Here is a 144,179-nt window from a genome sequence, read left to right as displayed (position 1 = left end):
CACTGAATGTCATGCGCCATCTCTAATGTCTTGCTCTGATAGCAACACATCCAGACACAGTTATCGATAGCTAACATAAACACTGGATGTATAAACCAGAGGGGTGCACCACATAGGCCAGTGGACAGTGTTTGACAGCTTGCGTGAGCCCAAGTAGCTTACTTTAAAGCGACATCGTGAGCTCCTGTCAAAATCTAGCAGTGGACCTAACTACACACAAGCAAAAGGCTATGAAACAACATCAACAGTAGGCTAGCCTAGCCTATATGTTACACAATATCCTTGCTAATGCCCTAACTGACATTTATTTGAAATGTTATCAGCAAAGTTGTAAGGTGAAAACTTTATTTCACGGTGTGTTAAACAACATAATGGCATAATATTAATCTTTCATGTGCATGAGGCCCATATAGCATCACAATGAATATGAAGATCATGTTAAAAGTTAGCTGGCAAAAACATAAATATGTAGGTTACATACCTGATGTCACTGAGCTGTCAAAGAGGCTACGAAACCATCTCCGTACGTTATCGCTAATTAAACTCAGCTGACTGGTGTTAGCGCATAGCCATAGTTGCTGTTAAAATGGCTGGCTAGCGCTGGGAATCTAAACACTTCAACACCGACATATAGCCTAACATGTTCAAAACTATTGCGTGTTATGGATTAACACATGACATTTCTTGAAGTATTTGGGAACACACTGAATTAACTGCTAGTCCCTGTTCCCTGTTAGATTAGCTTGCAAATGCCGTTGTCCATGACCTGGCAGTTTTATGGCAAGCGGTTTTAACATACCTTATGGCAAAACGCCTACACTGGGTAAACTTGAAAGCACAGCTTACCATTGTGTGTGCATGCATGGCAAGCTGTTTTAACATTTAAATGTATTATTCGTAGGAGCAATGAGATATTGATAGTAAATTGAATATAACAGTTCAATTTCATGTTCAAATTTGTCTTATCAATAAAAAAAAGCAATTCATGCTTTAGACCATTTTAATTTAAAACATTTTAATAACAAAGTACCGGTTCAGGCACCGTTTCGGCACCGCCACCGTTTTAAAAGTATCGATTTAGCACCGGTATCGGATAAAACCCAAACGATACCCAACCCTACTATGAAGTGTGTGACAATCATAGTTACCGCTACCGAAAGATTTTCATTCACTGGCCATTTGTCTGCCGCCATCCTATTTGATAGTTCAAGCTTCCTCAAATTTTCCAAATCATTCCCCAAGGAGTTAGTAAAAAAACTGCCCTTTTACGTGTATGTGTCACTTAATATTGTAGCGTTTCACCAAGAGCCACTGAGTTTCATGAACTGGTTTATTGTCACAAAGCACACAATGCAGCATGTAACACACAGCGGGCCGTGTCAGGCCCAGAACCGAAAGAGAGAGAACTTTCCCGAACAGTAGCCTATATATTTCCCGGGGGTCCCGCCCCCCTCTCACCAGGCTGCCAACCATGAGCGTGCCCGGGGTTATGCATAGCGCGGACACTCCCTGATTGACAGCCGGTCGCTACAATATTAATTTCTATACAAACCACGGTGGACACGCAAGCACTCTTTCCATGGTATACCCCCCCCCCCCATACACACAGAATATTTACCTTTTTATTGAATAGCCTACTTTTAATTTACTCTTTAAAGTTGAGCTGGCTCTTGAACACAATAATTTTAGTTACTTATAATTTCTTTTATGAGTAGGCCTACATGACAATAAACAGCTTGTTCTTCCCTGAAACCCAGACACGTCTGAACAGGCTTTATAGGTTTGCTTATCTGGCTTAGGCCAGGAAAACCGAGGAAATGCAACACACTCCCACTTATATCCGAATGCATACCAGGTGAGTGAAAACAATTCCCAAATTCTGCACCAGCGCACCCCAGAGCTAACGCCCCCACGTTACAATGATCAAGTCCAAGATAATGGATACATACATCCATCGTATCAGTTGGGCAATATCAAATCTCAATCTTCCTGTAAAGCCAATGAACTGCAATCCCACTACATTCATATGTATTACTGTATTACTGTATATTTGTTACATCATACCCCAGTGCATTTAGCAAAAAGTGTATGACCTCTGCTCACATAACAACAAAAAAACATGTTGCTTGTTTTTTTAAAATTATTATTACATTGTGTGATCAATATGCCAGAATAAATGCACAGGGGTGCAAATAGCATACACTGATATTTGTACCAGACGGGGTACTAATAGGACACATTGCTGTGTGCACCGGGGTACGAATAGAATTCACTTCTTATTGCACCAGGGTATGAATAGCATACACTGCTAATTGTACCAGGGGTGCAAATAGCCTTACCCAATAAAATAACATTAAGTAGGTTAACCATAGGTTAATAATGCATGAAAAAAATGGTGTTTTGAATGTAAGTGCTAACATTATGGGATTCCATTCCCCAGATTTCTCTCATAGCCTAGCCATAGAAAGAAAGAGCCATAAAAATGAACAAAATCTCCGTGGACCGACCTTAGTGTGCTTTTTTTTTTTTAAACTCATCTTTTTTCATCAGACTCTGCCCCGCCTATTTGTCAACCCAGGAGCCGCTACTGCTTATGAGTATAAATGGAATACATCACAACAATGCAAACAATGACCCATGACTTAATGTTAGGCCCACATTATAGTACATTACATTTATGAAGTATGTATATATACACATGTATATATTTAATATCTATATTATGTTAACAGATGTACCCCCCCCCCATGTCCCATCCATACCTGGGTACAGTCATGATCCGGGCTTAGGTGGTCCGACCCCTGGTCGACGTCCTCGGCCTCTAGCAGGACACGGGTGCTGTGCAGCAGGTGTCCCAGTCGCGCCTTTACAGCCTGCCTCACCTCCTCGTACTCGCCCCCACCCTCGCCCATCTCCTCCTCCTCCCAGACGATCTGCCGCTCCAGGAGTTCCAGGCAACGCCTCAGAGCGCAGCGGTGGTGCCACACCCTCTCAACCGTGGTCAGCACGTCAGGGGAGGAGATCGCTGCCACGGACACCAGGTGCGGCCCACCCTCCGAGGTTTTATTCTCAGGGAAGGTCTCTCGCTCCTTCTGGGGAGATGGGTGGGGTTGAGGAGAGGAGAAGAAAGGGAAGAAGGGGGGTGAAGGGTAGTGGTGGTGGTGGTGGTGGTGGTGGTGGTGGCATGACAAAGCGCACAGGCGGGTCGATTTAATTTCGTTAACACAAGGGGGAAAAAAGAAAAAAAGCTTGAGGTGATGTACGATACAATAAAAGCGTTTCAGTTTAATTCGATTTCAAGACGGAGAAGCCACTCAGCCTAGATTTAGGGTCAAGAGAGGTGAAGGAGGAATGGACAGAGGATACTAGGGGTATAGCAAGTAATTTTTGTTGGCAAAAATAAAACGTGTCTAGACTCTAGACGTACAATAATGAGGTTACTCTGAATTAAAAGAAAAAACAGTTAAAAGAAATGTGTTTCTGACATTCATATGCTATGCATTTTGATTCGTTTTTTTTTCTGGTAAGGTATGTTGAATCCCATTTATAAAATTGTACAGGATTGTAGAGTTGTCTTCGGTTGCATTAGTGTCTGTATCTTTTGCCGAACACTAAAAAGTAGATCCACACCCCTTTTCCCTGTAAGATGAGCATGTTAGGAGATTAATCAGCAGTCTCACTAAAAGCAGTGGGTCAAATCTCATTTAGGCTGCACGCCAGAATAGGTAACCATCAATCCATAGCCTACACCTTACTGAAACACCCGATGATGGTGCATTAAGAAATCGTTAAAAGACAGAGTATAGATCTACTAATCTATTGGGCAGTGGATGCCATGAGTGAGCAAAACAGCTCTCCTGAAACAGAAAGCTGCGGAAAAGGCTGGATTATGGTGTGCCAATTAATTTCCTACAGACTAGGCTATTGCACCACTACAGCTGGCATTTCTTGCATCCACTTCAGCATCCCAGTCAACCCGACTGACTGCACTGCGTCTACAATATCGAGTCTTGAAAATGACTGATAGATTAAAAGCGACTGACAAATGTTTCGCAAAATGACTTAGTCAATCATTATCTACAATTTGTTTTTAGTAGCCTATAGTAAAAAAAAAAGACTGACGCTTGATGACTAGCCATCTGTGCCGAGGAAATTGTTACTGAAATGTCTAGGCTACTCTGTATTTGCATTGTATTCATTGAAATAATAGCCTATAACGCTACCCTCGCCAAAAGCCTTCACTCTCTGTCATTGAATTGATAATGAATTCTTGCAGGCCGTGTGTCAGTTAAAGTAGCATTTTAGGCGACATATAACGGTGCGCGCGTTTAGATTCACATTTACTTGACTGAGAAGATAGTATAGTAGCCTAGTTAGCATACTCACATACAGCTCCAAAAGTCGACTGCAATCCTCCTTTATCAAGCGGGCCAGATCCACAGCTTTCCTCGTCGCTGGACTCCCCTGGCCGGTCGGTTGTGGGTCCTCTTGCCCCTCCATGGCAGCGGCACCAACACAGGAATGCTACCGAGGCTGTAGTTTTTTCCGATCACCGACACAACACGACACGACTCGGTTAATTGATAACAAGGTGCCGTTTTCTTGATGTCGTTTTTTAACCTATTTCTTTCGACAACATTCTAAAATTGCTTAAGTTGAATCACACGCTACGGCTTTAGCGGTCACTAGCCTAAAGGGATTTGTTTTGTAGAGTAGGTATCCTAAACAGGCAGGCAGACCACGGGAGAGCGGACAAGCAAGCTGACAAGCTGCATGGGACATGTACGGGGCGTTTCTAGGGGCGGGACAGTTTGTAGGCTATCTCACGTCAGCATGATAGGCACCAACACACGGGCACTGCCGGCGCACACTCATACTCAGGCACACGCACTCACACACACGCACTGTTTTTCTGGGCTAAATAAATACCTCAGCATTTGTTGTCTACAAAAATTATATTTTTGTCTGCCAGTCTGTCTATTAGTTATAGCATAATGCTCAGTAGGCTATGTACCTTGTGTGTTGTATTGTGAGTTAGTGTGAGCAAAGTCTCTGAGTCATTCTCACAGAGTTGCTAATTGATTGGTCCAGTCAGGCCCACCTTATATTTGTTTTCTAATTTGTTCGCCAAGTGTAAGCAGAAGCTGTGAAGACTGCACTGGCAGGGCAGACAAGAGTGGCCTTGAGGGAGGCAGAGCAAAAATCGGAAACGATCCAGACACAGGGGTGCCCTGCGTCTGCGTAACTGTCAACTTGCTCACACAGTCACATCTCTGTCATAACCTGCCAGGACTCACTGACTTTTATTGGTCCGTCAAGCAAGCGATGAATTCATGTCTCAAGAAGGAGTGACTATCCCCACACACCTGCAAACTACTGTGCAGAGAAGGGAATAGATCTCCAACAAACGTCCGGTTCATAGGCCTATTATAGCCTACTGGAATTGTTGTATGCAGGGCCGGAGTGGGGGCACTTTTTTCAGCCCGGGAGTTTCAGGCCCAAGACCGGCCCACGTTTTCCATAGTGGTGGAAATTGGATAAATGAAGCAACATTTCAGCTCTTACTATCCTGTAGTTTTTATTACTACCATGGTTCAACAAATGTGTAAAGGTTATATTAATTCACTTAACTGAGAAGTTAACAAAAAATATTCCACTATTCCACAAGTTAACAAAAACAGAAAGAAAGACAGAAAGAAAGAAAGCCTTTGAAATGTAGCCTATCCCACGCTTCCACAAAGAGGCATATTGAACTAATGTTTAGGCTACATGTTTTTTGCATGGGTAGCTATATTGTTGTTTGGTGATTTAGCCTACTCCTTTACTACACCCTCTTCTAAGCAAACAAGGCATATAGGTTCATCATGTAGCATACATATTTTGCTCTTTCTTACATTAAATAACTTTAATTTATCCTCTACTTGTCCCTGTAGTTATGGCCTCCTCATCACTAATTTCGGGCTCATCTTTTTCAGTGGTCGACTGGTTGATCTGCTGCTCAGAGGCTACAATTTTTACCGCATAGGCCTACACAGATCAAACTTCAGTTTTGTTATTAATATTTGCATACTGCAAAATCTATGAATCGGATACAAAAGGCTAATATTTTAGGAAATTTAATATGTTGCTTGCAAATAGCTTGACAACGTTACAAACGTCCAATATTAACCCAATAACTGCTAATAATCATTGCCTATAGGTTATCTCTCTTTACCAGTTGCCTGTCTGTAGGCCTAATCTAGAAGCTTGGCACATTTAGCAGCATCTACCTGGCCGTTTCAGTGCCTCCTGGCCTCTTTCTACCATCCATCCTTCCTTCCTGACGCTTATGGCTACTGTGGCCCGGCTATCCGTATCTAAGAAAACTTTTTTGGAAAAGACGGGCTATGGACCCAACCAACTCTTTTTGGGAGGGGAGAACTCCCTCACACGGTAGGCTACAACCCATGCAGAGGCAACGGTGCCATGCACAGAATGCGGAACGTGTAGCCTACTTTAAGAGAAGTTAGACTAACGTGACAAATGTCAATATTTTTTTCCTCGACCGGCCCAAAAGTGAAGCGGCCCACCGGGAATTCTCCCGATTACCCACCCCGGGCCTGGTTGTATGCTTATTATTCATTTTATTTGTTAGGGACTTTGTAGCCTACACTTTTCACATAAATGTTGTCAAATGATGTATTGTACCAGAGTTAGCCTTAGGCTACATCTGCAGTCCTATTACATAGGCTACACGAGACAACATTCAACAAACAACATAGATCGAAGCCTACAGCAATATAATGCACATGGTGACACATACACACACACACACACACACACTTGGTCAGCACCATGTTGAAAGACAAGAAAATCAAATAAGTAAGAAAAGCAGAATGTTTAGCTTATGAGTGTTGCAGTGTTGAGTGTTTTTTAAGGTTTTAATTCAAATGTAAAGCTACTGATAGAACCACAGCTCTTTATATTGTCTGGATGGCATTCCATTGTGTGATGGCTTTAACTGAACATGCTGACTGCAAAGGATATAACGAAAGGGAACAGTAGGCTACAGTTGTGTATGGAATATTCTAGTGGATCTTACACAGCTAACAGAGCAGTAACAGACAAAATTGTGTAAACAGGTGGAAGCCGAGCATGTAGAATTTTGTAGCCTAGCCTATATTGATTTGAAAAAAAGAACAACCCATATGCCTAAAGTTTTCAAAGTTTAGACAATTAGATTTCTCCAGAATCTCACTGTGATGATGCATTCATGGCTAGAGTCCGTTATTACAGAGAGATTCTATAAATTGAATGGTTGTTTTGTTTGCCTACCCGCATGCAATAGGAGATGTGGGTATAAATCAAAGCATTGGCAGCTTTTATTTTATTTGACAATTTTATTCAGACAATTTTATTTGTTTTTTTATTTGAGAAGAAAGGGGGAAGGGGGTAAGCCCAAAGTCTCGTATAATACAACTTGGCAAGGCTTTGAATCAGATATAGCCATGATTAAGGGACAAGCTTTTTTTATGCCAACCTTTCGTCTTTTCTTCAATGTAGCCTATTTTTGGCAAAGAGATCCATGCATACGCAGGAAAGGAGGCATATAAGGTCACCGAGGTCCGGACCTCTGTCATTTTTTAAGAGCTAAAATTATTTCATTTTTCGTTTATTATACAGGAAATGATTAAAAGAAACATTAAGTTACAGTTTAAACAGGCCTGACTCAGTATAAAAACTGGTTTCCAGCAGGTTCCTGTTCTGCAGAAACATAGAACATAGGACACAGTTACGGCATATGAAGACAGAAACACATGTACAGGACATTAGCATGGGCTAGACCAGGGTTTCCCAAACTTTTTTTCTGGGGACCCACTTTTTAAAAATGGCCGACTATCGCGACCCAACTTGTGACTGTGGTAGTTAACAAACTAGATCCTAATAGAAAGCTGTTAGCTTTGCTAAGCTATATAAGGTATAAGCTAGGGGTATTACACAACATAAATTGTCACTAGGTTATGCTGGCGACCCAAATAAAATCTCCTACGACCCACCTGTGGGTCGCGACCCAGTCTTTGGGAACCAATGGGCTAGACAGATACAGACATCTAAAAACAACAATACAGACAGCAAGACTTGGACAATACAGAACAATCAATGAGTGCAAGTGTAACTGTTGAGAAGGAACAGTATGCCTTTTTGAAATAGGATGGATGGTAGTGTTCTGATGAGATGGGAAATGTCATTCACAACCACACAACCACACACTGAATTACAAACACACAAAAAAGGAACAAAGTAGGAAATTAACACAATTTGACAAGCGTGACTTATTTTTGTGGAAAAAATGTGCTGGACTGGGCGGCAGTCATATTTTGTTCCGCTCTGCGGTACATCTAGTTTCCTTAGTGGTAAGGGACTCAAGATTAACACAATTGCATGTAAGTAAGTTTCAGAAACAGAAAAGAAAAGATATGATCTAATCTTGTTATACACATAACGTTTCTGATTCAGCTTTTTTGTTAGCACACTTAGAAATGTGTTGAAGTGACGTTACTCAACATTGCTTAGAGCACCTTTAACTTTAATCTTAAGACACATGTCTGCATAATGCCTCACACTCATACGTCGCATACACACATCATGTCACTTACAACCTGAAGCAACTTAATGTAACTTAAAGGAACACGCCACCCAATGTCAGTAGTAATATATGTTCTTACCTTAACTTTCACGAGTTGAGTCATACCTCTCCCGTGTCGGTACGTGCACTCCAACGCTCTGGTGCGCGGCTGGACTGTGTTAGCATGTTGCTATGCTAGCGGGCTTTGACGGTAACTAAGCGTAGAAGTAATCAGAAACATCCACGTTTTCCCGACTTAAATATAGTTGCACTAGTAGTTGATAGAAATGCTACGGCCACGCAACATGAAACGTGGCGATTTTCCAAGCGAATAAACCGGAGAACTACAATGTGTGGCACAATAGCACTTGGGAGTACTTCGACCTAGCGTAGTAGTATTGTTAACACCTAATTGTAGATCCTATCCACCACAGAGTTTAGAATCCATGCTGGATCGACCCTCAGCCTCTCCCTCCCCTCTGAGCGAGAGAGAGGCACACACACTAGAGATGCGCTGATGGGCTATTATTTCAACCATAACTGCATAGCTAAACTTATCATCCATCAGCACCAAAGTTTTTTGACCAATTTTCAAAACTGCACCCGCCCACCATCCGCTGGTTGTTTTAATGTAGGCTATATGGGTGATGCAGCGCTGCTGACGTGAGGCTAGAAAGCCCTTGCCTGTTCTAGAAAGACTGATCTAATGCAGCAAATATATTAAAAGGCTAAAGTCGTACATTGGCATGTACATTAGGGTGCATCAAATTTGAATGGGAAATTTTAATTTCAAAATATCAATTTGGCTGGCATTGCATTTTGTTCCAATTAACATTAATTAATATAAAAATGACTTTTGCACAGTTTTGAGTAATTCCATTGAGATTTAGGGGTGCCACCTAACACATGAACTTTGGTGAAATTTCGAAAAATTTGCAATTTTTAGTCTAATTGCCAAAAGTTGACCTGGAAATGTTGAGTACAGTGAACTTTTATACAGTAACATGTTCTATAGGGTTATCAAAGTAAAAGTTGTTTGTTTGCCCTTTGGGTAACTTGGGCATTTCTCAGAATTCAACTTTCAAGATTCTCCATTCACTGTCCTATAGACAAAATGAATGGAGGTCAATGGGACATGTTCACGTGGCCTTACCCTAAATTCTGTGCAGCAGTGATGGATGTCGGACACACATATAAAATTTAATTGACTTTATTGTTAAACACAAAGGGCGATACTGACAAACTTAAAAGAACAAACTTTCTCTAGTGGCTAACTCACTGACTAACAGGGCCTAATGGTAAGAGCTGACATTAACTAAACTCCGAATTTAACTGCTCAGTCTGTGCCAGAGTCTCTGCTCCACTGAGCAACATCACCAGGGAGAAAGAGAGAGGGAATGGAACCTGAACTCTGAACCTAGCCAGTGTGTCTCCCCCCAGATATGTCTCCCTCACCCGCCACCCAAGAGTAACCGTCCTATTCAGGGATTAGCTTGGGTTTGCAGCGGCAAAGGTTTGGTTGCGGTCATGTTCAACTCACATACACACACACACACACACGCACACATACACACACACACACACAAAGACACAGACACACACACACACACACACACACACACACACACACACACACACACACACACACATACAGACACAGACACAGACAGACACACACACAGAGAGAGACATACACACAAAGACACAGACACACAAACACACACATACAGACACAGACAGACACACAGAGAGAGAGAGACATACAGTACACACAAAGACACAGACACACACACACACATACACACACACACACAAAGACACAGACACACAAACAGACACATACAGACACAGACAGACACAGAGAGAGAGAGAGACATACAGTACACACAAAGACACAGACACACACACAAACACACAAACACACAAACACAAAGACACACACACACACACACACACAAAGACACAGACACACACACACACACATACAGACACAGACAGACACACACACAGAGAGAGACATACACACAAAGACACAGACACACACACACACAAAGACACACACACACACACACACACACACACAGACACACACAAAGACACAGACACACAAACACACACATACAGACACAGACAGACACACACAGAGAGAGAGACATACAGTACACACAAAGACACAGACACACACACACACACACACAAAGACACAGACACACAAACAGACACAGACAGACACAGAGAGAGAGAGAGACATACAGTACACACAAAGACACAGACACACACACAAACACACACACACACAAACACACACACAAAGACACACATACACACACACACACAAAGACACACACACACACACACACACAAAGACACAGACACACACACACACACACATACAGACACAGACAGACACACACACAGAGAGAGACATACACACAAAGTCACAGACACACACACACACACACACACACAGACACACACACACACAAAGACACACACACACACACACACACACACACAGACATACACACACACACACACACACACACAGAAACACACACACACACAGACACACAAACACAAACACACACACACAAACACACACACACACACACATGTTCTCCACAGCCAAAGAGATAAAAAGAGAGAGAGAGAGAATAAGGGATACAAAGGAGAGAAGAAAGACACCCAGAGAAAGCGGATGAAAAAAGGAGAGACAGGGCCAGATGTATGTTTTTGTGCCCACGTCAGGCATATTTCATTCGCAAAGTGCACATAAAACCATGGCGAGGTATGTACAAACAGGCGGCACTGAGTAAAAAGCGTAGACTGCCTGTCGTGGGAGCTGCAAATGGCTATTTGTGCTTTTCCGTGTCATGCATATGCATTCATAGGAGGGTCAGGGGTAAGTGGGAGTATCGCGCAAACACAGGAGACGACAAGTGCTAATAGCATTGATTAGGTATTCCGCCATATGTATGAAAACAGCGCATGTCTGTTTTGCGGTGAAAAACTTGCGCCTGTTAAAAGCAGGTGTAATCAAAATCGCGGTTGAATGCGTCAATTAGAGAAACTTTTAGAGACAGCTGAATAAGTATTCAGAGCATCAGTTTTTCATTGTGCAATAAATAGTTTAAGTATTTTTAAGTAGATTAGTAGAACTACTAGGCCTACTCTGTATGTCGCTGGTTAACTACAATTGGTTAACTATTCAACTGCGCTTGTGGTTCAGCTGTGGGCACGCAATTAGCTTTGCAGAGGGGGCGGGGAAACAACTACAGATATGATAGTAATATGTAATAACACATCCAACACAGATCAAGATCACCTCAAACAGAAAGATCACCTCAGTTTTCTTGAGCTGTAGTATTGTTTACCTCAGATCTCCATAGCGACCATTGAGCACTGTTAACCACTTTATCCAACAAAAACAGATGTGCGGTGGCACCCCTAAATCATAATGTAATGGAAAAATATTTTGCATGTGTTGTTTCTACATATATTGGAACACTTTTAGCACCCAGCAATATCAAAATTCAAGAATTGTGTTTTTTGATGCACCCTAATGTACATGTTGTAGCCTATCCCCAGAATATCAGCAGCAAACTCAGTCTCTGTCTCGCAAAACAGTCTCCAAATAAAACGCACATCGGCCTGTTGCCTATTCTGCCAGCTTGTGACAATATATCGTCCAAAATGCTTGATTGCATTGCATTCTCCACATTTTTAGCTAAATTTTCATGTACCACATCAGCATTTTTGTTCAGTGAATCTTTTGTAAATTGCTTTACAATTATCGTCGGGCCTATAGGCCTATTGCCTGCTTGCCTCAGCTTCGGTCACGTCCTTTTACAATTTTATCATTGTAATAAAAAACGCAATTTGGCACATAATTTCAACATGCTCCTGGCCTACTAATTAATGCCTATTGTACTTTATTTTTTGCAAAAAGAAAGAAATCCTTGATAAAATAACAAGTCATTCACATTATAGGCTACTTTACACACTGTTATGTCAGGGTGACTGACAAGCCTGTTCTGAAGACTCCCATTCATTTTGACTGCACAAGCGCGTCTTTTTCAGACAGACAGCATTTTATAGCAGGCCATCGGACAAATATGACGCCTCGATATTAAAGAAACTTTGACTCCATTCATTCTGAAAGTCCACCGCACAACGTGCATGTTCACATTTTTAGTAACAACCGCCAAACTTGCTTGCTTGCCTTACACATCTAAGTTTTCCAACTATTTTTCGTACCTTCTTTTTCCGCTGGATGTTATTGAGTTTGTAGAAGTTTTAGCTCTTACGTTCTGAACATCTCGCACTGCCATCGCCCGATGTCATTTCTGAGTCATATCACTCTCTGTCTTTCTTTTAAATGCCTATTCCCTGAATGGTAGGCTACAATTATGTGTTTTATATATAGGCTAATATCGAAACAAAATAACCCAGGCAGTCTCATCTAGGATATAACACAGGTTGAAAGGTTGAAGTCAACGTCAAGTTGGTTCTATTTAGGGAGGTGAATGTGTGTAAACATCTGTAGATGACTCAGAAATGACATCGGAAGACAAGGAGTGAATAGTGGCAAGAGGCAAGCCGAAGGCTGCTGACAAGGGCCCGACGCTATTGTAAAGCAATTTACAAAAGATTCACTGAACAAAAATGCTGATGTGGTACATGAAAATTTAGCTAAAAATGTGGAGAATGCAATGCAATCAAGCATTTTGGACGATATATTGTCACAAGCTGGCAGAATAGGCAACAGGCCGATGTGCGTTTTATTTGGAGACTGTTTTGCGAGACAGAGACTGAGTTTGCTGCTGATATTCTGGGGATAGGCTACAACATAGCCAATGTACGACTTTAGCCTTTTAATATATTTGCTGCATTAGATCAGTCTTTCTAGAACAGGCAAGGGCTTTCTAGCCTCACGTCAGCAGCGCTGCATCACCCATAGCCTACATTAAAACAACCAGCGGATGGTGGGCGGGTGCAGTTTTGAAAATTGGTCAAAAAACTTTGGTGCTGATGGATGATAAGTTTAGCTATGCAGTTATGGTTGAAATAATAGCCCATCAGCGCATCTCTAGTGTGTGTGCCTCTCTCTCGCTCAGAGGGGAGGGAGAGGCTGAGGGTCGATCCAGCATGGATTCTAAACTCTGTGGTGGATAGGATCTACAATTAGGTGTTAACAATACTACTACGCTAGGTCGAAGTACTCCCAAGTGCTATTGCGCCACACATTGTAGTTCTCCGGTTTATTCGCTTGGAAAATCGCCACGTTTCATGTTGCGTGGCCGTAGCATTTCTATCAACTACTAGTGCAACTGTATTTAAGTCGGGAAAACGTGGATGTTTTTGATTACTTCTACGCTTAGTTACCGTCAAAGCCTGCTAGCATAGCAACATGCTAACACAGTCCAGCCGCGCACCAGAGCGTTTGAGTGCACGTACCGACACGGGAGAGGTATGACTCAACTCGTGAAAGTTAAGGTAAGAACATATATTACTACTGACATTGGGTGGCGTGTTCCTTTAAAGAAACTTACATCATATTAAAATTCACTACAAATTAAAAAAGAAAAGAAATTAGCATGTGTATGAATCATTTTGGGCTTAACCATATGTATTTTATTTTGTGATGTCTGTGCATACGCTGTCTGTTGTGGAGTGTTATGTGTGGGCGGGTAGGTGTGTGTGTGTGTGTTTGTGTGTGTGTGGATGGGACTAAACACACACTCGACAAGAGATGTTCTGTTTCACAGGTCCAGAGAAGGAGGGCTGGGTGTCCATCACATAGAGTGGGTGTATGTTGCCGCCAGAATAAGCAACCTGTTAAGGATGCTAAATAATGATGACGCAGCCGTGTGTGAGCTTGTGTGAGGATGCCAGCTTCCTCGGGTTCAGAAGAAAACCCAATGGAAAATTGGACACCAACACACCAGGCTTCGGTGCGGCTCGGACTGGCTGGACCTGAATGACCTCTGCAACCGCGCAAATATCCAACTGCGCTGGAGGAACACAGGACAGTCAGTGGAAGTCAACAAGAACATTATCATAGATCCAACCATCACGGCAGAGGCAACCATCACAACTGGTGACAACATTCAACTCCTTGACACGCGAAACACCAGAAGGACAATAATCAATCACTTCCATTCACGCATGATTCAGCACTAGACAGGCCTACGCCTACAAGGACAACTGGCCTGCCTGCCCTGTGCCGACCATAACGTATCGCAGTTCTGAAAAACACAGCCCTACAAGATGACCTCCACAGATTTACAATTAAAGCTCGTCTTCAGGTACTAACAAAGCCTACATGGTTTCCATCCGCACATGAGCCGTTTTGTCTGCAACATCATAGCCGGCAAAGGGAGACTTTCGCGCACATCCTTAATGGCGGCGCAGCCTACAAAGGACTGTACATCGTATCGTTGCGCTGTTGTGTGTGTGTGTGTGTGTGTGTGCATGTATTGTATCATGATTTTGACATCATTTCCTTTTTTGTTCAATACTTTTCATTGTTGTTCCATGTGTTCCACTGCCCCTTGACCGTTATAAGAATTGATATTCATGAATAAAGTTATGTTTTTTATTTACCTTTCTTACTCCTGAGACATAACTTGAGAAGAAATGAGATTGCTAAACGTCTTAAAAAGTATTCAAAATGTTTTTAAGATAACCCTGCACCTGTCTTAAAAATGGAATATTGAAAAGTTAAGCCTCTAAAGTCATTAATGTAAACATATTTTAAGTTAGACAGCCAGTCTTCCATATGCAAACTTTCAATAGATAAGCTATTGCAGACGTTCCTCAGCTGACCCCCCTTCCAAACACAGTACAAAGATAGGCTCATGGCTGGCAAACCAGACAACAAGAACAAATTGAAACTCAAATCAAACGCAGGAAATGGGGCTGGATCGGCCACACCTTATGAAAACCATCCTCCAACACGACCAGACACAAACCACAAAGGAAAAGAAAACCAGGAAGACCAAGAAACAGCTGGAAAAGGTCTGTCGAGGCAGAACTCAAGAAAGTAACAACATCTTGGAAGGAAGCAGAGAAGATCGCCCAACACCGAACCAGCAGGAGGAAGTTCATGAATGACCTATGCTCCCTAAAGAGCAAAAGGGTTTAAGTCAAGTAAGTCAAGTAAGTCCATGTATAAGCCGCAGTTAATAGTTGGGTAATTACTGTAAAAAAGCAATGGATGAAATACAGGTTGTTCACAAGTCTCGAAGCTCGAGTCCGAGTCAAGTCTTTTGAGGTCGCAAGTCAAGTCTGAAGTCACTGTTTGTGCGACTAGGCCTCCTTACACCAAACAACTTTAAGAAGATTAGGAAAAGATTCTTGAAACATTGGAGTCTTTTCAGTAAAGCTTGAATGGGGGGCATTAGTTAAAAGACTACAATCTTTCAAGAATCTTTCCCAAATCTTGTCAAAGTTGTTTGGTGTAAGGTGGCCATTAAGTGCGACTCAAGTCCGAGTCTCAGACTTGAGTCCCCATTTCTGCAACACACTATTGGCGATGCGATCACCCATTGATTCAGTGGAGATACTCTGACCAGACAACTGTTTCTATTATGACGTATCAAAATCACACTGACAAATAGCAAGGGGCCAATTAGAGCAATTAGATAGGGCCCCATCGTTCCACTTGCTGTGTCACCTGCCAAGTCACCTGCCATAAATCGCCGTTGCGTCGCCGGCCAGGTGTATTTTATGATGTCTCATGCTGAATACAAGCAAATTTGTTCTATAAACAAGCAAATTTGGCTGCCATGTGAGAGCAAATTTGTCTTGATAAGACTCCTTAAAATAAGTCTTCTCAATTGAGTCAAAATTATCTTTCGAGAGAGCGCTAGATAAGTCTCTTACTATCTCACTATCAAGTTAAGATTATCTAAAATAATGTCTTGTTTTCACTTAACTATAATTATAAAAACATACAAATTTGAGTACAAAATATTTTTTATTAAAACCAATGTTGAGCCAATATAAGCTACACATAAACACTTATGAACAGTACAGCAGTAGTGTCCCACTCGGAGTGCTTGCCTGCATGAACATTACACACATTGGGGCAATCATCTAAAAAAACAGATCAAATACTTTTTTGATACAAAAGTCTGCTTTGAAGGAATCTTCATCACTACCCTCTGAAGGAACGTGAAGGAATACTTCATGGCTTGTGGATATTCAAGCTTAACAGTTCCTACACACAGTTGTGTGCGTTGCAGTGCTGGAGACGCATCCCATTCACTTTACATGGGCTCACGTCATCCGTTGCCGAACTGAATTGTGGGTCCGTTGCGTTGCGTTTCTCCCGTCGCTCGCGTTGAGAAGTTCAGCTGTTGTTGCACCGACAGACGGCACCGGCCAATCAAGCCAATCAATGGAGCCTATCAGTAGGCCAAGTTGCATCCCCTTCATGGCTGCAGTCCCACCATGGGCCTTGAAAAGCAGGAAAAATAGTGTAAATGTTTGGGTCAAGAAGTACATGCTTTGCAAAGCTACTTAAGTCTCAGTCATCATAAACCTTGACATATTTTCAGGCTAATAAACAAGTCGTCATGGGCTTTGTGTTGTGAGTGCAATGTTGGGGAGGTTACTGCAAGGGTGAACATCTTCAGTGTCTTCTCAGATCTGGGTAAGTACATGTTGCACTGCCCCCCCCCCCCCCCCCCCCCCCCCATCACTATTCTACCCCTCCCTCCTCCCATCACCACTATCGTCCTCGTCCTCCCCATCACTACTTTTCTGCCCCTCACTCTTCCCTGCATCATCACTGTTTTGCTGCCACAGGACTTTATCAACACCCATGAGTATATCTAATCCAATCTCTGTGTAAAAGGTTGTGTGTGTGTGTGTGTACGCAAGTGTATATGGGCTGTTATGCATGAAAGAAAAAGATCTTACTTCACATCCTGATGTCTGATGGCTCTTCGGATAGGTAGTGTGGCAGACCCAGCAGAGCAGCAGTCATTAGGCTTGGGTATCGAATATCGAGTATTGGTTGGAACCGGGACTATCTTTGCGATTTTCCCGGAATCGTTCAAAAGTTTACATTTCGATTCCTAGTTTCGATTCCCAGTCCGCCGACAGGAAGAAGAAACGGCTGAACACCAACGAAGAAGCGCATAGTTAATAGAATTAAAATTCATGGAGAAGGTCAGACTATTTCATTCAGAAAGCAGGGTTCCCGTGGATCCTTAAAAAGTCTTAAATACAACTGAATTTTCTAAAGAGGTATTAAATGTGCGTATGGGACCGCCAGCGAGTGCAAGAGAGCGAGTGATGTCTCCATCCAGTTTTGTGTATTTAAAACGCAATTGTATAAGTGATAGGCTATTAGGCTACGGGAGGAAGTGTAGTGGTTGTAGAGGATGTTTTTCACGGGTTTGGTTAAAGGTGTGAAAACGGTAATAATACAGTAGGCCTATGTACAAAATAATATGCCTGGCGTTTTCGTGGTGTAGCTGAGGCCTGAGATAGACAGGTAGCCTACGTGGAATGAGGGAGCCTATGGTAGAATGAGCGGGAGAAAGAGTTGGTAAGCCAGTTAGCGATAGGTTGGCCATATGTTTGAATTTAGGCCGGACATATGGATTTTAAAAGCCCTGTCCGGCGTCCGGCGCAGCCTCAAGCCGGACGTTTATTTGTTCTCCTTTTTGGAGTTGCGCTTGGCATCTAAAGTCTTTGCTCGGACGCAGCATCGTTTCACAAACTATGGACGCGAAGACTGCTGGTGAAATTATGTGCAGTGCTTCGCAATCAGGAGGAAATACTGTATACCGGTATGTTAAGTTGATCTGTTTCCATTTTTCCAGCGTGTGTTGCTGGCCTAGCCTAGGGAAGAAAATATCTGTCTAAGTTATAATAGCCTACCTGTAATATCTGCCAGCAGCTTGCTTGCCAGCGTTTCCCAGTAGGCTAGGCCTACTTCGCAAAAGTTGTGAAATATAATCGCATATGTTTTGAATGTCGGCGACTGCTACATAAAAAAAAAAATATGTGCGTTCATAATACGTGCGTGCTTGAGATGAAACCAGCCGTTTTCAGCAGGATCATGCGAAGGACCTGTCTCTTAATGAATTTAAAACAAGTCAATGGTTTTACAATGTTTCAGTCAAGCTTTGGTTGGTTTAGATCAGTGGCGTAACTATAGTAGGTGCAGCAAGTGCAGTCGCACCAGTGCCCGTGACCTCACGGGGCCCGTCGCTACCCCCGCAATGCAATTGCTGGAAAATTCTATACAGGTCCTTTCTGACTACCGGCGTGTCTTTGACCAGGCCAAGGCTACAGCGCAGACGCTCGCAAATAAATGGGGGGTTCAGAGTACATTTGAAAATGTTAAGCACGGAGAGTGAAGCGTCACTTTGACGAACTATCGGAAGATGAGCGCTTAACCGATGCAGAGAGATACTTCAAAGTGCAGGTATTTAATGCAACTCTGGACATCACAATCAGTCAGCTCTCCCAAAGATTTGCAAGTATGCAGGAAACTTGTCATGTGTTTGAGTCTTTACGTCCTATGATCCTTCAACTCGCAGGTGATGAACTGCTTGAAAAGGCAAGACGTTTGTCAGACCATTATAGCAGGGACATTGCACAGACATTCCCAACACAACTCCTCTCATTCAGGTCTTGCTTTGAAGCAGAGATTTCACAGAAGTCATCTATTTTTCAACTTGCCAAAATGCTGGTGGTAGATTATGACAGTGTAACATCCACATTCGGGGAAGTGTGTACTGCTCTCATGTTGTTTCTGACATTGCCTGTGACTGTGGCAACAGCTGAGCGATCTTTTTCCAAACTCAAACTTATTAAGACCTACCTAAGGAGCAGCATGGGGCAGGAGAGGCTCAGTGGGTTAGCTATCCTGTGCATTGAAAATACGAGAGCCAGAGCATTAAATATTGGGAACATCGTTAACGATTTTGCACAATGAAAGGCTCATAAGATGGCCTTCTTCTAATGGCCTAATTCACGCATATTGGGGATTGTATGCATATGAATGATTTTATTTGGTTTCTGCACGGTTAAATAAGTTAGGCTACATTAAGTGCGAGTTTATAAGCAAGCGACGCTTGCAGTTTCAGAGTTGATGTTAATGCAGTAATATTAGATTACCATGGCCTGCAGGCTGTTAATAACATTATTTTTAATGTTTTCACATGTAATGCATCCTATGTAGTCGTGTGTTTTTTATTTGATATTGTAATATGTAACTACTAAACTACTTCGGTGCCTCAGGCCCTTTGTATAAACAATTGAAGTCACCCTTAATGTCTATTGCATGTATCAGAGCTAATTCATCCTGGGCCAAAGTATGTCGGTATGGGCCCGCATAGTTCTCTCGCACCTAGGCCCACCATTGGGTTGTTACGCCACTGGTTTAGATACAACTGGTATGCAACATGTAAAGTAGTGGATTAACTTTAATTTGCTGTGCTGCATATTGAACAATAGATGCACATAGTACATTATATAAAGTAGGCTTATTAAAATATGTCAATAGCTTAGTTAACCTTTAAAAAAATATTTAAGGGAATCCAGTCCAGTGCACATGTCTTTGGCAAGTAGCCCTAGGCTACTACAGTCACTGGTGAAGAACAGCCTCAGCAGTAAGCAAAACCAAATATGTACAGCCAGCTTCAAAAGCAAGCAGTCCAGACCCTAAAATTGGGCATTTATAGCTGTGAAGGTAATTCACACACACAATTATTTTCTTTCGCCAAAATATATTTGGTAACTTCTGTAGACATCCAAAATGGGGTGGGGGTTAAAATTAGTAGGAAAAAAAAACTATTGCATTAAACAGTCATATATATCTTTTTGCCGTGGTATAGTCTTAATTTTCATTTAGATGTCTTGAAAAGGTCTTAAAAGTCTTTAAATTTGCACTTGGAAAATGTGCAGATACCCTGAGAAAGACCGTTGGTTAGCTAGCTCATTTAAAATATCCTAAACTTTTTTTGACCCTGCCTTTAAAAAAAATCGGAATCGAGAATCGTTAGGAACCGGATTCGAAATAAGAAATCGGAATTGGAATCGGAATCGTTCAAATTGAAACGATACCCAACCCTAGCAGTCATTCTCCTTTCGTTTGTGTCCTACAAGACAAAAATAAGCAGTGTTGAGATTTTATTGCAAACATAACACTTGGTGCCCAATTTTACAATTCTCAGCTCGTCTACTCACGTCTTTCTTCAGACAGTACAAAATGGCTTTCTGTGCAGGCTTCTTCCCCGACTTGGTCGCAGCTTCGTACACTTCCAGCAGGCTTGGTGCCAAGTCATCAAGTCTGTTGAGAAACAACTCCAGAGGTTCTGTGCTTTCAACTCTTTTGAACTCTGCCTGAACCTGAGGAGACAAAAAAGACAAAAAGGTTAAGAAATTACAGAACAGATTGTCAAAGAATAGTGTCACCATTTAGTAAACTAAGGTTGTCTGTTGTCAAAGGCTTTCGTCCACTTCATCAAACGAGTAGCTGGGCCTGGTAAATCACAAACCACCTGAAACACACAAAACAGAAGAAAAGCTTTAAGTGATGTGAATTGTCAAAAATTAACAAGAGCCCATTTCCAGTTAAGTCTAACAAATTGGATTTATGAATTGTTGAATTGCTCTTTTGCTAACGCGACCGATGTTCAATAATTTGTTAAAAATAACAAATGAACTTGCAGCAACCTAACGGCTGCTATCTAGCACTAACGTTAGTTCCTTAGTCTTGCCGCCACGATTGACAGGCAGCTAACGTTACTCAGTTGGCACTAGCAAGCGGACCCCAGCACAAACGACCACCTCAGTGGTTCTCCAAAATTATTTTGCAGCCCTGGGCATGAACATATTTGGCCTTGACATACAGTCTATCAGAAATGGTGTTTTCTACAACAGAGTTTACAAGGAAAACTGATATTGTCTTAGTAAGCAGTCTGGTCAGAATTTAGCCCCTATATATAATATCCTTTCAAAAAGGGTGAGGGTTTGCGAGACTTTGCCAATGGATTTCGCGGGGTCCCTGGACAAAAAGTTGAAAAACCACTAGAACATTAGATGCCTACTGCAACCTTGTCAACTAGCTAGCTAGCAACCACCACAGAACTAAAAGACTTGCTAACTGCTAGCAAACTTGTAGCTAACGTTAACGGTCGCTAAAATGATATCCCAGTTGTTGCACATATCGAAAGGTAACGATACGTTAATCACGTTATTGGCTTCATCAACGCACATTCTCTATAAAACACGAACACTTACCGCGAACTTGTTCAAGCCAAACCGACTTGTCTCGTCTAACAGAAAAATGAGGCACTCCATTGAAGTTTGATTGCTTGCTGGCGCGTGAACTCCTGGACGCCTGGCTTCTTCGATAGTCCCCCGCACATGCGCAAAGAGCAGTCCTCCACTCAATCTGCAACTCAATTTAAAATGGCAAGTTCATTCAATCACCTGGAATTTGTGATTCATTAAAGTAACGTATGAACCTAAATTGGAAGATTGAAAACTCAAACAACTGAGTTGAAATTGCATAACACATTATTTTATGTCTGAGTAAATGACATGTATAAGTTATCATAACTTTTTGATCAGATCATTTTTTACAGTGTAGCTGAATAAACTTGCTATACAGAGTCTGCCTATAGGGGGCGTAAGTGATAGCTGTGTGGTAGTAGGCTCTTGTATAGGTTCCATTGTGATTAATGTCACCAATTCAACCTTGTGCTAAAGGGGAGATGCCCTTATTCTTTGAGTCATGGCCATAGATAGGCTAGTCTTTGCAAGCAATATGTCTAGCAAAAATAAGCAAACTTAAAGAATTATAATCATACCTTGTATACTATATTATCCTGTCTTAGGTCTACTAACACCCCACTTGTGGCCTGTACTTTGAGATGGTGGTAAACAGGTCTTGATTTCTCAACAAATTAAGCTGTTAAATTTGTTTATGTATGCCTTTTTAGACAGTTCAATGTCATCATGTGTGTCTCATATTTAACCTCAATAACTTTAGCAGTTGTGTTAGACGCAAAAGGTGTGTTAGATGCAGTAGCGTAACAAGCCAATGGTGGGCCCAGGTGCGAGAGCGCTACGCGGGCCCCATACCGACGAACTTTGGCCCAGGATGAATTAGCCCTGATACATGCAATACACATTAAGGGTGACTTCAATTGTTTATGCAAAGTCCCTGAGGCACCGAAGTAGTTTAGTAGTTACAGATTACAATTCCAAGTAAAAAACACACGACTACATATCCATTACATGTGAAAACATTAAAAAATATTTTTATTAACAGCCTGCAGGCCAGAGTAATCTAATATTACTGCATTAACATCAACTCGCATGGAATTATGGGAACACTCAATGCGCCTCTTCAACCCTCTGCTGAAACTGCAAGCGTAGATTGCTTGCTTATAAACTCGCACTGCGCAGAAACAAAACTTAATGTAGCCTAACTTATTTAACCGTCCAGAAACCAAATAAAATCATTCATATGCATACAATCCCCAATATGCGTGAATTAGGCCATTAGAAGAAGGCCATCTTACGAGCCTTTCGTTGTGCAAACTCGTCAACGATGTTCCCAATATTTAATGCTCTGGCTCTCGTATTTTCAATGGACAGGATAGCTAACCCACGGAGCCTCTCCTGCCCCATGCTGCTCCTTAGGTCTTAATAAGTTTGAGTTTGGAAAAAGATCGTTTAGCTGTTGCCACAGTCACAGAATGTCAGAAACAACATGAGTACACACTTCCCCGAATGTGGATGTTACACTGTCATAATCTACCACCAGCATTTTGGCAAGTTGAAAAATAGATGACTTCTGTGAAATCTCTGCTTTAAAGCAAGACCTGAATGAGAGGAGTTGTGGGAATGTCGGTGCAATGTCCCTGCTATAATGGTCTGACAAACGTCTTGCCTTTTCAAGCAGTTCATCATCACCTGCGAGTTGAAGGGTCATAGGACGTAAAGACTCAAACACATGACAAGTTTCCCGCATACTTGCAAATCTTTGGGAGAGCTGACTGATTATGATGTCCAGAGTTGCATTAAATACCTGCACTTTGAAGTATCTCTCTGCATCGGTTAAGCGCTCATCTTCCGATAGATCGTCAAAGTGACGCTTCACTCTCCGTGCTCTAACATTCTAAAGTTCTAAAAAAAAAAAAAAAGGAGGCGTAACGACGGGCCCCCGGAGGTCACGGGCCCTGGTGCGACTGCACTTGCTGCACCTACTATAGTTACGCCACTGGTTAGATGCAAAAGGTGTGTTAGGCGCAATGTTCGTTTCGGGGGTGGGGGGGATTGCTTCACTAAAAAAAATACCACTAGCCACCATTGGTATGTAGTGAATGCAAAGATTGAAAAGAAGAATTTAAGCTACTTTAGTTCATGAATATGAATGATATTCTCAGATCTGGTAAAGTTTATTGTCGAGAGAGTAACTGAATATTGCCCTGCTATGCAGGGGGGGTTTGTATGCCTAATTTGAGAGAGTGTTCCATTTGACAAATTTGCCATTGGCAGAAGAGCAGATCATCTTGCCCGCAAAGCAAACTGTTCTAAACACCATTTCTTCATTGCATCGTACAGATAAGCGCAAGATCTCACCACACTTTTAAAAAACATACTACCCGGGTGCACTTTGGTTTATTATTTCGGGGTTATTTCTTCAGAGCTCTGAGGTCATTATATTTTCTATTCATTGCGGCCTGTTTGTACATACCTCGCAATGATTTTACACGCACATTGCGAAACAAATACGCCTGAAGTGGGCGCAAAAGCGTTAGTACATCTGGCCCATAGTTTCTGTCAGAAACCCTGTATGCTACATGTTTTCTGCATTGTCGACATGAGTTAAGTAACCTATGGAGATGTCCATGTTCGGTAGCCTACCTTGTGTTTTTTCTTTTAGTCAAGCAGTTTAGCCTGAATGGGATAATGTTGACATGAGTCAGACAGAAGACAGGCCAGTCTGTAGTATTTATGTATGTCTCAAATTTAAGATGGTGTGTTTAGCTCCCAGAATTTGAAAAATGTCCGACCTGATGATTTTAAGCGTCTAGGCCTAGGTGCGCTCATGTGCGCTATAGATGCCATGCGCACAGTCCGTTTCAACGCACCCCCTGACAACCACCCTGCATCTCATACGCTTTTTTGTCCTTGTGCAAAACAGACAGGTTGTTTACTTACATTTATAGTTAGGTAACAACTACCACACATTTACAAGGAATAGCTCTGATAGTTCCCTTTTTGTAAGAGCTTATGATGGTTTTGGTCGGCTGAACCAAAACAGTGCTAACTGATGCAATTGATGTTGGTCTGTGGCACAGACTCTGTGCAACTGCAGTCCCAAAGATAACGTTAGTTGAGTAGGCCATACACATCTTGATGAGATGTACTGTGCACCAAGCTCACCAAGTTGAAGGCTTTGAGTATGTGCAATGTGAGTTAGTCTTAAAAAGATGAACAGACACTCAAGGCCATTTATTGATTTACCATAATGGTATATGACCTCCCTGTTGGTTTAGGCTATATGAATGGCACAAGACAAATTAATAATGATTAATCAATAATGATACTTTTGTGAAATCTGACTGGCTATCTTGAATGTGATACTTTCACTGGCATAATATTGGGAGACTGGTAGCGGGCCTATTTGGAAGAAAGTCCAGGCCCTTTTTAAGTCCCAGTCCGTTCCTGCTTGTCACTTGTCACTCACTTTTGGTATGAATGTCTACTGAAAGCTAGCATGACAATATAGTTCCTGGCAGCATCTGGCACAGGTCAACACCAGAGTTTAGAACACATTAAATGTCTTAAATGTAAGGCCCTTTTTATTATTATTATTATTATTATTATTATTATTATTATTATTATTATTATTATTTCCACCAATACCAAAGATTCTTTAGAACACACACATTACACAGCTTGTAAAGCTAAATTGGTAGCAGATAAGTTCTTAGTTTTTACGTAAGAAAATAAAGAATTTCTTACACAATGGGATGATTCTCACAGAAATGTTAGGGAATTACACTTGAGAACATTCTTAATAACTTCTTAACTTTTTCTTATTAGTCTTATTTACTTATTATTTTCAGAATATGTTTGTGAATCCGGTCCCAGCACAGAGTTTCCCCAAAGGCCATCCTATGCTTTCGGCCGCATGCTTTGGGTTGCCAGAGCTTGAGAATAGTCTCTAAGTCCCTGTTGCAGAAAATGATCCATACTGTACAGCATGGCACTGCCACTACTGTGATTGAATCTTAGGATGGTAATGCACAGTGCCTGGGCAAATAGTTCAATTTATGTTCCATCACACCAAAGAGTTGAGTCTTTGGTGTGATGGAACATAAGTCTCCCATGGTCTGAGAGTCACTCAGATGCTTTTAAGCTCTCACTGGACTGTTGTTCCATCTGGGCACTAAACTTTAAAAGCCTGAATAATGTTCCTTTTGGAACTTTCAATGCTGAAGTTATTGCTGCTCATTTATGAACAGAGTATAGAAACCAGTGTAGATCTGAGTGCAGAAATCATCTTACGACGGGGCTCACGTGCAACTCATGAAACGTTCGTATCACTCCAATTCCAGCTTAAGAATAAACGTATGTTGGTAAATGTTGTGGCTGAAAACAAGCATAATTTAAATATCACACCCCTATTTATTTTCACAGACAGGACGCAACATACTAACATTCAGACATTACAACACTGCCATTTGCCCCATGCTTTCCAAAGAGAAAGTAATTCTCTCCACACTATCCCATGTATAAGTATGAGTATAAGTATACTTAATGTAGGAAAAGTCTACAAATGTACAGAAAAAAATATTAGGTCCAAGATATTCCATGAATTCAACTCTTCAACTTTCCAATCCTCTGCCAATTTACTGCTGCACCGTGCTGTGCTGCCTCAAAAAGTTGCATAGCCTACACGAGTTGATACTTATCACTACGTGATTCGAGTGTTGCCATCGCTCACGTTTAAATTGATAAATGGCATGCTTTGAGTGGGAATGGGTGTATACCTGTCCTAAACCTGTTTTATGGCCCCTACGTTTGTTTCATAAATGAGGGCCATTGTCTTGTAGCCTTTACTTTCACAGCTCTGTGACACAACCCCTATCCAACAAGGAACCCCCTAGGCCACCTTCACATGGCTACATGATTACATCCCTGTCACATAGCCCCCACCAGGCGAGTTACATGTCCCCATCAACCCAAGCCTACAACACAAAGTCCCTGAGATGTGCAGGTAGCTGGCAGCGACGTCTTGACTGGCCTGAGGGACCGAAGCAAGGCCCTACCAAGGGCTGGTAGGGCGCTAACCAGTCATGGTGCTGGACCACTGTCTCCTCCGCCCAGTCAGCTGCACGTGATACACAACATCAGAGAGTTTCTCTAACACAACACAAGGCCCTATCCATTTACTAGACAATAGTCCCCCTCATAAATGTAAAAAAAATTAAAAATGTAAATGTAAAATATGTAAATCAGGTTTATAGGCCAAGTATACTTGCATATACAAGGAATTTGGTCTCTGCATTTCTCCCATCCGTGAATTAGTGAACACACAGTGAGGTGAAGCACACACCAACCCGGAGCACTGAGCTGCCTTGCTACAGTGGGGCTCAGGGAACAGTGAGAGGTTAGGTGCCTTGCTCAATGGCACTTCAGCCATTCCTACTGGTCGGGGATCGAACTGGCAACCCTTTGGTTTCAAGCCCAAAGCCCTAACCAGTAGACTACGACTGGCCCAGTCACGACTGCCCCTCTTGTAGTATTAACACCTTTTAAACCAAAGATTTCCATTAACAGACAATCACAAAGCAGTACAAAATCACTTTCAGGATGACATGACACACAAACACATAACCCATGGGTCAAAAAAGATTAACATTTTTGCTAAAAGACTTTCTCAGATTCAAAAATGTGTAACTCAGTGATAATGATCCTAGTCAAACACCCAGTGAACAGCAGCACTCTATGGCGACAGCTAACAGACAGCTGCTCAGCCAGAGTTTGCTTAAAACGTTCCACCGGAAGTTGGATAGCCTTTGTGCGCGTAGAATTGTAGGTCAGATGCTTACACACTCTCTTTCTCGCTTCTCCAGCAGGTAGCCACCTTTCTCGAGTGTTCTCTGCGAAATCACGATGGCCGAAACGAGGCTGCAGTGCTTCTTTGATCGCAGGCCAACTCGCCTATTTGCCTGGTGGCATGTCCATCAACGCCTGGAGTGCCTTCCCCTCCTGTTTCCTCAGCATATCAGCCATTAAAGTAAGCCGCCAGTTGCACTTGAACAAGGTATGCTTCAAGGGAGCCATCTTCACTTAAAAGCTTAAGTGGTCCATCGTTGTGATGCAGGCGGCCTGCTGGTCGGCAGGCAGTGTTGAATCCTGTGCTGTGACCTCCAGCGTGGTAGACCCTCCCAGCAGACTGTGTGGTGACTGCACCTGGTGTGGCATCTCCAGGGTGGGCATCAGATCCTCACATCACCTTATGCCATCCTCACACTGAAAGACTTTGCAAAGATTTGGTAAAGATTTTTGAAAGACTACAGTCTCAGACACTCTCACATCTAAAAAGACAAGTCATACAGTTTTTAAGTCACAGACTATGATTTTGCAATGACTAGGGATATAGGGAGCAGGGTGACTTTAAATTATTTCCCATCATGCATCAGATATCAATAGGAACTCAAACGATAGCCTATCAAAGTCATATTTTCGTGTTTCAGCAGTACTGTTTCATGTGTGACATCCTTAACCGATATACAGTTGTTCTGTCACATGGAATAGCCGACTAATAATTTATAAGAATGAAATAACGAATAATCATACAGGTTAGCAACTATGGTTTTGGGAAACACACCGCTGGTCTTAGCCAGAATACTTAGATAAATGACCAAAACATGTCAGTTTATTTATTCGACACAGGAGGGTGCTAGTGCATAAGAAACTGGAAGACTTCTGAAAACCTGTTGAGTCAGTATAGCCAGCAGGCTGGAACCACATGTTAGCAGACTACTGAAATATGCCTTAAGTATATTTCAGCCTGGATGAAAGATCGGCACCTTCAGCTTAATCTCTCAAAAACAGAGTTTTTGGTGTTTCCAGCTAAAACAGCTATTCCCCAACAGATTAACATCCAGCTTGACTCAACTTCACTGACCCTAGATCGGCACGTAACTTGGGCGTAGTAATTGATGACGACTTAACTTCTCTGAGCATGTAGCTTCTATTGCAAAATCTAGTCGGTTTATGCTTTACAACATTAGGAAGAATATTATGTTGTTTTGTATTTGTGTGTCGCTTTGGACAAAGGCGTCTGCCAAATCCATAACCATATAACCATAACTATAAATATATATATATATATATATATACACCGGTATATAGTATTATCATTGCCATTTGATGGAGTGCCATATTCTGTAGCACACCTTGAGAAAATGAAATCCCTCTGTCCATGTTATGTTTACACAGAATATAAAATGTAACATTGGCATGGAAATATATAACCATCTTAACTTGTCAGATACTGATAAAAACAGTTTATTCATTCGCCACAGGAGGGTGCTATTGCATAAGAAACTGGAAGTCTGTATGGCCAGCAGGATGGAACCATATGCTTTGCTTTACTCATAAAATTGTTAGCTATAACATTTTAAAAAATGTGTTTACCAAAAACACAGAAGGTTCCAATATCTATGATGTATGGGTAATGTGAATGTAGACATACTCTTTTGGGAGCAAAGTTTATTTGCCGTCATCTCAGAGCATGCATTTTAGTGAGACACTGTTCAGACATTATGTTAAGTGGTGAACAAAATTAATTGACTATTGTTGATTAAACTATTGTTGGTTGCAAGTAGAGTCAGAAGGGGGAAGAATCTGGCCTTGTCCCCTTCCTTTCCATCCAAACAAGGACAAACATCTGCATTACATAACTAAATGGACACATGGAATCAGTGACTGTGCATATTAAAGTTAGAAAACCACCCATCCACCTTTCCCTACATGGAATGAACAAACTGACTTACTGTAAATTTAGCACGGTAAACACAGGACATCATAGGAAGCCATCAAATTGTTAATGTTTATTCATAAACCATTATTAAAAGAGCATTTGGCACCTGAAAGCTTGAAGTTAGCATGTGGCATGTTTAATTCAGCACGCAATTGTGAATGCAGATTTATTTAATTGTTAATTCAATATTTAATTTCTGAAGACTTTGACAATAAATTGGTTAGCAGTATAGGGGATCTTCAACCGCACTACTATTTCCCTATTGCAATGACAGTAGATAGACGTCAGTGTTGCTCAGCACTTTTTCATGTGAAGGAAACATAATACCAGAGTGTGACAAATCAATGCAAGAACAATAAAACACTTGAAACAAAATTAAATAAATATCACTTGACAGGCATAAAATGCCAATCATGCATTCTTAGAACACTCTAGCGGTGACGCTGCTGGACCTTATTTTTAGCCAGAACAGAGTTGATCTCCCTGCCTTCATCTTCCCGTCTCTGAGAACAAAGACAACGCTGGGTGTGTCAAAAGGCTTTTGTCCCTAAAATGAACTCTGTGTTTCCCTGTTACGGGATTCACATGTGTGGACGTGTGATGTGTGTTCCCTGTCCATACCATATGAATGAATAAAGTGTCTGTCTGTCTGTCCGTCTGTCTGTCTGTAGGATGCAACTTTTACATTATTAACCTGAGAGTTTTTTTTATCTGTGTGCTGACCCACCTGTATGTGTGTGTGGTGTTGTATAGAATAAGCAACATGGTTTTGCCCAGTAATTCAATTACCATTGTTTCATGGTAATTAGGGTTCATAGTAAAGAAAGAGATAGATATATAGGGTGCAAGACACACAAAGCACTTTACGGTGAAGGGGAAACCTCACTAATGTGTAGCACCCACCTGGATGATGCATGGCAGCCATTATGCACCAGATTGCTGACCACACATCAGTTTGAGAGCCAATTAATTCAGCAGAGACCGGGTATCCATTCATCTGACTGCAGGCCTATTAAGGTGTTGAGTGTGTTAATTCTGTCTGTTATTTAACTAAATATATATATCACTCTAGAATCGACATGGAAATATACATGATACAATCTCAGACATCCCAACCTGCAAAAAGTCATTTCAGGGAGCTATCACGAAGCCCCCCCCCCCCCCCCCCTCCCCAAAAAAAAAAAAGACTTTAGCCTATTTAGATACTGAAATACAGATTAATATGTTTGTTCAATAATGTCTAGTCAGTACACCAAATAAGGAAGATAGAAATTGTAAAAAATAAAATATGTACATTTTGGTAGTTTGGTCTTTTTTTTTTGTCTTTTCATGTAGCCTTGGCAATTAGCCATGTATAGGCCTGAATATAGAATAATATGCACATGCATTGGCACTAGTTAAACTCACCTCAACATGTATTTTGCAATCATTTAACCTAAAGTCACTGTTACAAACAGTGCAGCGTGCAAGACTAGGTCTATCATGATTTTTTACTCTTATGAGACAAGGGTACACTTTGAAATGGGTCTTACATTTTCCTTTTTTTGGGGGGCACTGACTCTATGACGCTCATGTTCCTAGATACACTGAACTGATTAAGTTCGGGAGAAAAGAGATAAAAAGCCCGCCTACACTGAAAACTGATTGGTTGATTTAGCAAAACAGGCCATTCAGGATGCTCTGTCTTGGATGCGCTCAGGCACACACGCACCACCCCTCTCTCTCTCCCCTGTGTGTGCGAGCTACACTCAGATGCACTCGCGATTTGAAGTCTAGGTCTCGCGTGCGCGCTCTTGATTGCTCGCTCTAGATTCCGGGAGATTTTATCTAATTTGCGGGCGTCAGGGAGCCGCTGTTAATATGCGGGAGACTCCCGGAACTTCCGGGAGACTTGGGATGTCTGCAATCTAAATTTGTGTGTGATGCTAATAAAAGCAGTTATGTTAGGGTGGCACTGTTAAATAAATGACTTTCAAATCATTGCTGAGCTAAGTAACCGTACCTTGCACATATCTTCCCAATTTACACATAATGTTCACACGTGTATAATAGCCCCTTTGACACTGACACATTGTGAAAATCAGAAGTAAAATGCAGAAAGATCAGGGAGTGGCATTCATTACAAGGGTGTGAACATCAGAAACACTTGGTGCCGTGGTATTAAATCATGTAATTAGCCTACATTTAACATAGTAACAGCATGACACAGCAACGGCTTTTGGCTCAGTCTTCGAAAACTTCCAGCAGGATGTGTGCATTTGAAATGAATGAGTGTCCCTTCCTTCTTAAGCTTACTAAGCTTACTCACTTTGTGAGTATTACAGGTACAACTCTTTGAATCAAATATATTTGTTAATCATATGGTTTAAAATACTGTTCATGCATTCGTGAAGTTTGCCATGTCCTAATATATTTTTAATGGAGATTTTCTTTTCTTTTAATCTAGAACTAGGCAAATCATATTATGTTCAATGGGAAATTAAATCAAACAAGTTTTTGTTAAGCATGATCGGGAGGGGTTATAAACCTTGCCTGTCCCCTTCCTGTCTATCAAGTCAGTAGTCCTGTCTATCAAGTCAGTAGTCCTGTCTATCAAGTCCTGTTCTGACAAGTCAGAACCATCTCCATAAAACTGAATGGGGACATTGAATCATTCATTTATTTTATTTTATATGGTTTATTTGATAGGGACCATGCATATTTATGAACATTGTATAAAAAAACAACATGTAAATATGCCAGTACAAAACCACCAAATTTGAAAAGCAAATATACATTTCTATTATTGCAATACTGACATGACGTTTATGGCCATAGAGGTCAGTGTTGTTCAATACTTTATCATGTGTAGACACACACACACACACACACACACACACACACACACACACAGAGAAAGAGAGAGAGAGAGAGCTGCTGAAGCTCTTATTATTTAAAATCACAGTTTATAGTTTTTATAATACCAATAATTATCCAGTTATTGAAGACTACTATTTTAATGATTTCACTTAAGACTTTACATAATCATATGCATTGTTCACTATTCATTTCTGATAGCAGCTTCATGAACAATATGTGTGTGCATGTGTTTGTCATACAGTAGATATAGTATTTACGAACAAAGGAAAAGCAATAGGCACTATACACTATAGTCAAAATTAGATACATGGAGTTGTATGTTTATTTGTTCCAACAGGGCAAGACAAACACAAAAAGACAATGAAGGTGATAAAGACATGTAAGAGCAATAAAACAAACACATGAAAAATACCATTTGACAGCAATGCCCTCCTAACATCTAGAAATGCCCATTTTGCCAGTGCAGGTGCAGAGGTACAGCGTTAACGCTGCCTGGCGCTTACTTTAAACCCAGATGTTTGCTGTCTCTTCCTCCTCATTAATCTTATCTTTGTTGTAAAGAACCAAAACAATGATGGGTGTATGATCTTAAAATGGTTGCTGCGTGTTCCTGTTATGTCACCTTTACCTTTTAAGTGATTAGTCTGAGAGGTTCTACTTTTTCATTTGAAGGCCAGATAACACCCTTAATAAAGTATTTAGTTTGGTGGTCCGAGATGGACTACCTCACAATACGAATACTACAATGCCAAAATAACGGCTTTATTATGCTTCAAAACATAATGTAAAAATTGTGATTTACCACACCAGCTTTGGCCAGACTTTCAGACCAGCATGACAAGTAGAAAGAAAATACAGAAAGACCAGAGAATGACAACTGAACCAAAGTGTGCCCCCATTAAAATCATCTTATTAAGCCTTCAGTACACTAAAATCATAACAGTATATCAGCATAGCAGTTTACCTGCTTTTGTATTGGCTCAGTCTGCAACAGAAATGTGTCAGCAGTAAAGGTCCACAAGCAGCAGTGCACATTTGGACAGTATGAACTGTTGCCTGTTGACTGTTGAGGAAAATGAGCTGCAAGTGGGTGAATGACTGAATAATGTATATGGATGGTAATAGGTTTCATTTGTAGTATGGGGATTGATTATTACTTGTTTACTTGTTTAAGGTTTTCTGAGACAACAAGATGTTTTGAAGCCACAACTGTTCACACAAATCTTCCTGTAATGAGCAGCGTCATTTTCTAATATTATATATAATACATATATATATATATATATGTAAGGGATAATGTATAGAACGCTGGTCAATGTCGGGAGATAGGTCCCGACAGGGCGAACCGGACCCCGACGCGCAGCGGAGGGGTCTTGTTCCGCCCTGAAGGGACCTATCTCCCGACAATGACCGGCGTTCTATACATTATCCCGCTTATTACACGGCTACTTACCAAAACGACACAATAAACTCCCCACGATATGACTCTTTAGCCTACATAGCCTAGGCTATAGCCTATTTGTTACCGTTTCATCATGGCTTTTGCTGAGAAACAAATAGTTCGCAACAACACACGCTGAACTTGAATCAAACATTCTTTAGAACACAGCTGATCAACCGTCTGCTTTCACTTTTGAATGAAGTTCCAATCCTTGCGTAGTGATATGAAAGAATTGACTTAGAAGCACAAAGCCCATTTTCCTTGACAGCGGTCTGTTATACTTAGCAACGGTCTGTTATTCATAATTAGCAGACCGCTGAACGTTGGGAAGGCCCATTCAAGTGAATGGAGCATTCTGCAGCACTATGAAGAGCTGTGTAATAAATAAATATATATAGGCTTATATATATATATATATATATATATATATATATATATATATATATATATATTAGGGCTGTCAATCGATTAAAAAAATGAATCTAATTAATTACATACTCTGTGATTAATTAATCTAAATTAATCGCATATATAATTTTTGCTGTGAAAGTATTTTAAATATTTAAATTCAAATGAATCATTGAATAATCAGCATTAGTGACATTAAAGTTCAAAGACTCTTTTATTATTATTTTCACTGTTCAAATAATTGCCATAATAATCTATGATATGACCTAATATGCTGAGGAAATAAATTCAAAAGTGCTTCGGGAAGAAGCTTTTTTTTCCACATACAAGGCATTTCAGGCCACAGATATAACCTAGGGGACACAATGAAAATAAATTAACACTCCCCTCAATGTCAACACTTATTTCTTTGCATTGATGTGCGACTATAGAGTTGATGAACTCCGGTGATATGCAAATTCCTTGCTGCAGACATTGCAGAGGACTTTATTTTCAACACTTTATTTTTTATCAACATCATCAGGCCGTTTTTTAAAAGTAAATGTTCCAATCAATGATCCAGGCAGCACGTTTTCTTCTCTCTCCTTCATTTTACAGTCTAATTTTTACTGATTAGAACGGCTCGGGGTCAAAGGTCATACAAATCGATCTAATATTATATATAATGCATATATATATATATATGTAAGGGATAATGTATAGCCTTCCTGAACATTTCTCCCATGGTTGTCAAGAAAGCATATTCCTGATGTATGAAGATAGTCCTAGTCAGGGCCCATGGTGACAAGAGCTGATTCAGATTAAGATCAATGGTTCATAGAATCAGTGACACACAAAAGACAAACAATTCTCAGATTTTATTCTCTGCTTAACCATAGTTAAGCCCTCTTGCTGCTTTGACTGACAGTTTATTACACTTGAACACATGTTGACAAAACAAGATGACTTAACTGGATTAAATTGAGTCAGCAAATACAGATTTCTTAAATGATGCCAATGTAAAGACTGCACAAGATATTTTGACTGTAAAGGACAAGGATTGTTTTTTCGCCCTTTATTATTCTAAGCATGAGCTGTTTTTCTGTCACTTAGTTTGTCACAGACTGATCAAGGGCCACTCCTGTCAGTGTCAACACGTCTGGCATGTCTTTTGCGTCACTACGTCAATGTAAATTTGGCAATTTGTATTGTTACATCCTGTTACCACACTGCACATAGCTGTACATACCATACATATCTGTCTATATGGTTCATACTGAATATCCATATTTATTCTGTTTTTCTCTTAATATATTCTGTTAACACACTGCATATGTCTATATTATTCTTACTACTATTAAATTGTTACTGCTACATTGCACATATCTGTACATGTTCATACATTGTTCATATCACATAGCCACATTTATTCTGCTCTTATAAAGTAACTGCTAATACAATGCACATATTTATATCTATTTATATTACTCTAAACCACTGCATACTACTGTCTACAGTGTACACTACATTTCTACACTGTCTACACTGCACTATATTTATTTTCCTGCCTATGCACCACCTGTCTTTACTTTGTATATCACATTGCACTTTTCTGCTTTTTTGCACTTCTGGTTAGATGCAAACTGCATTTGATTACTTTGCTGAAGTAAAAACAAGTATCATACCTATATATTTTTATAAATATATTTGTATTTATAAAAATGTTTTGTTTTTAATATATTAACATTTATAACACCATAAAGACAGTAGGTCCCAGTATCTGGAAACACATGATAGATGAACTGATCACAGTATGTGGTAAAATGGTTAAATGATTAAATGGTTAACATAATTGTTGAAATATAATTGACACTGAAAGTGAATATTGAGCATTCCACATGTTTAAGTATATATTTATGAAGATTGGATGTATGATTAAACAGCAAAGACATTGGTTTGTAGTATAGGGATCTTCAATACTTCTATTTTATTATTGCAATACTGTCTTTGGTTGTCCATAGAGGTCACTGTTGCTTAACCCATTTAAGCCCACATTTTTCCCAGACATGCAAATATGCAAATCATGTGTTATTAGCAACCCTTTGAAGTAATCAATAATTTTTTTTTTTTTAAATGTAGAAAAGATGAAAAAGTGAGTTTTATTACCGGTCACAATTGTGACCGGTGGGATAATATGCGTATACTCAATTAAAGGTTGCTCAAATGGCTTTTTGTTACTGTAAAATAAAGGTATTCTGACAGGACTTTTCAAACTGATATGAACACTGAGACCAATGGCAATAATAAATATGAAAAATATGTAAACATTGTTTATTTACCAGGAGCTTCAGCTCGTTAAAATAGAACCCTAAATGTGTATGTCTGTGCGTGCGTGTGTGTCTGCATGTAGTTGTGAGAGTTAGTGTATATGGTCTGTGTGTGTGTATCTGCGTCTATATATATACACGCACACACACACACACACAATATGCACACTAACTCACACCCCGTGCAGATACACACACACAGACCATACACACTAACTCTCACAACTACATGCAGACACACACAGACATACACACTCACACACACACACACACAAACACACACACACACACACAGACATACACACTCAAGGGGACTTCACATTGCATGCGACATGTGTATATCTGTGTGTGTGTGTGTATTTGTGTGTGTGTGAGTGTGTATCTGTGTGTGTGAGTGTGTATATCTGTGTGAGTGTGTATGTATGTGTGTGTGTTTGTGTCTGTGTGTGTGTGTGTGTATATCTGTGTATGTGAGTGTATATCTGTGTGTGTGTGTATGTGTGTATTTGTGTGTGTGTGTGTATGTGTGAGTGTGTATGTCTGTGTGTGTGAATATGTGTATGTGTGTGTGTGTGTGTATGTCTGTGTGTGTAAATATGTGTATGTGTGTGTGTGTGTGGGCATGTGTGTGTGTGTGTGTGAGAATATGTGTGTGTGTGAATGTGTGTGTGTGTGTGTATGTCTGTGAGTGTGTGTGTCTGTGTGTGTGAATATGTGAATATGTGTGTGTGTGTATGTCTGTGTGTGTGTGAGTGTGAATATCTGTGTGTATGTGTGTGTGAGTATGTATGTGTGTGCGTATCTGTGTGTGAGTGTGTGTATGTGTGTGTGTATGTCTCTGTATGTGTGTATGTATGAGTATGTGTATGTGTGTGTGTTTGTAGGTGTAGAAGTATGTGTGCATCTAGATACAACATTCTATCCCACCGGTCACTATTGTGACCATTAACATGTTTACTCATTCTGCAAACACAACAAAAACATTTGAATAATTATAAATGTATATATCATAACTAGACACCTTAAAGACCATGTGTACAAAAAATATTTGTCCTATGTTTATTTTAACATACTTTAAAAACCTTTTATTTGGGAGCTGTGAGGCTGTCATCCTCTTCTCAAGGTGCAACCAGGAAGTAAACAGCTCTGGTCATGTGACAATTTACTCAAAACATTTGAAACTGCACACATTTCATTGAAACACTCTATTGTTTCAATATTTACTGAAAGAGTATTGGGATATTCCCCAGTTACAGTTTTAAAGGCTTATAAGTACATTTTTTTTTCCGGTCACAATTGTGACCGATGGGGTGAAATACTTCATCATGTGTAGATACACACAAACACACATGCACACACACCAGAGGGGTATTCCAGAAAGGAGGTTTAACAAACACTGAGATAAAACTTAACCTCTGGGTTGTCTGAACCTGTGGCGACTAAACCCGAGCTGTCGATTCCAAAGCACCGGTTACCAGTTAGTTCAATCAACCCTGTGTGAGATAATCTAGAGTTGTGCGCGTTCACGGCAAACTTATAAAGGCATCATCTATTGAGAGTCGAAACCATGAGTGAAACCGGCGAAACGAAGAGCACCGTATTTTTCAGAGGCGGTGTAGTCGAGGCTTACGAGGAGGAGAGAACTGTAATAATAAAAAAAGCAATACTTAAGCGCCTGCGTCCGAGACCTTGCTTGGCAGAGAATAGCCTAACTGACCGTGTAAATGCGTACGTTTAGGATAGCCTATTTAATGTCAAAAGCACAATTAAATAATTCACTGGACATCACGTAGTCTATTGTATTGACTGCTTTGAATGATGCTTTCTTAAACTAGCCTATCTTGTCACAGATTGAGTGGGCCATAGAATTCTTTCAGAATCCCAAATTTAATTTTCTATTTTAACGCGGATTCTGCAGCTGTGGGCCAAGCAGGGGCGTATCAAGCTTTTTAAAAGTGTGGGGGTTGTGGGATAGGAAAATGAAACAATCTTGCCAAATTATAAATAACTCCCTACAGGGACGTTGTAAGTATTTTCAGAGAGGGGTGCGGACTATATTGGTGTCCGGCAGTTTCTACCCCGAAAAAAATTTGAAATTCTGATTGCTAAACACACCATTTTAATGCAGTTTGGGAGGGACAGAAGAAGCAGTGCCCCTCATATATGTGTGGCTCATGTGACATGTAGGCCTACATGACCTGCTATCACTTCACTATTTGACACTACCCTACATGGAGACATATCTCATGTTATAAATCAAAAAATCATTTCAGAAATTATGTTTTGTGCATATGGGTTAGCAGGCTACAATAAATTGCCCTAACAGACAGCTGCCTAATTTCGAGGTATCACTAATATTAAATAAATGTAAAGGACACAGAATAGTGACAGAATTGTAAGCTCAAATTCAAAAACGTTTGAAGTATACCCAAACAAAGGGAATATAAATAAATTGTGTTGCATATAGCCAGCTTAATTAATGTCAATTTAAAGATTATGATTAGCAGTCTATATGCTTTTTCCATTGATACAGGAAGCCACGTTGTTGTTTAAACTATTGTTGCTTCTAGCCCACGTTACCTCCAGTTTCACTTGCTGCAGGGACACACACATTGCATGAGCGCTCTAAGCGTTCTATTTGAGTTCTACATGCTGGAAATCTTATTTTTCAGATGTAGAACTCAAATGTGTCTTGACGCCTCCGTTTGTAAGATCAAAATAAGATGTTCTAAATGGAACGCGATCGTATTTAAGACGTAGCACTACGACACACACATTGACAGTGAAATCAGATCAGACGTGTGAAGCACCAGGCATAACTTAATTTCGCGGCTACGTGGACCAGTAGGTTAATTGTTGAGGAGGCCCATAGTTTGAGAAAAGCTGCAGATCATAGACAGAGAAAGCATAATGCTCTGAGAACAGTAGCCAAAGGTCTTTCTGCACAAACAGCAGCACATGTTGAAAGATGCACACTTTGAATTTGATCAGAGCCGTCAGGTTCTTCACTGGCTAACTTGATGTGATTGGCTGGATGACCGTTCAATAAAATAAACAGACCTATTTGTGTCTCTTTGTGTGTGCGTTGTAGATACGGTTCCAACTCTTTACGGGAGCGTTTATTTCCATATTTTACTTTCATTTTAATCTGACAAAAAGTGTGGGGGATGGAATCGTGTTCCAGCAAAAGTGTGTACGTTATAACACCCACATCCCCCACGCTTGCTACGCGCCTGGGGCCAAGTTAAACTTTTGCGCTCCATCATCGGAAGGGTGAATGTCGGAAGGCATGGGTAGCCTATTAGACACATTTCGGTGCACATTTGGAAAATTGAATAAGTGATTCTGACCTGCCAGTTGGTGAAACTAAACTTTAATGATCCTCGTGGGTTTGTGTCCAGGAAAACGAATGAAGTTGCGCAGGAACTGGTTTAGCGCAAGGCAAACTTTACGGACCGACCGACAGCTTGCCGATATGCTCTGCGTCTCCAACACTACAAAAACTCCCAGTCGGAGAGCGTGTGTAGCCTATTAAAAATATATTTTATCCCAAATGCCATCAGCATTCTTAACCAAACTTAGTGACAACATGCATACCCGGCTGAGCTGTACAGCTATATTTAAACTTATTTATTAATTTTCTATAGGCTATGTTTCCCCTTCTTCAATGTGTCTGAGATGTTGTTTGTCCATCTGTCTGGTGAGCCAAAGACGTAGGCTAGCTAGCCTAGGCCTACATTAAATATTCATTTTATTCTATTCTAATCCACCATGCGTAATGTAGGGATGGAAAATGATTTTCAAGTAGCCTACTGTATATTTAGGATTCAGCTGAAAAACTCGAGCGCTCTTGAAAAACTTGTTTGGAAAAGAATGGATAGGCTATCATGTGATGTCGTGGTCTTATCGCCCTCTCACGGTGAATTGCACGGGTGAATATTAGGCCTACATGATTTTGTGCTTCTTTGTCAACCGGACAGCCATTGTGTGACAAGTGTAAAAATAGCGGCCTGGTTGAACATGCACTGAAATAACCCAACATAATTGAACATAACCTGAACAAAACCTACCCCCTACCAGGTTTAGTTCAGAGCCTATGTTACTATAGTTACTTACATAGCCTGATCATTTTTTTGCTTTCTGGAACTGGAATCCCAGGTTTACCGTTTACTCTGGGTTAACATACCCAGTTAAGCCAGTAAACCTGCTTTCTGGAATACCCACAGGATTAAGTTGTTTTTCTTGTTTATAATCTGATCTTCATTACAGTACAAATAATATTTACTTATACATCCTTAACAGGATTATTATCCATAATCTCAATTCTCTAGTGCTACTAAACAAAGTGATAGTGTTCAAAATGAGATGAAGCTGCGAAAAAGTTGTGACGCTGGAGGTGATACTGTCTGGCTCCTATTTTTAACCCAGACAGAGTTGATCTTTCCTGTCTTTTCCTCCTTCTCACCACTGTTTCTGAGAAACAAAACAATGCTGGGTGTTTCAAAAGGCCTTTGTCCTTTGTTGTACTCAACGTCACCTTTGTATGATTAATCTTAGAGATTGTGAAGCATCAATAGTCTTGTACTTGTTTATTGTAATAAACTAAGCAACAATATGAAGCATTTTGTTTGTGTGTCATCTTTGCTTGTAGGCATCTAATCTATAAAGCCTATGGTCATTTGATGGACAAATAAACAGTCAAACTACAATGTCTTTCCCCAGGCTATGCTTTATGTAGACTAGCTGGCTAGAAAAAGGTAAGCGAACCATTTGGAATTGCCTACATTTATGTGTAAATATATCTTAACCCTCCTGCTGTGTTTGCGGTCAAATGTGACCGATTGACAATTATTTTCTCCTTTTTATTATTATTTATTTCCTTATTTTTTGGGCAGCCGTGGCGAACCCCGACCAGTAGGCACAGCTGAAGTGCCTTTGAGCAAGGCACCTAACCCCTCACTGCTCCCCGAGTGCCGCTGTTGTTGTATAGGCAGCTCACTGCGCCGGGATTAGTGTGTACTCCACCTCACTGTGTGTTCACTGTGTGCTGAGTGTGTTTCACTAATTCACGGATTGGGATAAATGCAGAGACCAAATTTCCCTCACGATCACGTATATATACTTATACTTATACTTCTCTCAAAAATATTGTTAACTTATTCTGACTACCATAATGAGGGTCCTTTACTTTGTTCAGGGCATCTGAACACACATAACAAATTTTGATAATTTTTATAACAATTTGAGTGTTTTATTTAACTTTAGAACACCCATGTGTATTTCCGGTCAAAAATGACCGGCCATTAGAAGTGAATGGGTGAGAAAATGGTCAGTGTATAAAATTGGGTCCAGGCACAAATGTATTGATCAGATGGACTGTATATGTGCTTCTGTACATTAAAACACACACACACTCTCACTCCCCCTCTTTGCTTATATGCCAGCCCCCACTAGAACCTTTCCCCAATAGAATCCACCTTTCTGACTTGCATGAGCTCAGATCAGTGAGGCCTGCAGGCCATAAATAGCAAATGTAAATACAAAACTGGTTATATCTAATAGAACACAAGTGCAAAGGTCTATCACAACATTAGATTATAATATGTGCTACTATGGATTTATAACAAGTTATAATGCAGCGGTCATTTTTGACCGGGAACACAAAACTAGTAAACATAAAACGAACACAACAGAAGACATCCTCATCGTCTAAAATAATAAACAAACATAAACTGTTTTAACTAATAATAATGCACAATGATTGTATTGTTTTTGTCCATACATCAACTACATCAACTACAACAGGTTTTGACCCCACATCATTAAATAGTCACAGTGGTGGTTGGAAAAAGTTCATGAAACCCTATGACTATGACAAAAATCAAGTCACAAGTCACGAGTTGGCATACCTGGAGTTATATGGCGGAAATGAATATGAAGGTGTGGCTCAGAGCTTTGACTGCTGGTGTGAATCATGCCTTGCAGAAAAAAGCTTCCAGAAGATACGATCAAAGATTATTGATTTGCATGAATCTGGAAAGGGTTAAAAAAAAATACAAAATATCAACCAAATGGTTAAGTATTGTGAAAGAAGACACATCATGAATTTCTTTGCTTCCTGTGGGCCTACTTTGCTGACTTGGGTATTGCTCCCAAGGGAGGGTCAGATAAGTCCATGACAAATGAGTGTTTAACCCTTGTAAGGTGTCCATATTTTTGTTACTCAGCCAATGTTCCTGGGTCTGGTGGACCCACCACATTATTAGGCTTTTAAATCAATACAGCCATAACAATTTATGTAAACATACTTATCAGATGTTTACTTTCGCTCAATTACCAATTATATAGACATCATATATGGTTCATATTCGCCATTTACCCCAGTGAGATCACATTTATGATCATATGAATGATTTTTGCTTTTTGTGAGAAAATTAAATGATAAACAAGGTAAAAAATAGAAACAAGATTTTTGATTATTACTGATGCTTGTTTCTTATAACTTAATGAACAGGTGCAGGTGTTTGAACAATTTTGTAACTTTGTGTGGGAATAGCAGGTGCAGAAAGACAACATTCCTGCACATATACATCTACATTCCATACACTCACACATACACACACACACACACACACACACACACACACACACAGACAGTAGGCCCAGTTAGGATGAGGACACAGTTAAGGTACATAGCACCTACAATTATTACACTTGGGTCCAATAGACCCAAACACCATATGTAATAGTTATGTGTAGGGTGGCATACCGAGTTATTGAAAATAAATTATTTTTCATGTTCTTCACAGAAAATGAGCCTGAGTTTGAAGGCCAATGAGTTTGAGTTTGAATGAATAATACATAGCATAATATTAGCAAACATTGAAAATGGGTCCTACAGATCTGAACACCTTACAAGGGTTAATGACATCAAGTATTATAATTGTTTGTGGGTTTCTAGTTGATTCACTCGGCAACTGTGACTGGTGACTTAAAGGAAGAATAGTTCACCATGTTTCATCCAGACAACCAGATAAGAGTTCATACACGTTTTCGTGCCACTAGTTCTACCTGTGCCATGTGATAACAAACTTCAGTCTTCCGTGTTGGTTGATGGTATGATCTAACTTGGCCTGATTCTTATTTTAGCAGAAATTCCGGGCCTACTACAAACACGTTGCAGTCGCTAATCTAAAATCTTACAACCTGCCAGAGATGGTAAAAGTGCACACTTTCAATTCTCAAGTAGGAGTACAGATACATCTGTAAAAAAGACTCTAGAATATGTATAACTTCTTTACTCAAGTAAAAGTAACAAAGTACAGAAATTATACAGAAATATAAATAATAAAAGTATAAAAGAGTATTCTAACCTTTTCAAAGTATTATAACCAGTTGTTTCTGTTAAAATAATTGTGGACAGTGGCCTACAACTGTAACTCCTTAACAACTATTTTCTGTCCCTATGGCATTTAATAAAACATTCAAACAAGCTTGTGGCCTACTACCAAGCCAAGGATGAACTAGCAGCATTATTTTCAAGGTAATCTTGCTGGCAGAATAGGCCTAGTAGGAAAATGTCTGAATGTTTTCCGACAAATTCTTTAGCAGGAAAAACAAACAAAGAATAGGATGTTTTTTTTTGTCTGTACACATTCTGATAAAGTACTAAAGTACTGAAGCTCTACTGTCATGCATCATTGTTTTGGTGCTGCCCCTTTAGGTGGTACCCCGTACAGTTGCAAAGCCAACTCCCTTTTTGCATCACTTGTTGTCCCATCCATTTAGGGTGAAATCAGCCTTGATGTTGGAAAAGCACACAACGACCTCACAAAATGTAAAAATAAATAAATAAATAAATAAATAAATAAATAACTCGTCTCAAATGCATCAACACAAAAGTAACGACCCAGTCGTGAAAATGTAAGAAGTATAAAGTTGTGTCTTTAAGGTGAACTTATGGGAAACAGGGAATTTAAAAAAAAATATTCATGAATATACCAAACACGTGCAAAGATGGAAACTCGGATATCAGAATATATGTAGGAGGATGCCGTGGGCCTGATAGCGACAGCTGATTCTGATTCAGATAACATGTTCAGACACTCAGTACAGGTGCAATTGTTCAGCTCTGTTAGAATGCGACTGGCACTACCGTAAATACCATTGTCTATTTTTATAAAGTTAGCTAAAGAGCTACACAGAGGGCTATGGTAATATTGTCAGATATCTATCCATCAGGGTAGAGGTGTACTTTTATTAGCTAGGCCTTCCTGTCATCAGAGAGAAGGTGTACTTTTCATATGGCATGCAAAGTTAAATGAAAAGACACCTGAGGTCATCTGTCCCATCAGATGTTAGTTCTTAGTCAACGTACAGCATAACAATTCTTATATGAACAATACTCCAAAGTTATTATTATTTCATGTTTTATGTAACTGTATTCACACACAGTGCTCTGTGCTGACTACTTGTTGTGAACCAAATTGTCCCTTGGGGACATTAAAAGATTATCCAATCCAATTCAATCCACCATTAGGGTTAGACTATGGTCTGTTGCTTCATCCACAATATCTGTAGGCCAAGGAATTGATGATATGCAGTTAAAAGAAGATCTGAGGACCGTAGGGTCATAAAAACATGAACACATGAGATGAACCATAGAATCAACTTCTTATATCATTAATAACCACACTTGTTAAAGTATATTTGTTAAAGTATATTTTATTTTTGCCTTTATTATGACAGGACAGTGAAGAGTTTGACAGGAGGTGATTGGGAGAGAGATGGGGGGGGACCCGGGTCAGATTCGAACCTGGGTCCCTGTGTGGTAGAGGTACTGTAGCCAGTTACGACACAGCACAATGACACCAATGCCAAGTGTGCAGGTCAGCTTGGGTTCTTGCTCGATGCTGTTGTCAATCTTTCACACAGAATAAATTTTGATTATAAAAGCTATGGTTGTTTCTCTTTGATATTTTTAGCTTTACTTAGCCACAAGTTGCTTTTTATTCCTCTTCTCTGAAACAGAAAGACAAACAAACAAACTGCCACACCTGAAGTGTTGGCAGGTCTGGCTTGCCTTTTACGTCACCGCTGTGTAGGCGTATGCACATTTATTTGCGCACCTGGTTTATGAGAGGAATGAGCTGGGGAATGGAGGAAATGACGCTGACAGTGCTTTTATTAGCAACGAACTGGGGCAATACTGTTTTTAGAAATAAGCCTGAAGGTGAAGTACAACGTCACAGACCCCCTGTGCTGTCACTAGTGGTTATTTAGTGGTTATTATTAGGGCTGTCAAAATAACTGATTAATTTCGATTAATTAATCTGAGAAAAAATAACTGATTAAAAAAAATTACGCAGATTAATCGATTCCGTATGACCTTTGACCCCGAGCCGTTGTAGTCAGTAACCATTAGACAGTAAAAAGAAGGAGAGAGAAGAAAATGTGCTGCCTAGATCATTGATTGGAACATTTACTTTTAAAAAACGGTCTGATGGTGTTGATTAAAATAAAGTCCTCTGCAATGTCTGCAGCAAGGAATTTGCATATCACCGGAGTTCATCAACTCTAATGTCGCACATCAATGCAAAGAAATAGTGTTGACATTGAGGGGAGTGTTAATTTATTTTCATTGTGACCCCTAGGTTATAGAGATGCGCGGTTCGCGGTTACAGCCGCGGACTCCGCGGTTAAACCGCGGATCGGGCAGATGACGTGAAGAAATATAATCTTTTAATTAAATTCGGGCGGGTGGCGGTTGAACCAATCAAATGAAAAAAATATAGCCTATACATTGTTAAATTGTGTTACCTACATCCGAAAAAAACGAGCACACTTTGAAATAGTCAAATTTTCATCAGGCAGTTTGGCCTAGTTGCTTCTATGAATGCTGCTTTGTTTATCTATCAGAGACGGTGTTGCGGAATTGGTGTACTCCCGATGTTTCACTGAGCAACCCCTCACGCACGCACACACACACACACACACACTGAAGGTAACAAAGTTTAAATTAAGTAGCCTATCGTAGCCTACCAGCATGTTTTTCTCTCCAGTGTGCAATAAGAAAGTAGAATAGGCTACAGTGCAAGTTGACCGATGATTCATCTCCCATGTCGCGTCTCGTTGCAGAGCCTTGGTATGTCACTAAGCAAATCTGCAACCTATGAGCCCAGCTGTCAGTATTGGAGGAGGCCTAAACATCTCGTAGATGAGACTGGGTTATTTTGTTTCGATATTATATATAAAACACATAGTCATTTTAGCCTACCATTCAGGGAATAGGCATTTAAAAGGGAGACAGATTATGGTGTGATATGACTCAGAACTGACATCGGGCAATGGCAGTGCGAGATGTTCAGAACGTAAGAGCTAAAACTTCTACAAGCTCAGTAACATCCACAGCGGAAAAAAGAAGGTATAAAAATAGTCGGAAAACTTAGATGTGTAAGGCAAGCAAGCAAGTTGTTACTAAAAATGTAAACATGCACGTTGCACTGCTGTGCGGTGGGTTACAGTGCGTAAAGTAGCCTATAATGTGAATGACTTGTTATTTTATTAAGGATTTCTTTCTTTTTGCAAAAAAAAAAGTACAATAGGCATTAATTAGTAGGCTAAATAGCAGCATGTTGAAATGATGTGCTAAATTGCGTTTTTTATTACAATGATACAATTGTAGGCTACAGGCTGCGTTTTATTTGGAGACTTTTGCGAGACAGAGACTGAGTTTGCTGCTGATATTCTGGGGATAGGCTACAACATAACCAATGTAGGACTTTAGCCTTTTAATATATTTGCTGCATTGGATCAGTCTTTCTAGAACAGGCAAGAGCTTTCTAGCCTCACGTCAGCAGCACCGCATCACCCATGTACATTAAAACAACCAGCGGATGGCGGGCGGGTGCGGATTTGAAAACTGGTCAAAAAACGTTGGTGCGGATGGATGGCGGATGGATTATAAGTTTTGCTATGCTGTTAAGGTTGAAATAATAGCCCATCCGCGCATCTCTACTAGGTTATATCTGTGGCCTGAAATAGCTTGTATATAAAAAAAAACTTCTTCCGCGAAGCACTTTTGAATTTATTTACTCAGCATATTAGGTCATATCATAGATTATTATGGCATTATTAAAATAATAATAAAATAGTTTTTGAACTTTAATGTCACTAATGATTATTCAATAATTCATTTGAATTTAAATATTTAAAATACTTTCACAGCAAATCTTATATATGCGATTAATTTAGATTAATTAATCACAGAGTATGTAATTAATTAGATTAATTTTTTTAATCGATTGACAGCCTTAGTTATTATCTTAGTGATCTGAAACAAAGTACCTCATACAAAGTGATATATTATTGCTGACTAGGAAGGTGAGGTGCTACATTTCACTACAACTACACACACACACACACACACACACACAAACACAAACACACACACACACACACACTCACCATATATCCTGCAGACTTTCATGCCTTCTTTCCATCTCTCTCTATCTCTTTCTTTCTCTCTCATGCACACACACACTCACTGTTCATGTTATGAGAGCAGATTCTAGACATCAAATATCTTTGGGATGCAGAGAAAACAAATAATCTATATGCTATGTGTTGTGCATCTGTGCCTTTCCTGACAGAACAGAATCTAACACGTCACAAATACACAAAGTTTTGAAGTATGAGCATTAATTTAATACTTCAAGAGCACATTCAACAACATAATCGGCTGTATGCTAAGCAAACGACGAGGAAATAAGGTTGCCAAGCAGGTTTATCGCTCCATCGGTTGTCAAACCACATTCACAGTGTAGTCGCAACCTTTAGTTCATGACAAAGCAGGAAATAGTCTTGTAATCTATGGACATCAGTGGAATTGGGAATGTTTGATATGTGAAGAAGTGAAGGGTCGTTTGAGACATTTTGATCATATTGGCTACTGTTGCCATGGATCATTCCTGAAGGTACGTAAAGAGGAAGAATGTGTGACCGACCTGCACCACCTACAAATAGTTTTTCAACAGTATCTGATCTCCACTCTCACAAACTCGTTACAATTGTTTGTCAACAGATAGAATGACAAACAGCATACAGTACACTTGGGTGTAATAACTTTAAAGACTTAATAGGCTTAAAATGTGTTTATGTTACTGATTGGCAAAATAACATTGTCTTGAAAGTATTATGCTATACTGTGTATAAACATAAGTATGATTGAAAAGATGTGAATGTAAAGTCAAATAATCTTAATTTGAGTGTGTCTTATTGTTGAAGCAGAAAACTATAGCTGATGTTATTCAATGCTGATCTGCCACTGAGAGAGTTCACCAATAGTCTACTTTTCATAGAAAAAAAAACTTCTGTCTCGGACATCCCTCCAAAGGAAAAGAAAGAAACAAATAAAATAACTCAATAAATGAATATTACATACAAATACTGAATCATACAAATAATCAAAGTCAAAGTCTGCTTTATTGTCAATTTCTTCACATGCCAAGACATACAAAGACATCGAAATTACGTTTCTCACTATCCCACGGTGGAGACAAGACATATTCTACCAATTTAAGTCCACAGACAAACATAACATTCAAGTAAACAATAAAAAGTAAATAAGAAGGCACATACAATGAAGAAATAAGAGCAGCAAAATTGGGTTGAAATTGTGCAATTGTGCATAGACAGTCAATATAATAGTGCAAAGTCAGGCCAATAAATGGCTGAGGTAGTTCTGTTTGACCTAAGTAAGCAAGTGGCATAGTGGTGCAAGTTATGTAAGAGCAGCAGAAGTGTGTTGTGTTTTCAGGACACCAGGACAACAACAACAAGTTGCAAAGTGTGCAAAGTGTGCAAGTGTACAAGTGGAGTAGTGCAAGTGGAGTAGTACAAGGCAGCCATTGTGGGTCCAAAGTCCAGGATGTTATGTAGCTGAGGGTGGAGGGGGGAGAGGGGGGAGAGAGTTCAGCATCCTAACAGCCTGGTGTATGAAGCTGTTGGTGAGTCTGGTGGTGCGGGAGCGCAGGCTTCTGTACCTCTTCCCAGAGGGCAGTAGATCAAACAAATTGTGAGCGGGGTGACTTGCATCATTCACAATTGTGGTCGCCTTGCGGGTGAGGTGGGTGGTGTAATCTAGAAAGTTACTTCTCTATCTTCGTAGATCATTTTCATACTTCCAAAACATTGTGAGTCCCTGTCACTAGATAAAAGTGTCTGTTATACCACTTACCTCACCACTCACCTCACCAAATCCTGTGTAGGCATTATATCAATATAGCTTGATCAATAAATATTTTGCTGTGCATAGGCAAAGGAGACAAACATTTTATCAATAATATGCTTCCACTATAACAAAGAAAACAGACAGGATTAAACTTGCAGTCTTTACTAGTGCCAACAAAAATGACTAATGTTTCAACACCAATGTGTCATCATCAGAATCAAAATGGACAAAGAGAAGAGCCACACTATTCATGTGATTTTTGATCATCATTAGATAATTACCGGTAGCTCATTAGTTCACCAATATTTCAACACAGTTGGATAATGAGAGTGAGAGAGGGTGGTAATGGCCTTTAACAATGTTCACAGGTTACACCCCCTAACTCCAAGATAGGACAAGGAGTGTATGGCATTTTCAAACTTTGCACATAAAGCTAAAGGTAGAGCAGCTCACAACGTTTACAGACAAAGAGAGAGGGAGACATTTGCTATGCCCCAAAACACAAGTGATGCTGCTGAGCCATGATTAACCTGTGCATGATGTCGAGCCATAGCATAGTTCAATGCGTACATATTACAGTCTTACTGTATGTTCAGAGATTCAGTTTCAGAGATTCAATTCTTTTAGTTTGATATAGACCAAACCACAAGGACATTTCAACATATAAACAACATACGTATTGTTACAATTAATAAAATACATTATGGGATATTTTTTGTGGGTGTATACATGTAAAAAGCTTAATGTCCGATGAGTTTGAATATTGTGCACAGTGGCCACAGTGAAAAAGCCTTTGGGTTGATTGGGCAGCCAGGAGGCAGTGTTCAATGTTTTAGTTTCTGTCATGCAGTTTGCGAGTTTGAATGTGGTCAGGCGGACCTGAATGTGGAGGCGTGGAGCTGATGTTATCTAAAGATGGATCACTGTTGACAACATTCCAATGTTTGAGAACATTGTTTTTGACTCTACCTGCCATTATAATAAATGTGATAGCAAGGCGTATGTGCCAAAGACATTTAAAAGAATTAGACCTTATTATGATCATTGAAAGTAAGATTTAATTAATAAAGTAAAAAGAAGAAAAGAAGTTCCAAGATGATTGCTCTGATGAATAGCAAGGAAGTTGAAAGAAAGATGATTTAATGGTATAGTATTGATCTAGTCGTTAATCTTGCACTGAAACATCTTGTTTCTAGTATTGTTATACAAATAATCGGGGAGCAGTGAGGGGTTAGGTGCCTTGCTCAAGGGGTTTCGAACCAGGGGTTACAAGTCCGAAGCGCTAACCAGTAGGCCACGACTTCCCTATTTCCACTATTTTTATAAATTACTAGTCTTAAATGAACAAAAATAAACAAAGTTTGGCAATTATGGGTAATAATAATACGGAGATATGGGCCTAGATATGGGTTAGCATTCACTGACTAAAGCAAATTCTCAGTTCATAGTTCTCAGAAATGGAATTAAGAACTATGATATACCTTACAAACCATGACAAACATGTAGAACCACTACACAAAATGGTTCTTTAGAAGGTGATGGTTCTACTTGGAACCATAGAGCCCTTTGAAGAACCAGTTAAGAACCATTTTCTGTATAGTCTTGCACAGCCCATGCACTCCTCTTCTCTTTCGTGTTCTGTGCAGTCCTGTTGTTAAGATTATCCCAGGAGTGACTTGTCTAGTGACAACGGCAAACCAAGCCAAACCCTCACTTATGTTAATTGCCATTGTGGTACAACATATGTATTATTACACCCCTTCACTCTTTACCACCTGTGTGATAACCTACATTTGACAACGTAATGTTGTGTAATAGACAAAAGGAATTCTGGTAATGAAAAAGAAAGAAATCTGGCTAATCCAGAAACCTGTTTGTCTACTATTTGTGAGATATTTTGTCTTTTGCTGCACCCAACTGGGAACAGATCCAAATTCCTCTTAAGATTCATCATAAAACAGATACAACATATGCTGTATGCTCTCTGAGCTGTGTAAAGTGGCATGTACCTGCAACGCTTAGTACATGCATTTAATACAGACAGGAGGTATGTGAAGACGCATCATGATACCATGATTGTCATGATACCAGTATCATGATAGTATCAAAAGAAAAGATAAAAGTTAACATCTTTTTCTTGCCATCAGATCATCACTGTAAGACACTCAGCAGCCATGCAATTTCTCTTTTTACTTCAGGGGCTTTTGGGTAAGTTGCCAGCAACGTCACGATGCCACTGTTGTCAGTGTTTACCTGAATTGTCCCTCAATCAACACTTGACTTCACTGACAGTAACCTCTCCCCTGTCTTGTACTGACAGAGGAGTCAATAGATTTCTTTATGGTTGCTATGTTGTTTCATTACTATGTTGTTCTCAAAATATCTGTCAGTAAATTACATGCCAGCAGAGGCAGACTTCTGCAATGAAACCAATTCCTTTAATATAATATTTCATATGCGAGAGCAAATTTCAGCTTGGAATATAAAAGTGCTAAATGGGTAATAATGAGGACATGATAAAAATTGTTGTTGTACCTACATGGCATCAATCAGTATTTTGCCTGCTATCACTACTTTATTAATGCTGTGGTAATATTTAAGGTCTCCACTACATATGAACATGAAGATATTAAAGATAAAACAAGGTGTGATTGCATTTTATGGTCATTTTCATAAAATGGCATGTGGGGTAGCTAGTAGGGACCTGAAAATATATGTGGGAATAGAATGATAATTGAGTGTACAAAGTGGCTATGTTGTACATTCATAAATATATACATAGCAATATCATATTATTCCAATATATAGCCAATATCTATCTATGATACAACATTGGCACTTTGAACACTAAATGATCATACAATAAGCTACTTCCACATTCATTCTCATGTTCACCACATTCCATGATCTCAAATATTGGCACAGCACAAATTGTATATAAAGGTAAATTAATGATTGATACCAAATGGGTACAAAAAAGGCAAGTTTGTAATATGCTCAATGCCAATGTTTTGCACCTTTACCCCCAAATCTAGGACCTTACAGAAAATCATTTATGTACAAACTTTTAGTGGTTCAGTCTTACTGAACTAATGTTTGTCTTCCATTGTACACAGTTTGGGCTGGCTGTGAATAAGACGTTTCAAGATATTAATGCCCAAACATGATTTCCTCAATAATGTGTTTTTTGGCTAAAAGGCAAGGACTACACAGAATCTGATGACATATGATTTGTACAGACATATTTTAGAGGCCTTGGTTTGGCCATGGGTTTCTGAACAAAATCTGAGATGGTGCAGCAACAAGCTTAGCTGATTTGACACAAAATGACCCCATGTTAATGGTACTCCTTGACAACATTTAATTTGTGAGTAACAGAAACATCTAGCTAACAATAAACCATTTAACTTTTTCTTGTAGCTATCCTGTACACCACACATGCAGTCAACCCAATTCTTACAACTGTGATCCAGGTGGTTGACAGTAATAGTGGTTCAGAGGCTGCAACCTCCCAATTGGCATCTACCAACAGTCCTGCACCTTCCACCTTATCCACTGCTCCCAACCTGACAACCCTGATGCCAAGCACAGTTGACCGCCAGACTCAAGAGCCCAGCACAGCCTTGTCATTGCCTGACGGAAATAGCTCAAATATCACAACTGCCGTGACAACCCCTGAGACATCGCCATCATCATCATCTGCGGCGCCAGCAGGTTCCACTCTGCGTATGTCGACAGCCACCGCAACTGTGACAGAAGTGAACATGCCTGTAACGGACACATTCCTCCCTTCTGCAGGGACAGACAACAAAGAATTTACAGTGACAACAGAGACAGAAACTGTGATCCAAACCTCAGGGACTCCAGGTTACTTCCCAACTACTGTCACAGCTAATGGCCCAGCTTCAACTCAACCTCCTGAAACTGAGCACACAGACACACCCTGGCCTCAATCTACCACGTCCTCCACTTCTCTGACAGACATTAGCTCAAGTTCCTCACAGAGCAGCATTACAACACACCAGACACCCAACAGAGAAACTCTGACCACAGAAAATCAATCTACAAACTCTCCTACACTCCTTACCGACAAATTAGTGCCTGAATCAAGCCTGTCAACACACCTTACCTCAGGTAAGAGGACATTATAACAGCACACCATCACCACCTTATAGCTACAACCTGCAAAAAGTGAAATCTAAATAAGATGAAAGAATCTTACACCAAGGCAATACAATGTATGTTTTTGATATTTCTTCTTGATATGCTGCATTTTCTCTTTTTTATTTTTTGTCCTTTTTCCCTTTTGTTGTTGTCCTCTTTCATTTACAATTTTGGCAAGTGAAATACTCTTGTTTCCTTGGAAATTATACTTAAAAATAAGTACAATTACGCCAGTGCCACAGGAACATTTCAATACAACAACAAATGGTAATAACAACATAACAACAAGACATATCTTAATTAACCTTGATTGCAGATTATTTTATTATATATCTATATATAATCATATATTTATATTATATCTATTATTTTGATTTCACTTTTTTGTAGCACAACCTGCTGAACCAGATTGTGTCATAGATAGGCTCACACGCCCAGCATTTCTCACAGTCTGCTGATAGAAATGTCAACTTCCGCATTCCACAAATCTGCAGACTCATTCTCCAGTTAGTTAGAAGCCATTGTGGGAAGTGTGAAACACTTCACTGTGGGAAACACTTTTTTTTACCTCAGAACAGTGATCGTACACCCTTGGTTATGATCGGTTGAAAAACCCTGATGAGGATGTTAACACTTGTGGCTAAATGTTTAGTATTATCATGCCCACCACTTACAGACCACAGTCTTCAAGAAACGACATATTATTATTATTATTATTATTATTATTATTATTATTATTATTGTTGTTGTTGTTATACTATAATAATAAATATGGGCAAAATATATGGGCATTCAAATGTCAACTGTTAATAAACAGATACATTACTTTAAACCTATCAGGAGCTTAGGTCATTAATAGTCCTCCAGGCCATGCTCCCAGTACAGACAGGTGGCTGGCTTGGTAACAGTTCCTGAAAAGGTGAACTTTTAAAAGAAACATCAGACTCAGTGTGTCTCCACTGATGTGATTTGATACAGTCCACTACTGCCAGACTCCTTACTTAATCAAAGTGCCAGCCCTGAGTGTTACTCATGTCTCTTCATCTACTGTACCTGTAGCCTACAGGATTTACAGAAGAGTAAAAATCCGGCTTCAGTAAGTCCTGCCTCATATTTACTTCAACCATTCACTTAATCAGCTGATTAGGTAGCACAACAAGCCAGATAGATCTGCCAATTAGTGAAATCACTTGATCACTAATTAGTGAAATCACCTGATCACTAATTAGTGAAATCACCTGATCACCAACAGATTGCATGCATTGATTCAAAGACTGATTAAAAAACATGTTTATACAAACCCATCAAAACTCTGGCCTTAAGGCACAATCCTCTATTGAGAAGCTATTTACAACCACAGGCCGTACAAATTTCTTACACAGTCACAAAAGCGTCTTCATATCTCCAAATGCTATCTGCTTTTGTGATGGCAAAACACTGTCATCGCTTTGGCTTTCACAACAAAGAAGAATGACAATGACATCAACAGAACAATATGTTTATCCGCAGCCTACAGGATTTACAGAAGAGTAAAAATCCGGCTTCAGTAAGTCCTGCCACATATTTACTCCAACCATTCACTTAATCAGCTGATTAAGTAGCACAACCAAGCCAGATAGATCTGCTAATTAGTGAAATCACCTGTGTTCAGGTGATCATATAGGTACAATCAATACATGGTAGGTACTTTCTAAAGCCAGACTTTTACACCTCTGCCTTTACATTTCTCACTCTTACATACAGAGCACTACTCAGTCAGGCCCCTGATTATGTGACTGATTTCATTCATCACGTCATCAGCTCAATCCCTGAGATCAAACAACTTGTCCGTTCCCCGCCCTCGGCTTGAAACTGTCACCCCCAGAAGTAAATCTCACTTACTTAGGTACTGACATCACATTGTCACATTGTCCTCAGAACAGATTGCATGCATTGATTCAAAGACTGAATCAAAAACATGTTTATACAAACCCATCAAAACTCTGGCCTTAAGGCACAATCCTCTATTGAGAAGCTATTTACAACCACAGGCTGTACAAATTTCTCACACAGTCACAAAAGCGTCTTCATATCTCCAAATGCTATCTGCTTTTGTGATGGCAAAACACTGTCATCGCTTTGGCTTTCACAACAAAGAAGAATGACAATGACATCAACAGAACAATACGTTTTTAAACAGGTGTTGACTCAAGCCATGATGCTACAACACTTAACAGTCACAACAAAGTCAGACCTGTTGCCGTATCTGATGCACATGGTTTTGTGGAAATAACATAGAAATGTACTGATAGCATCCATTGTTTCAGCACCAGAACTTTGAGATTACGTCATCTTCGTATGCATGCACAAAGCAGCCGTGATAGAAATATAGCTAGATATACTTTATTGCCACACAAAAATGTTGGGGGAAATTGTTTACAGAAAGTAGCTCAAGACAAAAAAGGGAGAAAAGAAAGAAAAACTAATCTGAAGTCTAAAGCGTCTGTAGCATCTGGCCAAAGCCAGGACATACACTGTAGTATCAGTGGCTATAGCTAACTATTTTTAGTCTCCTCTGTTAATTAATTTCGATGACATAATATGGTCATGTGAAGGACAAACAAACCTGCCACTCGCAAAACACAGGCCTTTCAATACATAGTTTTGTCCATCAGGTTGGAAATCCTCATTGATGCATAGTTTTGTGCTTCAGGTTGGAAATCCTGAGAATATCTTGGAAAGGCTTTTGCAGCATGTCACAAGAAATTATCACAATCTTTCAACATTTGTTTTCAAGGCAGACAGAAATGTACCTCTATGTCATTCCACATAACCTGCTTAAGCCCTCAACTATAGATGATGAAAATTCATATTTCACTACAAAGGTTTCAACATAAAACTACTTGTCTACAAAACAGTAGATGGTATCTGACCCGGTAGTCACGTGATAGGTGAGCCTATAAATTGCATAAAATGTGTGCTGCAGTGGGTAGCCAGAGAACAGTGGAGTAATATGCCCTGTTTGATAAAACGACAGCTTCAACTAGTGGTTCACGGCCCACAGATGGTCCATGAAGGCAATTCAGGTGGTCCCTGACCATGTATTCAAATAATGTAGCTTCACTGTGGGAATCAATTTTTTTCTACCTCACACTCTAGAAGAGTGGTTTTCATGTTGCTTCTTAAAGCTGCAGTTGGCAAGTCTGACAGATTGAGGGGACTTAGCCAACATTTTGAATGTTTATAACTCTCATGCCCCTCCCCCACTACCACCGAGCACCATCTCATCGAGTTTGTGCTCGTCAGTGTGCACCAGACTGCACCAGACTGTGATTGACAGTCGGATCGCACACAGCCCTGCTCTGATTGGACCAGAAGAACCGGGAGCTGTGGATTTTTGCAAAACAAATAACAGGCTCTAGGTGGAGGTAGAAATGCAGGTTTTTTTTCTAAAACCGGCTGATTTATGTTGTTCTGTCAGAGCATAGTGTCGGTCACATGACCAATCACACAAATGACATGACCATACACGCAATTGTAACTGTAAAATTGTAAAATGCTGAATATAACCACACTACAGATGCTACCAAACAGCAAGGCCAGTAAAGGTTGTACTTCGTTCACCATACCCTGCTGGCAGACTAGTAGTGGTAAGTAAAGTAAAAGTGAGTCATGGAGAGTCAAGAAACATCATACTGACAAGGTCCAATCAGGAAGGGAACATAGGTGTATATGTCATAATTTTCAGATGTTTGCGAAGTTCACTATCTACATTAAAATGCAAAGCCAGAGTTTTCAAATGAAAACAGGGCCTGGGTTTTCAAACTGGCCTGTTTCAGGAGCTCTAAAATGCTGGGGTAGTGTAGTGTAGATGAGAGGTGCAAATTTAATAAAAGTTTTGGTTTCACATGTAAATGGAATAGTGTGGATGTATGTAGCCTTAGGATGTAAGCATTGGGATGCCTGGGGTGGAGATAGCCACCAGCTCTCTTAGTTCATGTCAGCAATCCTTCAACACTTATTTCTGCACAATCAGTCAGACTAGACATGCCAACCTGAGATTGTACGGTCATTGCTTATTATCAAAGGAAATACTTCAGTTGAGGCTTGTCATTTACTTGATGTCGGTGACCCAGTGCTGAAATATTCTCATGAACACAAGAGTGGCAATGTAATTTAGCGTAGACATTGCTGTTTTCGGTCTGTCATTACAATACACTGAGTGTAGATTGATGAGGGAAAAATGAATTTAAACAATTGTTTTTATATAAAGCTGCAACAAAACAAAATGTGAATGTGAGGGGCTCTGACAGGGGCGTCACTAGACCTTATTCACTGGGGCACGTGCCTTAGTAAAAGTCTCCAGTGCCCCAGTACAATTCTAGCGCTGCTCTCGATGGAAATGGCATTCATGAGCGCATCTCCGTGCCTGCTTTAGTTATGACTCGAGCGTGTCACTTACCAGCCAATAAAAAAAAAGAAAGGAAAAAAGAAAGGTGCCATAATAGCCAATCAGGAAATAGCACCTCTGTAGCTGGGTAAGATTGAACGCAACAACCAATGAAAATCGTTAACATGATTCTTCCGAGTATTTCGTCCGCTGGAGCTCGTCATATCACTTTGAGCACAGAGTAAGTCGTCCCCTGTTTTAATGTTACAACAAATTCACAACTTGTTTGACAGAAAAAATGACAAGTTGATCGCTGTTAGAGAATGTTGCCCACATAATTAGCATCTGTTTTTCAATGCTTAGCGTCGTAGCCTAAATTTAGCAACAGTTTACCAGCTTGAGCTCTCTCCTTCACCCACACACACACACCATGTGTAGGCTGCATGCACACATGCGGACAATTAATAATGATTTATACGTATACTGGAGAGAGAGTCCTGTAAAAGTAGCCTATACTGTTTGTGAAGCTGTCCTACTGTAAAACTAAACATAGCCTTCTGATAAACTATTCAGAGATGGACATCAGACAATTCTTCCTGAACAGAGGCAGAGGGGAAGGAAAAGTGAGGAGAGATGAGGAGGACGAGGGAGGTATGATAATTGCCCACATTAAAGGTAACATTTATGCTGGTAATAGCCAGTGCTGTGATTTGATCAATGGTTTAATGGCAAAATTAAATAAGTTTGCTGCATTTGTAAATGTAGCCTATAATAATCTACACAGAATCAGACTCTGATTCTGTGTAGATTATTAGGCTACATTTGCAAATTATCACCAAAAGTCAGTATGAAGGCTTTAGTAGGCTATTTAAGCTACAAAGAACTGCAGTATTTCCAGGATGACTACAGGGCCCTTGCCTGGAAGGGAAGTATATCTCAATTTTGACTAAAAATAAGCTTCCCTTGTGTAGGAAAGCCTATTAAATTCATGCAGTGAGTATACAGTAGGCCTACCTATGCCTATGTGTTTGGATGTTGCTGCAGTGGCTGCTACAACAATTGAGGGAGAGAGTGCTGGAGGAGAAGGAGGAGGAGAAGAAGGTCGAAAAGAAGGAGAAGAGAGGGGAGAAAGAGCACAGGCTGGGCAGTCCAGTACCAGGCAGGAGGAGGAGGAGGAGAGAGACAGGCAAGAAATGGATGAGGACATGATGGGGGCTAGACAAAAAAGCCATTTATTTCATATTGCGTGCATTTAAATGTTGTTTTTTTTTATGTATTGGGAGTTGGGGGCCTGTGCCCCAGCAAAGCTCTAGGTCTAGAATCGCCTCTGGGCTCTGATGTCTTCCTGAAGAGTGTCTCAGTCAGAGCCATGAATAATTTCCTCCAATGAACACTTTACTTCAGGAGCATGGAAGGGAGGGGTTTAGTTTGAGTGGCTGTTAACCTCAAAACCTCAACAACCTTTGTGTGAAATCGACTCGCAGCCTCTGCCTTTAACTTTATACTGTACACTCAACATATGACTCTTCTTTACCTAATCCTGTTTTGTTCATGTTGTTGCGGCTTCTGCTCTCACAGGATCTGTAAGCGTGGAGATGCTGACCACAACCACTAAGGTACATCAATCAACATCTACTTCTGCTAGCAGCACACCTCCATCCACTGCATCAGCATCAGCGACTCCAACTCCATCATCTTCCTCCACACCACAGTCAACGCCAACTAGCAGCTTGCACACAACCACAAAATCCATAGCCACTGTGTTGACCGAAAACAAGACACTAATTGTCCCTGGAACAGAGCACACCACTGATTATACAATTACAACACCTGTATCAGCAATGCCTTTAAGCTATGAAGCAAGTCAATCCACCTCACCAGAGCCCAGTATAACAACTTCATCACATCTAACCACAGTCTCAAACTCTTCCCTTTCATTATCAGCAACAGCAGCAACAACAATACCTACCACAAAGTCAGTGACATCACCATCAATATTAAACACTTCAGGTTTGACATATGTATCTACTCTTCAATCCACATCATCACTAGCGCATGAAACATCCCAAGATACATTCACTTCACTGTCAATGACAAGTGCACCTGCCATACTACCTAGTACACAGCTGTCATCTACAGCAACATCTTCTGCAGACACACATGCATCAACTTCATTACAAGACTTAATCAATGAGACACAAGTAACATCAACATCTGATTATTCTCCATTATCTGACACAACACTTACCACTAGTTACAAGGAAACATCACCCAGGCAAACCCTGACATCAGCCTCTGGAGATTCACAACCCACAGGCATAAAACCTGACACAACATCTACCACCAGTCCCATCACAACTTCCAAACACCTGATCTCATTGTTATTTACAACACCTGTATCAGCAATGCCTTTAAGCTATGAAGCAAGACAATCCACCTCACCAGAGCCCAGTATAACAACTTCATCACATCTAACCACAGTCTCAAACTCTTCCCTACCATTATCAGCAACAGCAGCAACAACAATACCTACCACAAAGTCAGTGACATCACCATCAATATTAAACACTTCAGGTTTGACATATGTATCTACTCTTCAATCCACATCATCACTAGCACATGAAACATCCCAAGATACATTCACTTCACTGTCAATGACAAGTGCACCTGCCATACTACCTAGTACACAGCTGTCATCTACAGCAACATCTTCTGCAGACACACATGCATCAACTTTATTACAAGACTTAATCAATGAGACACAAGTAACATCGACATCTGATTATTCTCCATTATCTGACACAACTCTTACCACTAGTTACAAGGAAACATCACCCAGGCAAATCCTGACATCAGCCTCTGGAGATTCACAACCCACAGGCATAAAACCTGACACAACATCTACCACCAGTCCCATCACAACTTCCAAACACCTGACCTCATTGTTATTTACTGAATATATATCTGACGTTGAATTCAGCACATCTCAAGAAAGTGTTTCATCAGGCCAAAGCCTTGAAACACCATCAGACAATGGGGGGCATGCGATCAATCTGTCATCTCCCTCATCTTTAATTTCCACACCTGTACCATTGGTATCATCATCCACAACACTTAGAAGTGACACTCACAATTCACAATTGCCCTCCACAAGTGGATCCTCTTCACTAAGATCAAACTCAACGTCTGCAGTTGTATATAACACCACATCAACACTGCAACAAGGTTTAACATCAAGTGTCTTAAAGTCTTCCACCAAAGACAATGCAGATTCACCACAGCTTACCACAATCTCACACACTGCAGAGGAAATGCCTTCCTCCTCTCAATTGTCATTAACAGCATCACCAACAATGCATATCACAAAGTCTATATCTACGGTAACATCTCCACCAATGTCAACCAATTTAACATTGGTATATACATCTGTTCCACAGGTATCCATAGCAGCAGCCGTTACCGACCATTCAACTACTCTATCAAGCATAACCCAAACTACACAATTGTCTACAACCAAAACAGCTTCTCCGCTCACAACATCTATACTTACCCAAACAGTTCCCCAGGATCCAGCAACCGACGACAGCATTGCACCCTCTACAGGTGCAGCATCATCTGCAATGACAACCATGCCATATCAATCCATGTCACAGCTGACATCAAGCATGACATTTTCAGAGTCCAACACACACATATCTACCACCCAAACAAAAACTACCAATATCCCATCACAACTAACAACATCCCCAGATGCTAGTCACATGTCAGGCTCTTCTAAAGGCACAATCACAAATATACCAGTATCCTCTCCAACATTGTCTCAACTAACAGCATCTACTATGGTAGACATTGTAACTGACTCAACAAGTAAATCTGTGCCTACATCCACAACACAACCAACAACTGTAACACCACAATCTGTCACACCAACTTCGGCATCTACAACTGTATCACCCTCACCCCAGCTTACTACTCTGACACAAGAACAAAATACAACTAAGAACTCTCTTTCAATATTTGCAACATCGACTAACTCAAATATCCCTGTTGCAGGCAATTATACCCCTGGGGCATCTGCAGCAACATTCACACCAGCAGCTTTCTCATCACCTGATGGAACAACTACTTTAACACAGCCAAGCACAGCCTCAGTTGCTGAAAACATAGCTATATCTTTAGAGGAAACAATTAAAGAAACATCTGTGACCTCTTCAGAATCATCAGTGACATCTACACCTTCCTTAAGAACATCTCTTACAACATCATCAAATTCCCCTGCAGCCCCCCAGGATTCCTCCACTGGCAATACCATTACATCATCCACAGGCGCAGCATCATCTGCAATGACAACTGTGCCATATCAATCCATGACTCAGCTGACATCAACAGTCACATTTTCAAATTTCCAATCTACAACTGTTTCTACACACACAAATGATTCTCCAATGGACTCAAACACACAAGTATCTACCACCCAAACAAAAACATCTCAAATCCCATCACAACTAACAACACCATTAGGCACTGCTCATGTAACCAGTTCTTCTGAAGGCACAAACACAAATCTACCAGTATCCTCTACAACACCACTCCCATTAACAAAATCTAATGCAGTTGATGTTATAATGGATTCACCAAGTACATCTGTGCCCACATCCACAAAGCAAACAACTACATTAACACCAACCTCTGCTGTATCCTATACCACTCCAGAATCAGCATCTACAACTGTGTCAGCCACACCGGAGGTTACCACTCTTATACATGAACAACCTACAACTAAAAACTCTCTTTCAGCAGCTGCAATATCAACTTCTAACTCAAATGCCCCTGTGGCAGATAATACCCCAGGGGCATCAGCAGAACCTACCACGGCAAAAGCTTTATCATCACCTGACACAACAACTACATCAACACAACCAACCACAGCCTCAGTTACTACAAGCATAGCTGTATCTTCAGGAGAAACAAGTAAAGCAATTTCTGTGACCTCTTCAGAAACACCTGTAATGACTACATCTTCCTTAGGAACATCTGTCACATCATCAAATTCCTCTTCATCCTACACAGCTCATCTTCAACCCACATCATCCTTAGCTCATGAATCATCCCAATATACGCCGACTTCAGCCGATACGGTTTCTCTACAACCTACAACACTGACCCAGGCAGCCCCCCAGGATTCCTCCACTGGCAATACCATTACATCATCCACAGGTGCAGCATCATCTGCAGTGACAACTGTGCCATATCAATCTATGACTCAACTGACATCAACAGTCACCATTTCAAAATCCCAGTCTACAACAACTGTGTCTGCACACACAAATGATTCTCCAATGGACTCAACCACACAACTATCTACCACCCAAACAAAAACATCTCAAACCCCATCACAACTAACAACACCATTAGGTACTGCTCATGTAACAGGTTCTTCTGAAAGCACAAACACAAATCTACCAGTATCCTCTACAACACCACTGCCATTAAGAACATCTTATGCAGTTGATGTTTTAATGGATTCACCAAGTACATCTGTGCCCACATCCACAAAGCAAACAACTACATTAACACCAACCTCTGCTGTATCCTATACCACTCCAGAATCAGCATCTACAACTGTGTCAGCCACACCGGAGGTTACCACTCTTATACATGAACAACCCACAACTAAAAACTCTCTTTCAGCATCTGCAATATCAACTTCTAACTCAAATGCCCCTGTGGCAGATAATACCCCAGGGGCATCAGCAGAACCTACCACGGCAAAAGCTTTGTCATCACCTGAAACAACAACTACTTCAACACAACCAACCACAGCCTCAGTTACTACAAGCACAGCTGTATCTTCAGAAGAAACAAATAAAGCAATTTCTGTGACCTCTTCACAAACACCTGTAATGACTACATCTTCCTTAGGAACATCTGTCACATCATCAAATTCCTCTTCATCCTACACAGCTCATCTTCAACCCACATCATCCTTAGCTCATGAATCATCCCAATATACGCCGACTTCAGCCGATACGGTTTCTCTACAACCTACAACACTGACCCAGTTAGCCCCCCAGGATTCCTCCACTGGCAATACCATTGCATCATCCACAGGTGCAGCATCATCTGCAGTGACAACTGTGCCATATCAATCTATGACTCAGCTGACATCGACAGTCACCATTTCAAAATCCCAGTCTACAACAACTGTGTCTGCACACAAACATGATTCTACAATGGACTCAACCACACAACTATCTACCACCCAAACAAAAACATCTCAAACCCCATCACAACTAACAACACCATTAGGCACTGCTCATGTAACCAGTTCTTCTGAAGGCACAAACACAAATCTACCAGTATCCTCTACAACACCACTCCCATTAACAACATCTAATGCAGTTGATGTTATAATGGATGCACCAAGTACATCTGTGCCCACATCCACAAAGCAAACAACTACATTAACACCAACCTCTGCTGTATCCTATACCACTCCAGAATCAGCATCTACAACTGTGTCAGCCACACCGGAGGTTACCACTCTTATACATGAACAACCTACAACTAAAAACTCTCTTTCAGCATCTGCAATATCAACTTCTAACTCAAATGCCCCTGTGGCAGATAATACCCCAGGGGCATCAGCAGAACCTACCACGGCAAAAGCTTTGTCATCACCTGACACAACAACTACTTCAACACAACCAACCACAGCCTCAGTTACTACAAGCACAGCTGTATCTTCAGAAGAAACAAATAAAGCAATTTCTGTGACCTCTTCAGAAACACCTGTAATGACTACATCTTCCTTAGGAACATCTGTCACATCATCAAATTCCTCTTCATCCTACACAGCTCATCTTCAACCCACATCATCCTTAGCTCATGAATCATCCCAAAATACGCCGACTTCAGCCGATACGGTTTCTCTACAACCTACAACACTGACCCAGGCAGCCCCCCAGGATTCCTCCACTGGCAATACCATTACATCATCCACAGGTGCAGCATCATCTGCAGTGACAACTGTGCCATATCAAGCTATGACTCAGCTGACATCGACAGTCACCATTTCAAAATCCCAGTCTACAACAACTGTGTCTGCACACACAAATGATTATCCAATGGACTCAACCACACAACTATCTACCACCCAAACAAAAACATCTCAAACCCCATCACAACTAACAACACCATTAGGTACTGCTCATGTAACAGGTTCTTCTGAAAGCACAAACACAAATCTACCAGTATCCTCTACAACACCACTGCCATTAAGAACATCTTATGCAGTTGATGTTTTAATGGATTCACCAAGTACATCTGTGCCCACATCCACAAAGCAAACAACTACATTAACACCAACCTCTGCTGTATCCTATACCACTCCAGAATCAGCATCTACAACTGTGTCAGCCACACCGGAGGTTACCACTATTATACATGAACAACCTACAACTAAAAACTCTCTTTCAGCAGCTGCAATATCAACTTCTAACTCAAATGCCCCTGTGGCAGATAATACCCCAGGGGCATCAGCAGAACCTACCACGGCAAAAGCTTTGTCATCACCTGACACAACAACTACTTCAACACAACCAACCACAGCCTCAGTTACTACAAGCACAGCTGTATCTTCAGAAGAAACAAATAAAGCAATTTCTGTGACCTCTTCACAAACACCTGTAATGACTACATCTTCCTTAGGAACATCTGTCACATCATCAAATTCCTCTTCATCCTACACAGCTCATCTTCAACCCACATCATCCTTAGCTCATGAATCATCCCAATATACGCCGACTTCAGCCGATACGGTTTCTCTACAACCTACAACACTGACCCAGGCAGCCCCCCAGGATTCCTCCACTGGCAATACCATTGCATCATCCACAGGTGCAGCATCATCTGCAGTGACAACTGTGCCATATCAAGCTATGACTCAGCTGACATCGACAGTCACCATTTCAAAATCCCAGTCTACAACAACTGTGTCTGCACACACACATGATTCTACAATGGACTCAACCACACAACTATCTACCACCCAAACAAAAACATCTCAAACCCCATCACAACTAACAACACCATTAGGTACTGCTCATGTAACCAGTTCTTCTGAAGGCACAAACACAAATCTACCAGTATCCTCTACAACACCACTCCCATTAACAACATCTAATGCAGTTGATGTTATAATGGATGCACCAAGTACATATGTGCCCACATCCACAAAGCAAACAACTACATTAACACCAACCTCTGCTGTATCCTATACCACTCCAGAATCAGCATCTACAACTGTGTCAGCCACACCGGAGGTTACCACTCTTATACATGAACAACCTACAACTAAAAACTCTCTTTCAGCATCTGCAATATCAACTTCTAACTCAAATGCCCCTGTGGCAGATAATACCCCAGGGGCATCAGCAGAACCTACCACGGCAAAAGCTTTGTCATCACCTGACACAACAACTACTTCAACACAACCAACCACAGCCTCAGTTACTACAAGCACAGCTGTATCTTCAGAAGAAACAAATAAAGCAATTTCTGTGACCTCTTCAGAAACACCTGTAATGACTACATCTTCCTTAGGAACATCTGTCACATCATCAAATTCCTCTTCATCCTACACAGCTCATCTTCAACCCACATCATCCTTAGCTCATGAATCATCCCAAAATACGCCGACTTCAGCCGATACGGTTTCTCTACAACCTACAACACTGACCCAGGCAGCCCCCCAGGATTCCTCCACTGGCAATACCATTACATCATCCACAGGTGCAGCATCATCTGCAGTGACAACTGTGCCATATCAAGCTATGACTCAGCTGACATCGACAGTCACCATTTCAAAATCCCAGTCTACAACAACTGTGTCTGCACACACAAATTATTCTCCAATGGACTCAACCACACAACTATCTACCACCCAAACAAAAACATCTCAAACCCCATCACAACTAACAACACCATTAGGCACTGCTCATGTAACAAGTTCTTCTGAAGGCACAAACACAAATCTACCAGTATCCTCTACAACACCACTCCCATTAACAACATCTAATGCAGTTGATGTTATAATGGATTCACCAAGTACATCTGTGCCCACATCCACAAAGCAAACAACTACGTTAACACCAACATCTGCTATATCCCATACCACTCCAGCTTCAGCATCTACAACTGTGTCAACCGCACCCCAGCTTACCTCTCTTACACAAGTACAACCTACAACTAAAAACTCTCTTTCAACATCTGCAATATCAACTTCTAACTCAAATGCCTCTGTAGCAGATAATACCCCAAGGGCATCAGCAGAACCTACCACGCCAAAAGCTTTCTCAGCACCTGACACAACAACTACTTCAACACAGCCAACAACAGCCTCAGTTACTACAAGCATAGCTGTATCTTCAGAAGAAACAAGTAAAGCAATTTCTGTGACCTCTTCAGAAACACCTGTAATGACTACATCTTCATTAGGAACATCTGTCACATCATCAAATTCCTCTGCAGCATACACAGCTCATCTTCAACCCACATCATCCCTAGCTCATGAATCATCCCAATATACACTGACTTCAGCCGATACGGTTTATCTACATCCTACAACACTGACCCAGGCAGCCCCCCAGGATTCCTCCACTGGCAATACAATTACATCATCCACAGGTGCAGCATCATCTGCAGTGACAACTGTGCCATATCAATCTATGACTCAACTGACATTGACAGTCACCATTTCAAAATCCCAGTCTACAACAACTGTGTCTGCACACACAAATGATTATCCAATGGACTCAACCACACAACTATCTACCACCCAAACAAAAACATCTCAAACCCCATCACAACTAACAACACCATTAGGTACTGCTCATGTAACAGGTTCTTCTGAAAGCACAAACACAAATCTACCAGTATCCTCTACAACACCACTGCCATTAAGAACATCTTATGCAGTTGATGTTTTAATGGATTCACCAAGTACATCTGTGCCCACATCCACAAAGCAAACAACTACATTAACACCAACCTCTGCTGTATCCTATACCACTCCAGAATCAGCATCTACAACTGTGTCAGCCACACCGGAGGTTACCACTATTATACATGAACAACCTACAACTAAAAACTCTCTTTCAGCAGCTGCAATATCAACTTCTAACTCAAATGCCCCTGTGGCAGATAATACCCCAGGGGCATCAGCAGAACCTACCACGGCAAAAGCTTTGTCATCACCTGACACAACAACTACTTCAACACAACCAACCACAGCCTCAGTTACTACAAGCACAGCTGTATCTTCAGAAGAAACAAATAAAGCAATTTCTGTGACCTCTTCAGAAACACCTGTAATGACTACATCTTCCTTAGGAACATCTGTCACATCATCAAATTCCTCTTCATCCTACACAGCTCATCTTCAACCCACATCATCCTTAGCTCATGAATCATCCCAAAATACGCCGACTTCAGCCGATACGGTTTCTCTACAACCTACAACACTGACCCAGGCAGCCCCCCAGGATTCCTCCACTGGCAATACCATTACATCATCCACAGGTGCAGCATCATCTGCAGTGACAACTGTGCCATATCAAGCTATGACTCAGCTGACATCGACAGTCACCATTTCAAAATCCCAGTCTACAACAACTGTGTCTGCACACACAAATTATTCTCCAATGGACTCAACCACACAACTATCTACCACCCAAACAAAAACATCTCAAACCCCATCACAACTAACAACACCATTAGGCACTGCTCATGTAACAAGTTCTTCTGAAGGCACAAACACAAATCTACCAGTATCCTCTACAACACCACTCCCATTAACAACATCTAATGCAGTTGATGTTATAATGGATTCACCAAGTACATCTGTGCCCACATCCACAAAGCAAACAACTACGTTAACACCAACATCTGCTATATCCCATACCACTCCAGCTTCAGCATCTACAACTGTGTCAACCGCACCCCAGCTTACCTCTCTTACACAAGTACAACCTACAACTAAAAACTCTCTTTCAACATCTGCAATATCAACTTCTAACTCAAATGCCTCTGTAGCAGATAATACCCCAAGGGCATCAGCAGAACCTACCACGCCAAAAGCTTTCTCAGCACCTGACACAACAACTACTTCAACACAGCCAACAACAGCCTCAGTTACTACAAGCATAGCTGTATCTTCAGAAGAAACAAGTAAAGCAATTTCTGTGACCTCTTCAGAAACACCTGTAATGACTACATCTTCATTAGGAACATCTGTCACATCATCAAATTCCTCTGCAGCATACACAGCTCATCTTCAACCCACATCATCCCTAGCTCATGAATCATCCCAATATACACTGACTTCAGCCGATACGGTTTATCTACATCCTACAACACTGACCCAGGCAGCCCCCCAGGATTCCTCCACTGGCAATACAATTACATCATCCACAGGTGCAGCATCATCTGCAGTGACAACTGTGCCATATCAATCTATGACTCAACTGACATTGACAGTCACCATTTCAAAATCCCAGTCTACAACAACTGTGTCTGCACACACAAATGATTATCCAATGGACTCAACCACACAACTATCTACCACCCAAACAAAAACATCTCAAACCCCATCACAACTAACAACACCATTAGGTACTGCTCATGTAACAGGTTCTTCTGAAAGCACAAACACAAATCTACCAGTATCCTCTACAACACCACTGCCATTAAGAACATCTTATGCAGTTGATGTTTTAATGGATTCACCAAGTACATCTGTGCCCACATCCACAAAGCAAACAACTACATTAACACCAACCTCTGCTGTATCCTATACCACTCCAGAATCAGCATCTACAACTGTGTCAGCCACACCGGAGGTTACCACTATTATACATGAACAACCTACAACTAAAAACTCTCTTTCAGCAGCTGCAATATCAACTTCTAACTCAAATGCCCCTGTGGCAGATAATACCCCAGGGGCATCAGCAGAACCTACCACGGCAAAAGCTTTGTCATCACCTGACACAACAACTACTTCAACACAACCAACCACAGCCTCAGTTACTACAAGCACAGCTGTATCTTCAGAAGAAACAAATAAAGCAATTTCTGTGACCTCTTCAGAAACACCTGTAATGACTACATCTTCCTTAGGAACATCTGTCACATCATCAAATTCCTCTTCATCCTACACAGCTCATCTTCAACCCACATCATCCTTAGCTCATGAATCATCCCAATATACGCCGACTTCAGCCGATACGGTTTCTCTACAACCTACAACACTGACCCAGGCAGCCCCCCAGGATTCCTCCACTGGCAATACCATTGCATCATCCACAGGTGCAGCATCATCTGCAGTGACAACTGTGCCATATCAAGCTATGACTCAGCTGACATCGACAGTCACATTTTCAAATTCCCAATCTACAACTGTTTCTGCACATACAAATGATTCTCCAATGGACTCAACCACACAACTATCTACCACCCAAACAAAAACTACCAAAACCCCATCACAACAAACAACATCACTAGATGCTACTCTAATGACCGGCTCTTCTGAAGTCACAATCACAAACCTACCAGTATCCTCTTCAATAATCTCTCAAACAACACCTGGTTCATTAGTTAATTCACCAAGTACACCTGTGCCTACATCCACAAAGCAACCAACAACAGTAACATCACCATCTGCTGTATCACATGTCACGCCAGTTTCAGCATCTACAACTGTGTCAACCGCACCCCAGCTTACCTCTCTTACACAAGAACAACCTACATCAATACTAACCCAGGTAGCCCCCCTGGATTCCTCCACTGGAAATACCATTACATCATCCACAGGTGCAGCATCATCTGCAATGACATCTGTGCCAAATCAATCTATGACTCAACTGACATCGACAGACACATTTTCAAAATCCCAGTCTACAACAACTGTGTCTGCACACACACATGATTCTCCAATGGACTCAACCACACAAGTATCTACCACCCAAACAAAAACATCTCAAACCCCATCACAACTAACAACACCACTAGGCACTGGTCATGTAACAGGTTCTTCTGAAAGCACAAACACAAATCTAACAGTGTCCTCTACAACACCAACAACACCAACATCTGCTGTATCGGCCACATCTACGTCATCCACCTCTGTGGCGGCCGTGTCAGCTGTGAGCCAAACAGTTCAATCACTCCCCACAACATTACAGATCACCACTGAAGAGAACATAACTAGACAAACTGAAACCACACTATCAACAATTTTGCCAGGCAGCTCGGCCAATGCACAACAGTCAGCAAAGCTGTCTACAACTCCCAAAACCACTGCCTCCTCCACAGATGTTACAAACAGTGACTGGTCATCACTGCAAAATTCAACTCAAAACATTACTTCAGTTTTAGCCAAACAGTCAACTACATCTTCAACGACATCCACTAACGTTCAGCATTCTACAATCAATCCAAACCACAACTCATTTACAGAATTATCACCAACACCTACATTATTTCAGCCCAAAACAGAGAATAGCAGTTCATCAGTTTCACCATCACCTATGTACGCTACATCTTTGCAGACATCAGATCTAACTAAAGCACAATCATCAGGTACAGCTCAAACATCTACACAAGTATCTTATACTAATATTTTCGACAGCAGTGCATCTATACGACATATATCCACAACTAGTTCAACCATACCAGACTCTGCTTCAAGTGTAATAACAACATCTGACCAAAAGTCATCAGAGTCGACCACAACACAAACAATTTTCACCACCACAGCCACTTCTACAGAATTTACGACTGCAACTACACCGTCAGCAACTAGTACTTACCCTAATACTTTAGACAACAGTGCATCAACGCTACATGTATCTGCAGATGGTCCAACCATTCCCAGATTCACCACCACAATAACTCCAACACAATTCACAACAGCAACTACACCATCAGGAAATACTTTAGACAACAGCACATCACCACAGTTTGTATCTTCCGCTACTCAGTTAAACAACAGCTCAGCAAGCCCCACACAATCAACACCTGAAACAAAACAAGCTTCAACTGCAATTTCAAAAAACACTTCAGCTACAAAGACCTCGCCTTCCTTACCAAATCCTCTCACTGAACAGTTAAACACTAGTGTTAGACCTCAACCTACATCTTTGTCAGTAAATATAACCACTGCTCTTTCTAAAGAACCAACATCAGCCACATCATTACTTAGTACTGCACCCTCAGACCTCTCAACAGTGACCACACCCATAGTTTCATCAGCTAAATCGCCAATAACAGCAACAACAGTGCTAGACTCGACAGACCATAGAGTGACCACAGCTAAATCCATCAATGTAAACACCACTACGCTTCCTGCAGGACCAACAGTGTCTGCAGCAGTAGTTACTGATGGGGGTTCAACTTCTCAAACCCAGCCAGGAGCTACAAATGCATCACCTGCCTCGATGGTGGCCACTTCTACATCAGTGTCCATAGCAGGAGCTTTCAGTAGCACCACACAGCACCCAGAACAGCCAGAGTCTGCAGCTTCACCTTCAGGTGGCAGTTCTGTCACCAGTGCACTTCCACTAACAGGGAACTCTTCTTCACAGTCAGCAACTACAACCACTTCTTCACCACCAACAGCCACAGCAACCGCCAGCCCTTTGTTTTCACATTCAACATCTCCCACTGAAGGGTCACAGGTGTTAACAACAAAGCCCACAGAATCCCTGACGACCAGTAGCATGTTAGCATACACATCCCATCCTAATGAGGTCCCACCAATAACAGGCACAGACTCAGCAGCAACATTCCCATCCACAAATTCAGTTTCAGTGAACAGCACAACACCAAAATCAAGTAATATATCTCTGTCAACAGCAAGACCTACTAGTTCTATCTCAACAGCAGTAACATACAACACAACTCACACCTTAGCTGAGACAGTCACATCATTATCAACACAACAAGGACAACATACCAGCCAATCAGAACTCAGTACAACATCCCAAAACTCCATGCAAACAACAATCACTGGTGGTCCTGATGTCGAAAATCAAACAAACACAATCACAAACCCCATTGAAGTATTCTCCTCAACAGAGACATCCTCACCACCCCAGGATTCAGTCACATCTTCAACTGGGAACATAAGTCAATCACAGAACATTGTAGTCACAGAACATGCTACTGTCACCTTAGCTCAAAACTCCACAACAGGTATACCTGCTTCAGTTGTTCCAACATCAGCTCAGCCATTTGTTGCCACACCCACATCTAACAGCTCATCACTATCCAGCACAGGAGCATTAAGTCTGTCACCAACAATCACAACTAGTGCACCAATAAAAAACAGTGCACTTGCCGTAACAACAACACCGCTAGTGCAACCTATCAGCACAGCGACAACTGAGAGTAGCAAACCAGCATCCAATATCACCAGTTCAACCCACTCTTCTCAGTCATGGACTCAAAATCCACTGCAAGGGAATGTTACAGAATTGCAGGGCAACATTACAGTGGACACTGAGCTCACAGCTACAGCTAATTCCTCCTCACAATTCACTACATCTCCCATGTTCGAATCAACTGCTGTTGTGGACAGACCTTCTATCAGTCCTACCATGGTGGGTGACTCCAGTCATGCTACAGATCCAAACCCAGAGACTGTCACTATACCAGAATCCTCAGCAAGTCCTCCTCCAACTCCATCTGCAAAACGAGCCATTGTGTTCATCAGTCTGGAACCTCTGATCAAGCCCATCTCATTTGAGTACCCAAAGGTGTCAAATGCCACATTTACTATTCCCCAGGATAACCAACATAATGGCCAATAAGCTGCAACTCCTCAACATAAACCTATGGTTTATGATACATACTTTCTTTTCTTTTTTGTATGCAAAATGCATTTTTATTGTAAACAATAAATATTTCTTTAGGAAATATATGCCCTGCCCTAAACACTTTTCCATTTTTTGATGTAGTATGTATTGTGTAATGACTGCTCAGTAGTGTTTTAAAGGAAGGTTTTAAAAACAAAATCTGTTTTAGCAATTGTGAAAAAACTGTAATAATGTTGTTTGTCTGCAAGCTCATCCTTGTGATTTTGTACAAAAAGAGATGTTAAAGATGTAGAAGGTGTACATGTCAGAAAAAGTGTAAAGTCTAATGTCTAAAACTAAAGCAAATGTAATATATTGGTAACATCTATTCACTAAAAAAAGATCAAAGATCTTTTCTTGTTGAGTTGTTAAATTAGGACTTGAGAGATGTATAGAGATGTGTAGAGACTTTGTACTGACCTTACAAGCTGATCTAAGGAAGCATAAACTGAAGTTTATAATTCAGTTCATATATATTTTTATATTTCCTTGTGCAAAATATGTACAGAAAAGAAGATTTTCCACATAAAACTGATCACTTCAAAAAATAAATTCAAAGCAAAATTCACATATCTGGGGTATGTTTGTCTGTAGAGGGAACTTTCCCAGTCAGAAGTACAAACAGTCCTTGTTACACACCTAATGGCGTTTTACAAACGGAAGTTCGGGAGGAGCGTGACGGAATTTGCCATGCCTCCTTCTTCAATCAGTCAGGTTATTATTATTCGCAGTCTACCTGCCGAAGTTGCAGCATTGGAGTTATTCAGTGTTCTCTACAAATTTAATACAGCAAAGTAGAAACCTGTAACACCCATTTTTCACCTTTCAGTAACTATCCTTATATTCAGACCATGTGTACATGTTATGTAATGTCTAAGTTACCTATTTTAGTAGCATATATTTGATTTTATCTGCAAAATTCACTTTTTTTGCACATGTAACCCTCAATGGTTTTAAGGGCATTTTAGGACCATTTTAGGTTTCATTTAGGCAAATAGCGGTCTACCTGAGCACTTGCTCAAATACACCAGGGGCCTTAGATACCTTTCATGTCACCTAATCTATAGCCTACATGGGTCCTAGCCAGGGTCTTTTCAATTGGGTTGCATTTTTTGAGGTGATCACATGGATCCTGCTTGATTCCTGCCAGCGCAGTATACTCCTGCATGATCCCTGCAAAGCACTCCATGACCCTGGCTAGGGATCTTGCCAAACAGCAGAATTGTAAATTGTAATTTGGAATGTTAACTTTATGAATTACTCACAAATCTTCGAATCACATGCAATGAGCATCAGCAACTACATCAGTCCGCTATTCCCACTGCACTGATCCCGAGCTCTGCTACTGCAAGCTGTACTCCCCTGCACCGACCCCAAGCTCTGCAACTGCAACCTGTACTCCCCTGCACTGACCCCGAGTTTTGCAACTGCAAGCTCATTGCCCTGCATGTCATCTTAAGTACATGTTATGTGTGCAAGTGCATGCATGTTAAGTTAGCCCTCAAGCTTTCCATTACTTCAGGGTTGGTACAGCCACCATCAGGCTGGTGGTCTGATCAATCTGCTAAGCACTCCTTCACCCTGGTTAGGAATCTTGCCAAACAAGTTTGCTATTTTGAATGTCAACTAGGTAGATTGGCATTTGCATCGACATTAGATCTCCTTCTGCCATAGACGACAGGCGCCCCTGGCTGTCTTTATTCAAGTCGTTCCCCTATCGCATCCCCATTAGACCCCCCTTTTGCTACAGACGACGGACGCTCCGTCACTTGCTTCTGGTTTCAAATGCAGCTCAAAGCTGTTCTAACGCAAGTGAAAAATCTCGATTTCGATACTTTTGTCGTCCTTTTGCGATTTTTAAAAAAAATATTTGGTTTGAGGGCCCCCAGCACCTTGACGCCATCAGTAATATTGAATATTATGTGATCATTTACATCAGTGGCAATCATAGAATTTGATTGACCCTCACACACACACAGAAAGTGATGATTGTCATAGGTTTTCATATTTTGGAATTCATATGAACTTTTTATTGTTATTACTAATAGCTAAACATATTTAGTAATTTGAATACATCATATTGATATTTAAATGATAACTTTTCTTTAATATCATCACATTTGTGGTCTGTAAGTCTAATTGAGTACCTGTCACTTTAAGAGGAACGTAGGCTAACGCAATTCAGTCTCACGGTTTTAGGCTAGTGGAAAATAAACAAGTCAAAGTCAAAGAAAATCTTTCTGGGATGAGATTATAGATGAGATAAGTGTCTCGCGATGTTCATTTCTATGAGTAGGCCTATGGAAATGTACCATAGTTTATGTTTTATTTATTTGCATTGTGCAGGCTACATTCACAAATACATTAGCATACATAAACAGAATAGGAACAGGAAAATGTCTCGGATTCATTGTTTATTGCGACTGCAAAATTGGTAGCCCAATTAACAGTCAATGACATGGTAACTTTTATTCTGTGCTTTATGCGACTGTCCTGCAGCACACCCTTATTCAACATGACTCCTAACCTTGGTTGAACGATTACAGAAGCTAGGTGACAATATCCTGTGACAATATCCTGGGTAATATCCTAACAGTTAATGCTATTTTCCACAGTAAAATAAAGCTTGGTCACGAGTTGCCAGTTTGTATGGCTAGTTACTTTGCCTATTAGACTCTGCATAATGAAAAAGCTTTGAATGTTCCTTTTCTTCTTTGGTGGCATAGCTGATCTACAAAGCACCAAAAGGGGCAAAATGTGCATGCTGAAGGGCAAAGGGAATATTACAAATCTTTCACACTGGCCTTTTAGGGTTATGTATTGGTAGACATCCCTGATAACTTATACCGACACACTCGCTCACTTTTCTGCCAGTGTCACCACAAAGTGAAGTAGGCCTATGCTATGCTTTGATGCTGTTGTGCATGTCAGATAAACAACCTTCGGTTTCAGCCAATCAAATGACAGTGTTTCTTTTACTGTCGTCCTGGCCGTCGGAATAGCACAAAGGAGTTCGCTAAAATATTGGTGGGGACATTTTTGTCATCTCAAAATATTGATTAGGACTAGTCCCTAGCGTCCCACCCTAAACCTACGCCCATGTGATCAACAATGAATACACCTTTCCATGAATAGTTGACAATGTTAGAAAAACATTAAACATGTTACATGCTTTCAAGCTCTTGTGTGATATCTGGTTGTACTGTCGCCATTATAAATGAAGTCACACAACAGCACACACACACACACACACACACACACACACTAAACACTGAGGCAGTGGTACATAAACCAGTCAGTTTTGCCTAAAGCACAACCCGTTAGCAATACTGATTGGAATGTTAAGCTAGAGCCAAGAAGCAGCAATAGCCTTCACATAGTATCGCATTTGGCTGTGTTGTGTGTTTGACTCAACTTCTGAGTGATTTTGTACAACAAGAGATGTTAAAGATATGTAAATATAGAAGATTGGAGTGGTCCTACTCAGTTCATACTGAGGCAAATGTCTGATTGACAGACAAAGTGTCAAGTCTAATGTCTAAAACTAAAGCTAATGTAATATATTGGTAACATCTATTCACTAATCAAAGATCAAAGATCTTTTCATGTTGCGTGCCATGTTATTTAAATTAGGACTTGAGAGAAGTATGGACTTTGTACTGTTCTTACAAGCTGATCTAAGGAAGCATGAACTGAAGTTTATAATTCAGTTAATATATGTTTATATTTGTAATGTGCAAAATATGTACAGAAAAGAAGATGTTCAAACTGATCAATTAAAAAAAAAAAATTCACATATCTGTGGTATGTTTGTCTGTAGAGGGAACTTTCCCAGTCAGAAGGAAGTACAAACAGTCCTTGTTACACACCTATGCCAAGCTGATCACAGTGCAGAATTGTGCCAAAAGGGGGAAAAGAAACCATGAATACCATCTCTTTATGTAATGTTTGCTACTTGCTCAAGTCACATTGCAATTGTGTAATTATGTACTCTAATGATAGCAGACAAAAAAGAAGAAAACAACTGGGGTAAACTATCTTTATGTATGGGGTCAGTGTATTTCAGGACTTGTGCCAGGCCCTTGTCAACACTCTTGCAATAATCACTCTCCATTATTGCATTTTCAGACCATTAATTGCTGCCTTGTGACTAAAATGTGATGTGTATTTTCCATTTTGCGTTTCATCATAAATGAAACTCAAAATGTCACATCTTTGTTTCTTTGTGACAAACCTGTTAAACCTACAGGGCAAGGAAATCAGAATGTGGTTTCTAGCAGGAGTTATAAGAGAGTAATACGGTGATGATGGGAACATAGGCTACATAGGCTAGTATTATCACCAAAGTGGAATCATTTCATCACATTTACAGTTTCCAAAGCATCAAGACATCAAGACATCAAGATAAACTGACAAAAGATCATTTTTTAAGCCCCTTTCTAATCAACTTCATCAGAGATGCCAATGAATGTGTGTCAATAATGATAATGATTAGGATGGTGTTTTGTATGCCTACAGACAGGGGCGTCTTAATACCACCCTAGGCTCCTGGGCTATGGAGGTTTCTGAGGTCCCCCCCTCCCAAAAATGCGAATATTAATTATGACAAAATGATACCTGACCCGCGATCCAAACGCTTATTTACAAAATGTGTGCTTTAGTAGCCTAACATGCAGTGTAGCCTATGTAAAACCTTTACATAAACAGGAACAGAAAGCTACAGTATGCTCAGGGCTCAATGGATACACACTTTACAGCACAGTTCACAACGAGTAGCCCCCACACGGTCCCCTTTGCACCGAATATAACTCAGAGATGACAACCAGGAAACCGGTCTGATAAATTCTCAGCACCAATGGAAACTCAAGGGCACTTATTTTCTTCATCACAGATGTGCTGTGTCACAGTCAAATCACAATTATTATGTACCTGTGAAAGTATATAGATGTTATTTTATGCTTCTTGCTATGAACAAATGTGCCTTCACCCATAACAGGAGTAAATCTAAATTAATTCTAACTGGGTCATTAGTGTCAACAAACTGAATTTATCAGTTTTAACATGTGGAATATCTTATTTTCTACATATACAGGACATACCATGACTTGAACAGTCAGACTCAAGTCACGATTTTGATGACTTCAGACTCGTTTTGACAAAATTAGAAATTACTTTCAATTCAACTTGGACTTTAATGCTATTGACTCAAGGCTTGACTTGGACTTTGCCCCTTTGACTTGTAATGACTTGCGGCATGGGTAAAATTATTTGTATCTTCTCAAAAAATAACTATTTCCTGCCCATACCAACTTCAGCATCCTCATGTAATCTAACACCTACACCTGCAAAAGTTATACCTGCAACGCAAGGGGAGTGGCTGTGGGATGATCATCAACATGCTCCCATTTGTTGTCTGTCTAAGTGGATCCTCTGATCCTGTGATGTAGTTCGTTATATATGGTAGCCTAAACAATTTAATTTACTCCATGGGAGCTAACCAAAATGATCACTGAATCGACATCAATGGCTGATGGCATTTTATGTTTACACCCATATCAGTGTTTGTTTTATTTTTTTGCAAAATAAAAAGCAAGAAATGTGTGGATAAATAAATGTTTGTTCACCTGGTATTGAATAAGGCCTTGATGACATTACAATGCTTGTTGGAATGCCTATGATGGCAGCGTAGTTATATAGGTTTAGTCAGATTTTTTTTTTCCGCATGGCCAAAATGGCAAAATTTCCGTCAAGGATTCCCGGGACACTGAAAGACCGGGGTACACGGAACTTGGTGGGCATGTAGCCCCACATGGATAGCATGGAACCATCGTTTTTCGTTTTGATCTGTAGCCTCCCCGCTGGACTGGACCCCCCGAAAGGTGGGTAGGGCAGACACAGTTTTCTGTGAATATCTCGAGAACCGTAGGGTTTAGGAAGACCACCTTTTTTTTGTATGTTGATCTTAAGGGGCCATGTCAACCCATTCCATAAACACTCATTTCATGTATAGCACCACCTAGTTAAAAGCAAAAAAGTAAAAATGAGGTGTTGTAATTGCAGGTATCTGTGACCTAACATAGTCAAAATAGCTTAAATACATTTATGGGTAGTTTTGTTATCAAAAGTTGGGCGCTTGACGCAAAAAGGCGGTTCTTATGTTTCTTAATCAGTCATGAGTGTGTTTTAGGCATAACATCCTTTAAACCAGTGTTTCTCAACATTTTTTCAATCGCGGCACCCTTTACATGAAAATTCTCAAGGTAGATGTAGAGTATTATTAGAATACACACACTGTCTCTGAAGACCAACAAATGCATAACGCATGTAGCATAGCCTACTACAACTCATGCACGCACGCACACACACACACACACACACACACACACACACACACACACACACACACACACGCACACAGGAGTGTGACTTACTCAGTGAGAGACTTGGGCCTGGGACGATGCACACAACCGCTCTATTGTCGCAGGAATGGATGAATGACACACACGTAGCTCCTGGTCCACAGCTCTCATATATAGAGTAGTAGTAGTGTAGTAGGCTGCTACAACATGGTCAGGCCAGCCATTACTTTTATAATCGCGGTGCAACGTAACGATGCATTCTGAAGCCCTGTTTATTTTCTCCCACGCCGTTGTGCACCGAGGGAGGGGAGCGCTTTTCACCCTCGAGATATGTGTCAGGCACATTTCTGCGGCACCCCTGAGGATGCCAGACGGCACCGCGGTTGAGAAACACTGCTTTAAACCAATGAAAATTACATCTGTCATTCCCTTTCACAGCAAGCAGCGCAACTTCAAACAGCGCATCGGTATTTTGCTAGTCGGCAGTGAATTTGAAGGAATCTGCTTGCACGCGAGACCGTATGGAACAGGTATTCCACTAAACCATGCTTTACTAAAACCTAGAAGATTAGTAGATAGCTTAGGCATCTGCACTACTATTTGAACTCATAGGCAAAGTGAAACTAACTTCACCGTGGTGTCATAGGGGCAGCCGTGGCCAACTGGTTAGGGCTTCTGGCTTGTAACCGAAGGGTTGCTGGTTCGATCCCCGACCAGTAGGAAAAATGTGGGTGGGGAAAGTGGTTGAGCACTGCTCTCCTATGCCCACATCCACGGCTGAAGTGCCCCTCACTGCTTCCCGAGCGCCCCTGTAGCAGGCAGCTCACTGCTCCGGGTTAGTGTGTGCATCACTTCACTGTGTGCTGTGTGTGTTTCACTAATTCACGGATTGGGATAAGTGCAGAGACCAAATTTCCCTCACGGGATCAAAAGAGTATATATACCTATACTATACTTATATAGTCAATGACAAAACAGTTAATTACTTTCAGTATTGACTGACAATGGGTTACCATCGAAAACATAGTCTGAAAAAAGCAACACTTACCCCAATAATGTTTGAATGATTGAATAAAAAACCTAAGGACATTTATCCTGCAGAGGAGTTGCTGCTTACATCTCGTGACAGTGCGTCTTCAGCTGTGTTTCATATGCGCCTTTCGCTATAGACCAGGTTTTTCTTGGTCAGTGGCATAATACTTTTTAGATGGTGTAAGATAGCGATTTTTAGATAATGTGTCAGACCACACCTTAGGTCGTTAATTGCCACACCCCTGAGCGCATTGTTTAATAAAAGAGAAGTGCATGGTGAAAAATTTGAGTGTAAGGAATAAACTTTGCGTTGTGATAAGAATACGCTATGCGCTGCGTTTCTGATCGTCAAAATAGGGCCCATAACGTTACTTCCTATTTCGCCTAAACTTTACAAATGGACAATAAACAGCATTGGCAGTCAGAAAACAATATATGTGGGACTAGCATTTTCACCGAACATTAGTATTAACTTAGGTAATTCACACATATATAAAAATCCAAACATTAATGTCTAAAAGTAGAGTTATGAGTAAAAAAGTGGAATGGCACAGGGAAAAAGTATTGAACATGCTAAGAAAAAGCAGTACACAAAGGCAAGGAATGGCAAGGAACAAACTGGAATCTTTAAGTAGTTAGAGAAATTATCCCTCCTATCTGTGCAAATTGATAAGCTGGGTTAGTACATACGTGTGGGCTATAAAAAGGTTTTTTGTTACCAAGGTGTCACAAAAGAAACATTTCATAATGGGTAAAAGCAAAGAGCTCTCCCAAGACCTTTGTAACCTTATTGTTGTCAAACGTATCAATGGAACTGGTTACAGATGCACTTCAAAACTTCAGAATCATCCAGCAAGCAGTATTGGAGCCATTATATGGACTGTGCATCACCCTAAAAATACCCTACCAACAGTGAGGTTTGGAGGTGGTGGCATCATGGTGTGAGCTGTTTTTTTATCTCATGGTACTGGCAGACTTCATACAGTTGAAGGAATGATGAATGGAGTCATTTTGTTCTGGGAGAATCTTTACATCCATCAGAATGATGAGGATGAGACATGGCTAGACCTTCCAGCAGGACAATGATTCAAACCATTCAGCAAACGAAAATGAAAATTGATTTCAGAGAAAGCAAATCAAGGTTCTGACTTCAATCCAATTGAACAGTTTTGGAAGTTAACTAAAGATCAGGATTCACAAGAGGGACCCCTGGAATCTTCAATATTAAAGGACTATCTGTTTAAAAGAATGGGCCAAAATCACACCAGAATACTGTGACTGATTAGTTTCGTCATACAGGAAATGCCTTGAAGCTGTCATTACGAATAAAGGCTTTTCCACAAAGTATTTAAGACATTTCAGCAGGCGTGTTCAATACTTTTTTCCTGTGTCATTCCACTTCATTACACATAACTCTACGTATGGACTTTAATGTTTGGATTTTTTTTATATGGGTGGATTATCCGAGTTAATACTAATGTCTGGTGAAAGTTTCATGCAAATAGCCTCATTGGAAGTATACTTACTGAACAAAATGTTGACATGTTCCAATACTTATTTCCCCCGCTGTATTTCAAGCCATTTTTTGTTTTACTGTCAATGATTACAGCTTACAGCTCATGAAAATCAAATCAGTTTATCAAAATATTAGAATAAAAATGTTTCCTGAGCCTTCAATGTCATAGTCAGTAAACACAACCACAATCATGGGAAAGACTGCTGACATTATAGACCCTTTCAAGAGAGTTCCATTATCAGCATCATAGTTGGCCCCAAAAGGTTTCCTTTTTAACATTCCATATGTTATTTTAATGCAGAGGAAGTAGATTGGGAACCAAATAGAACATTCAAGCATTGTTTTTGTTTTTATTGTTGAAAGGGTCTATACTGTAGTTGTCCAGAAGACAATTATTGACACCTTCCACAAGTAGGATAAGCCAAAGAAGGTCATTGCTGAAAGGGCAGGGTGTTCACAGAGTGCTGTATCAAAATATATTCATGGAAATTTGAATGGAAGGTAAAAGTGTGGTAGGAAAAGGTGTGCAAGCAACAAGTTTGACCGGAGCCTTGAGAGAATTGTAAAGCAAAGCCACTTCAAGAACTTGGGGGAACTTCATAAGGAGTGGACTGAGGCTGGAGTCTGCATCAAGAGCCACCACACACAGACATGTTCAGGAAATGAGACACAAGTGGCACATTCCTTGTGCCAAGCCACTCCTAAATCAGACACAAGGTTATAGCATCTACATAATGTGTCTGCAAAATAATAAGATTAAATGTACCTGGGATAAGGAGAGGCAGTACTGGATTGTTGCTCAGTGGTCCAAACTCCTCTTTTCACATAAAAATGAATGTGGCATTTAATTTGGATATCAGGGTGCAATTAAGGTCCGAAGAGTCTGGAAGAAGAGTGGAGAGGCACATAATCCAAGTTGCTTGAAGTCCAGTTAAGTGATGATTTGCTGTGCTATGTCATCTGCTGATGTTGGTAAAAAAACGTGAGGTAATGCATTAACACAAATATATATTCACACAGCATTGGTGTTTATCGGGTTAATATGTTTTCCAATAGGCCTACTGCATGCTTGGTGGTTGTGGTTAGCCCTACTTTGTTTTTTCTATGCCTATTTATTCATTTAGGCTACTGCTCAAAACTGTCATTCATTTGAATTGGTCCTTTAACGATGTAATTGACATTCCAAGGTGTGGCATGGCTTTTGATGTCTTTGTCTGTGTGTGTGTATGTGAGAGAGAGAATGTTGTTTGACTGTATGACTATTATATTTTTTATAATGCCTGGGAAATATCTCTTGTGGTATTATGGTAATTCTCTCTCTCTATATATATCACTTTCAAAGGGAAATCAATCTCAGGTGTGCTAGAGGGATACATAGGACTACAGAACTGTGACGCTCCTCAATGTCAATGTCAATGACTTAATTTGTCCATCCTATGTAACTAAAACAAAGCTAACAGAGTACATCTTTCAAATCAATCAACTGCATAGGAGCTGGTAAGTGATAGATCATTGACCTTTATAGACCTTTGTTTTTTCTTATGTTTAGCCTAAATTGCCGACCACTGATTCACATTTTGGATAGACATAGACATCTGGATACACAGAAGGGGATTGTCTCAAAGTTCCTTATCCCAAGGGAATTTTCAAATGTTAGAACTGATCAAAAAAGTTGAAATACTGCTTGACAAGCTTATCATTTACAATTATACTTGTTGCTGACTTGGTGTGATTGAGTTATCTGTAATGCATAGATTTGAAAGTTACATTTGTTTGTGGGAACAGAAAGTTACGTTTGTTTGTGTTTCTTATATTTAAATTTATTAGCAGACACTTTTGTGCCAAAACATGAAACATGCCAGATAGGTAGCTCAACCCTAACTTCAGTATTACTAGAGAAATTCCACACAGGGTTTCGTTTTTGTTTGGGGGACATGCTGCCCCCACTTAGTTTTTCCAGTTTTCGGAGCCTGGACTGCCTACAGAGACCGTTTTTTTTACATTGTACTCACTGATTCTTTCTGACAGCGCTACTCGACCAGGGTTCGACCAAGGGAAAACAGGTTCTGGGAGGGTGTTTGGCTTGGGGTCATGGTGCAAAGGACCCTAGGGTGAAATTACTCCGAACCATCGCTTTAATTATGCTATGGATGGGTGTATTCAAAACGTTAAAATACATACAAGGTGACAAGCAGTGGTGGCGAGTAGCCGTGCAAATCACTGTGCAAAAACCACTGACGTTAATGCTAGCTAGCTAGTTAAAGATTGATACTAAGATATGTTAGGCTACGTTAATATTTGATGTAGTAAGAATATAGTAGTTGGTTAATGAGCATTTTCATCTTGGGATTTAACAGGGAACCTGTGCCCACGTTGTTGGCTTAGTAGCCTACATTATGTCTTTGCACCTTGCTTATTGTGTGATGATTCATATAAATTAAACTGGCATAGCTTGCATAGGCAGTGTTGTAGAACTGTTTGGATTTACATAGAAGTTGGTTCAATATTGCAAACAACTCATCTATATTATATTTTATCACGTCTGCTCGTAGACCACTTGGGATAGCTTGAGGACCACCAGTGGTCCCCGGACCACACTTTGAGAAACACTGCTGTAGGCTACTGTTGATGAAATATACCCCGTTTTCTAGCCTCTCGGCAGGCCCGGGGTGGGTAATCGGGAGAATCGTGAGAATTCCCGGTGGGCCGCTTCACTTTTGGGCCGGTCGACGAAAAAAAATATTGACATTTGTCACGTTAGTCTATCTTCTCTTAAAGTAGGCTATTCATGGGTTTCATCAGGTCCCTTTCCACAGGTGTATTAATCAAGCACCATGCAGCCTGCATTCATAATCTAGGTGCTTGATTTTATACACCTGTGGAAAGGGACCTGATGAAACCCATGAATACACGTTCCGCATTCTGTGCATGACACCGTTGCCTCTGTATGGGTTGTAGCCTATGTGAGGGAGTTCTCCCCTCGCAAGAAGAGTTGGTTGGGTCCATATCACCCGTCTTTTCCAAAAAGTTTTCTCAGATAGCCGGGCCGGCCCTACAGTAGCCATAAGCGTCAGGAAGGATGGATGTAGAAAGAGGCCAGGAGGGATTAAACGGCCAGGTTGAATGTTGCTAAATGTGCCAAGCTTCCAGATTACAGACAAAAGTGGCAACTGGTAAAGAGAGATAGCCTATAGGCAATGATTAGCCTATTGACAATGTAATTATTGGGCTAATGTAAGTTTGTAGCGTTTCAAGCTATTCGCAAGCAACATATTAAATGACTTAAAAAATAGCATTTTGTATCCGATTCATAGACTTTGCAGTATGCAAATATTGATAACAAAACTGAAGCATGATCTGTGTAGGCCTATGCAATAAAAATTGTAGCCTCTGAGCAGCAGATCAACCAGTCGAACACTGAAAATGATGAGCCCGAAATTAGTGATGAGGAGGCCATACAGGGACAAGTAGAGAGGATAATTTATAGTTATTTAATGTAAGAAAAAACAATTATGCTACATGATAAACATGCCTTGTTTGCTCAGAAGAGGGTGTAGTAAAGGAGTAGGCTAAATCACCAAACAACATAGCCTACCCATGCAAAAACATAGCCTAAACATTAGTTCAATATGCCTCTTTGTGGAAGCGTGGGATAGGCTACATTTCAAAGGCTTTCTTTCTTTCTTTTTTTTTTCTTTCTTTCTGTTTTTGTTAACTTGTGGAATAGTGGAATATTTTTTGTTAACTTCTCAGTTGAAGTGAATTATAACCTTTACACATTTGTTGAACCATGGTACTAATAAAAACTACAGGATAGTAAGAGCTGAAATGTTGCTTCATTTATCCAATTTCCACCACTATGGAAAAAATGGGCCGGTCTTGGGCCTGAAACTCCCGGGCTGAAAAGTGGCCCCACTCCGGCCCTGCCTCTCGGGGTACTGGCTATCAGTATTACACGTCCCCTATGCACAACGCTTGGCCATGGTTATCCGTCGGGGGGTTTTGAGGAAATAAACTCCATAAATAACCATTAATTTGTCATTTTATGCATCCTCCCTGTTGTTTCCTATGGAGCTGTCCGAGCTGATGTCCAAGTCAGTTGAGGCTGGACTGTCATTGGCTCATCTGCGTTCTAAGGGTGGCACTTAGCAATAGGTCAATTGTTTTGGTCTGCTTGAGTCAGGTGGAATGCAACAATAGAAGGCTTCTTCCAAGACCAAGAAGCTTCATAGTAGAAAAGTTGCGACCCCATGTCTGCATAAATGTTTCTCTCTGTTCTTTTACAGGACAAAATGTGGCAAAAGGCAACCATTGTATTTGTGCTTATACTTGGTGAGTTGTGCCAGACAAATATATCATAACACATTTCTGCATTTAAGTAATAAAAACTGATCAATTACATTTTCTTTTTATATATCACACTAAACCATGGCACAATCAACTACAATGACAACAACTGCAGCAACACAATCACCCACAACTGCAGCAACACAATCACGCACAACTGCAGCAACACAATCACCCACAACTGCTGCAGCACCAGCACCCACAACTAAAGTTGTGCTCCTTGTTGGTGCCCCCCACCCAATCCCAATCCTCCCCCACCTTTTTTATGTAGCCCTTGCCACTTAATCTACTAAACCCCTCTTCTACTGCACTTTTTACCCCCCCCCCCCCATTAATGCACAAATAGGCTGACACCAGACATAATTTCACTGCATTTCTTACTTCCAGTAACTATATGCATGTGACAATAAACTTCCTTGTATCCTTGTAAAGCAACTGCAACTGGGGCTACACAATCAACTACAACTGCAGCAACTGAAGTAACTGGGGCTACACAATCAACTACAACTAGAGCAACACATTCACCCACAACTGCAGCAACACAATCACCCACAACTGCAGCAACACCAGCACCCACAACTGCAGCAACACAATCAACTACAACTGCAGCAACTGAAGTAACTGGGGCTACACAATCAACTACAACTAGAGCAACACAATCATCCACAACTGCAGCAACTGAAGCAATTGCAAGTGGGGCTACACAATCCCCCACAACTGCAGCAACTGAAGTAACTGGGGCTACACAATCAACTACACCTAGAGAAACACAATCACCCACAACTGCAGCAACACAATCACCAACAACTGTAGCAACTGAAGCAACTGGGGCTACACAATCACCCACAACTGCAGCAACACAATCACCCACAACTGCAGCAACACCAGCACCCACAAATGCAGCAACTGAAGCAACTGCAACTGGGGCTACACAATCAACTACAACTGCAGCAACTGAAGAAACTGGGGCTACACAGTCCCCCGCAACTGCAGCAACACAATCACCCACAACTGCAGCAACACCAGAACCCACAACTGCAGCAACACCAGCACCCACAACTGCAGCAACTGTAGCAACTGCAGCAACTGGGGCTACACAATCACCCACAACTGCAGTAACACAATCACCAACTACTGCAACAACTGAAGCAACTGGGGCTACACAATCACCCACTACTGCAGCAACACCAGCACCCACAACTGCAGCAACTGAAGCAACTGCAACTGGGGCTACACAGTCACCCACAACTGCAGCAACACAATCACCCACAACTACAGCAACAACAGCACCCACAACTGCAGCAACTGAAGCAACTGCAACTGGGGCTACACAATCCCCCACAACTGCAGCAACTGAAGCAACTGGGGCTACACAATCACCCACAACTGCAGCAACTGAAGCAACTGGGGCTACACAATCAACTACAACTGCAGCTACACAATCACCCACAACTGCAGCAACTGCAGTAACTGAAGCAACTGAAACTGGGGCTACACAATCAACTACAACTGCAGAAACACAATCACCCACAACTGCAGCAACTGAAGCAACTGCAACTGGGGCTACACAATCAACTACAACTGCAGCAACACAATCAACTACAACTGCAGCAACACAATCACCCACAACTGCAGCAACACAATCACCCACAACTGCAGCAACACAATCACCAACTACTGCAGCAACTGGGGCTACACAATCACCCACTACTGCAGCAACACCAGCACCCACAACTGCAGCAACTGAAGCAACTGCAACTGGGGCTACACAGTCACCCACAACTGCAGCAACACAGTCACCCACAACTGCAGCAACACAATCACCCACAACTACAGCAACAACAGCACCCACAACTGCAGCAACTGAAGCAACTGCAACTGGGGCTACACAATCCCCCACAACTGCAGCAACTGAAGCAACTGGGGCTACACAATCACCCACAACTGCAGCAACTGAAGCAACTGGGGCTACACAATCAACTACAACTGCAGCTACACAATCACCCACAACTGCAGCAACTGCAGTAACTGAAGCAACTGAAACTGGGGCTACACAATCAACTACAACTGCAGAAACACAATCACCCACAACTGCAGCAACTGAAGCAACTGCAACTGGGGCTACACAATCAACTACAACTGCAGCAACACAATCAACTACAACTGCAGCAACACAATCACCCACAACTGCAGCAACACAATCACCCACAACTGCAGCAACACAATCACCCACAACTACTGCATCACCAGCACCCACAACTAAAGCAACTGCAACTGGGGCTACACAATCAACTACAACTACAGCAACACAATCACCCACAACTGTAGCAACACCATCACCCAAAACTGAAGCAACTGAAGCAAGTGCAACAGGGACTACACAATCAACTACAACTAGAGCAACACAATCACCCACAACTGCAGCAACACAATTACCAACTACTGCAGCAACTGGGGCTACACAATCACCCTCAACTGCAGCAACACAATCATCCACAACTACAGCAACTGTAGCAACTGGGGCTACACAATCACCCACAACTGCAGCAACACCAGCACCCACAACTACAGCAACTGAAGAAACTGGGGCTACACAGTCAACTACAACTAGAGCAACACCATCACCCACAACTGCAACAACACAATCACCAAATACTGCAGCAACTGAAGCAATTGCAACTGGGGCTACAAAATCAACTACAACTAGAGAAACGCAATCTCCCACAACTGCAGTAACACCAGCACCAACTCCTGCAGCAACTGGGGTTACACAATCACCCACAACAGCAACAACACCAGCATCCACTCCTGGAGCAACTGGGGCTACACAATCACCCACAACTGCAGCAACACAATCACCAACTATTTTAGCAACTGGGGCTACACAATCACCCACAACTGCAGCAACATCAGCACCAACAACTGCAGCAACTGAAGCAACTGCAACTGCGGGTACACAATCACCTACAACTAGAGCAACACAATCACCAACTACTGCAGCAACTGAAGCAACTGGGGCTACACAATCACCTATAACTGCGGCAGCACATTCACCCACAACTGCAGCAACACCAGCACCCACAACTGCATCAACTGAAGCAACTGCAGCTGGGGCTACACAATCAACTACAACTAGAGCAACACTATCACCCACAACTGCAGCAACACAATCACCCACAACTGCAGCAACACAATCACCAACTACTGCAGCAACTGGGGCTACAAAATCACCCACTACTGCAGCAACACCAGCACCAACAACTGCAGCAACTGTAGCAACTACAACTGAGGCTACACAATCAACTGCAGCAACACAATCACCCACAACTGGAGCAACTCAATCACCAACTACTGCAGCAACTGAAGAAACTGGGGCTACACAATCACCCACAACTGCAGCAACACAATCACCCATAACTACAGTAACACCAGCACCAACAACTGCAGCAACGCCAGCACCCACAACTGCAGCAACTGAATCAACTGCAGCTGGGGCTACACAATCAACTACAAGAGCAACACAATCACCCACAACTGCAGCAACACAATCACCAACTATTGCAACAACTGAAGCAACTGCAGCAACTGAAGTAACTGAAAATGGGGCTACACAATCACACACAACTGCAGCAACTGAAGCAACTGGGGCTACACAATCACCCACAACTGCAGCAACACCAGCACCCACAAATGCAGCAACTGAAGCAACTGCAACTGGGGTTACACAATCAACTACAACTGCAGCAACTGAAGAAACTGGGGCTACACAGTCCCCCGCAACTGCAGCAACACAATCACCCACAACTGCAGCAACACCAGAACCCACAACTGCAGCAACACCAGCACCCACAACTGCAGCAACTGTAGCAACTGCAGCAACTGGGGCTACACAATCACCCACAACTGCAGTAACACAATCACCGACTACTGCAACAACTGAAGCAACTGGGGCTACACAATCACCCACTACTGCAGCAACACCAGCACCCACAACTGCAGCAACTGAAGCAACTGAAACTGGGACTACACAATCAACTACAACTGCAGAAACACAATCACCCACAACTGCAGCAACTGAAGCAACTGCAACTGGGGCTACACAATCAACTACAACTGCAGCAACACAATCAACTACAACTGCAGCAACACAATCATCCACAACTGCAGCAACACAATCACCCACAACTGCAGCAACACAATCACCCAGAACTACTGCATCACCAGCACCCACAACTAAAGCAACTAAAGCAACTGCAACTGGGGCTACACAATCAACTACAACTACAGCAACACAATCACCCACAATTGTAGCAACACCATCACCCAAAACTGAAGCAACTGAAGCAAGTGCAACAGTGACTACACAATCAACTACAACTAGAGCAACACAATCACCCACAACTGCAGCAACACAATTACCAACTACTGCAGCAACTGGGGCTACACAATCACCCTCAACTGCAGCAAAACAATCATCCACAACTGCAGCAACTGTAGCAAATGGGGCTACACAATCACCCACAACTGCAGCAACACCAGCACCCACAACTACAACAACTGAAGAAACTGGGGCTACACAGTCAACTACAACTAGAGCAACACCATCACCCACAACTGCAACAACACAATCACCAACTACTGCAGCAACTGAAGCAACTGGGGCTACACAATCACCCATAACTGCGGCAGCACAATCACCCACAACTGCAGCAACACCAGCACCCACAACTGCATCAACTGAAGCAACTGCAGCTGGGGCTACACAATCAACTACAACTAGAGCAACACTATCACCCACAACTGCAGCAACACAATCACCCACAACTGCAGCAACACAATCACCAACTACTGCAGCAACTGGGGCTACACAATCACCCACTACTGCAGCAACACCAGCACCAACAACTGCAGCAACTGTAGCAACTGCAACTGGGGCTACACAATCAACTGCAGGAACACAATCACCCACAACTGGAGCAACTCAATCCCCAACTACTGCAGCAACTGAAGAAAATGGGGCTACACAATCACCCACAACTGCAGCAACACAATCACCCATAACTACAGTAACACCAGCACCAACAACTGCAGCAACGCCAGCACCCACAACTGCAGCAACTGAATCAACTGCAGCTGGGGCTACACAATCAACTACAAGAGCAACACAATCACCCACAACTGCAGCAACACAATCACCAACTATTGCAACAACTGAAGCAACTGCAGCAACTGAAGTAACTGAAAATGGGGCTACACAATCACACACAACTGCAGCAACTGAAGCAACTGGGGCTACACAATCACCCACAACTGCAGCAACACCAGCACCCACAAATGCAGCAACTGAAGCAACTGCAACTGGGGTTACACAATCAACTACAACTGCAGCAACTGAAGAAACTGGGGCTACACAGTCCCCCGCAACTGCAGCAACACAATCACCCACAACTGCAGCAACACCAGAACCCACAACTGCAGCAACACCAGCACCCACAACTGCAGCAACTGTAGCAACTGCAGCAACTGGGGCTACACAATCACCCACAACTGCAGTAACACAATCACCAACTACTGCAACAACTGAAGCAACTGGGGCTACACAATCACCCACTACTGCAGCAACACCAGCACCCACAACTGCGGCAACTGAAGCAACTGCAACTGGGGCTACACAGTCACCCACAACTGCAGCAACACAATCACCCACAACTACAGCAACACCAGCACCCACAACTGCAGCAACTGAAGCAACTGCAACTGGGGCTACACAATCCCCCACAACTGCAGCAACTGAAGCAACTGGGGCTACACAATCACCCACAACTGCAGCAACTGAAGCAACTGGGGCTACACAATCAACTACAACTGCAGCTACACAATCACCCACAACTGCAGTAACTGAAGCAACTGAAACTGGGGCTACACAATCAACTACAACTGCAGAAACACAATCACCCACAACTGCAGCAACTGAAGCAACTGCAACTGGGGCTACACAATCAACTACAACTGCAGCAACACAATCAACTACAACTGCAGCAACACAATCACCCAGAACTGCAGCAACACAATCACCCAGAACTACTGCATCACCAGCACCCACAACTAAAGCAACTAAAGCAACTGCAACTGGGGCTACACAATCAACTACAACTACAGCAACACAATCACCCACAACTGTAGCAACACCATCACCCAAAACTGAAGCAACTGAAGCAAGTGCAACAGGGACTACACAATCAACTACAACTAGAGCAACACTATCACCCACAACTGCAGCAACACAATTACCAACTACTGCAGCAACTGGGGCTACACAATCACCCTCAACTGCAGCAACACAATCATCCACAACTGCAGCAACTGTAGCAACTGGGGCTACACAATCACCCACAACTGCAGCAACACCAGCACCCACAACTACAGCAACTGAAGAAACTGGGGCTACACAGTCAACTACAACTAGAGCAACACCATCACCCACAACTGCAACAACACAATCACCAAATACTGCAGCAACTGAAGCAATTGCAACTGGGGCTAAAAAATCAACTACAACTAGAGAAACACAATCTCCCACAACTGCAGTAATACCAGCACCAACTCCTGCAGCAACTGGGGTTACACAATCACCCACAACAGCAACAACACCAGCATCCACTCCTGGAGCAACTGGGGCTACACAATCACCTACAACTGCAGCAACACAATCACCAACTATTTTAGCAACTGGGGCTACACAATCACCCACAACTGCAGCAACATTAGCACCAACAACTGCAGCAACTGAAGCAACTGCAACTGCGGGTACACAATCACCTACAACTAGAGCAACACAATCACCAACTTCTGCAGCAACTGAAGCAACTGGGGCTACACCAGCACCCACAACTGCATCAACTGAAGCAACTGCAGCTGGGGCTACACAATCAACTACAACTAGAGCAACACTATCACCCACAACTGCAGCAACACAATCACCCACAACTGCAGCAACTGAAGCAACTGCAACTGGGGCTACACAATCCCCCACAACTGCAGCAACTGAAGCAACTGGGACTACACAATCACCCACAACTGCAGCAACTGAAGCAACTGGGGCTACACAATCAACTACAACTGCAGCTACACAATCACCCACAACTGCAGTAACTGAAGCAACTGAAACTGGGGCTACACAATCAACTACAACTGCAGAAACACAATCACCCACAACTGCAGCAACTGAAGCAACTGCAACTGGGGCTACACAATCAACTACAACTGCAGCAACACAATCAACTACAACTGCAGCAACACAATCACCCAGAACTGCAGCAACACAATCACCCAGAACTACTGCATCACCAGCACCCACAACTAAAGCAACTAAAGCAACTGCAACTGGGGCTACACAATCAACTACAACTACAGCAACACAATCACCCACAACTGTAGCAACACCATCACCCAAAACTGAAGCAACTGAAGCAAGTGCAACAGGGACTACACAATCAACTACAACTAGAGCAACACAATCACCCACAACTGCAGCAACACAATTACCAACTACTGCAGCAACTGGGGCTACACAATCACCCTCAACTGCAGCAACACAATCATCCACAACTGCAGCAACTGTAGCAACTGGGGCTACACAATCACCCACAACTGCAGCAACACCAGCACCCACAACTACAGCAACTGAAGAAACTGGGGCTACACAGTCAACTACAACTAGAGCAACACCATCACCCACAACTGCAACAACACAATCACCAAATACTGCAGCAACTGAAGCAATTGCAACTGGGGCTAAAAAATCAACTACAACTAGAGAAACACAATCTCCCACAACTGCAGTAACACCAGCACCAACTCCTGCAGCAACTGGGGTTACACAATCACCCACAACAGCAACAACACCAGCATCCACTCCTGGAGCAACTGGGGCTACACAATCACCCACAACTGCAGCAACACAATCACCAACTATTTTAGCAACTGGGGCTACACAATCACCCACAACTGCAGCAACATTAGCACCAACAACTGCAGCAACTGAAGCAACTGCAACTGCGGGTACACAATCACCTACAACTAGAGCAACACAATCACCAACTTCTGCAGCAACTGAAGCAACTGGGGCTACACCAGCACCCACAACTGCATCAACTGAAGCAACTGCAGCTGGGGCTACACAATCAACTACAACTAGAGCAACACTATCACCCACAACTGCAGCAACACAATCACCCACAACTGCAGCAACTGAAGCAACTGCAACTGGGGCTACACAATCCCCCACAACTGCAGCAACTGAAGCAACTGGGACTACACAATCACCCACAACTGCAGCAACTGAAGCAACTGGGGCTACACAATCAACTACAACTGCAGCTACACAATCACCCACAACTGCAGTAACTGAAGCAACTGAAACTGGGGCTACACAATCAACTACAACTGCAGAAACACAATCACCCACAACTGCAGCAACTGAAGCAACTGGGGCTACACAATCAACTACAACTGCAGCTACACAATCACCCACAACTGCAGTAACTGAAGCAACTGAAACTGGGGCTACACAATCAACTACAACTGCAGAAACACAATCACCCACAACTGCAGCAACTGAAGCAACTGCAACTGGGGCTACACAATCAACTACAACTGCAGCAACACAATCAACTACAACTGCAGCAACACAATCACCCAGAACTGCAGCAACACAATCACCCAGAACTACTGCATCACCAGCACCCACAACTAAAGCAACTAAAGCAACTGCAACTGGGGCTACACAATCAACTACAACTACAGCAACACAATCACCCACAACTGTAGCAACACCATCACCCAAAACTGAAGCAACTGAAGCAAGTGCAACAGGGACTACACAATCAACTACAACTAGAGCAACACAATCACCCACAACTGCAGCAACACAATTACCAACTACTGCAGCAACTGGGGCTACACAATCACCCTCAACTGCAGCAACACAATCATCCACAACTGCAGCAACTGTAGCAACTGGGGCTACACAATCACCCACAACTGCAGCAACACCAGCACCCACAACTACAGCAACTGAAGAAACTGGGGCTACACAGTCAACTACAACTAGAGCAACACCATCACCCACAACTGCAACAACACAATCACCAAATACTGCAGCAACTGAAGCAATTGCAACTGGGGCTAAAAAATCAACTACAACTAGAGAAACACAATCTCCCACAACTGCAGTAACACCAGCACCAACTCCTGCAGCAACTGGGGTTACACAATCACCCACAACAGCAACAACACCAGCATCCACTCCTGGAGCAACTGGGGCTACACAATCACCCACAACTGCAGCAACACAATCACCAACTATTTTAGCAACTGGGGCTACACAATCACCCACAACTGCAGCAACATTAGCACCAACAACTGCAGCAACTGAAGCAACTGCAACTGCGGGTACACAATCACCTACAACTAGAGCAACACAATCACCAACTTCTGCAGCAACTGAAGCAACTGGGGCTACACCAGCACCCACAACTGCATCAACTGAAGCAACTGCAGCTGGGGCTACACAATCAACTACAACTAGAGCAACACTATCACCCACAACTGCAGCAACACAATCACCCACAACTGCAGCAACTGAAGCAACTGCAACTGGGGCTACACAATCCCCCACAACTGCAGCAACTGAAGCAACTGGGACTACACAATCACCCACAACTGCAGCAACTGAAGCAACTGGGGCTACACAATCAACTACAACTGCAGCTACACAATCACCCACAACTGCAGTAACTGAAGCAACTGAAACTGGGGCTACACAATCAACTACAACTGCAGAAACACAATCACCCACAACTGCAGCAACTGAAGCAACTGGGGCTACACAATCAACTACAACTGCAGCTACACAATCACCCACAACTGCAGTAACTGAAGCAACTGAAACTGGGGCTACACAATCAACTACAACTGCAGAAACACAATCACCCACAACTGCAGCAACTGAAGCAACTGCAACTGGGGCTACACAATCAACTACAACTAGAGCAACACAATCACCCACAACTGCAGCAACACAATTACCAACTACTGCAGCAACTGGGGCTACACAATCACCCTCAACTGCAGCAACACAATCATCCACAACTGCAGCAACTGTAGCAACTGGGGCTACACAATCACCCACAACTGCAGCAACACCAGCACCCACAACTACAGCAACTGAAGAAACTGGGGCTACACAGTCAACTACAACTAGAGCAACACCATCACCCACAACTGCAACAACACAATCACCAAATACTGCAGCAACTGAAGCAATTGCAACTGGGGCTAAAAAATCAACTACAACTAGAGAAACACAATCTCCCACAACTGCAGTAACACCAGCACCAACTCCTGCAGCAACTGGGGTTACACAATCACCCACAACAGCAACAACACCAGCATCCACTCCTGGAGCAACTGGGGCTACACAATCACCCACAACTGCAGCAACACAATCACCAACTATTTTAGCAGCTGGGGCTACACAATCACCCACAACTGCAGCAACATTAGCACCAACAACTGCAGCAACTGAAGCAACTGCAACTGCGGGTACACAATCACCTACAACTAGAGCAACACAATCACCAACTTCTGCAGCAACTGAAGCAACTGGGGCTACACCAGCACCCACAACTGCATCAACTGAAGCAACTGCAGCTGGGGCTACACAATCAACTACAACTAGAGCAACACTATCACCCACAACTGCAGCAACACAATCACCCACAACTGCAGCAACTGAAGCAACTGCAACTGGGGCTACACAATCCCCCACAACTGCAGCAACTGAAGCAACTGGGACTACACAATCACCCACAACTGCAGCAACTGAAGCAACTGGGGCTACACAATCAACTACAACTGCAGCTACACAATCACCCACAACTGCAGTAACTGAAGCAACTGAAACTGGGGCTACACAATCAACTACAACTGCAGAAACACAATCACCCACAACTGCAGCAACTGAAGCAACTGGGGCTACACAATCAACTACAACTGCAGCTACACAATCACCCACAACTGCAGTAACTGAAGCAACTGAAACTGGGGCTACACAATCAACTACAACTGCAGAAACACAATCACCCACAACTGCAGCAACTGAAGCAACTGCAACTGGGGCTACACAATCAACTACAACTAGAGCAACACAATCACCCACAACTGCAGCAACACAATTACCAACTACTGCAGCAACTGGGGCTACACAATCACCCTCAACTGCAGCAACACAATCATCCACAACTGCAGCAACTGTAGCAACTGGGGCTACACAATCACCCACAACTGCAGCAACACCAGCACCCACAACTACAGCAACTGAAGAAACTGGGGCTACACAGTCAACTACAACTAGAGCAACACCATCACCCACAACTGCAACAACACAATCACCAAATACTGCAGCAACTGAAGCAATTGCAACTGGGGCTAAAAAATCAACTACAACTAGAGAAACACAATCTCCCACAACTGCAGTAACACCAGCACCAACTCCTGCAGCAACTGGGGTTACACAATCACCCACAACAGCAACAACACCAGCATCCACTCCTGGAGCAACTGGGGCTACACAATCACCCACAACTGCAGCAACACAATCACCAACTATTTTAGCAACTGGGGCTACACAATCACCCACAACTGCAGCAACATTAGCACCAACAACTGCAGCAACTGAAGCAACTGCAACTGCGGGTACACAATCACCTACAACTAGAGCAACACAATCACCAACTTCTGCAGCAACTGAAGCAACTGGGGCTACACCAGCACCCACAACTGCATCAACTGAAGCAACTGCAGCTGGGGCTACACAATCAACTACAACTAGAGCAACACTATCACCCACAACTGCAGCAACACAATCACCCACAACTGCAGCAACTGAAGCAACTGCAACTGGGGCTACACAATCCCCCACAACTGCAGCAACTGAAGCAACTGGGACTACACAATCACCCACAACTGCAGCAACTGAAGCAACTGGGGCTACACAATCAACTACAACTGCAGCTACACAATCACCCACAACTGCAGTAACTGAAGCAACTGAAACTGGGGCTACACAATCAACTACAACTGCAGAAACACAATCACCCACAACTGCAGCAACTGAAGCAACTGGGGCTACACAATCAACTACAACTGCAGCTACACAATCACCCACAACTGCAGTAACTGAAGCAACTGAAACTGGGGCTACACAATCAACTACAACTGCAGAAACACAATCACCCACAACTGCAGCAACTGAAGCAACTGCAACTGGGGCTACACAATCAACTACAACTGCAGCAACACAATCAACTACAACTGCAGCAACACAATCACCCAGAACTGCAGCAACACAATCACCCAGAACTACTGCATCACCAGCACCCACAACTAAAGCAACTAAAGCAACTGCAACTGGGGCTACACAATCAACTACAACTACAGCAACACAATCACCCACAACTGTAGCAACACCATCACCCAAAACTGAAGCAACTGAAGCAAGTGCAACAGGGACTACACAATCAACTACAACTAGAGCAACACAATCACCCACAACTGCAGCAACACAATTACCAACTACTGCAGCAACTGGGGCTACACAATCACCCTCAACTGCAGCAACACAATCATCCACAACTGCAGCAACTGTAGCAACTGGGGCTACACAATCACCCACAACTGCAGCAACACCAGCACCCACAACTACAGCAACTGAAGAAACTGGGGCTACACAGTCAACTACAACTAGAGCAACACCATCACCCACAACTGCAACAACACAATCACCAAATACTGCAGCAACTGAAGCAATTGCAACTGGGGCTAAAAAATCAACTACAACTAGAGAAACACAATCTCCCACAACTGCAGTAACACCAGCACCAACTCCTGCAGCAACTGGGGTTACACAATCACCCACAACAGCAACAACACCAGCATCCACTCCTGGAGCAACTGGGGCTACACAATCACCCACAACTGCAGCAACACAATCACCAACTATTTTAGCAACTGGGGCTACACAATCACCCACAACTGCAGCAACATTAGCACCAACAACTGCAGCAACTGAAGCAACTGCAACTGCGGGTACACAATCACCTACAACTAGAGCAACACAATCACCAACTTCTGCAGCAACTGAAGCAACTGGGGCTACACCAGCACCCACAACTGCATCAACTGAAGCAACTGCAGCTGGGGCTACACAATCAACTACAACTAGAGCAACACTATCACCCACAACTGCAGCAACACAATCACCCACAACTGCAGCAACTGAAGCAACTGCAACTGGGGCTACACAATCCCCCACAACTGCAGCAACTGAAGCAACTGGGACTACACAATCACCCACAACTGCAGCAACTGAAGCAACTGGGGCTACACAATCAACTACAACTGCAGCTACACAATCACCCACAACTGCAGTAACTGAAGCAACTGAAACTGGGGCTACACAATCAACTACAACTGCAGAAACACAATCACCCACAACTGCAGCAACTGAAGCAACTGGGGCTACACAATCAACTACAACTGCAGCTACACAATCACCCACAACTGCAGTAACTGAAGCAACTGAAACTGGGGCTACACAATCAACTACAACTGCAGAAACACAATCACCCACAACTGCAGCAACTGAAGCAACTGCAACTGGGGCTACACAATCAACTACAACTGCAGCAACACAATCAACTACAACTGCAGCAACACAATCACCCAGAACTGCAGCAACACAATCACCCAGAACTACTGCATCACCAGCACCCACAACTAAAGCAACTAAAGCAACTGCAACTGGGGCTACACAATCAACTACAACTACAGCAACACAATCACCCACAACTGTAGCAACACCATCACCCAAAACTGAAGCAACTGAAGCAAGTGCAACAGGGACTACACAATCAACTACAACTAGAGCAACACAATCACCCACAACTGCAGCAACACAATTACCAACTACTGCAGCAACTGGGGCTACACAATCACCCTCAACTGCAGCAACACAATCATCCACAACTGCAGCAACTGTAGCAACTGGGGCTACACAATCACCCACAACTGCAGCAACACCAGCACCCACAACTACAGCAACTGAAGAAACTGGGGCTACACAGTCAACTACAACTAGAGCAACACCATCACCCACAACTGCAACAACACAATCACCAAATACTGCAGCAACTGAAGCAATTGCAACTGGGGCTAAAAAATCAACTACAACTAGAGAAACACAATCTCCCACAACTGCAGTAACACCAGCACCAACTCCTGCAGCAACTGGGGTTACACAATCACCCACAACAGCAACAACACCAGCATCCACTCCTGGAGCAACTGGGGCTACACAATCACCCACAACTGCAGCAACACAATCACCAACTATTTTAGCAACTGGGGCTACACAATCACCCACAACTGCAGCAACATTAGCACCAACAACTGCAGCAACTGAAGCAACTGCAACTGCGGGTACACAATCACCTACAACTAGAGCAACACAATCACCAACTTCTGCAGCAACTGAAGCAACTGGGGCTACACCAGCACCCACAACTGCATCAACTGAAGCAACTGCAGCTGGGGCTACACAATCAACTACAACTAGAGCAACACTATCACCCACAACTGCAGCAACACAATCACCCACAACTGCAGCAACTGAAGCAACTGCAACTGGGGCTACACAATCCCCCACAACTGCAGCAACTGAAGCAACTGGGACTACACAATCACCCACAACTGCAGCAACTGAAGCAACTGGGGCTACACAATCAACTACAACTGCAGCTACACAATCACCCACAACTGCAGTAACTGAAGCAACTGAAACTGGGGCTACACAATCAACTACAACTGCAGAAACACAATCACCCACAACTGCAGCAACTGAAGCAACTGGGGCTACACAATCAACTACAACTGCAGCTACACAATCACCCACAACTGCAGTAACTGAAGCAACTGAAACTGGGGCTACACAATCAACTACAACTGCAGAAACACAATCACCCACAACTGCAGCAACTGAAGCAACTGCAACTGGGGCTACACAATCAACTACAACTAGAGCAACACAATCACCCACAACTGCAGCAACACAATTACCAACTACTGCAGCAACTGGGGCTACACAATCACCCTCAACTGCAGCAACACAATCATCCACAACTGCAGCAACTGTAGCAACTGGGGCTACACAATCACCCACAACTGCAGCAACACCAGCACCCACAACTACAGCAACTGAAGAAACTGGGGCTACACAGTCAACTACAACTAGAGCAACACCATCACCCACAACTGCAACAACACAATCACCAAATACTGCAGCAACTGAAGCAATTGCAACTGGGGCTAAAAAATCAACTACAACTAGAGAAACACAATCTCCCACAACTGCAGTAACACCAGCACCAACTCCTGCAGCAACTGGGGTTACACAATCACCCACAACAGCAACAACACCAGCATCCACTCCTGGAGCAACTGGGGCTACACAATCACCCACAACTGCAGCAACACAATCACCAACTATTTTAGCAACTGGGGCTACACAATCACCCACAACTGCAGCAACATTAGCACCAACAACTGCAGCAACTGAAGCAACTGCAACTGCGGGTACACAATCACCTACAACTAGAGCAACACAATCACCAACTTCTGCAGCAACTGAAGCAACTGGGGCTACACCAGCACCCACAACTGCATCAACTGAAGCAACTGCAGCTGGGGCTACACAATCAACTACAACTAGAGCAACACTATCACCCACAACTGCAGCAACACAATCACCCACAACTGCAGCAACTGAAGCAACTGCAACTGGGGCTACACAATCCCCCACAACTGCAGCAACTGAAGCAACTGGGACTACACAATCACCCACAACTGCAGCAACTGAAGCAACTGGGGCTACACAATCAACTACAACTGCAGCTACACAATCACCCACAACTGCAGTAACTGAAGCAACTGAAACTGGGGCTACACAATCAACTACAACTGCAGAAACACAATCACCCACAACTGCAGCAACTGAAGCAACTGGGGCTACACAATCAACTACAACTGCAGCTACACAATCACCCACAACTGCAGTAACTGAAGCAACTGAAACTGGGGCTACACAATCAACTACAACTGCAGAAACACAATCACCCACAACTGCAGCAACTGAAGCAACTGCAACTGGGGCTACACAATCAACTACAACTGCAGCAACACAATCAACTACAACTGCAGCAACACAATCACCCAGATCTGCAGCAACACAATCACCCAGAACTACTGCATCACCAGCACCCACAACTAAAGCAACTAAAGCAACTGCAACTGGGGCTACACAATCAACTACAACTACAGCAACACAATCACCCACAACTGTAGCAACACCATCACCCAAAACTGAAGCAACTGAAGCAAGTGCAACAGGGACTACACAATCAACTACAACTAGAGCAACACAATCACCCACAACTGCAGCAACACAATTACCAACTACTGCAGCAACTGGGGCTACACAATCACCCTCAACTGCAGCAACACAATCATCCACAACTGCAGCAACTGTAGCAACTGGGGCTACACAATCACCCACAACTGCAGCAACACCAGCACCCACAACTACAGCAACTGAAGAAACTGGGGCTACACAGTCAACTACAACTAGAGCAACACCATCACCCACAACTGCAACAACACAATCACCAAATACTGCAGCAACTGAAGCAATTGCAACTGGGGCTAAAAAATCAACTACAACTAGAGAAACACAATCTCCCACAACTGCAGTAACACCAGCACCAACTCCTGCAGCAACTGGGGTTACACAATCACCCACAACAGCAACAACACCAGCATCCACTCCTGGAGCAACTGGGGCTACACAATCACCCACAACTGCAGCAACACAATCACCAACTATTTTAGCAACTGGGGCTACACAATCACCCACAACTGCAGCAACATTAGCACCAACAACTGCAGCAACTGAAGCAACTGCAACTGCGGGTACACAATCACCTACAACTAGAGCAACACAATCACCAACTTCTGCAGCAACTGAAGCAACTGGGGCTACACCAGCACCCACAACTGCATCAACTGAAGCAACTGCAGCTGGGGCTACACAATCAACTACAACTAGAGCAACACTATCACCCACAACTGCAGCAACACAATCACCCACAACTGCAGCAACTGAAGCAACTGCAACTGGGGCTACACAATCCCCCACAACTGCAGCAACTGAAGCAACTGGGACTACACAATCACCCACAACTGCAGCAACTGAAGCAACTGGGGCTACACAATCAACTACAACTGCAGCTACACAATCACCCACAACTGCAGTAACTGAAGCAACTGAAACTGGGGCTACACAATCAACTACAACTGCAGAAACACAATCACCCACAACTGCAGCAACTGAAGCAACTGGGGCTACACAATCAACTACAACTGCAGCTACACAATCACCCACAACTGCAGTAACTGAAGCAACTGAAACTGGGGCTACACAATCAACTACAACTGCAGAAACACAATCACCCACAACTGCAGCAACTGAAGCAACTGCAACTGGGGCTACACAATCAACTACAACTAGAGCAACACAATCACCCACAACTGCAGCAACACAATTACCAACTACTGCAGCAACTGGGGCTACACAATCACCCTCAACTGCAGCAACACAATCATCCACAACTGCAGCAACTGTAGCAACTGGGGCTACACAATCACCCACAACTGCAGCAACACCAGCACCCACAACTACAGCAACTGAAGAAACTGGGGCTACACAGTCAACTACAACTAGAGCAACACCATCACCCACAACTGCAACAACACAATCACCAAATACTGCAGCAACTGAAGCAATTGCAACTGGGGCTAAAAAATCAACTACAACTAGAGAAACACAATCTCCCACAACTGCAGTAACACCAGCACCAACTCCTGCAGCAACTGGGGTTACACAATCACCCACAACAGCAACAACACCAGCATCCACTCCTGGAGCAACTGGGGCTACACAATCACCCACAACTGCAGCAACACAATCACCAACTATTTTAGCAACTGGGGCTACACAATCACCCACAACTGCAGCAACATTAGCACCAACAACTGCAGCAACTGAAGCAACTGCAACTGCGGGTACACAATCACCTACAACTAGAGCAACACAATCACCAACTTCTGCAGCAACTGAAGCAACTGGGGCTACACCAGCACCCACAACTGCATCAACTGAAGCAACTGCAGCTGGGGCTACACAATCAACTACAACTAGAGCAACACTATCACCCACAACTGCAGCAACACAATCACCCACAACTGCAGCAACTGAAGCAACTGCAACTGGGGCTACACAATCCCCCACAACTGCAGCAACTGAAGCAACTGGGACTACACAATCACCCACAACTGCAGCAACTGAAGCAACTGGGGCTACACAATCAACTACAACTGCAGCTACACAATCACCCACAACTGCAGTAACTGAAGCAACTGAAACTGGGGCTACACAATCAACTACAACTGCAGAAACACAATCACCCACAACTGCAGCAACTGAAGCAACTGGGGCTACACAATCAACTACAACTGCAGCTACACAATCACCCACAACTGCAGTAACTGAAGCAACTGAAACTGGGGCTACACAATCAACTACAACTGCAGAAACACAATCACCCACAACTGCAGCAACTGAAGCAACTGCAACTGGGGCTACACAATCAACTACAACTAGAGCAACACAATCACCCACAACTGCAGCAACACAATTACCAACTACTGCAGCAACTGGGGCTACACAATCACCCTCAACTGCAGCAACACAATCATCCACAACTGCAGCAACTGTAGCAACTGGGGCTACACAATCACCCACAACTGCAGCAACACCAGCACCCACAACTACAGCAACTGAAGAAACTGGGGCTACACAGTCAACTACAACTAGAGCAACACCATCACCCACAACTGCAACAACACAATCACCAAATACTGCAGCAACTGAAGCAATTGCAACTGGGGCTAAAAAATCAACTACAACTAGAGAAACACAATCTCCCACAACTGCAGTAACACCAGCACCAACTCCTGCAGCAACTGGGGTTACACAATCACCCACAACAGCAACAACACCAGCATCCACTCCTGGAGCAACTGGGGCTACACAATCACCCACAACTGCAGCAACACAATCACCAACTATTTTAGCAACTGGGGCTACACAATCACCCACAACTGCAGCAACATTAGCACCAACAACTGCAGCAACTGAAGCAACTGCAACTGCGGGTACACAATCACCTACAACTAGAGCAACACAATCACCAACTTCTGCAGCAACTGAAGCAACTGGGGCTACACCAGCACCCACAACTGCATCAACTGAAGCAACTGCAGCTGGGGCTACACAATCAACTACAACTAGAGCAACACTATCACCCACAACTGCAGCAACACAATCACCCACAACTGCAGCAACTGAAGCAACTGCAACTGGGGCTACACAATCCCCCACAACTGCAGCAACTGAAGCAACTGGGACTACACAATCACCCACAACTGCAGCAACTGAAGCAACTGGGGCTACACAATCAACTACAACTGCAGCTACACAATCACCCACAACTGCAGTAACTGAAGCAACTGAAACTGGGGCTACACAATCAACTACAACTGCAGAAACACAATCACCCACAACTGCAGCAACTGAAGCAACTGGGGCTACACAATCAACTACAACTGCAGCTACACAATCACCCACAACTGCAGTAACTGAAGCAACTGAAACTGGGGCTACACAATCAACTACAACTGCAGAAACACAATCACCCACAACTGCAGCAACTGAAGCAACTGCAACTGGGGCTACACAATCAACTACAACTGCAGCAACACAATCAACTACAACTGCAGCAACACAATCACCCAGAACTGCAGCAACACAATCACCCAGAACTACTGCATCACCAGCACCCACAACTAAAGCAACTAAAGCAACTGCAACTGGGGCTACACAATCAACTACAACTACAGCAACACAATCACCCACAACTGTAGCAACACCATCACCCAAAACTGAAGCAACTGAAGCAAGTGCAACAGGGACTACACAATCAACTACAACTAGAGCAACACAATCACCCACAACTGCAGCAACACAATTACCAACTACTGCAGCAACTGGGGCTACACAATCACCCTCAACTGCAGCAACACAATCATCCACAACTGCAGCAACTGTAGCAACTGGGGCTACACAATCACCCACAACTGCAGCAACACCAGCACCCACAACTACAGCAACTGAAGAAACTGGGGCTACACAGTCAACTACAACTAGAGCAACACCATCACCCACAACTGCAACAACACAATCACCAAATACTGCAGCAACTGAAGCAATTGCAACTGGGGCTAAAAAATCAACTACAACTAGAGAAACACAATCTCCCACAACTGCAGTAACACCAGCACCAACTCCTGCAGCAACTGGGGTTACACAATCACCCACAACAGCAACAACACCAGCATCCACTCCTGGAGCAACTGGGGCTACACAATCACCCACAACTGCAGCAACACAATCACCAACTATTTTAGCAACTGGGGCTACACAATCACCCACAACTGCAGCAACATTAGCACCAACAACTGCAGCAACTGAAGCAACTGCAACTGCGGGTACACAATCACCTACAACTAGAGCAACACAATCACCAACTTCTGCAGCAACTGAAGCAACTGGGGCTACACCAGCACCCACAACTGCATCAACTGAAGCAACTGCAGCTGGGGCTACACAATCAACTACAACTAGAGCAACACTATCACCCACAACTGCAGCAACACAATCACCCACAACTGCAGCAACACAATCACCAACTACTGCAGCAACTGGGGCTACACAATCACCCACAACTGCAGCAACACCAGCACCAACAACTGCAGCAACTGTAGCAACTGCAACTGGGGCTACACAATCAACAACAACTGCAGCAACACAATCACCCACAACTGGAGCAACTCAATCACCAACTACTGCAGCAACTGAAGAAACTGGGGCTACACAATCACCCACAACTGCAGCAACACAATCACCCATAACTACAGTAACACCAGCACCCACAACTGCAGCAACGCCAGCACCCACAACTGCAGCAACTGAATCAACTGCAGCTGGGGCTACACAATCAACTACAAGAGCAACACAATCACCCACAACTGCAGCAACACAATCACCAACTATTGCAACAACTGAAGCAACTGCAGCAACTGCAGCAACTGAAGTAACTGAAAATGGGGCTACACAATCACACACAACTGCAGCAACTGAAGCAACTGGGGCTACACAATCACCCACAACTGCAGCAACACTAGGACCAACAACTGCAGCAACACCAGCACCCACAACTGCAGCAACACAATCAACTACAACTGCAGCAACTGAAGTAACTGGGGCTACACAATCAACTACAACTAGAGCAACACAATCACCCACAACTGCAGCAACACAATCACCAACAACTGTAGCAACTGAAGCAACTGGGGCTACACAATCACCCACAACTGCAGCAACACAATCACCCACAACTGCAGCAACACCAGCACCCACAAATGCAGCAACACCAGCACCCACAACTGCAGCAACTGTAGCAACTGCAGCTACTGGGGCTACACAATCACCCACAACTGCAGTAACACAATCACCAACTACTGCAACAACTGAAGCAACTGGGGCTACACAATCACCCACAACTGCAGTAACACAATCACCAACTACTGCAACAACTGAAGCAACTGGGGCTACACAATCACCAACTACTGCAGCAACTGCAGCAAAACAATCATCCACAACTGCAGCAACACCAGAACCAACAACTGCAGAAACTAAAGCAACTGGGGCTACACAATCAATTACAACTAGAGCAACACAATCACCAACTACTGAAGCAACTGGGGCTACAAAATCACCCACAACTGCAGCAGCACAATCACCCACAACTGCAGCAACACCACCACCCACAACTGCAGAAACCAAAGCAACTGCATCTGGGGCTACACAATCAACTACAAATAGAGCAACACAATCACCCACAACTGCAGCAACACAATCACCCACAACTGCAGCAACTGAAGCAACTGCAACTGAGGCTACACAATCAACTACAACTAGACCAACACAATCAACTACAACTGCAGCAACAGCAGAACCCACAATTGCAGCAACACCAGCACCCACAGCTGCAGCAACTGAAGCAACTACATCTGGGGCTACACAATCAACAACTGCAGCAACACAATCACCCACAACTGCAGCAACACAAGCACCCACAACTGCAGAAACTGAAGCAACTGGGGCTACACAATCACCCACAACTGCAGCAACACAATCACCCACAACTGCAGCAACACCAGAACCCACAACTGCAGCAACTGCAACTGGGGCTACACAATCAACTACAACTAGAGCTACACAATCAGGGACAACTGCAGCAACACCAGCACCCACAACTGCAGCAACTGAAGCAACTGCAACTGGGGCTACACAATCACCCACAACTGCAGCAACACAATCACCCACAACTACAGCAACACTAGCACCCACAACTGCAGCAACTGAAGCAACTGCAACTGGGTCTACACAATCACCCACAACTGCAGCAACTGGAGCAACTGGGACTACACAATCAACTACAATTGCAGGTACACAATCACACACAACTGCAGCAACTGCAACTGCAGTAACTGAAGCAACTGAAACTGGGGCTACAAAATCAACTACAACTGCAGGAACACCATCAGCCACAACTGAAGCAACTGGGGCTCCACAATCACCCACAACTGCAGAAACACAATCACCCACAACTGCAGCAACTGAAGCAACTGCAACTGGGGCTACACAATCAACTTCAACTGCAGCAACACAATCACCCACAACTGCTGCAACATCAGCACCCACAACTGCAGAAACTAAAGCAACTAAAGCACCTGCAACTGGGGCTACACAATCAACTACAACTGCAGCAACTGAAGTAACTGGGGTTACACAATCACCCACAACTGCAGCAGCACAATCACCCACAACTGCAGCAACACCACCACCCACAACTGCAGAAATCGAAGCAACTGCATCTGGGGCTACACAATCAACTACAAATAGAGCAACACAATCACCCACAACTGCAGCAACACAATCACCCACAACTGCAGCAACTGAAGCAACTGCAACTGAGGCTACACAATCAACTACAACTAGACCAACACAATCAACTACAACTGCAGCAACAGCAGAACCCACAATTGCAGCAACACCAGAACCCACAGCTGCAGCAACTGAAGCAACTACATCTGGGGCTACACAATCAACAACTGCAGCAACACAATCACCCACAACTACAGCAACACAATCACCCACAACTGCAGAAACTGAAGCAACTGGGGCTACACAATCACCCACAACTGCAGCAACACAATCACCTACAACTGCAGCAACACCAGAACCCACAACTGCAGCAACACCAGAACCCACAACTGCAGCAACTGCAACTGGGGCTACACAATCAACTACAACTAGAGCTACACAATCAGGGACAACTGCAGCAACACCAGCACCCACAACTGCAGCAACTGAAGCAACTGCAACTGGGGCTACACAATCACCCACAACTGCAGCAACACAATCACCCACAACTACAGCAACACTAGCACCCACAACTGCAGCAACTGAAGCAACTGCAACTGGGTCTACACAATCACCCACAACTGCAGCAACTGGAGCAACTGGGACTACACAATCAACTACAATTGCAGGTACACAATCACCCACAACTGCAGCAACTGCAACTGCAGTAACTGAAACTGGGGCTACAAAATCAACTACAACTGCAGGAACACCATCAGCCACAACTGAAGCAACTGGGGCTCCACAATCACCCACAACTGCAGAAACACAATCACCCACAACTGCAGCAACTGAAGCAACTGCAACTGGGGCTACACAATCAACTTCAACTGCAGCAACACAATCACCCACAACTGCTGCAACATCAGCACCCACAACTGCAGAAACTAAAGCAACTAAAGCACCTGCAACTGGGGCTACACAATCAACTACAACTGCAGCAACTGAAGTAACTGGGGCTACACAATCACCCACAACTGCAGCAACACAATCACCCACAACTGTAGCAACTGGGGCTACACAATCAACTACAACTAGAGCAACACAATCACCCACAACTGCAGCAACACAATCACAAACAACTGTAGCAACTGGGGCTACACAATCACCCACAACTGCAGCAACACAATCACCCACAACTACAGCAACACAATCACCCACAACTGCAGCATCACCAGCACTCACAACTGCAGCAACACAATCAACTACAACTGCAGCAACTGAAGTAACTAGAGCTACACAATCAACTACAACTAGAGCAACACAATCACCCACAACTGCAGCAACACCAGAACCCACAACTGCAGCAACTGCAACTGGGGCTACACAATCAACTACAACTAGAGCAACACAATCAGGGACAACTGCAGCAACACCAGCACCCACAACTGCAGCAACTGAAGCAACAGCAACTGGGGCTACACAATCACCCACAACTGCAGCAACACAATCACCCACAACTACAGCAACACCAGCACCCACAACTGCAGCAACTGAAGCAACTGCGACTGGGCCTACACAATCACACACAACTGCAGCAACTGGGACTACACAATCAACTACAACTGCAGCTACACAATCACCCACAACTGCAGCAACTGCAACTGCAGTAACTGAAGCAACTGAAAATGGGGCTACACAATCAACTACAACTGCAGGAACACCATCAGCCACAACTGAAGCAATTGGGGCTCCACAATCACCCACAACTGCAGAAACACAATCACCCACAACTGCAGCAACTGCAGCAACTAAAGCAACTGCAACTGGGGCTACACAATCAACTACAACTGCAGCAACTGAAGTAACTGGGGCTACACAATCACCCACAACTGCAGCAACACAATCACCCACAACTGTAGCAACTGGGGCTACACAATCAACTACAACTAGAGCAGCACAATCACCCACAACTGCAGCAACACAATCACAAACAACTGTAGCAACTGGGGCTACACAATCACCCACAACTGCAGCAACAAAATCACCCACAACTGAAGCAACACCAGCACCCACAACTGCAGCAACACAATCAACTACAACTGCATCAACTGAAGTAACTGGGGCTACACAATCAACTACAACTAGAGCAACACAATCACCCACAACTGCAGCAACACCAGCCCCCACAACTTCAGCAACTGAAGCAACTGCAACTGGGGTTACACAATCAACTACAACTGCAACAACTGAAGAAACTAGGGCTACACAGTCTCCCACAACTGCAGCAACACAATCACCCACAACTGCAGCAACAGCAGCACCCACAACTGCAGCAACTGAAGCAACTGGGGCTACACAATCACCCACAACTGCAGAAACACAATCACCCACAACTGCAGCAACTGCAGCAACTAAAGCAACTGCAACTGGGGCTACACAATCAACTACAACTGCAGCAACTGAAGTAACTGGCGCTACACAATCACCGACAACTGCAGCAACACAATCACCCACAACTGTAGCAACTGGGGCTACACAATCAACTACAACTAGAGCAGCACAATCACCCACAACTGCAGCAACACAATCACAAACAACTGTAGCAACTGGGGCTACACAATCACCCACAACTGCAGCAACAAAATCACCCACAACTGAAGCAACACCAGCACCCACAACTGCAGCAACACAATCAACTACAACTGCATCAACTGAAGTAACTGGGGCTACACAATCAACTACAACTAGAGCAACACAATCACCCACAACTGCAGCAACACCAGCCCCCACAACTTCAGCAACTGAAGCAACTGCAACTGGGGTTACACAATCAACTACAACTGCAACAACTGAAGAAACTAGGGCTACACAGTCTCCCACAACTGCAGCAACACAATCACCCACAACTGCAGCAACAGCAGCACCCACAACTGCAGCAACTGAAGCAACTGGGTCTACACAATCATCCACAACTGCAGTAACACCAGCACCCACAACTGCAGCAACACCAGCAGCCACAACTGCAGCAACACCAGCCCCCACAACTTCAGCAACTGAAGCAACTGCAACTGGGGTTACACAATCAACTACAACTGCAACAACTGAAGAAACTAGGGCTACACAGTCTCCCACAACTGCAGCAACACAATCACCCACAACTGCAGCAACAGCAGCACCCACAACTGCAGCAACTGAAGCAACTGGGTCTACACAATCATCCACAACTGCAGTAACACCAGCACCCACAACTGCAGCAACACCAGCAGCCACAACTGCAGCAACTGAAGCAACTGGGGCTACACAATCACCTACAACTGCTGCAACACCGGCACCCACAACTGCAGCAACTGAAGCAACTGGGGCTACACAATCACCTACAACTGCAGCAACACCGGCACCCACAACTGCAGCAACTGCAACTGAGGCTACACAATCAACTACAACGAGAGCAACACAATCACCCACACCTGCAGCAACACCAGCACCCACAACTGCAGCAACACCAGCATCCACAACTGCAGCAACACCAGCACCCACAACTGCAGCAACTGAAGCAACTGGGGCTACACAATCACCTACAACTGCAGCAACACCGGCACCCACAACTGCAGCAACTGAAGCAACTGGGGCTACACAATCACCCACAGCTGCAGCAACACCGGCACCCACAGCTGCAGCAACTGAAGCAACTACAATTGGGGCTACACAATCAACAACTGTGGCAACACAATCACCATCAATCGCAACAACTGAAGCAAATGGGGCTACACAATCAGCCATAACTGCAGCAACACAATCACCCACAACTACAGCAACTGAAGCAACTACAACTGGGGCTACACAATCAACAACTGCAGCAACACAATCCCCTACAACTGCAGCAACTGCAGCAACTGGGGCTACACAATCATCCACAACTGCAGCAACACAATCACCCACGACTGCAGCAACTGAAGCAACTGCAACTGGGGCTGCACAATCAACTACAACTAGAGCAACACAATCACCCACAACTGTAGCAAATGAAGCAACAGGGGCTACACAATCACCCACAACTGCAGCAACACCAGCACCCACAACTGCAGCAACTGAAGAAACTGCAACTGGGGCTACACAATCAACTACGACTAGAGCAACACAATCACCCACAACTGCAGCAAAACAATCACCAACAACTGCCGCAGCTGAAGCAACTGGGGCTACACAATCACCCACAACTGCAGCAACACCAGCACCCACAACTGCAGCAACTGAAGCAATTGCAACTGGGGCTACACAATCACCTACAACTAGACCAACACAATCAACTAAAACTGTAGCAACAGCAGAACCCACAATTGCAGTAACACCAGCACCAACAGCTGCAGCAACTGAAGCAACTACAACTGGGGCTACACAATCAACAACTGCAGTAATACAATCACCCACAACTGCAGCAACTGAAGCAACTGGGGCTACACAATCACCCACAACTGCAGCAACACAATCACCCAGAACTGCAATAACACCAACACCCATAACTGCAGCAACTGAAGCAACAACATCTGCAGCAACCCAATCACCCACAACTGCAGTACCACCAGCACCCACAACTGCAGCAACTGAAGCAACTGGGGCTACACAATCACCCACAACTTCAGCAACACAATCACCATCAACTGCAACAACTGAAACAAATGGGGCTACACAATCACCCATAACTGCAGCAACACAATCACCCACAACTACAGCAACACCAGCACCCACATCTGCAGTAACACCAGCACCCACAACTGCAGCAACTGAAGCAACAGCAACTGCAGCAACCCAATCACCCACAACTGCAGCAACCCAATCACCCACAACTGCAGTAACACCAGCACCCACAACTGCAGCAACTGAAGCAACTGGAGCTACACAATCACCCATAACTGCAGCAACCCAATCACCCACAACTGCAGCAACACAATCACCATCAACTGCAACAACTGAAGCAAATGGGGCTACACAATCACACATAACTGCAGCAACACAATCACCCACAACTACAGCAACACCAGCACCCACAACTGCAGCAACTGAAGCACTCACAACTGGGGCTACACAATCACCCACAACTGCAGCAACTGAAGCAACTAGGGCAACACAATCACCCACAACTTCAGCAACTGAAGCAAATAGGGCTACACAATCACCCACAACTGCAGAAACACATGCACCCACAACTGCAGTAACACAATCACCCACAACTGCAGTAACACCAGCACCCACAACTGCAGCAACTGAAGCAACTGGGGCTACACAATCACCCCCAACTGCAGCAATACAATCACCATCAACTGCAACAACTGAAGCAAATGGGGCTACACAATCACCCATAACTGCAGCAACCCAATCACCCACAACTGCAGCAACACAATCACCATCAACTGCAGCAACACAATCACCCACAACTTCAGCAACACCAGCACCCACAACTGCAGCAACACCAGCACCCACAACTGCAGCAACACCAGCACCGACAACTGCAGCAACCCAATCACCCACAACTGCAATAACACCAGCAGCCACAACTGCAGCAACTGAAGCAACTGGGGCTACACAATCACCCACAACTGCAGCAACCCAATCACCCACAACTGCAGCAACACAATCACCATCAACTGCAGCAACACAATCACCCACAACTGCAGTAACACCAGCACCCATAACTGCAACAACTGAAGCAACTGCAACTGGGGCTACACAATCAACTGCAACAAGAGCAACACAATCACCCACAACTGCAGCAACACAATCACCCACAACTGCAGCAACACAATCACCAAATACAGCTGAGACTACACAATCACCCACAACTGCAGCCACTGAAACAAGTGTAACTGGGGCTACACAAAAAACTACAACTGCAGCAACTGCAACTGAGGCTACACAATCAACTACAACGAGAGCAACACAATCACCCACACCTGCAGCAACACCAGCACCCAAAACTGCAGCAACACCAACACCTACAACTGCAGCAACACCAGCACCCACAACTGCAGCAACTGAAGCAACTGGGGCTACACAATCACCCACAACTGCAGCAACACAATCACCTACAACTGCAGCAACACAATCACCAAATACATCTGAGACTACACAATCATCTACAACTGCAGCAACACAATCACCAACAACTGCAGCAACTGAAGCAATTGGGGCTACGCAATCACCCACAACTGCAGCAACTGAAGCAATTGCAACTGGGGCTACACAATCAACTACAACTAGACCAACACAATCAACTACAACTGCAGCAACAGCAGAACCCACAATTGCAGCAACACCAGCACCCACAGCTGCAGCAACTGAAGCAACTACAACTGAAACTACACAATCAACAACTGCAGCAACACAATCACCCACAACTGCAGCAACTGAAGTAACTAGGGCTACACAATCACCCACAACTGCAGCAACACCAACACCTACAACTGCAGCAACACCAGCACCCACAACTGCAGCAACTGAAGCAACTGGGGCTACACAATCACCCACAACTGCAGCAACACAATCACCTACAACTGCAGCAACACAATCACCCACAACTGCAGCAACTGAAGCACTCACAACTGGGGCTACACAATCACCCACAACTGCAGCAACTGAAGCAACTAGGGCAACACAATCACCCACAACTTCAGCAACTGAAGCAAATAGGGCTACACAATCACCCACAACTGCAGAAACACATGCACCCACAACTGCAGTAACACAATCACCCACAACTGCAGTAACACCAGCACCCACAACTGCAGCAACTGAAGCAACTGGGGCTACACAATCACCCACAACTGCAGCAATACAATCACCATCAACTGCAACAACTGAAGCAAATGGGGCTACACAATCACCCATAACTGCAGCAACCCAATCACCATCAACTGCAGCAACACAATCACCCACAACTTCAGCAACACCAGCACCGACAACTGCAGCAACACCAGCACCCACAACTGCAGCAACACAAGCACCGACAACTGCAGCAACCCAATCACCCACAACTGCAGTAACACCAGCAGCCACAACTGCAGCAACTGAAGCAACTGGGGCTACACAATCACCCACAACTGCAGCAACCCAATCACCCACAACTGCAGCAACACAATCACCCACAACTGCAGTAACACCAGCACCCATAACTGCAACAACTGAAGCAACTGCAACTGCGGCTACACAATCAACTGCAACAAGAGCAACACAATCACCCACAACTGCAGCAACACAATCACCCACAACTGCAGCAACACAATCACCAAATACAGCTGAGACTACACAATCACCCACAACTGCAGCCACTGAAACAAGTGTAACTGGGGCTACACAAAAAACTACAACTGCAGCAACTGCAACTGAGGCTACACAATCAACTACAACGAGAGCAACACAATCACCCACACCTGCAGCAACACCAGCACCCAAAACTGCAGCAACACCAACACCTACAACTGCAGCAACACCAGCACCCACAACTGCAGCAACTGAAGCAACTGGGGCTACACAATCACCCACAACTGCAGCAACACAATCACCTACAACTGCAGCAACACAATCACCAAATACATCTGAGACTACACAATCATCTACAACTGCAGCAACACAATCACCAACAACTGCAGCAACTGAAGCAATTGGGGCTACGCAATCACCCACAACTGCAGCAACTGAAGCAATTGCAACTGGGGCTACACAATCAACTACAACTAGACCAACACAATCAACTACAACTGCAGCAACAGCAGAACCCACAATTGCAGCAACACCAGCACCCACAGCTGCAGCAACTGAAGCAACTACAACTGAGGCTACACAATCAACAACTGCAGCAACACAATCACCCACAACTGCAGCAACTGAAGTAACTAGGGCTACACAATCACCCACAACTGCAGCAACACCAACACCTACAACTGCAGCAACACCAGCACCCACAACTGCAGCAACTGAAGCAACTGGGGCTACACAATCACCCACAACTGCAGTAACACAATCACCTACAACTGCAGCAACACAATCACCCACAACTGCAGCAACTGAAGCACTCACAACTGGGGCTACACAATCACCCACAACTGCAGCAACTGAAGCAACTAGGGCAACACAATCACCCACAACTTCAGCAACTGAAGCAAATAGGGCTACACAATCACCCACAACTGCAGAAACACATGCACCCACAACTGCAGTAACACAATCACCCACAACTGCAGTAACACCAGCACCCATAACTGCAACAACTGAAGCAACTGCAACTGGGGCTACACAATCAACTGCAACAAGAGCAACACAATCACCCACAACTGCAGCAACACAATCACCCACAACTGCAGCAACACAATCACTAAATACAGCTGAGACTATACAATCACCCACAACTGCAGCCACTGAAACAAGTGTAACTGGGGCTACACAAAAAACTACAACTGCAGCAACACCAACACCCACAACTACAGCAACTGCAACTAAGGCTACACAATCAACTACAACGAGAGCAACACAATCACCCACACCTGCAGCAACACCAGCACCCAAAACTGCAGCAACACCAACACCTACAACTGCAGCAACACCAGCACCCACAACTGCAACAACTGAAGCAACTGGGGCTACACAATCACCCACAACTGCAGCAACACAAGCACCTACAACTGCAGCAACACAATCACCAAATACATCTGAGACTACACAATCATCTACAACTGCAGCAACACAATCACCAACAACTGCAGCAACTGAAGCAATTGGGGCTACGCAATCACCCACAACTGCAGCAACTGAAGCAATTGCAACTGGGGCTACACAATCAACTACAACTAGACCAACACAATCAACTACAACTGCAGCAACAGCAGAACCCACAATTGCAGCAACACCAGCACCCACAGCTGCAGCAACTGAAGCAACTACAACTGAGGCTACACAATCAACAACTGCAGCAACACAATCACCCACAACTGCAGCAACTGAAGTAACTAGGGCTACACAATCACCCACAACTGCAGTAACACCAGCACCCACAACTGCAACAACACCAGCACCGACAACTGCAGCAACTGAAGCAACTGGGGCTACACAATCACCCACAACTGCAGCAACCCAATCACCCACAACTGCAGCAACACAATCACCATCAACTGCAGCAACACAATCACCCATAACTGCAGTAACACCAGTACCCATAACTGCAACAACTGAAGCAACTGGGGCTACACAATCACCCACAACTGCAGCAACCCAATCACCCACAACTGCAGCAACACAATCACCATCAACTGCAGCAACACAATCACCCACAACTGCAGTAACACCAGTACCCATAACTGCAACAACTGAAGCAACTGCAACTGGGGCTACACAATCAACTGCAACAAGAGCAACACAATCACCCACAACTGCAGCAACACAATCACCCACAACTGCAGCAACTGAAGCAACTACAACTGGAGCTACACAATCAACAACTGCAGTAACACCAGCATCCACAACTGCAGCAACACCAGCACCCACAACTGCAGCTACTGAAGCAACTACAACTGGAGCTACACAATCAACAACTGCAGTAACACCAGCATCCACAACTGCAGCAACACCAGCACCCACAACTGCAGCTACTGAAGCAACTACAACTGGGGCTACACAATCAACTACAACTAGAGCAACACAATCACCCACAACTGCAGCAACACAATCACCCACAACTGCAGCAACACAATCACCAAATACAGCTGAGACTACACAATCACCCACAACTGCAGCCACTGAAACAAATGTAACTAGGGCTACACATAAAACTACAACTGCAGCAACACCAACACCCACAACTGCAGCAACTGCAACTGAGGCTACACAATCAACTACAACGAGAGCAACACAATCACCCACACCTGCAGCAACACCAGCACCCAAAACTGCAGCAACACCAACACCTACAACTGCAGCAACACCAGCACCCACAACTGCAGCAACTGAAGCAACTGGGGCTACACAATCACCCACAACTGCAGCAACACAATCACCTACAACTGCAGCAACACAATCACCAAATACATCTGAGACTACACAATCATCTACAACTGCAGCAACACAATCACCAACAACTGCAGCAACTGAAGCAATTGGGGCTACGCAATCACCCACAACTACAGCAACTGAAGCAATTGCAACTGGGGCTACACAATCAACTACAACTAGACCAACACAATCAACTACAACTGCAGCAACAGCAGAACCCACAATTGCAGCAACACCAGCACCCACAGCTGCAGCAACTGAAGCAACTACAACTGAGGCTACACAATCAACAACTGCAGCAACACAATCACCCACAACTGCAGCAACTGAAGTAACTAGGGCTACACAATCACCCACAACTGCAGTAACACCAGCACCCACAATTGCAGCAACACCAGCACCCACAACTGCAGCAACACCAGCACCGACAACTGCAGCAACTGAAGCAACAGGGGCTACACAATCTCCCACAACTGCAGCAACACAATCACCCACAACTGCAGCAACACAATCAACTACAACTGCAGCAACACCAACACCCACAACTGCAGCAACTGAAGGAACAGCAACTGGGGCTACACAATCAACTACAACTAGAGCAACACAATCAACTACAACTGCAGCAACAGCAAAACCCACAATTGCATCAACAGAAGCAACTTCAACTGGGGCTACTCAATCACCCACAACTGCAGGAACACAATCAACAACTGCAGCAACTGAAGCAACTGGGGCTACACAATCACCCACAACTGCAGCAACTGAAGCAAATGCAGCAAATGCAACTGGGGCTACACAATTAACTACAAATGCAGGAACACAACCACCAACAACTGCAAAAACTGAAGCAACTGGGGCTACACAATCACCCACAACTGCAGCAACACAATCACCCACAACTACAGCAACACCAGCACCCACAACTGCAGCAACTGAAGTAACTGCAACTGGGGCTACACAATCAACTACAACTACAGCAACACAATCAACTACAACTAGATCAACACAATCAACTACAACTGCTGCAACTATAGAACCCACAACTGCAGCAACACCAGCACCCACAACTGCAGCAACTGAAGCAACTACAACTGGAGCTACACAATCAACAACTGCAGTAACACCAGCATCCACAACTGCAGCAACACCAGCACCCACAACTGCAGCTACTGAAGCAACTACAACTGGGGCTACACAATCAACTACAACTAGAGCAACACAATCACCCACAACTGCAGCAACACAATCACCCACAACTGCAGCAACACCAGCACCCACAACTGCAGCAACTGAAGCAACTACAACTGGGGCTACACAATCAACTACAACTAGAGCAACACAATCACCCACAACTGCAGCAACACAGTCACCCACAACTACAGCAACTGAAGCAACTATAACTGCAGCAACACCAGCACCCACAGCTGCAGCAACTGAAGCAATTGCAGCAACTGCAACTGGGGCTACACAATTAACTACAACTGCAGCAACTCAAGCAACTAGGGCTACACAATCACCCACAACTGCAGCAACACAAGCACCCACAGCTGCAGCAACTGAAGCAATTGCAGCAACTGCAACTGGGGCTACACAATTAACTACAACTGCAGCAACTCAAGCAACTAGGGCTACACAATCACCCACAACTGCAGCAACACAAGCACCCACAACTGCAGCAACTGAAGCAATCACAACTGCGGCAACACAATCACCCACAACTGCAGCAACACCAGCACCCACAACTGCAGCAACTGAAGCAACCACAACTGCAGCAACACCAGCACCCACAGCTGCAGCAACTGAAGCAATTGCAGCAACTGCAACTGGGGCTACACAATTAACTACAACTGCAGCAACTCAAGCAACTAGGGCTACACAATCACCCACAACTGCAGCCACACAAGCACCCACAACTGCAGCAACTGAAGCAATCACAACTGCGGCAACACAATCACCCACAACTGCAGCAACACCAGCACCCACAACTGCAGCAACTGAAGCAACCACAACTGCAGCAACACCAGCACCCACAGCTGCAGCAACTGAAGCAATTGCAGCAACTACAACTGGGGCTACACAATCAACTACAACTGCAGCAACTCAAGCAACTAGGGCTACACAATCACCCACAACTGCAGCAACACCAGCACCCACAACTGCAGCAATTGCAGCAACTACAACTGCGGTTAAACAATCAACTACAACTAGAGCAACACAATCACCCACAACTGCAGCAACACAATCACCCACAACTGCAGCAACTGAAGCAACTACAACTGCAGCAACACCAGCACCCACAGCTGCAGCAACTGAAGCAATTGCAGCAACTGCAACTGGGGCAACACAATCACTCACAACTGCAGCAACACCAGCATTCTCAACTGCAGCAACTGAATCAACTACAACTAGAGCAACACAATCAACTACAACTGCAGCAACACAATCACCCACAACTGCAGCAACTGAAGGAACTGGGGCTACACAATCAACCACAACTGCAGCAACACAACCACCCACAACTGCAGCAACAGAAGCAACTGCAACTAGGGCTACACGTTCAACAACTAGCGCAACACAATCACCCACAACTGCACTAACACCAGCACCCACAACTGCAGCAACTGAAGCAACTGGGGCTACAGAATCACCTACAACTGCAGCAACACCAGCACCCACAACTTCAGGAACTGAAGCAACTGCAGCTGGGGCTACAGAATCTCCTACAACTGCAGCAACAACAGCGCCCACAACTGCAGTAACACCAGCACCTACAACTGCAGCAACTGCAGCTGGGGCTACAGAATCTCCTACAACTGCAGCAACAACAGCGCCCACAACTGCAGTAACACCAGCACCTACAACTGCAGCAACTGAAGCAACTGGGGGTATACAATCAACTACAACTAGAGAAACACAATTAGCCACAACTGCAGCAACACCAGCACCCACAACTGCAGCAACTGAAGCAAGTGCAACTGGGGCTACACAATCAACTACATCTAGAGCAACACAATCACCCACAACTGCAGCAGCACAAGTTACGACAGATGGGCCAACACAGGTAGCTGAAACTGGGGCAACACAAGCAACCACAAATGGGGCAACACTAGCAGCTGTAACTGGAGGAACACAATCAACTACTCGCCCAGCTCCGGTTATTGTGCTTGAAGTTGTACTTGTCATAGTGTTTCAAGAAGACCTTGACAAATCCCAGAGCATAGCATTTCAGACACAAGCAACACAAGTTCAAAATGCAGTAAGTACTCTCACAATTATAATGAACATCAATGAAATGAAATGTAAGGAAAAGTATGTTGACATACAAAAAAAGCATGTAGTAATAGAATACTGTCATGAAAATAGAGTCATGGAAATTTTTATGGTAACCACATAAACAAAGTGAAAAAATAAGGTTTGAGATGTAAACCATAAGTAGGTCTAAGTTTAACTTTATTGAAAAATCTTTCTTTTGTTGTTGTGTGCAGTTTGATGTGATCTATCGACAACGTTTTGGATTCCTATTTGTGCGGACAATTGTGAGAGCATTCAGGTAAATTCAGCTATATCTTAAACCATATTGAAAAAAAACAAGGCATTTGTTAAAATTGAGGCAAATACTTTGACCTTGTTACAGGTTGGTTTCTCGAAACCGAATGGACAACGTTCAGGCAGACATTGACCTTGTGTTCAATGAGAATTCAACAGAACCACTCCCTCCAAGATCTGATGTTGTTGAACCCTTGGCTAATGCCATAAATGACCCAAATTCAGGCTTTAATCTGCCAGTGCTTCCTGGATTCATTGTTGTGAAAAGTGAGAACATTTTATGCTTGCAATATATTTAACAGTCAGTGTTAATGACATAATAAATGATGTCTAGAACCATGAATGAATATGAAAAATCATAAGTGTTGCTTAGTATCTCATTTGTGTTATATTGACCTTATTCACTGAAGAGTGTTTATGTGTTTATGCTACTTTTCCAGGTGTTCCCCGCTCAAGAAGCAGTCCCCAGTTCCGCACCAATGAAATATTTACTGCCGATCTTTCCAATTCCACTTCCGATGCCTTCCATGCCAGATCCTCACTCATCAAAACAGAGGTATAGCTGCCTACACTTAAAAAATATTTGGCTGATGGCTCTTTGTGAAAATATTGCCCTTGTCACTTTAGCCTTGTTTTTTGTTGTTTTGTAAATTTTATTTAGCTTGAGCCATTTTTCATTGAGGACTTTCGCTCAGATTTCATCAGGCTCTTACCAACAGGCTTCAGGTGACAAACAAACTACATTGACCTACTGTATAAAGGATCACGTCTGTAGATACAAAGATGTGTGTCTGAGTGTTTGTATGACTGCATGCAGATGTCTTGATGTCTACCAGTTTACACTGTGATACATGGGAAGAAATACTGTCTATCTGATGAGAGAATCATTTAATTCTATTGATAATTTTTGTCTTTACTAGCAATGGATCAATTGTCAATATGATGGACATTACTGTGGCTGCCAACGGCACTCCCCCCAATGATACGCAGATTATTGCCACTTTGACTAGAGCTGCAATGAGTGTAAAGTTGTCACTTCCCATTATCTCCATCAATGGCACAGGTTAGCATACGCTTTTAGTGGATATATATGGAACTCCCTAAAGGGAAACACTTATGGATGTGCAAACTAGTCAGTAAGCATGTGCCTTCAGGACCATAAGCAATATCATATATGTTTGGAAGTTCCTCACTAAGCTTTTTCTAAAAAAATAATGAGTATACAGTATTAGTCATCATGATTCATGACTAACAACATGCCTTTCAATAATACATTTTATTAGTTATTTTTTTCTGCTTTAGAATTTGTTGAGTTCACACTTGCACCTCTTCTTCCACATCTGTCTCCTCATCTCTCTCTCTCACACACACACACACACACACACACACACACAAACACACACGGCAGTGACAGCGAGCGGAGGAACACAAGCAGCCACTACCACAGCAGTGACCTGCACTACTACAACTGGCACAAGTTAGTATTATGCATTTAGAGGATGTTTGTACAACAGGGAAAGACTTATGGATGTGCATACTATTTAGTAAGCTTGTCCCCTCTGCCCTTTGGACCATAAGCAATATTATATTTGTTTTGAAGTTCCTGTAGTTTACGTAAGGGATAATGTATAGAACGCCGGTCATCATTGGGAAAATAAATCCCGACAGGGCGAACCTGACCCCGACGCGCAGCGGAGGGGTCTTGTTCCGCCCTGAAGGGACTTATTTTCCCAATAAGACCAGCGTTCTATACATTATCCCACTTATTACACGGCTACTTGCCAAAACGAAATAATAAACTCTCCACGATATGACTTTAGCCTACATAACCTAGCCTGTTTGTTACCGTTCATCGTGGCATTTGCTGATTACTGTACTGTGATCTCAAAAAGCGCAAGCTATTGCTGTTTGAATATTTTCTTTGCTGTGCTCTCCAGCAGCCTGCACTGTGCGATTGCAGCGCTTCACTTCTCACTCCCCGCGTCCCTTCCCCACAGCCTTAGAAATGACAGTGATGACCTGACATGCAGCCTACCGAGCCAGAGCGCTCTATACATTCACCCACATTGCGTGAAGATTCACATATTTATCAAAGCCCTTTCTCCCTCTTGCGTCAAGTTAGCGAAAGTTTTATTTATTGTGTTGATAAGAAGATAAAGCAGAACTATCAGGCTGTGTGAGCAGGCTACCATGCACAGAACCTCTCTATCGGCCTCCTTTTCAGCAGCTCTCTGCCGATACATCCCTCTTCGCTGCACCTCAGTCAGCTGGGAATTGACCACACACACACACAGCCTACACACACATACACACATGCACAAAAACAAACACTCATCAAGCAGCACTGTGTAATAGCAGTCAGGGTGCAAGTTCATAGACAGTTATCATTTATGCCAGCCATGAGCTCTCGTGGCCTTGTTTCGTTTAGTTTCGTTATTTTGAAACTAATTTCATGTAAAAACGTGATAAATATCGTGTAAAAACATGAAAAAATCATATCTTGAAATAACGTAATCATTTCATGTAATAATGTGATACCTATCTTGTTAAACCGTGAAAAAGATATTGTTATAACAATAAACTTTTCACGTAATTACATAATACTGAGCCTTTTCATTATTTTAGTGTGGCAGCAATACGCTTCCGTAGTTTGCAGCGGTAATTACGTAGCCTAAGGGATAATGTATAGAACGCCGGTCATTATTGGGAAAATAAGTCCCGACAGGGAGAACCGGACCCCGACGCGCAGTGGAGGGGTCTTGTTTCGCTCTGAAGGGACTTATTTTCCCATAATGACCGGCGTTCTATACATTATCCCGCTTATTATACGGCTACTTGCCAAAACAAAATAATGAACTCCCCACGATATGACTTTAGCCTACATAGCCTAGCCTATTTGTTACCGTTCATCGTGGCATTTGAAAAACAAATAGTTCGCAACAACACACGCTGCTGAACTTGAATCAAACATTCTTTAGAACACAGCTGATCAACCGTCTGCTTTCACGTTTGAATGAAGTTCCAGTAGTGATATGAAAGATGTATCAGAAGCACAAAACCCGTTGCCATTGACAGCGGTAATTATATGTTTGCAGCGGTAATTACATGAATTTATTTTATCGTAGAACTTTGGGAAATCCCATTCAAGCCAATGGAGCATTCTACTAGCATTGTGAAGAGCTGTGTAATAAGAATGCGTAATAAACAGACATTAAGCAACTGACCAAATGTTTCAGGGAAACAATGATGAGTGTTCAGTATTCATCATAATGCAACAACATGCCTATAATAGTTGTCATTTTTTTTTTTATTAATTCCAACCTTCTGTCTCTTCATCATATTCACACACACACACACACACACACATACACACACACACACACAAAAACACAGCAGTGACAGCGGGCGGAGGAACACAAGCAGCCACTACCACAGCAGTGACCCGCACTACTACAACTGGCACAGGTTAGTATTATGCATTTAGAGGATGTTTGTACAGCACCCCACAGGGAAAGACTTATGGATGTGCTGTGCATACTATTTAGTAAGCTTGTCCCCTCTGCCCTTTGGACCATAAGCAATATTATGTTTGTTTTGAAGTTCCTGTAGTTTACGAATGCATAATAAACAGACATTGAGCAACTGACAAAATGTTTCAGGGAAACAATGATGAGTGTTCAGTATTCATCATAATGCAACAACATGCATATAATAGCACATCTTAATTAGCTTTGTTCTGCTTTTTTAACACATGTTTTAGTTCACACATGCAACTATTAATTCCAACCTTCTGTCTCCTCATCAAACACACACACACACACACACACACACACACACACACAGCTGTGTCAGCAGGTGAAGTCAACATCAGTATTAACCTCTTCAGTGCTTATGGGCTCACCTTCCTGTCTCTCCTTGCCGCTCAGCCCTGGTAGGCTTGGAGATCTCTCATCTTTGACCTTGTACACAGAGAGGTAGCGTGCCACCTACCCTGGTTATATCCTTCCACTTTTGTAATGATCTTTTAACTTAAGTCAGACAGACAGCAAGATGAAACTTATCTCTCATATCCTATTTACTTTGTGACTGTTGCTGTGTGAAATGTGTATAGTTGTGATATGTCTGAATATGAATAAGACGTGATATAAATCCTGTTGCATTATCCACCCAGAATGTTTGAATCTTTTGGATTTTGGTATTAGTTGCGATGACAGAAGAATGAGACTTATAATTGCACTTGCGTGAGTCAGTGATCACATGTGTGAAAAAGATTTATAATGCCAACCAAAAATAAAATGAAATAATATAGTATCATGTGGGACAGAAACAGGTGTAGAACCCCCCTGTATGTAGTCTGTTTTGTTGTACTGTGGTTCATTTTCACTCATTATTTGTCCTCAATTTATTGTATATTTTGGTAACACTTTACAGTAAGGGAACATGAATTATCATGAATGTACGCATGAACTAATTCATGATTTATGTATTACTTAATTCCTTAATATCTCATGAATCATCAGGAGTTTATACATGAACAACACATCATCTAAAGCATTAAGTATGGTGGGCACATCATTATGATTTAGAATTTATTAAGAATGATTTATTTTTCTGCCAAAAATTTGGTCATCACTGTTTATTCTGCTAATAAATGCAAATAAAAGAATGAAATGAAGAAATTGTCTTTGAATGTAATGACTGTACAACAACCCCATTTCCAAAAAAGTTGGGATGCTGTGTGAAATGTACATACAAACGGAATGTGATAATCTGCCAATCTCGCAAACCCATATTTAGTTGCAAAAAGGACAAATGTCAAATGTTGAAATCCCCAAATTCTTCATTCTGAGGTGTATTATTCTTCTTTAGTTGCATTTGCCCATACAGGTTTTTACAAAGTGATGAATACCTCCACATCTTTTCTTCTCAGAGAGTCTGCCTCTCTGGGATGCTTTTTCTACACCAAATCATGGTGCCGGTTAATATAATTAGTTGTGAAATGTTCCTCGTGTTTTCTTTAGCAGTATATTTTCCAGCCTTTTTTGAGACATGTTGCTGGTGTTAAATTCAAAATGAGTACATATTTTTTTTACCTACTTATGCAAATAATAAAGCAATTTAGACATTATTCTTTGAGCCTGAGGTTTAAGATGCACCGAGGCGAAGTGGAAAACTGTTCTGTGGTTACGCCAGTCAAAATCTATGGACAGCTCTGCTTCCTTCCACACATTTTTGCATTCCTTTGTGTCAATGGTCGTCACTTTTACAACCTGCTAAGGAACTAGGCTAGCATGCAGTAGCCTGAAAACTTGTGGCTTTAATTCCCGGCTTTCACCGCTGTGCTCTTGAACAAGGCACTTAAACCCTGAGATGCTCTAGGGAGAATGGCCCTTAAATCTGGCTTCAAGACCTGAGCACCAGATCCAAGTCATGTACAGTAAGTTGCAAGGCAGGCCTCCATGAATCAGATTTGTTTGTCCAGCTCAATTGCTCAATTGGATTTAAATCTGGGGAACCTGTTAGACCTACAGGGCAAGGAAATCAGATTCCAGTTTCTAGAAAGCCACTGCTTTAGATTTGATTTATGACCAAAGTAGAGTCATTTTATTGCATTTTCAAATCACATGATCAAATGACAATGATTATTGATAATCTATTGAAACAGAATTATGCTTCAAGGCACTATGGCGATCCAGTCAAGGCACAATGTTGACTATCCTGCACTCAGTATGGATATTCTACATAATATATGACTGACACAAAAAATGTAAATGTACTTTTATATGGTTTATGATGTGTCAGGCAATGTCTACCATCACATTAAAATCAATACAACACAGCTTACGCCGGAGATAGACAATCAGATTTCTGAATACTGAGGTGTTATGTCAATCCTCATATTTGGCTCAGGAATAAGGTGGAGACAATTCACAGGACAGTTCAGACTAACCCCCACACTGTCCCTTTTGCACCGAAAATAATGCTGAGATGGCATCCAGGAAACCAGTCTGAAGAATTCTGTGCACCATCTGACAGGTCATGTGAAACTTAAAGGCCTTTATTTCCTCAACACAAGTGCTGTGTCACAGTCAGATGATAATATTAAATGTAATGACCTGTCATAGAAATATCATAGAAAAAGAAAATGGGCAAAATGTCAGGGTTGTGCAGGAGGACCCAAATGCAAGACTCCACCAGGCAGAGTTACAGAAAAAAACAATTTATTTTTACACAAACTTATCATGCACAACCTATCATGACATTCTAAAGTGCATTGTCACTCGTCAAAAGTCTATTCAAATTTAGTAGGATGTCCAGTTCACATTGGGAGGGGTTTAGTTCTCAAAAGTGGAGTGCATGGCGTAACAAGGTGTTCCTAGGTCTTTTAATCAGTCATATGGGTGTGTTTGGGGCGTAACATTATTTTAAACCAATGAGAATGACATCTGTCATTCCCTTTAACGGCGCAATGCGCGATATGTCAAATAAATGCATCGGTATTTTGGCATTCAACGGCGCATTTGAAGGAGGCTGCTTGCGAGACCGTATGGAATAGTCATTCTTAAACCATGCTTTACTAAAACCTAGCATAGCCTTCACGCATTTGCACTCGTCTATTATTTGAACTCATTGGCAAAGTGAAACTAACTTCACCAAGGAGTCACGACAAGACAGTTATATGCAGTTACTTTCACTATTGACTGACAATGAGTTACCATCGAAAACATAGGCTGGAAAAAGCAACACTTACCCTAATGTTGCTCAAATGACTGAATAAAACATTTATCCTGCAGAGGAGTTGCTTATATCTCGTGACAGTGCGTCTTCAGCTGTGCTCCATACGTGTCTCTCCTCTCCCCTAATCACTTTTAACCGTCATTACCAATTGGCAAATGATGGTGAATAACTACTCATCATGAGATGTACAGTATTTCGTAATATCTTTATTTTAATTATGTTTCCCATTGTAATCGTGCAATTTGTAATGCTTTGCATGGACGTGCGCTGGTGTGCGTTCATGAATAATAGAAGGATGGTGCGTGCACCTGCCAATATGACTGTTGACATGTGCTCTTAAAATAGCATATGAACAACTCGCCATTGACTTCTGACCAGGTTTAGGAGGTGTATGATAGCGATTTTTAGACAATGCGCCAGGTCCCTCCCTAGGTTGTTAATTGCCACACCCCTGGGCGCAAAGCTTAAAAAATAAACGTGCAAAATAACGAATTCAACTTCCAACCAGGGTGGGCGGAGGGGGCCTGGACGGAGGGACTGGTCCGACAGACCGTAAACACGGGGCAGGCTCGGACGGGGCAGACTCGGACGGGGCAGACTCAGAGGGCTTGGGCAGGGAACAAGCAGACAAGGGCAGGACGACAGACTCAGGCAGGACGACAGACTCAGGCAGGACGACAGACTCAGGCACGACAGGGGCAGGGGAAGGGGAAGGGACAGGAACAAAGACAGTGACAGGAACAGTGACTGGGATGGTGACTGGGACAGTAACAGGGACGGTGACTGGAATGGTGACTAGGATGGTGACTGGGACAGAGACGGGCACGGTGATGGGAACAGAGACGGGCACAGAGACGGGCACAGTGACGGGAACGGTGACTGGCACGGTGACGGGGATGGTGACTGGCACAAAGACCACTCAGAGAGACAGGAACAGAGAAGGGCTCGGGCAGAGGCGGGGCTGGCTCGGGCAGGGGCGGGGCCGGAGAGTCAGAGGGAGGCAGGACCGGCTCGGGCAGAGGCGGGGCCAGAAAGTCAGAGGGAGGCGGATCCGGCTGAGGAAGAAGTGAGGCTGGACAGACAGGCAGAGGCTGGGCTGCAGGCGTGGCGTCGGGCGACTGGGCTGCAGGCGTGGCGTCGGGCGACTGGGCTGCAGGCGTGGCATCGGGCGACTGGGTTGCAGGCGTGGCGTCGTGCGACTGGGCTGCAGGCGTGGCGTCGTGCGACTGGGCTGCGGGCACAGGAGCGGACTCGGCTGCGGGCACAGGAGCGGGCGCCTCTGGGCTGGGCTCAGGAGGCATGGTGTCGGATGACCGGGTTGGCCGACGCTTGGCATGTCTCCTCCTGGAGGGAGCCTGAGGGACCTGGATGAGTTCTGGGGGGGAACTGGAACTTCTCAGGCTGGGGTTCTGGAACTGAAGCGGCCGGCTGAAGGGGCAGCACGCCCACCCTAAGCCCCTGGCAATGAGCTGGAGGGGCAGGGGCAGGCGGGAGACTAGCAGCCTCACTGGAGGGAGCAAGGAGCGCCTGCAGGCTTCTTCTCAAGCCAGTGGTCTGAGCCAGCAACTTGGCTGCCACTGGAAGTGCCGCTAGCTAGGGTTGGGCGAATGAAGCCCCATGAGGCTTTGGAAGGTTCTTCCTGATTGTATCGTAAGTGTTTCGAAGTGTCAAAGCATCAAATACAAAACAGTGACATCTGGTGGTTAACAGACATAACGGCGGCTCTCATTAGCGATTAAACAATCACAGACGAAGCCACATGCCGACCAAATGGCCCTTCTCTGACACTGGTAAAAAAAAGCGGAGAGACAACATGTTCTGTTCCCTTGTGAGTAAAAACTATTAGGCCTACAGTTATTGGAATAAACATTATAGCCTAGTTTTGATATTCTTCTAATAATTCAAATTGAAAATGTAATGTGCTTGGTTTTAAATAATGCTATGTTCCCGTGAAAACCTTAAAATGGCCTTGGGAGGGTGGTAGCGTGTTCGTATAGCGCGCGCGACCGCGGTTCAAATCCCACCATGTTCATAATTGCCATGAGTTAGCATTATTTGATATTGCATGCTTCTCTATAGTGGTTGTGTTTAAGACTTCATTTGATGTTTTGCAAAAACGAATGGCAAAATAACGTAGGCTAATTGCTGCAGATGACCACAGCAGTGTCAGATAACAGAAAACATATAAAGGGCATTGTGAAAACATGGGGCATTGTGTACAGTGGGGATTGTGAAGTGCTTGTGTAGGGCTACAATTTTAGAAGGGTGCTTGTGCAACAAAACATATGTGTTGGGGACTTTAAAGGTTTATCGAACCCGTAACGCTTTAGGGGTTTGATACAAGCACCGGTGCCCCTGTGTCAAATGTCCCATTTAAACTTTTCAGTGACGTCCGAAGCTTCGTACGTCATCAGTCACGTGACCTTACAACTTTGATACGCGCTCCGATACATTGTGCCGAAGCAGATTGCTTCGCGGAAGTGATACGAGCTTCGGTGCCTCGGTGTCAGACTTCCCATCCCTACCGCTAGCCAAGATTTGGAGGAGAGATTCTTCTCCATTAGGGTCACGGCTGCCAGCTTTCTCTCCAACGACGTGTTGCCATGTAGGACTGCATTTAACCTCTCAAACAAGTAGGCCATCTGCTGAGGTTCCTCCCAGGGCGGTTCAGGGTCTGCTGGGTCCATTTTGGTCGGATCGTACTGTCAGGGTTGTGCAGGAGGTAGGGATGTGACGCTCGAAGCTGACGTTTCGAAACGCAAGTGTTTCGAACAGTGTTTCGAAGTGTGGTTCAAAACGCCCATGTCACGTGACCATGGCTTAGTGGTGTTTCAATTTGGTTTGGACAGGTGGCACACTTGCCGCGCGAGCCAATTACCCGAGTAAACACCTGTTTGATCTAAATTACAAAGTCCCAGAATGCTTAAAAGTCATTCAAACACATCCTATCTTTGTGGGTTTTTTGTGAGGAGAGAGATTTTGAGAGATATAGCGATTTATAGTGCATTCTTGTGATTGATAGGTTAGTGATATAGATTAATTGACAGGCTAGAGACAGACAGTGAGCGATAGTTTAGATAGACGTCTAGTGACGTTAATATTTAGATAGTAGCAGAAGTAAAAAAATATATGACTGATGCCTTTATTTCAAGAACAGCTGACCCTTTGAAATACTGGCAGGAGAGGAGAGTGGTTGATCCAAACCTAACTGTGATGGCAAAAAAATATTTGTGCATGCCAGCAACAAGTGTGCCTTGTGAAATAATTTTTTCCAAGGCTGGGGAGGTTTATTCAAAAACAAGAAACAGATTAAATGCCAAGACGGCAGAACAACTGTTATTCCTAAATAAAAATGTATGTTGACATACAAAAAATGTGTTGTTTATTTTTCCCATGTTGTACCTGATTAGTCTAACCAGCTTCACATGTATCCTTTATTTCCCTACAACATGTTCCCAAAAAAAACCCTGGGCCATAAGCATAGCCTACATTTTAAAACCATTGTAGCATTTTCCTCTCCAGCATATTCCAAAGGATAATGTACTATGAAACTGAAATAACAAAACATCTAACTGGCAGATATAAAAATGTTCTAGTTACTGAACGCATATACTAGTCTGAAATTTCTAAACACCAGCAGGGAGTCGAACACCGGCCGCATGCAAGCGTGTTAACCACTGAAGAGACAATAACAGGGAACAGGTGAGGAGGCAGAAATGGAGGGAAAACAAACAAGACAGGAAGCATAGACCAAATAAGGAGATGGGGCGGAGACAAAGACAGGTGACAGGCAGGTAACACAAAGCACATGGGGAACAGGCAAAAACAAACACAGGACAATACACAAAATGGCCACCAGGGAGGCACAAACTTAGCAGTCCGGGCCAGATCCTGACATAAAAACTGTGACATCAGTTTTTCCAGACATACAGAAGAAAGGTTATAAATTCCTTGTGCTGTAGATAAAGGATTTCCCACAGTAGCTGCGTGCTGTACCGGGATCCATAAAGACACTCTTTCAAGGTACAACATGCACTGCCATGGAGGCCAATCCACAACCAAGCCTATCTAAAACTGCACAACAGGGACATTCAACAGAAGGCTCGACAGTGGTGTCTGGCATTCCAGACCCGCAGATTTGGTTCATTATATTCAGCAATACAACTAAGCAAATGATACAACTTGGAACTTGAACTAGTGTGGTTTTCAATGATGATTGAGATATTAATACACACATGAATCTCTGGTAAGCAAAAAGTAGGACTTCAACAGAGTTTCTCTTACAGTAAGCCCTACAAAGCCATTTCAGACTAACTTTTAATATTCACCAGTAATTTGCTATGCCTTGAATGCTTCAAATGTGACTAAATGTAAGTGTGTGTGTTTGTGAGTGTGTTTGTGTGTATCTGTATGTGTGTGTGTGTGTGTGTGTGTGTGTGTGTGTGTGTGTGTGTGTGTGTGTCTGTGTGTCTGTGTGTCTCTGTGTGTGGTGAATCACAAGCACATTACACAATGCTGTTTTAAAATATGATCCATGGTGAAACTTGAAGGGCAGTTCCAGCGTTATGGATGTGACAATTGGACTCATATTGGTAAACAAAATGCCTTAGAGTGGGGGCAAAATTAGTATCAGTGAATTAATTTGCATAACTTTTAATGTAACCTCTGTCCTCTGAATACTGAGAAATCCTCAAATTTCATATAATCAATTTCATCCTAAGAATACAAGGCATTTTATCAGCGTTATGGATGTGACATGAAATGGACACACTTTTGTGAGAGATTACAGGTTTTCTACAAACTCTGTGAATTTTTAAGGAAACTGCCGAAACTATGATATGTGTAGCATGAAGGAGACTTGAATGAACACAAAAAGTATGTTTTTGAAACTATGCGTCATTTTCGTAATGCATTATGTAGGAAAAACTGGCGTTATGGATGTGACGGTTTCACGTTATGGATGTGACGTGTCTGAACCAGTCCTCGACAAACTACATAAAACACATAATTAAGTAGTGAATTTTGATATGAAACAATTGAAATAGTAATCATGAAAAACTAGCGATGAAATTATTGCTTCCTCAGTGCCCACTAAGATCCACAGGAAGAATCAGGACAACAAGTCATTTAAAATATAAAAAATAAATGTATTTTTTTCTTTTACCGTCATCAATTTTGGTCAGTGATTCCCGGGTTACTAAAACACCAGGGAACATGAAACTTGGTGGCCACTCCCCTAAATAACTAGCCCTACCTGAACTGTTGCACCCAAGATAACAAAATATTTATGGTATGTTAGTCTCAAGAGCCCGCATCAACCTAACCCATACCCACTCATTTGTGATTTGCACACATAAAGTACATGCACGCGCACACACGCACATGCACACAAATGCACACACACACACACACACACACACATGCACGCACGCAGTCGCACACATACAGACTGGCAAGCACACACACACACATAAACACATACAGACAGGCAAACACACACACACACACACACACACACACACACATGCACAAACACCCACCCACATGAATGCAGACACATAAACACACACACACACACAGGCACGCATACGCATGTGCGCATGCAAACACACACACGCACACACACACACACACACACACACAAACACAGGCACGCACATGCACACACACAGACACACACAGACACACACTTACTCACACTCTTATAAACAAAAGCAAACTCACATATGCACACACTCATTTACATGCACATGAGTTGCAGGAGTAGGAGATGGAGACAAATTGACAAGCGTGATTTATTTTTGCGAAGAGAATATGCAGGACTGAGATGCTGAGAGACTGATCATATTTTGTACCGCTATGCGGTACATCTAGTTTATTGCTGCCGTTACTCATGTTACTCTGTGGGTATTAGCTACAGAGGACCTGACACTTCAAATGCTGGCATATCGCGTCACATTTAAAATTAAACTGTGTTAAACAGATGTGAACGGCAGGCTGAACAGATCTGCAACAGGTTGCTATGTTAACTCCAGCTGCAAAGTCAGCCATCTTCACCAGCTAACACGATAATCCAGTTACTGTACAACAAGAGTATGAAAGTTACAGGAAGATAATCGCTCAGATTTTCATTATTAGGCCACTTGAAAATAGGCTATGGCTAGGCTAATCACTGGAGGTATTTTAATATTATGTTTGTTTTGCTAATGGTTAGGCAAGGCCTCCCTGTGGTTTTGATCAACCTAATAATCTTTGAAATGTCAATTGTAAACACTAAGGTGAAATGCGTTAAAACTGACATGCCACCAGAACAGACGTTTTATCGGCTTTGAGGTATAATAAAGTCTCCGTCTTGTAAATTCACATTATGTAACATCCATAACGTCACATCCATAACGCACCATTAAAGGTTTTAAAAGTAAGAAAGGGGCACAATTTGGTCATAACACTTTACATTGATATAAATCAGCTTTGCACAGCCACTTTGGACATTGTCACATCAACACTGTATGTGTAGCATAAACTTTTCCTATAAAACGTTATGGATGTGACATGGCCATGGAACTTGCTGACTTAAAAACAAAAGCCTTACAAATGTAAGGAGTTGTGCTCTTAAAGGCAAGCTGAGCATAGACATTGCTCTACCATTCCCTTGTCAATATGGAATTTGTCAAATGACACAATTTGTTTGAACCTTGGGTCCATTTATCCACTTTTTAAATATGTATAATATTACCATGTGAAAAATGTTGTTTCTGTATGGTTGCACACCATATTTATGATGTAAAAAGAGTGTAATTCTCCATCAAATTCAATCAGATCAATTACAAACAATAAAATATAGACCTAAATGAAGATTTTAACAACAGTTCTATTTGCGTACGCACAACTTTTTTTTTCCATGGTAGGGATGACCTTTGCATGGAATTGCCCTGAAGGCCCATGTATTGGTTTCTTGTTAAACTTGGCATGCCTTGAATGCTTTGAATGTGACTAAATGTGTGTGTGTGTGTGTGTGTGTGTGTGTGTGTGTGTGTATGTGTGTGTGTGTGTGTGTGTGTGTGTGTGTGTGTGTGATGAGACAGAAGAGGGCCAAATAAAGAGGGCTATCTAGTTCGACAACTCCCTTGGAAAGTTGGATTTCACAAGAGCAATGGTCATATTATTTCAAACCACCAATTTCAACCCTAAATTTCCTCAATGAATGCAGCTATATGTAGTAATTTTACAGCAGATTTTACTGAGGCCCATTGCTTAACTAACTAATATATGAAAACTATGTGCTAGAGGGATACATAGGACTACAGAACTACGACGGCTCCTCTTTGATGTTGACTTAATTCACATTTTTTTATATCAAATATATCAACTGCATACTAGGACCAGGTAAGTGATAAAGCATTGACCTTTATAGACCTTTGTATTGTATATGTATAATTTGCTGCCCACCATTTCATATTTTGGACATAGAATGGCACTGTCTCAAAGACCCTTATCCCAATGGAATTTTTGAACGTTAGAACTGATCAGAAAAGTAAAAATACTGCTTGACCAGCTTATCATTTACTACTGTACTTGTCGCATACTTGATGTGATTGAGTTATCTGTAACATTTCATTTTTTCATACATTGTTATATTGTTGTTAATGGAACATATGATGAGTGCCGGCACTTACTGCTTATACATAAATAGTGTACTGTAAATAGTATGCATGCACGTGTATGTATGTATGTATGTATATATATATATATATATATATATATATATATATATATATATGTTTTATGTGCAGAACATGTGTGTGTATTTATGTATGTATGTATGTATGTATGTATGCAAGGATGTCGCCTATGTAGTGTTGGTGAGTGGCTGTATATTTTGAATGATGAGTTTGTGTTGCTTTGCCATGTTTGTAGTGTCTTTGGGGGGATGTCCCAGAGACCTTCAGTCTGTTTTCCTCTTGTGTCCCAATGTCTGCTTCTGATTCTTTAAGGAGACACACTTACATTTTACATTTTAGGACATTCAACATGCACAGCATGCCTCAGTCATGTAGACAACCTGACTGTGTACCAGTGGCGTAACTATAGTAGGTGCAGCAAGTGCAGTCGCACCAGGGCCCGTGACCTCCCGGGGCCCGTTGCTACCCCCGCCCTGCCTCCTTTTTTTTTTTTTTTAGAACTTTAGAATGTTAGAGCACGGAGAGTGAAGCGTCACTTTGACGATCAATCGGAAGATGCGAGAGATGCAGAGAGATACTTCAAAGTGCAGGTATTTAATGCAACTCTGGACATCATAATCAGTCAGCTCTCCCAAAGATTTGCAAGTATGCGGGAAACTTGTCATGTGTTTAAGTCTTTACGTCCTATGACCCTTCAACTCGCAAGTGATGATGAACTGCTTGAAAAGGCAAGACGTTTGTCAGACCATTATAGCAGGGACATTGCACCGACATTCCCAACACAACTCCTCTCATTCAGGTCTTGCTTTAAAGCAGAGATTTCACAGAAGTCATCTATTTTTCAACTTGCCAAAATGCTGGTGGTAGATTATGACAGTGTAACATCCACATTCGGGGAAGTGTGTACTTATGTTATTTCTGACATTGTGACTGTGGCAACAGCTAAGCGATCTTTTTCCAAACAGCAGCATGGGGCAGGAGAGGCTCCGTGGGTTAGCTATCCTGTCCATTGAAAATACGAGAGCCAGAGCATTAAATATTGGGAACATCGTTGACGATTTTGCACAACGAAAGGCTCGTAAGATGGCCTTTTTCTAATGGCCTAATTCACGCATATTGGGGATTGTATGCATATGAATGATTTTATTTGGTTTCTGGACGGTTAAATAAGTTAGGCTACATTAAGTTTTGTTTCTGCGCAGTGCGAGTATATAAGCAAGCAATCTACGCTTGCAGTTTCAGCAGAGGGTTGAAGAGGCGCATTGAGTGTTCCCATAATTCCATGCGAGTTGATGTTAATGCAGTAATATTAGATTACCCTGGCCTGCAGGCTGTTAATAAAATTATTTTTTAATGTTTTCACATGTAATGGATATGTAGTCGTGTGTTTTTTATTTGAAATTGTAATCTGTAACTACTAAACTACTTCGGTGCCTCAGGCCCTTTGCATAAACAATTGAAGTCACCCTTAATGTGTATTACATGTATCAGAGCTAATTCATCCTGGGCCAAAGTTCCTGGGTATAGGGCCTGCGTAGCGCTCTCGCACCTGGGCCCCCCATTGGGTTGTTACGCCACTGCTGTGTACTGACTACCTCTATGACCTGGTTAACAATTAGTTGTAACCAAACTTATCACTACCCTGTCTTTCTTGTGGTCCCTGGAGTCATAACACTATAAAGCTTAAAGAATCTTAGATCTTAATCTTCACACCAACAGCCTTCATCTTGCATTTTGGTTGAATAGTATTGCGTTTGACCCCTCGTTTCCGTTTCCTTGCGTCACTTGGAATGCATCAATAGAAGGCTTCTTCCAAGACCAATAAGATTCATTGCAGAAATGTTGTGACAGCATGACTGCTTACATCTTTCTATGTGTTTTTTACAGGACAAAATGTGGCAAAAGGCAACCATTGTATATGTGCTTATACTTGGTGAGTTGCGTCAGACAAAAATAACATAACATATTTTTGCATTAAGGTAATATGTAAGGGATAACGGCCGCCGAGGTGTCCTGTTATACGGAATTAATGGACGAGGGCGAGGGGCAAAAACTCCCCGACGCGCAGCGGAGGGGAGTTGCCTCCGCCCAAGTCCATTAATTCCGTATAACTGGACACACCTCGAAGGCCGTTATCCCGCTTATCACCCGGTTGCCACTGTAAACACGCGGTTCTGTTTAAAAAGAAGCTCACTAGTTCAGCTTGTTGTACAACTTTAGCATGGACAGTTAGCTTGTTTACAGTTGATTCCATTGTTGGGAAGCCTGCAACCAAAAGATTCTAGAGCGCTGCAACCGTCGTCCTACTATGGTTGTTATAGTTACCATTCATAAGCATTGATATGGAACGGTGTCCTGTTATTCAGAATTAAAGGCCACCCGCCAGCCAATCAGAAAAGAGTATTTCTTCTCTCCGGGTGATAAAAACTGATAAATTACATTTTCATTCCATATATCACACTAAGCCATGGCACAATCAGCTTCAACGACAACAACTGCAGCAACCCCAGCACCCACAACTGCAGCACCACCAGCACCCACAACTGCAGCAACTGAAGCAACTGCAACTGGGGCTACACAATCAACTACAACTGCAGCAACACAAACACCCACAACTGCAGCAACACCAGCACCCACAACTGCAGCAACTGAAGCAACTGCAACTGGGGCTACACAATCAACTACAACTGCAGCAACACAAACACCCACAACTGCAGCAACACCAGCACCCACAACTGCAGCAACTGAAGCAACTGCAACTGGGGCTACACAATCAACTACAACTGAAGCAACACAAACACCCACAACTGCAGCAACCCCAGCACCCACAACTGCAGCAACTGAAGCAACTGGGGCTACACAATCAACTACAACTGCAGCGGCACCAGCACCAACAACTGCAGCAATACCAGCACCCACAACTGCAGCAACACCAGTTCCCACAACTGCAGCAACAGAATCAACTACAACTGGAGCAACACAATCAACTACCATTGGAGCAACACAGTCAACTACAACTAGAGCAACAGAATCAACTACAACTGGGGCAACACAATCAACTACAACCGGAGGAACACAGTCAACTACAACTGGAGCAACACAAGCGACTACAACCAGAACAACAGAATCAGCTGCAACCTGGGCTACACAATCAACCATAACCGGAACAACACAATTAACTACAATCGGAGCAACACAAGAAACCACATCCCACCATAGAAGTGCCCCCTACTACTACTGCAACTACCCCAGCCCCTACTACAACTGTTATCACCAGTACCACAACAGCAACCACCACCACAACAATGACCACCACCACAACAACGACCACCACAACTACAACTCTCGCTACAACTCAACCACCTCGTCCAGCTCCGGTTATTGTGCTTCAAGTTGTCCTTGTCATAGTGTTTCAAGTAGAACTTACCAACCCCTCGAGCACAGCATTCCGGACACAAGCAGTACAAGTTCAAAATGCAGTAAGTACTCCTATAATGAAAATCAAATATAATGGTCAAGTATGTTGACACACCAAAAAAAATATTAGTAAAATAGTAATTGAATACTGTCATGGAAATAGAGTCATGGAAATGTAATGGTAACCACATTAACAAAATGAAAAAAGTAAGGTTTAGGATATTAACCATTAGATATAGGGCTATTTAACTTATAACTTTCTTGAAAATTCTTTCTTGTTGTCATGTGTAGTGTGATGTGGTCTATCGACAACGTTTTGGATTCCTATTTGTACGGACCATTGTGAGAGCATTCAGGTAAATTCAGCCATATGTTCAATCACATTGAAACAAGCAAAGCAGTTGTTGAGATTGAGGCAAATTTTGACCATTTTACAGGTTGGTTTCTCCAAACCGAATGGACAATGTTGAGACAGATGTTGACCTTGTGTTTAATTCGGATTCAACGGAACCCCTACCTCGAGAATCTGATGTTGTGGAAACCTTGGCTACTGCCATAAATGACTCGAATTCAGGCTTTAATCTGACTGTCCTTCCCGGATCCATTTCTGTGACAAGTGAGAACATTTTTTATGCTTGCAAGATTATTTAAAGTGATGTTTGCAAATAATATAATTTCCTTATCGTTATTCACTCATGGGTGTTAATGTGTTTACTGTATGTTGCTTTTTCAGGTGTCCCCAGCTCAAGAAGCAGTCCTCAGTTCCGTACCAATGAAACATTTACTGCCGATCTTTCCAATTCCACTTCCGATGCCTTCCGTGCCAGATCCTCACTCATCAAAAAAGAGGTATAGCTGTCTACACTTTAAAAAGATTTATCGATTGCTGTTTGTGGAATTACTGCTTTGTAACTTTAGCCTTGTTTTTTGTCGTTTTGTGAATTTTATTTAGCTTGAGCCATTTTTCTTCCAAGACTTTCAGACAGATTTCCTCAGGCTCACACCAACAAGCTTCAGGTGACTAACAAACTACATAGGCCTGTTGTATAAAGAATCAAATCTGTAGATACGTAAATGTCTGTCTGTGTATTTGTATGTGTGCATACAGATGTTTTTTTTCTATCAGTTTACACTGTGATAAATACTGTCTTCCTAATGAGAGACTAATTTCATTATATTGATACTTTTTCTCTTTACTAGCAATGGATCAATTGTCCATATGATGGACATTACTGTGACTGCCAACGGCACACTCCCCAATGATACGCAGATTATTGACACTTTGACTAGAGCTGCAATGATTTTGTCACTTCCCATCATATCCATCAATGGCACAGGTTAGCATTATGCTTTTAGTGGATATATATGGAACTCCCCAAAGGGAAACACTTATGGATGTGCGAAAGCTTGATCCCACATAAAGAATATCATGTATGTTTGAAAGTTCCTGTAGTTTGTGCATATTAAGCATATATGTATCATCTTACAAAACATTTAATAAAACCATACTAATAATGATATAATAATAATAATAATAATAATAATAATAATAATAATGCATATTCAGTATTCTCATAATGCAACAACATGCCTTTAATACTACATTTTAATTCGCTTTTACTTCCTTTTAATTTGTTGAGTTCACACATGCAGCTTTATTAATTCCAACTTCGTTCTCTATCTGTCTCCTTATCACACACACATGCAGCATTGTCAGCAGGTGAAGTCAGCAGCAAGATTAAGTTTGTCAAATAAAGAGGGCTATCTAGTTCGACAACTCCCTTGGATAGTTGGGTTTCACGAGAACAATGGTCATATTATTTAAACTATTAATCTCAACCCTACAACTCCTCAATGAATGCAGCTATATGTAGTGATTTTACAGCAAATTGTACTGAGGCCCATTAAATAACTAACATATGAAAACCATTTTATTAATT

The 144,179-nt window shown here is 42.7% G+C and overlaps 2 protein-coding genes and 1 long non-coding RNA gene across 6 annotated transcripts; all 3 read left to right on the top strand.

Moving 5' to 3' along the window:
* The first annotated feature begins 48,497 nt into the window (after window positions 1-48,497).
* LOC143127310 (uncharacterized) lies at window positions 48,498-74,913 on the top strand. 4 transcript variants are annotated; one of them, XM_076288719.1, is made up of 7 exons: window positions 48,498-48,637; window positions 52,041-52,101; window positions 53,314-54,027; window positions 59,000-59,077; window positions 60,005-60,042; window positions 61,864-62,029; window positions 62,480-74,913. In XM_076288719.1, exons 2-7 carry the CDS (start codon window positions 52,068-52,070, stop codon window positions 74,296-74,298), a joined length of 12,849 nt encoding a protein of 4,282 aa, XP_076144834.1. In that variant the 5' UTR covers window positions 48,498-48,637; window positions 52,041-52,067; the 3' UTR covers window positions 74,299-74,913. The 4 variants fall into 4 exon arrangements, with proteins under 4 accessions (XP_076144834.1, XP_076144833.1, XP_076144836.1 ...); XM_076288718.1 differs by having other exon boundaries at window positions 59,000-59,101; XM_076288721.1 differs by having other exon boundaries at window positions 59,000-59,101; window positions 60,005-61,000; window positions 62,480-62,641.
* Window positions 74,914-79,597: 4,684 nt separating this feature from the next.
* On the top strand, window positions 79,598-132,210 carry LOC143127027 (uncharacterized). The gene is made up of 15 exons (XM_076288329.1): window positions 79,598-79,601; window positions 88,852-88,976; window positions 89,628-89,876; window positions 95,414-95,519; window positions 96,427-96,554; window positions 98,712-98,801; window positions 99,110-99,215; window positions 101,944-102,128; window positions 103,800-103,847; window positions 105,192-105,239; window positions 110,088-110,213; window positions 115,348-115,394; window positions 115,982-116,678; window positions 124,342-124,406; window positions 131,649-132,210. The coding sequence occupies exons 1-15, from the start codon at window positions 79,598-79,600 to the stop codon at window positions 132,208-132,210; spliced, it is 2,586 nt and encodes an 861-aa protein (XP_076144444.1).
* Window positions 132,211-142,136: 9,926 nt separating this feature from the next.
* Window positions 142,137-142,760, top strand: LOC143127309 (uncharacterized). Its single transcript, XR_012987568.1, has 3 exons — window positions 142,137-142,301; window positions 142,531-142,595; window positions 142,677-142,760. It is a non-coding gene; the product is annotated as an uncharacterized LOC143127309 (long non-coding RNA).
* Window positions 142,761-144,179: the final 1,419 nt, after the last annotated feature.

This window comes from Alosa pseudoharengus, unplaced genomic scaffold, assembly GCF_046254945.1.
Source record: "Alosa pseudoharengus isolate Yale_2024_CS ecotype anadromous, Long Island Sound unplaced genomic scaffold, YU_APseudo_1.1 YU_APseudo_1.1_scf_17, whole genome shotgun sequence".
In the NCBI taxonomy this organism is placed as follows: domain Eukaryota; kingdom Metazoa; phylum Chordata; class Actinopteri; order Clupeiformes; family Clupeidae; genus Alosa; species Alosa pseudoharengus.
The sequence above is the reverse complement of the archived record's forward strand: the minus strand, read 5'-3'. Positions and strand labels throughout refer to the sequence as shown.

Excerpts from the sequence above, each read along its gene's own strand:
- LOC143127310 (XM_076288718.1), top strand. The coding sequence starts at position 52,068 with ATGCAATTTCTCTTTTTACTTCAGGGGCTTTTGG. Across the intron at positions 54,028-58,999 it reads GTCAACACACCTTACCTCAG|AGATGGACATCAGACAATTC; the intron begins GTAAGAGGACAT and ends TAAACTATTCAG. Across the intron at positions 59,102-60,004 it reads GATAATTGCCCACATTAAAG|GATCTGTAAGCGTGGAGATG; the intron begins GTAACATTTATG and ends CTGCTCTCACAG.
- LOC143127027 (XM_076288329.1), top strand. Across the intron at positions 99,216-101,943 it reads CACCAGCATCCACTCCTGGA|CAACTGGGGTTACACAATCA; the intron begins GCAACTGGGGCT and ends CAACTCCTGCAG. Across the intron at positions 116,679-124,341 it reads CTGCAGCCACTGAAACAAGT|TTTGATGTGATCTATCGACA; the intron begins GTAACTGGGGCT and ends TGTTGTGTGCAG.